General features: G+C 40.0%; 1 protein-coding gene and 1 long non-coding RNA gene across 4 annotated transcripts; one reads left to right on the top strand and one right to left on the bottom strand.

Annotated features, from left to right (window-relative positions):
* Positions 1–39,379: 39,379 nt before the first annotated feature.
* LOC148127160 (uncharacterized) lies at positions 39,380–54,956 on the bottom strand. Its single transcript, XR_015741994.1, has 5 exons — positions 54,878–54,956; positions 50,369–50,519; positions 49,491–49,845; positions 47,761–47,923; positions 39,380–40,173 (listed from the first exon to the last, which is right to left on the bottom strand). It is a non-coding gene; the product is annotated as an uncharacterized LOC148127160 (long non-coding RNA).
* An 853-nt stretch (positions 54,957–55,809) lies between these two features.
* On the top strand, positions 55,810–117,846 carry S1PR2 (sphingosine-1-phosphate receptor 2). Of its 3 annotated transcripts, none has more exons than XM_087925830.1 (4): positions 55,810–56,081; positions 89,640–89,774; positions 107,765–107,873; positions 111,919–117,846. In XM_087925830.1, the coding sequence occupies exon 4, from the start codon at positions 112,034–112,036 to the stop codon at positions 113,084–113,086; it is 1,053 nt and encodes a 350-aa protein (XP_087781956.1). In that variant the 5' UTR covers positions 55,810–56,081; positions 89,640–89,774; positions 107,765–107,873; positions 111,919–112,033; the 3' UTR covers positions 113,087–117,846. The 3 variants fall into 3 exon arrangements, with proteins under 3 accessions (XP_087781956.1, XP_087781955.1, XP_087781957.1); XM_087925831.1 differs by having other exon boundaries at positions 55,883–56,081; positions 89,640–89,770; positions 111,919–114,409; XM_087925829.1 differs by lacking the exon at positions 89,640–89,774 and having other exon boundaries at positions 55,861–56,081; positions 111,919–117,800.
* Positions 117,847–144,179: the final 26,333 nt, after the last annotated feature.

Genomic DNA, 144,179 nt, shown 5'->3' with positions numbered 1-144,179 from the left:
TCGGAGGACCCCGATCATCCCAATCTGGGGCCTGAGCCACCCTGTAGGGTTGGTGAAGAAAGGGGAGACTGCCAGCTGAGTCAAGGGGAGCCGCATCTCCCCTCCTTGGCTTGGCAAACACTCCTCTCCGAAGACAGCTATAGCGGTGATCAATATGGCCACCCTGAAGAGGAAGAGCTAACTGGGATAAGATTGTGCAGGAGCGGTGAAGAAGAGGACGGCAAGGAAACTGGGATAATTTGGCGCAACATTTAAATATAAGGTACCCCGGAATTAAAAGTATAAGAATTTTTAAGAAGGACAATTAAAGCGGCGGACATAGAAAGTGAAGAAAAACATGTTTTTGACAGCTGAGAGTGGCTTTGAACCGTAAAAGGAAGAAGCCGGAAGAAGACATCTGTTTAAACTGGATAAATATATTTTTGACACTAAATAGCATAACTAAAGCTGAATTCGAATGTGTCAAAGAAAAAAAGAAAAAATAGTAATTGATACTTGGACTTATTGGAACTTTGAAGTTTAAAAAGCCCTAAATAAAGAAAAAGTGGGAGAAAAAAGGGTGAAATTTGGACATAAAAGAGAATGCCATCTAGTGGCCAAAGAATTTATTTATGATTTTTTTTTAAAAAAACTGTTTTTCTCAAGAATTTGACTTGATAAGTGAAATCTTGATACAATAAAATAGAGACCCTGGAAAATGAAAGTGGAATCTTGAACATTAAAACAAAGAAAGAAGCAAGAAGAAATTATCTTCGGATTGTTTGGTGATTTTGGTATAAACTTAAACTTATGGATGTTTAAAACCTAAAGAGAAATTAATAAAAGCTGATCATTGGAAATAAACTTTACAGATATTAGTTGAATTAAACTACTGGACAGAAGTGTTTAAAAATGGCAGAATCTCTTTTAGAACTAAAAATGAAACTTAGAAATATGAAAGAAGCACTACAAGAAAGAGGCAAATCGTTTGGCTTTGCTTTAAAATTTTTGGAAATGAAGAACAATGAGGAGTGCCAGAAGAGGAGGAGCTGATTAAAGAGGCATTTTTAATGAACAATCGGAACAACGAATATTAAAGCAAAGGGGGAAAAGAGTGGGAATTAAAAACTTGAAATTCAAGGAGGTAACTAAAAAGGGAAATATCTTAAAAACCAAACATTGTAAAAAGAAACAGCAGAAAAGTAAATTGTGGAAAGAAGCTTTAAAGAGGGAGGGGGATAAAAACTGGAGGATGAAAAGAAGGGGGGAATTGAAAGGAAAAAGAAGTGATAAGAAACAGGACCAGGAAACAAAGAAATATGGAAATCAAATAAAAATGAAAAATTGTTTATCTAAAAGATATAGCGATAAAGGTTAAATAAGAATTAAGAAAGAGGATGATGTAAATGTATTAGAAGTTATAAACTATTTAGAAAATAGGGAAATATAGATTATTAAAATGAAAGATTGGAACTGATTTTTTTTATTGTTATTGGAATGTTCGCTTTTTGTTAAACTATATATAGAGATAAATGGAATAAATATGAAAAAAAGAAAAATTATGATAAGTTTATTATCTTGTTTAATGAATGTATAGACTATAGTTGAAATGAATTATGAGGATTGTTGCAGTGAGATTAATATCAGTGTTTATTATCAATTGAATAGATTAATTGTTCTTTTTGAAATTATAATTTTTATGTAATTGAAGGGAAAAGTACCATGCGGAATCTGACCTAAAAGGTATATATGTTAAGTAGTTGTTAGGAGATTATTAATAATTTTTAGGCAATAATTAAAAGTTGAATGAATATTGGGATTTAAAGGGGAGTTAATTAAAGAATATATAAGTTATAGGGGTGCATACTCAAATTAGTAATTGTGTGGGGAAATCTTTTTGAAATGTTAGAATTGAATTAGAATTTGTGAAATGATGAAATAAGAATATGCGATGAAGTTGCAAACTTGACAGATAAAAGTGTAATAGTAAAATGAATATGGAGGTACAAGAGTTATTTAAAGTTTAAGCTGGAGGAAAGTATTTAGAAAAATAATAATAATAATAGAAAGTATGTAAAGTATTGGTAAGATATAAAACTAAATGTGAAAGATGAGCATGTAATTATGGTCAGGTTTGTACGGAAGTGTGAAAATCTGGAATCATGCTGTTCACTAAAAAGAGATGTTTTTAAAATGTGGAAAACTGAAAGAAAAAATTATTTTTTAAAAAAGTATATGTAGGGTTATTCTGACTAGCCACAATCTCAGTTCATTTTTAAGTAGTTTTTGAATAATATAACTCATTTTTAACGAGGTTGTCATAAATTGTGCTCACTTTATTATCAAAGTCCAGTGAGACAGATTTTATAAACACATAATTATAGAAAACTCTCATGATAATGCATCCTTTTAGGCCACAGAAGTATACCTCAACTCTAGAACGTATTGTGCAATAATTCTATCCCAACCTTCATAACACCCCTGCCTATTTTCTTGCCCATGGACTTCACCTATCTTATGAGGCAAATGGACTGCAAAAAGATGAATGCCACTAGCTTTTTATGAATATATGCCCTTAAATTCAAAGGACTTTGCCTTTGGGCAGACATTTATTTAAATATTTTCTGACCTACCCTTCCAATTTCCCAAACAGTTCTCAAGGCAGCATTCAAAATACATAAATTATTTAGAGCAATGTTTCACACACTTGGCAACTTTAAGCTGTGTGGACTTCAACTCCCAGAATTCCAGAGTCAGTCAAAATGGATGGGAAACTACAAAAGTGAGAGGGAGGGACAGCATAAATTATCCATTTTTGCAAATTTGGGCAATTTTTGTTGACCACCAGAGAAAAGTCCCTCTTACATAAGCATGTCATCCAACCATAGTTTGTAGATGGTCAGCAAAGTTATGCAGCAGATAAATGTCTTTTACACAAGCAGGAGTTCAGTGACTCACCTTAAAAGAATCAGCAGAGGGCAGTACAGATATAATTAAGTATTGAGTAAGCCATTTCCTAGAAGGCAGTAGTAAAATAGGAAAGAAAATGAGCAATACTGTACTGTACAAATAGGTGGGTTTTCTCTTGCCCAATACTTTATGTAGTTACTCATAACCTCATAACAGGAGAACAAGACTTGATCCAGTTTCACCCCATTCAATAATTATGAACCATCTGAAATGTGAGAGGGAACAATATACCCTCGGTAACTGATGTCTTTACACCTTTGCAAAGTAAGGCTTTAAAATAGAAATAGAAATTGAGAGACACTCAAATTAGAAGTTCCTGAAGAATTGCAAATTGAAGCTAATCGTCTAAATGCATCTGGGCTGGAAAGAAATCAGCTGCACACCCCTGACTGATTGCTTCAAATGCCAAATGCACAGAGGAGTTTTCCATCAACCAGCTGACTGGAAAGCAAGTTTCACCTTTGCAGCAAGCTTCTTAGTTAAAAATTCCAAATAACATCCATGTGATTTCCTCTTCCTCAGTCATCTTGTCTTTTGACCTTAACTGGGTGTCTACTTATCATACAATGGTTTGTGCAAGGAAAATAAGTCAGGGGGGGGAAATCCTAGTTCTATTAGCATCATTATGAAATGATAAAGCTGTCACAATGCAATTCTATGTGCCCCTATTTAAAAGTAAGCATAACTATTAAGTATTCAGGGTTAAAAACCTTTGACCATCTGAATAGATACCTCTGGAGCAAATCAGGAAAGCTATTAGAGAGTCTGAGAAATGCAGGCCAGCTGAAACCACGGATGGGATTCAAAAATTTTAACAACCGCTTCTGTGGGTGTGGCTTAGTTGGTGGGCGTGGCTTGGTGGTTATGTAATTGGCCAACTCAATATCACTCACATTGAAGGACGCATCTCCTCACCTGGCCTCTCATAACTGTGGGGATGCTGCAACAGTCGTAAGTGTGAAAAATGATCATAAGTCACTTTTTCCGGTGCCATTGTAACTTTGAAAGGTCACTCCACACAAGCAAAGTACCAGCAAAGGAGGAGAAAAAAACTCTAGAGAAGTTCCAGAGACAGGAAGTCTAATCCTGCCAAGAATGTAATAAGGGTTAACGGAGAGGCAGTTTCTATAAGCAACACCAGAATGTTTCCTTCCTGCCTTCCTTACCGGGTTAGGCCAGTAATTTCTTCTAACAACCAGTTCTCTGAACTGCTTAGAATGTTAACAACTGGTTCTAGCGAATAGGTGCGAACTGGTAGAATCCCACCCCTGATCCCACCCCTGGCCGAACCCCATTGCATCTTCTGCCACCCTGCAACAATGAAGTAAGCAGAAAAAGGAAAAGTGGTCAAGAAAGAAAGAAAAATCAAAAGAAAACATTTGGCACATTTGGAAAGAATTCAGCAGAGTCATACATCACTGATTAGATCTATCTCATTCCAAAACTTGGGGCAAAAAGGCCTGTCAACAATTTGAGGAGTCCTTTGTCCCACACATACCTTCTCTGCTCTCATTAGAAACCTTTTGCCAAAGGTCTTTTGTAAGCCCTGCACTCAGGAAGGGAGGACGGACCTGCCAGCAAGGGAGGCAAAGAAGCGTTTACAAAATAATTTTGAATTCTTAAAAAAATTAAGTACATGTTGCGCTTGACTTACAAGCACCATGGAGCCAAAAATTATGTTGCTAAGTGAGACATTTGTCCCATTTTATGACCTTTCCTGCCTTAGTTGTTGAGTGAATCACTGCAGTCAATTAGTAACCCGGTTGTTAAGTGAGTCTGCTTTCCCCATTGACTTTGCATGTCAGAAGGTCTCAAAAGATGAGCACATGAATCCAGGACACTGCAACGGTCATAAATATGAGTCAGTTGCCAAGCGCCTTAATTTTGATCATGCTTCAACTATTGTGAAAGATGGTTATAAATCACTTTTTTCAGTGTCATTGTAACTTTGAACTGTCGGTAAATGAACTGTTGTAAGTCGAGGACTGTCTGTACTATTTCTGTTAATGATATCAATGTGGCTTTACAATTGTATATTTTAGCTCAGGAATATCCTGGACAGCAGCGGGGTGGGGGCGGTTTCAAAAACAAATCCAAACCATATGGCTGAAGTCCTGCCTCTTTTTAGAACCATCTTAGCCACCATCTTGGCTTTTTGGAAACCTCTGCCCCATAAATGCCTGTCTTTTATTTATTTTATTTGTATTTATGTATTTTTAATACTACTTTCAGTTAAATTCCCTCCAGGAAGGGTTATAAAACAAAACCTATTTGGGAACATTTCTGAAAGCAATATAAATAAGAAGGAATAAAGGAATAAATAGAATGGGATTAATTCTAGTGTTATTTATTCCCTCTCCATATTTCTACCAATTTTTATATGCCAAAGGCAAGTCTCCTAGACTGGCCCTGAATATAAATGTTTTATTCCAGCAGGGATATTCTTGCTGCCCTGTTTATTTACTTATTTACATAGAATTACAAAATGCTTGACTCGCAATTATTTGGCATTTTAAGCTATAAAGAGTTAGTACAACAGGTGAATGGGTTGTTGCAAAATATAATGTAGGAAACCAAGATACAGAAATCCTTGCAAAATTATAAATTTAATCTGAATTATCTGCTGACAAGGTTTTAAAAATGTTAGCACTGGCAAATGATTAAAGGTTTTCAAGTGGATTAATCAGGCCATTTATCTGCTGACTTGAAGTAAATTTCCTCTCCAGGGTAGTAAGGCCAGCTCAAAAGAAGAGTCAGAACCTGAGTTTTACTTTGAAGTGCTTACAATGTTAGCCAAGAAGGAACAAAAGATTCCGATCTTTTCCAAGCGTCTGTATATGATAAGGCAGAGAAGCTGCTCCCTACTTCCCAGTTGCTGCTAACAGGCTCTTTCCTCTTTTCATTTTCACCTTAGTGGAGACATGGTGAGTCTGAGAAAAGATTAATTGGGTGTCTCTTACAGGGTTTTTTCTCTCTCTCTTCTGCTGTTGTTGAGAAGCTGACAAGACATGAGAAAGCACAAGATGCTAATTTTAGTCCTGTTTGTTTTAGAGGATACTTTTCTTCTGGTGTGCCAGACCTCTGTGGAAACCACATTTAGCTTTTCAAACTCCTGTGTGCTGCTTAAAGGAACAACTGTAAATACTTCTGCAAAGCCATTCTGTAGCCGTCTGCAACCTGTGGCATCATCTCACTGTGTGCTTCTTCTCAGCTGAACTGCTCAATTGAGTGGGCTTTACCCCACCCAGAGAGACAAGTAGCACTCATGTTTCTAGATGCAGAAAAAGCTTTCGATAATTTGAATTGGCAATTTTTAACTCAAAAAATTTATAATTTGAATCTGGGTACCAAATTTGAAAATATTATAACAACTATATATGACACACAACAAGCTAATATAATAGTGAATGGGGAATGCACCCGCCAATAAAGATAGAAAAAGGAGTGAGACAGGGTTGCCCACTCTCTCCCCTGCTCTTCATATTAGCATTAGAGACATTATTAACACGAATTAGGCGGAATTCAGATATAAAGGGATTAACAGTTAAGAAAGAGGAATATAAATTGCAAGCGCTTTGGACGATATGATTTTCTTCCTTGAAGAACCAAAAGACAGGGGACCAAAATTGATGAGTGAATTAGAGAAATTTGGAGCAGTAGCGGGACTTAAAATAAACAAAAAAAAACCAAATTAATGACCAAAAACCTAACAGAAAAACAGAAAATAGAACTAGAAGAAATAATGCAGATACAAGTGACAAAGAAAGTGAAATATTTAGGAATTTGGCTAACCCCACACTGTAAGACACTTAAAGAAAACAATTATGATAAGCTGATACATCAGGTAAAGAAAGATTTAGAATCGTGGGAAACTTCAAATTTCACTACTAGGCCGAATTGCTACTATTAAAATGAACATTCTCCCTAAATTTTTGTATTTATTCCAAACGATCCCAATTAAATTACATAAAAAGTTTTTGAAGAACTCAATAGAACAACTCTGAAATTTATTTGGCAAGGGAAAAACCCAGAATAAATGTAAAAGCAATGCAGGATATGAAGAGCAGGGGAGGTTAGCATTTCCAAACTGGGAGTTATACCATATGGCCACCTCATTAGTTTGGTTGAAGGATTGGGTGAGTTTAACCAATAAAAGAATACTATTTCTAGAAGGCCATGATTTACAAAGGGGTGGCACGCCTTTCTATGGGACGTAGGAAAACCAGTCAAAAATATTTCCATAGACATTTAATTAGAGACGCACTATTAACAATTTGGAGGAAAATAAGGAAAAAACATTATACAAAAGTACCAGTATGGATTTCAACAATGGAGGCAATGATTCACCCAAACAATTTGGAGCTTACTAAAATGATTAAATACAAAGACTTATTAGACCCACAAGGAAATTTGAAACCGAGGCTGGATCTTCAAGAGCAAGGACATAAAATTGATCAATGGGTTTATCTTCAGATTCAAAGCAGATATAAACAAGACAAAAAAGAATTCGGAATTAATAACAAACTACAACAGTTAGATAAAATTTTATTAGGATCAAATAAAAAAAACATAACAAAATTTTATAACTACTTATTAGAAACAGAACTAGAAGAAGAAATCGTAAAAGGAAATATGATTGCTTGGAGTGAGTGGGCTTTACACAATTTCAGACCACAGCAGCATTCAAACCACATTATGCCATTATGTGGTTGGTTGTGGCTCAGCATGTTGTGTGAACCTAGCCATTTGTGGCTTTGTTTACAACTATAGCAAGCTCTGGATTAGTGCCATGCATGGACCAAGTTAAAAAGCCAAAGTAAACCAGCAAACCACAGTATGACCATATAGGATGTGAACTGAGGTACTATCATTTCTTCAATCAATGACAAAGCAAACCATGATTTAAATGTAATGTGTGAATAGGGTCCATCAAACTCAGCATTGGCCTCTGCCTTTTTTTCGACTTTCAGGCAGAGGGTTTTCTTGTCATTTTTCCACCAGATTCTTTTTGAATCATAAATCCAGGAATTTAACTTAGAATTTTCCACATCAGCCTTTCTCTGCTGGGAATCCTCTCAGTATGGATAGATCGTCAACTTTCTGAATGATACACGAAGCTGAGCTTAAAAAAGCTAAGCACGGGGTCATCCAAATTAGTACTTGGGAGACCACCAAAACCACAGGATTGAAGGTAGGCTAAGAAGTTGAAAATATCCTAGAAAAAAGTAATAAACAACTTTTCCACTAGTGGCAAAAAATAAATAAAGAACATGGCCATGTTTACAAAGGCCCCAGAAGTTGAGCTCAACTTAAAACAAAAACAAAAAATTAACTCACAACCTGCAGTGCCTCTTGCATCTTTTGATTGTTGCTGAAATGAAATCCCACTGCTGAAAAATAGCGCTCTGGGGACTGCAAAAATGGGCCTGGCATTCATGCAGTCTACATTTTATTGGCTGGCTATCCCTGGATCATATAGCATAGTGTTTGAACCCACCCGCTTTTGGTTAGCAGCAAACCATGCTTAAATTGCATCTTAGCACAAAGCGTAACCAGTTCTAAATGTTTTCAGTTGCCTTGTATGACTTCCTTTAGAAGCACTAAAGCTGGCTTTTTAGAAAACTTTCAACCAGGAATCAAAGAAATCGGAACCGATTTTGAGACAAGCAGACCCGTATGTAAAATCTATAACTTTTTTTATTCATACATACTGTATTAGAGTAGAGGCTAACTATTTTGCTAATTATTTTGTGACTGTAGTCTCATTTTAGATTTTTTGAGAACATATTGTGGACACCTTAGCGAAATGGTTGCAGTGATGGCCTTCCTTAAAATATCCCAAAATGGCAGCCATTAGAACATAAGCAGTTAAACCAGACCATCTAGTTCAGCAGTCTGTTCTCAGAGTGGCCAACCAACTGCACAGGGAATCCCACTAATCTCCCAGTAGATGGCCTTCAGGCTACTGGAAGGTCTAATAGCTACTGATCCCTATGATTTCCATGAATTGATCCAACCCTTTTTGAAGACAGCCAGGCTGGTATCCAATACATGTCTCCTAGTAGTGAATTCCAAAGTGAGACAGTAAGCGAATTCGGTATGCCAGTGAAGGTGTTGACTTACAAAGCAGGAGATTGTGAGTTCTAGTCCTCACTTAGGCATGAAAACCAGCTAGGTGGCTTTGGGCCAGTCATTCTTTTTCAGCCGAACTCACCTCACAGGGTTATTGTTGTGGGGAACATAGGAAGCACACTGAAGTCAAGAAGAAGGTTAGAAATGACTGCATCATGAGAGGGAAGAAGATTTTAAAGTCCAAACTTAATGAAGGAAATATCATCAAGGCAATTAATACCTTAGCATTCCAGTCATTAGATATACAGTTAGAATAGTGGACTGGACTTGAGGAAAAATAAAAACCCTGGAGAGGAAGACCAGAAAAATACTGATAATGAATCATTACCTTCATCCATACAGGGATGTTGGAAGAAGAGACGGATGTGGAATGTTGGAAGTACTGTACACCAGATAATTGAAGAAGAAAAAACATTGGAAGAATATCCGAAGGACAGTGAAGAAGATGCATGAACACTTACTGAACACCACAGAAATCAAGCTGGCCTACAAGAAAGACCAAATAGAGATCAGAAAAGAGACATGGCAAGGCAACATATTACATGGCCATTGCATTAAAAAAAATAGCAGACAAAGCAGATCTGGAAAAGGCTAAGAGCAGGAAAGTTGATGAAAGAGACAGAGGGGCTAATTCTGGATGCACAAGACCATGCCTTCAACATAAATTCATACAAAACTAGAATTGAAGAGGAGATTCTGAAACAGCAACAGACAGCAGATGCCACCTCTGCGAAAAAACTGAAGAAACAATTATCTACTGCAGGAAGATCATACAGGTTGAATACAAATAGTGACATGACCAAATAGTAATAATGTTGCATTGGACCAGGTGTCCTCAAACTTTTTGAACAGGGGGCCAATTCACAGCCCCTCAGACTGTTGGGGGCCCGCACTATAATTTGATTTGCCTAATGACCAGCTGGGTGGGCATGGCTAGGTGGGCACGTGACTGGGTGGGCATGGTTAATTTAGCAGCCCATTTTGCCAATTTAGCAGTCTACTAAACAATACACAGCAGCCCCCTTTTCTATTCTTTTTTAATACTGCATAAAGTTTTTGTTCTAGGTTTTTTTTTTTTACCAGGGGGGAGAAGTTGGTAATGCCTGGGGAAGGAAAGACATGTTTTCCACAGACCTCATGGCTATATTTAAAGGGCCAGAAAATGTCATTAGTGTTGGGAGATTCATTGGTGAGGTGATAGTGACTAGATGTGCGATGTTCACTGGAACAGTAACTGGAGTTGATAAATCAACAGGTGTGGTGAGTATTAACAGAGAAGTCATAGACAAAGGGCTGATTATGGTAACAGGGAAGCGTAAACTGATTGGGCTGGAGATGTTAACCAGGCTCAAAACATTGGCTGGGCTTCTCATAGCAATTGCAGCAGCCACAGTGCAAGGGGATGATCCTTTGGTACTCGCCTCCCCCCTCAATTGTCAGCAGTTGCACCACTTCTCTGGGGAAGCAGTCACATCCCGAGCACGCCCTTTCGCAGCCAGGGGGATGGTGTCCCCCTTCAGGCAGGCCTGAAAGGCGGCAGAGCCTCGCCTTTCACCTCCCCCCGAGGCAGTCCTTTGGCCTGGAGCAGACTTCCTCCTCTGCCATTGGCCTTACAGGGGGCCCACAGGGCTCTCACTGCTCTGCTCACCACGGCTACCTGCGAGGGTAAGGCCTGCACTTGGCTGAAGTGCGGAGTCCAGTGGGTGGGTTTGGCAACGTGGGCGGCACAGCCTCGTGGTCTCGCAGGGGCTGGATTAATTGCTTCGGCGGGCTGTATCCGGCGCATGGGCCATAGTTTGAGGATCTCTGCATTGGACTATCTAAAATGAATATCCCTGAAAAAAAGTTGTAAAATCATTAATATTTCTTATACTTATTAAAGGAGGAAACCATTTCCAATAAGATGAAGTTAACTGAGATGTTCTCAAAGTTTGTAAATCAATTTAGTTGTTAATGTCTGTACTGTATGTACTCAATTAGATCTTTTAATTTAAAGTTGCTTGTTGCTTTGGTCCCTGCTGTAAATTTCTGTAAACTGTACTTCCATTTGGTTAGACATCTAATTTTCTGAATGGTTCAGTTCTTTTTCCCAGACAGCTCAGATTTATGAGATGGCACCAGATTGATCAAGAGAAACAACTGGATTTTTTTTTAAAGCTATGCTTATTTCTGTATATTTGGACTCTTGATTTCGAGTCTATCGCAACAAACCTGAAGAGGCCTTGCTTAGCAGTGGAAATCCTGGAACCAACAGTAGTTGTAAATTGAGGACTAGTGTACATTATTTAATTTAGTTCTGGCCAAAATCACTCTTCATATTTGTGATACTTGTACAATCTTCCCCCCAAGATCACTGAGCTTGGGAAAGCCAAGTGTAACTTCCCCCACCCCAGTTTCTTTCTTGCTCATTACTTGAGTGATGGCTCTTAAAATAATCTTACCTCAAGCAGCCATTTAGCTGCTTGTGTGGCAGTGCCAGCTTTGGTTCATGCTGCGGATGGTTCCATCCCACAAAAGTCCCAATTTGCTAGCTGTGAGCTGAGCAAAGCTTAGCCAAAATGCAGCCCGGAAATGCAGGCTCCACCACAGCATCTAGGGGTTCAAGAGGTTATGACAATAAAATGAAATCATGCGTCTCTAGTGCTTTCGTTGGCTCGGTAGAGGAGTCTGCGACCTCCCTGCCGGCCTCCAGTTCAGATAAACATCTCAAAACTTCCGTTCCTTCCAAAGGCAGTTTGTTTACAGTCACTTCCAGGCCCTTCCAATACTCTTCTAGGGTTGGGTTTTTTTTCTAGATTGAAACTGACATTCCTAAGTGCCTTTCTAGATGACTTCCGGAGGTCTCCATTACATTGTCCAGTAGCACTCCCCCACCCTTTGGGATCCACAGTGATGGCTGAAAAGGAGGAAGGTACAGTGAGCAAACACAAAGAGCAGATACAGCAATGAATGCTGGAATATTTGAAATAGGATATCAATTATCAACCTATTACAGAGGCGGGGGGAGAGATTGATTTGGAATTGTTTCTACTTGATAATGATGAAAAGCATACAATGTAGACAAAGTTACAAGCTAAATGATTGTTTATAATTCATCTTGAATATGTACAGTAAATGATCTTGCAATATCTGGAACAGACTTTATTGAATAGTTTTATTATTTCCCTATCACAGCTGGGAGAGGAGAGAGTTGCAACTGAGAGGACAGAGAACAGCTTCTTATCAAAAGCTTCCCAGTTATTATATAAATTATTTTGTTTGTTTCTTTTAGACCACTTCAATAAAAATGTGTTTCCTAAATATCATGTCACTGTTTTACAAATAATTTTCTAAAATCCAAAGGCTAAAATACAGTTTCCCTCCTGTTTTCTCTACATTTCCAGCACATTTATTTTCCCAAAGGAACATTGATGTGGCTTTTGTATTCAGTACTTCTCCAGCTCCTTAACATATTGCATATTTATTTATACAAAATATTGCATGGATTGCTACTGGAAAAAGAAAGTCAATGCCAGAGACAGACTTGATCCTCTCAGTCCTCTTTAGGAGCAATAACTGCAGCTGCTATTTTCCATTTGTTGGCTGTAATAGAAAAATCTTCCATGCTTTTGTTGTAAAACTAATGGCTTTTTACCTGCTAACAGCAATAGGACTTTTGACAGCAAATTGCAATATACTGCTGAGAGTACTATTTAAAAGTTAGTAGTTTTCTGGTCTTCTTTTTATTCTGCCATGAATGATATCATATTGGCAGTGGTAGTATTCAAATTTGTTTACTACTGGTTCTGTGGGCGTGGCTTGGTGGGCATGGTGTGGCTTGATGAGCATGGCAGGGGAAGGATACTATAAAATCCCCATTTCCACCTCACTCCAGCAGAAGGATACTGCAAAAAAACCTTCCCTCCACACCCCACTAACCTGCTTTCCAGCTCTGTTCTCCTGTGCAGGTCAACAAAAGAAGACCCAGCCAATCAGCTGGGACTTGGGAGGCAGAGAATAAATGGGGGCGGGGCCAGTCAGAGGTGGGATTTGCCGGTTTTCCAAACTACTCAAAATTTCCACTACCGGTTCTCCAGAACCTGTTAGAACTGGCTGAATACCATCTCTACATATCGCATTCCTGTATGGCACAGGAAGTTGAAGATCTCAGAGATCCCTTGTCTATGGAGATTCTCAGTCATCCAGGTCATGGTTGTCCCAAAGGTACTTTTTCAAGAGGCAAATGGACTGTCTTGGTTTTTTTTTTGAAGACGTTTCACTTCTAATCCTAGAAGCTTCTTCAGTTCTGCTTTCGCTTCTTAGATGAAAACCCAGAAAGTACAGTTGCCTCTTGAAAAAGCACCTTTGGGTCAAAGATTCCTTCCACCCTTTAGATTCGATTCCATGAATTTAGGAATTATGATGAACCTCATACCATAAAGTTATGACTTTCCCCATGCCATCTTATGAGCAACAACTATTCAATGTAACTATCTCTGTTGTATAGTTGCAGCACCACAGCAGATCCTGAGTGATAGTATTACAGAGATAAGGGGGTGGTAAAGTCAAAAAGCTAAACATGACTGTGTGATCAAATCCTTGCCCGCTTTTTATAGGCATTATATGCACAATGCACTTCTAAAATAGATGGTCCTCAATTGCACGATCATAGCTGCCATTTTTGCTTTGTGACACAAATATCAAAACTGGTGTCAACATACATTTGGATAGTAGTTTAAAAAAAAACCACCATGTTTTAAGGGCTAGAATTGCCATAAATGTTTCAGTGAGAGAGGTGATATTTTGGGCAAATAGAAGTTTAGGAGGAAATGTTGCTTGAAATATCTGTTTGCTATCCTGATGGGCTACAGTTTGGGAATCATTTGTTGTGGAGTTGTTTTTCTTCTGCCAAGTTACTGTGACATCAACACATTAGCCAAAATTGCTGGCATTGTTACTAGGCAAAAAGAAAGGAAAGGTCAAGTTGAAACAAAAAAAATGATGTTGAAGTTTCAAGACTTCTACAACATGGTTGCCCCTTTCTGAAGGACTAGAGGAAAGGAAAAGGCGGAATAATCACCAGCACTGATGAGGCTACCTAGTTTGAACGATGAAACTTCTGCAAGAAAACAAGCAAGTTCAGAGAGCACCAAGGAACCCTCATGTCAACCCTGAACTACAAATATTCTCCTTTACAGCTGTTTCTAGTGTGTAATTGTGAAGCGTGGAAATCAGGAAACCCAGACAGTTCTAATGAATATAAGGGTTTATTTCAAGTTTAAGATTCCCTACAAGAATCTGAACTACTAACAGTCAACGCAAATTGGTGGTAGCTAAGAGTCAGTGGAATTCAAGGTGGGCTGGACTTAGAGCTCTTGTGGGCCGAAGGGACTCAAGACTGACAATACATTTGACCCTGTCCTCAGGCTCAACCTGGTTATCTCCTACAGTAGTAACATGGCATTTCAAATGTGAGATGATGTATATTTCACTCCTCTAAATGTTTATTCTTTCACATTTTATATTTGAAAATAGCAGACTTTTTGTGTTCTCATCACCAGCCAAAGGGATACCATTTGGGGACATCATTTTTTTAAAAAAAAAAACAATTTTATTAGTTTTTAAAAACAAACAAAACATTAAAACATCAGCTTTCTTTCATAAATATATACAAACAGTGTGTCGGTTGGCTTACCAGTTTTTGTGCATTCATTTCGTAGTCTCAATTACAGTTACATTACATAATAACATATTATCAATCAAAAATTATATATCCTAGTATCACTATTAAACAATCATTTGACTATAATTTTATTCATTCATACTTTACGAGATAACTATAATTTACGTAATTTATTTTATAACAAATCATATAGTCATACCAAATCTATCCTAAAAACATTTTATAGATATGATATCAAATAACAAAAAAAGGAAAAAATATCTTTTTATATATTCCTTATTATCTAAAATTCTAAATATTCTATTATTGTATTTTATCATCCAACCATTGATAGAAAAGGTCCCAAATTTTATAGAATTGTTTATCCTCTTGCTCTCTAAGTTCAAATGTCAATCTACTCATCTCAGCACATTCCAATATTTTCTTAATAATTTCTTCCACCATTTGGGGACATCATTTAATAAACATTTCTCAAGGTGATTTTTTTCCCCCTATATTCATTTATGCTGCCCTAGCTAACCTACCTGTTGTTTTGTGAAATAAAGTGAAACTGTGAGTATAAATAGCTACAGCAATCTTGAAAATAAAAAATCTGATCTTGAGGAAAAATCAAATTTTACTTAGAATAGACACACACTCACACACACATTGTACATTATACACACACACACACGTACAATTTCATGCATATTCTAATTCTTAAAACATTTCTGGAAGGCTGAGCTAGAATGAAACATAGGAACAAGTAACAATGAGACAGGCAGAATATAAATAAAATAATAAATACAACGATTTACCTGGGAAGATTCTAGAAAACGGGAAATTTCTAGTAAATAACAGCTGATTGCGGATTCCCCCAAGTTTAGTAGTCCACTGAAGATATCTTCCAAACCAGGAAGTGGACTAAGAAGAATTAAGAGCAAGACAAATCACTCCTAAGGCATTAGTTGGCATTTCAAATCATAGTAGTTTGTTTTTATCATAATTTATTGACTAAGGCATGATTGTCTGGTTCACATGTAGTATGAAAAACAAACCACAACAGTTGAATTCAAAGTGAAGATCCAGATATTTTCTAGACTTTTGCTGATTTTATTTATTTTCTGTTTCACACTTTTCTGGATTGCAGTTTAAAATGTTCCTACTGAATTTTCAACCTTTATTTTAAATTAAGTTATCAATTGTATGTATATATGTTCATTTATTCATTTATTCAGTACAGTGTGCTGAAAGTGGGTCGCAATAGAATTGGAAAAGATTGATAAGAAACATACTATACTGTACATGTTGTATAAAATATTACAGATAAACTGAAAAATAAAATAAACAATGGAACAGAGTATTCTTAAAAAATACATAAAGGCAAAACCAATAAAATTAAAGAAATTAAAGGCAGCAATAGAAATACCACAGACTTCTTTTTAATTCTTTTTGTGAGGGTTTTGATTGAGAAAAAGTTGTAAAATGTATTTTAAAGGAACCATAAATTTTGGGCAAGGAAAGTCAGAGCTCTGTTCCAAAGGGATATTCGAGCTAGAATCATAAAATGTGTAGGCAGATGCAGTTACATGCTTTAACCTGAATGAAGTTAATTCCTACTTCAAATGCTACAGATGCTTACCCTTTTCCCACCCCTTCCCTAAGAACAACTCATTGTGGTCTAAGTTTGTTAACCTGGGACTAAGCCAGTTCCACTCTATTTAACACAGTAGCCTTCCCATAAGCCATTCTGGGCCTTTCTGCCAGCATGAGATCATTGTCTTGGAGAAGAGAGGGCGGCCGAGGAGGGGGCCGGGATAGGACCTTTGCAAACAGCTGGGACCACTTCACGTCTGAGTTTGTTGACTTCACCGCTCGGCAAACACAAGATAAATCCCTCAAGTGCAAATGTGCCTGAACTATGCCAGAGACAAATGGATTCCATGTGAGCTGAGTAATGCGGCGGGTGGGGGGGGGAGCGGAGGACGGTCAGAGGAGAGGGAAGGAGAACAAGACTGGGAATGCAGACAGAGCAAGTGCTAAGGAATCTGTATTCCCCCCCCCCACAACCTCAAACAATTGTTGCTCAAAAACACCAAATGTCACCACTAGTCCTGCCTAAGGAAGAACTTTTTTGGGGTGGGGTGGAAATATAAACTCCTCCAGGCATTGTTCTGGCCCTGTCAGAACTTCTCCTTCAATTTACTGGAGCCTCCACCCACACATGAGGCCCTCTTATTGAATGCCAGAAGATTCCTGGCTTCTAAGAGGCAGGGGCAGAAGTCAGGGGAAGAAGGGTCTTGGAAGCAGGAAACAAATCCAGGGCTTCCCCCTGTTCCTGACACTTCTTTCTCATGTTGGGGCTATAATTTCCGGCAACTAATCGGTTCCTTGTGCCTCTTCCATCATCCCCAGCTATCCAGAGGCCTCGGTGGATCCAATTTTGGTGTTTAAAACTGACAAAATGGAGGAGTTTTGCACTCATCAGGGTATGGACTGATGGCCACTGACTTCCAATGGAAGACTGCAGAGAACTTGTTTCCTTGTATCTATTTATTACATATAATTTATATGCCACCCAGTTCCCAACCCTTTGGATCATTTACAGCAATAGGGTTAAAAATATAAGAAATTAAATGGTCAAAATATATTAAAGCAATTAATATATTAAAGCAATCACTGACTTTCATTTACTGGAAGTTGGGATTCTTCTTGCTATTTCTGTAGTGGTTATAATTTTTACTGGGACCGCTTGCTAGCCTGATGCCCAACTCTCCTGTTTTCTCATCCAGGCTTGGGACCAACAATGGTGGAGTGATTGTGATTAGAAGACTTAAAACAACAAGGCATCTGGCTTAGATGAGATAATCACTGAGATCTTAAAACATGACAGCCAGGCTCTGGTGAAAGAGCTGACAACATCGTTTAATAAATGTTGCCAAAATGGTGTAGCTCCAGAGGACTGGAGAAGGGGGGCTATTGTTAAAATCCCCAAGAAAGGCAACATCTCAGAATGTACTGTTGGAAGAAAGTCCATCTGGGTTCAGTTCCAAGTGGGAAGAAAGACACTGGAAACATGGAGATGACTTGGAAAGATGGTTTTAATGGTGGACAGCAGGACCACATGATTTGAGGCAAAAAGAGCACATGGGTGAGAAAGCGAGAGAGATTTATAACCTCTGTTGGGCTTTGAACTTGCTTCCTGTTCCTGTGGCAAGAAATGTATCCTGATTGGTTGTCAGACTCCCATGGGGCCATGGAGGGGTAATTTTGCAGGTTGTCTTGAGTCCCAAGCTTGGTTGAATCTTGCTGGGTGATGTAATCTTCCCAGGTGCCATGTGATGAGATGAGTAGAGGGCTAATCCTATCATGTCCTAAGGGCCATGTCTTAATCCCATCACCCTGGGCTGAAAGGGCGGGGGGGAGCTGCAGGAAGCTGCTTTGTCTTTAAACACATATTCCTCCTTTTCTCATCCAGGGAAATATAATATTCTGCCTTTTTAATATTTCCTATAATACTTCATCTTCTAGGAGAGGGGTGGGTGCTAACTTTCTACAGTATCAATTGGCAGGGCATTATCTTCCTTTTGGTTCCCGGAAAGACCTTTTGCATAATTCTCCTTAAGCAACTACAAAGTTCCATATATAAACATCTGGGAGAAGAACAAGCTGGATTTTGCTGTGGAAGTTCCATAAGGTGAACAAATCTTCACTTTATGAAATACCTACAAATACCTAAACTTATACCTACAATCAAGCTGCTGCGATAAGACCAAAAATGGTTATACGGACACCTTCAAAATATTAACGGAGTTAGACAGGGCTGTATTCTATCACCACTAGTCTTTCTCATAGCTCTCAATCATATGATGAACATCACACATCGGGAAAGGCATTCATTTTTCTGACCAAGGCCGTCTTAGTGACCTGGATTTTGCAGATGATATTGCCTTACTTCAGGAAAATGAGATGAAACTACACAAGTGACAACTGTCTTAGATGAAGAAACAACCAAAATAGGCCTCAGGATAAGTTTTGAGAAATCAAAGATCAGGTGTATGAGCTCCAGGAAACAGATACAAGGAACCACAATTGGATCACAGCAACTTGAGGAAGTAGAAAGGTTTGGTACAGTACCCTTATTTGGGTACTGTAATCGCCCAAAATGGAGATGCAGAGATAGATGTCAAGTGCCACATTGGAAAAGCAACAGCTGTTTTCCAGAGGATGAATAAAATCTGATCTTTGTTGTCTATATCACTAAAACTTAAATTCCATTTTCCCAAAGTTGCTTTTCAAAGGTCAACTGGACTTCCTTTGTTTTTTCCTTGAAGATGTTTTGTTTCTCATCCAAGAATCTTCTTTCCGTTCCAGATGACTTTTGAAAAGCACTTGGGACAACCATGAGCTGGATGACTGAGAATCTCCACAGATATCTAAAATCAATTTGCTCATCTCTATAGTGATCCCAACAGCTATTTGCAACAAGTTAGACCTGGAAGGGTCAATCAATATTAACAAGAGACTTGATGTCTTCCTTTGCTGAATCCTAGATTCCCTGTTTTGACCATATTACTAACAAAAAAGTGCTATAAAAGAGTTTCTCCTGCAAATTACATAACATTTCACATGCAAATGACTCCAACTTGCTGGTCATATTCTCTGTATGGAGAACAGAATCCCCTAATGCCAAATGACTAAGAGGATGTCCTCAAAATACATGGCAAAGAACATTTATGCAAGACCTCAAGGCTCTAAACATTATCCTGAAGTATTTGCCCAAACCTGAAAATGCTTGATAAAATCCCTTGCTGCCCAATATGCTTCATAGCAGAAGAGGATCTAATGCTAATGTATTGGAAGCTTCCAATTCATGGCAATGCATCTTTATGTAGAGAGGCATTGTCCTGGGAAATGGGGAAGGAAATGACAAAAGCAGCATGATATTGTATATGTGTAGAAAAGAAGCAGTGATGGCAGCTTGACAGTGTAACATTGCTTTCCTCATTTTGACAAAGTTTTATGATCCCCCAGTGGTCTTTATCTACCTACAAGATAGGAATTAAATTGATCCCTTGTTCTTGAATGCAGCAAAGAATCTGGCCATCTGCATTGGGGAAGAAAACACCTGATTAACATACCTTTGCTTCTTCAGGAAGACCATTCTATTTTTCATAAGAAAATAAAGATTAAGACCGTCTTGGGTATATGCCAGTTTCTGGTGAAAGTAACAAATTGTCCTGGTTTAGTTTATCCCTTTCCTAATTAGGATATGTTCTTGATGTGGGGTCTTTGGTGCTCTCTGGGCTTGGCCATTCTTTTGCAGATGTTTCATTATCAAGCTAGGTAACATAATCAGTGCTGAACATCGACATCAACTCTCACAATTTCCAAGCTAGCATTGCAGAGAATGGGAAATGAAAACCACACATTTAGAGGTCATCTTGGTCAGGAAAGGTAGATCTAATGATAACTAAAATTGTCCCACTTTGTGTACAATGTACATAAAGGGATATGTACAATAATTTGAAACAGGCGAGTAAGCTGAGTGGGTATCTCCAGCAACATACATGTCTTTCCAGTATCTTTGCTGATTTTCCTTCCGTTCAGTCACCAAACATAAGTTGAATTTGGTATGTGACCATTTTCTTTTTTAGAGCCCAGACATTATATAGCATAAGCCAAGTGGAGAGGCTTGACTGGCGCCACTCAAGAAGAACAACAGCAGCCTGCATTTGCTGTCAGTCATTCAGTTTCACAGAATCCTTCATAGCTGCTTTCCAAATGGAACATCCTCCCTCTTTCTAAGAGCCTGTTTGATCCTTTTTTTTTTTCTTTTCCTGGAGCCAACTGCTGTCTCTAGTTGGGTGACCTCAACTAGGCTTTAGCTAAAGTAGTTGTGAAATAATTTGCCCAAAATGATAGAATGGGAAATGCATCCAAAAAACTGTTGGATCCAATCTGGATCAGTCACTGGGGCCAGAGGTTTAATGTTCCGAGCTTTTGGACTCGCGCTGGAGCCCATCCTTGGGGGTGGAGAGAGACACTCCTCTCTCACCAGAATACTCACCTTCATTCACAAGGTTTTCCTATTCAGAAGCAATACAAAGCCACCAGTTCTACAGCAGGAAACAATGAAACCATCTCTTAGGGAAAAAGTATTTCAATGACACAATCCAGGTATTTATTTGTTGTGTTAATCACTCATGAGAAAAGAACACAAGGGACCTTCTCTGATCACAAGCAGCAGAACTGGCCTGCTTAGAAATGCATAGGCTGAACGCTGGAAAAAAACCTTCCATGTAATTGGCCACTTTGAATTGAGAAATTGCTACAAACAGAGAACACTGATTGGCTATGTTTTGTAGTCACTAGCACACATTCTCCCCTTAATTCTGTTTGTGCTTTTACAACAAGGGTGAGTAGAGATTGAATGCATAGACAAGTAACAGGTTTGTTGTTATTTTAACATATTTAAGATAAAAGGCACAATCGCCACTGTTTTTATTTTTAATAATAATATTCTGCTTTCCCCTATCCAGAAATCTCAATAGCTGGCTAAGAAGGCTGTTCATCATGGCCACATTAGCATGATGTTTTCAGTCTTCAAACTAATTGGAAAATAGGGTGACATTAATTGCACAGTCCCAATAACGAGTGCTGTTCTGAAATAGAACTAAAATCTTCAGAGCTAAATGAAAATAGCAAAAGGGATAGGTGAACCAGCACTCCCATTTTATAAATGTGTCTCTCACTTGATTTGAACACAGAGGGTTTCACACTTCCATATCTCCAGTGATGCTCATTGATCTCCTGAACCTCCACTCTAATCCCTCCTCTGAATTCTTGGGACTATGCTTGTGGGTGTTTTGCACACTTCCTGTACCTCATTTTAAAATGGGAATTCAGGAATTTAAACTAAATGCTGTCCAGTTTTTGACTTTTGTTTTTAGAGTAAGCTGAACTTTTTTAGTACACAGTTTGAGGTGTACAGTCTACCTTAAATCAACTATGTGTGTAAGTGTGTATGTGTATTGGTGTGTTGGTGGTGTGATTTAAGGCAATAGGCTAGAAGCTGGAAGGCTGTAAGTTTTAATCTTTAGTCAAATTAAGTGACCTTGGGCAGTTGCTCTTTCTCAGCCCTAGAAAGAAAGTAATGGCAAGTTACTTCTGAAAATGCTGCAGAGAACCCTGTGTACACCCACACACATTCCTTGATGGTCATGTGACAGCTATAAATGTAATGGAAAAGGAATATTGGTGGGGGGGTTGTTGGAAGAGGTCTGGAAGACATCTGTACCTGCTATAGGCAATGCACTAATGGACTCACCAGAAATGTAACTTGATTCCTAGAGATTTAACTTTTAGAAAACCAAGGCAAGGGGCTTAAACTCTGAACAATTAAACCTGGAGCTACTCTCAACAAGCTTTGTTTGTCAGCCTAGCCCGAGCAATCCTCACATTAAAGATAAAAAGAAGCACAATGGCAAGAAAGGGGTTTGTTTACCCAGCATGGATTCCAGGGAGCATAGACCATCCTAATTAAACAAAGAAAGCTGGAGCCAATTGCAAGCAGAAACCTTTTTTTCAAACTGCAGGATTAAATGGCAATAGTGGACTAGGTGTTGTAAAGTGAGCCTTTGCTTGACAAGGTTTTTTTCTGAAGAAATAGCTGCTAAGGAGAAGCTGAACAGAGATGGAGGAAATCTCAGTTGAAGGCCTTTTTGTAAAGCTGGGGGGCGGGGGAGCTAGTCTCTGTGGGTCTCCTCGGTCTCTAGACTGTGTGTGTATAATCTGCATACATTCACTCTATAGGTCTTGGACGAAAGCCCAGCCTTCATCTGTCAGTGCCTTTTGCAAACTCAGACACTTCCCCCTTAATTTTGAAATGGGAGCCCCAGACTGCCGTCATTTCTCCCTGCAGCCGAGTGGGCAGAAATGGCAGCATCAAGGTAGCTGTTTCCAATTAGTGTTCTTCCCTCCAACCTAGAAAGAAATCAAGGAAATATGATCTCTCAGATCCTTCGAGCCAAAAACTTGGAGAAAGGTGGGGGCTGCTTCCCTTCCTTAGGAAGGAAGAGCTAAATCTTGACTGCCTAGATGGCTCAAGCCGAACAAGCAAAATGCCTAATCTATGGGTTCTACCAGCTTGGAGATCTGACTTCAGGGACAATCTAGGTCAGTGTTTCTTAACTTTGGCAACTTTTAAGATGTGTGGACTTCAACTCCTAGAATACTCCAGCAGTCATGTTGAGAAATACAGATCTAAGCTCTCAAGTCTAAGACGTATTTGATTCTACTGAATTCTAATTTTATGAAATGAGATTTTATTCCCAATTCCTGTGAACACTGTTACTCTTAAGGCTCCAGCTGAATTTTGGTTGACTTGGATTGGATCCATATACCACACTGAATCACAGAGGCCAAACCACATTTTAATTGAGCAAATGATGAACTCAACCATTTATGGTTCAGTATTGTGTGAGGAATTATAGAAGCCAAACACAGCTTTAGTTCTGAAACCAAGTTGGGAGAACCAAAGCTCTCCGCAGTGATAAAACTCCTCATGGAATGGGTTGTGTTCATACTTTTGCTTGCTCTTTTCTGGATTTTTTTCTGGTATGTTTGTGATGTTTGACCAGAACAGTACTTTCATCAGAGTTGTTTCCAAAGAAATCAACAGCAGTTGATTTTGATTATTTTCTCATAGGTTCTATTGCATCTTTCACCCTAGTCACCCATGAGTCATTTCCAAACCTCCAGTGTTTTTAATCTCACAAACGTCCCTTTGAAATTGGATGTAATTGTTCTCCCAGAGCCATTCTGAATCCCCAGACTGAACCAGTCAGTGGGCTTCTCATTCACGGGGGAGTAAAACATATGATTACCTTCCACCCACCACTATTATGCATTGCCCTCCCTCCATATCCTCATGTAGCTGTTTGCTACTCACTGTGGGGAAGAAAATGACCACTTTTTGTTAAGCTACTCAAAAGAACACATGGCAGCTAAGGTTTTGGCTTCTCTACCTTTTCAGTGTGAAGATGGGGGTGGGGGTTAAGAAATTTTAGGGTTGATAAGCAGGCAGGGATGTTGACTGTCAGTGGGTTGCAAAAGACAGTGCCGCCAATGGTCAAAGCAAAGTCTAAATAATTCTGGAACCAAACATCTATGCTGATTTGGAAAATTTTGAAAATGGATGTAAAATTGAAACTTGAAGTTTTCCTTCTAGGGATAGCAGATAAACAGGTGGAAAGAAAATATGGGACTTGATTTTTATAAATAACATCAGCTACAAGGTTGCTTTATGGCTAGAGATGGAAAGAGGAATATATATGCACAATGGAAGAATGGTGTTAGCCAGTGGTGGGATTCAAATTTTTTCACTACGGGTTCTGTGGGGGTGGCTTGGTGGGCGTGGCAGGGGAAGGAGACTGTAAAATCTCCAGTCAGAGGTGGGAGTTCCCAGTTCTCCAAACTACTCAAAATTTCCGCTACCAGTTCTCCAGAACTGGTCAGAACCTACTGAATACCACCTCTGGTGTTAACTGAGATGGAGAAATTGACCGCTTTGCTTAGAGACAGTAATTTAACTAAACGTCTCGAGACTTGGAGACCACTGTTTTATTTCTTACAAAGTAAGGACAAAAATTAACTTTCAATTTGGGGATTTTTTTCAGTGCCACTGTGAATGGATGTTAGCCAAGGACTGTGAAATGGTGGGGGGAAATTGAGGGCCAATTATCATACTGTGTTCCATTACACCATGTCTGCATTGGTCTCAATTAAATGTCACCTAATGATAGAAGAATCTGTAGCAGGCTTCTATGGGCCCTAGCCTCTTCTCTTTGCATGCAAGGGATATAAAGGAGGGGGGAAATGAAATGAATGAAGGTTTTACTATTTATATTGTCCTCCCACAAGTCTGAAAAGCCTCCTTGACTAGGCAATTGCTTTTCCTTAGGGGACGCAGTGCTGCGGCCTATGTACTGAGGCAGAACAACTCCTGTGCCCTGCACTCTAGCCACATCAAGTCTGGATGTTTTCAATTTGCTTCCCCTTGGAGGTTGTGCCAAAGGTTGATTTATGTTTCTTGGAATCAGCCAGGACATGGATTCCTGGGAGAGAACATTTCTCTGGCCAAAAGAGGAGGATGGAGGAAGCTTGGGGGGGTGGGGGTGGGAATCTTCCCCTGATAAGCCTGACCCATTTGATATGGATGCTGACGGATTTAGCGTGTTCAGAATAATTTCCTTTGTGTCGGAAGGAGGGCCCATAAGAGAGAAGAAAGTAAGGAGTTTGTTGATTTTAAAATGATTTTTTAAGAATTTAATTGATGTGGACTGCAAAGGAGAACAAATTCATTTTAAAAATAAGGTTTTTATTTTAACGAAATTAATGACCAAAAATTTAACAGAAAAACAGAAATTAGAATTAGAAAAGGAGATGGGAATTCAAGTGATAAAGAAAATTAAATATTTAGGAATATGGTTGACAGCACATTGTAAGACGTTAAAGGAAAACAATTATGATAAACTAATGCAACAGGTAAGGAAAGATTTAGAAATATGGGGTAAGCTACAACTTTCTTTATTAGGTAGGATTGCTGCCATTAAAACGACTACTGTTCCAAAATTCCTCTATATATTTCAGAGATACCATTCAAAATTCTTAAAAAATATTTTGTGGAACTCAATAGGACAATTTCAAAATTTATCTGGCAAGGGAAAAAACCGAGAATAAACGTAAAGGCAATGCAGGATATGAAGAGCAGGGGAGGGATGGCACTTCCAAACTGGGAGCTGTATCACAGTGCAGCCTCCTTAGTATGGTTGAAAGAATGGGTGAACTTAACTAACAAGAGAATATTAGTCCTAGAAGGTCATGACTTACAGATGGGGTGGCATGGCTTTTTATGGGATATAGGGAAAACCAGTCAGAAATATTTTCATAAATGTCTAATTAGAGATGCCCTCCTGACCAATTGGAAGAAAATAAGGAAAAAATATTATTTAAAGATCCTGATCTGGATTTCAACTAGGGAGGCGATGATACACCCTATTAATTTGGATATTATCAAGATGATTAAATATAAGGATTTATTGGATCTGCAAGGAAATTTGAAATCATGGCAGGACCTTCAAGATCAGGGACTACAAATTGACTGTTGGGCATATCTTCAAGTTCAAAACAGATATAGACAGGATAAGAAAGAGTTCAGAATTTATAATAAACCTCAGTAATTGGACAAAATTCTCTTAGGCCCAGACAAAAAAAATACATAACAAAATTTTATAATTACCTATTAGAGACAGAATTGGAGGAAGAAACAGATAAACAGATAAAGAAAATATGATAGCCTGGAGTAGGAATATAGGACATAGTATCACTCTAACAGAATGGGAGAGGAATAGAAATAATAAAATCACAAAATCAGCATTGTACAAGGAAAATGCTTACAAAATGTTTTATAGATGGCACCTCCCCCACTTGAGATCAGTGGAGATGTACTCCAATATGAGTCCGAACTGCTGGAAATGCAAAAAAAAGGAGGGAACATACTTCCACATTTGGTGGTCCTGTACAGAAGCACAAAGATACTGGCAGAGAATTAAAAAATGGCTGGAGGAAATGACAACAGAACAGATTGAATTCAAACCAGAGTTCTTCCTATTAGGGATCTTCAATAAACAATTTCCAAAAAAAAGTGAAGTATACAATATTACATATATTGACGACAGCTAGATTGGCTTTTGCACAATGTTGGAAACAACCTCATACTCCATCAGAGGAAATGATTATTCAAAAAATATCAAATTGTGCAGAAATGGATAAATTAACTCTAGCACTAAAAGATAAAGAAACATCAATGTACTATAACAGCTGGAACTGCTGGTATGAATGGTTAGATCAAAGATGGGCTACATAACTTTACAAAGAGGATAAGCTATAATTGTAGTGGTAATTATATATTCATATTAAGGATTACTTGTAAATATGGCATAAAATAAGGATAGAAATAATGACCTACAAACTGTCAAGGATGAAATTGTTTTTAATCATTTTTTGACTTTTCTTTTACTTTTTTCTCTTTTTCTCTCTTCTCTTTTACATCTCCACACTGTTTCTTCTTTCCTTTTCCACATTTGTGTATGTGTTGTTTGTTTATTTTAATTGTAAAATTAATAAAGTTTGTTTTTAAAAAATTAAAAATACAGTTTAAAGGAAAGCAACCTTTAAAGACCAGGGTATAGAGGAAAATATAGAGGAAAACCAAACTTCTGGACTGTTTTAATTTTTAAAGAACCACATATCCGACTTAAATCAGAGGTGATTGTCCACTAGAATACTTATCAGAGTGGCTGGTTTTACACTAAGACATGTTTTTCCCATTTATCTACCATTGTCCATTCCTGTTCCCAGAAGGCACTACACTGCTCCCCAAGATGGCCTCCAAGAGGGAATTTCCAAAGCAGCTTGTGCAATTCAAAACAATGGCTCCTATCCCCTTGATGGGCAGGGCAGGAGACTTTTGGCTGACTCCATTCCAGCTATGAATGATGGTATTAATCTAAAGGCAAAAACTAGTGAGGAGGGAATATGGTTTCTCAGACCGGACAGAACTGTTATGTAAATAGGGAACAGCTATCTCCAACACTCCAGGCTTGGAAAAGAACAGGCAAAAGTTGATGGAAGGAAAAGGCCTACAATTTAAACCCTGGAAGTTGGAACAGATTTATAAATAGGGCTTCATTTGTATATTTGGCAGTTAACTGATCTTTGGGGTATGTACATTTTTCCTGCGATAAAGAAACATACTATTCATATTAACATGTCGCTTGTATCCTTATGATTTATATTGACTGTTTCCTAGTATGATTTGATTTTTATTGTACCTTTTGACTATAATTGTTATACCTTATGATTCTTGATGAATATATCTTTTCTTTTATGTATACTGAGAGTATTTACACCAAGACAAATTCCTTGTGTGTCCAGTCACGCTTGGCCAATAAAAAAAAATCTATTCTATTCTATTTTATGTTTTTTATTTAGTTATTTTATCAAGCAATTATTAGATAACAGATATAAGTATAAACATGGTTATGAATACATGAAATGGATACGAATAAGAAGAAGAAAAAGAAACAATAGGACAGGGACGGTCGGCACGTTAGTGCGCTTATGCACGCCCCCTACAGACCTCTTAGGAAAGGGGTGAGGTCAATAGTAGACAGTCTAAGAATAAAGTTTTTGGGGTTTGGGGAAGAAACCACAGGGTCAAGTAGAGCATTCCAGACACTGACCACTCTGTTGCTGAAGTCGTATTTCCTGCAATCAAGTTTGGTGCGGCTTACCTTGAGTTTGTATCTATTGTGTGCTCTTGTATTGTTGTGGTTGTATTGTGTTGTGTTCTATTCTATTCTATTCTATTCTATTCTATTCTATTCTATTCTATTCAGAGGTGGTATTCAGCAGGGTCTGACCAGTTCTGGAGAACTAGTTGCAAAAATTTTGAGTAGTCCAGAGAATCGGCAAATCCCAACTCTGTCTGGAGATTTTACAGTATCCTTCCCCTGCCACACCCACCAACCCACGCCCACAGAACCGGTAGTAAAAAAATTTGAATCCCACCGCTGATTCTATTCTAACATTGTAAAAGTCACACTGTAAAACTGTTAGGAAGTTCCTGAAGTAGTGGGGAAGTACATTTTAACTCAGCTGAGAGGAAGATCCCTTACAACTGTCTCACTCATGTGTTGAGGTTGAAATTATGGGCCAGGGGAGAAAGCTGTAGAGAGAGAGGTGTTCATTTGCAATACAGGTGGGCATTTTTTGCTAGAGTAAAATTTATTTTCATCCTAAATCTAAGAGCTGCTTTAACTTCCCTTCAAGGAAGAAAGATTTAAAGCAGCCTTTACCATCATGAAGCTTTTCAGTTGGGTTGAGGTTGGAGTGCAACTCCTGTAATTTCTCACCAGTGTAGCCAACCATTTGGGAGACATGGGAGAGATTGTCAAACTGCTATAGAGCACGGTTGTCAAACTCAAATCGCGTCACATGACATAACCTGACATTTTTTTACCTTTGCAGAGCTGGGCTGGACATGGCCTGCGTGCAGGCTGCCAGTTTCACATCCTTGCTAGAGGACAAACACTGGGAGAAAGTAAATGTAAGGCGTGAAGGGTTTAGATGGCAGTGGACAATTATTGGTTAACATTTTTGTTTTCATTTTTGATTTGTATTGACCAACCCACATTCTTTTCACAGATATTAGAGGAAAATATAAATAAGTATATTTGTATACACATATTTATGATTGTGGGTTCTGGTATAAATGCAGGAATAGAAAACTGAATAGGGCAGGGATCCCAAATGTCTCCATTTCTCTTGCCATCCCTCTGTATCCAGCAGTCTTTCTTCCTCTATGATAATGGCTTTTTCTGGGAAGTGCAATGTGGAAGAATCTGGTAACTGGTAGCATGGGGAATATTTTTACAGAAAACATGGTTAACTGGTAGCATGGAGAATATTTTACTTAAAAAGTGGTTGATCTTCCCCAAACATAAGAACATTCCTTCCCAGAGCAATGCCAGTATGAAACTGTTGTAACCACCTGCCATCTACTGAACTTGGTTGAATTAAGATATGATTTGCTTAAAGCTGCTTTATTGGATAAAACATAATTAGCTTCTCCACACAACATGCTACAAGGAATCTTAAAACAACTGAAGAATTAAAAACAGTGTTTAATTATAGATTGGTGGCCATATTTACAGATTTAGACGAGATTTAGAAAGGACTTAGAGGAACATGGAATTGAAAAAGATTTACAACAAATGGACCAACAAATAGGCAAGGAAGAAAAATTTATAACAAGATTGTACAGTTATTTTTTAGAAGTGGAATTAGACAAAGAGATAGTGAAGGGACCAATGATAGCCTGGGCAAGGAACATAGGTCATAATATAAAATTAGAAGACTTGGATCAAAGAACATGGACCAAAAAGTGCAAATTAACATTGTCAACAGCATACAAAGAACATCAGTATAAAATGTTCTATAGATGGCGTTTAGCTCCAGCGAGATTGGCCAAAATATATCCAAATACAAAATCATAATGTTGGAAATGTAAACAAAAAGATGGAACATTTTTTCACATGTGGTGGCAATGCCCAAAAGCTAGAAAATATTGGATGAAGATACAAAGATGATTACAAGAAATTACAGAACACCAAATAGAATTTAAACCTGAATTATTTTTACTAGGAACAATTAAAGGAAACTTTAGCAAACAAATCCAATATATCATTTTACACATAATAATGGCAGTGAGAATAGTTTTTGCACAGGGCTGGAAAACAAAAAAGATACCATCTGAAGAGAACCTGATACAAAAAATACTGGACTGTGCTGAGATGGGTACACTCACAGCAGAAGTAAAAGGCAAGGATGAATCAGAATATTATGCGGTTTGGGATAGATGGTATAAATGGGTAGAACACAGAAATAAGAATGTATAGGAAAAAATGTAAATATATGTATTATTAATGACACAGTACTGTTAACAATGTAAATAGACATATGCAAATAATAATAATAGTAATAGTAATAATAATAAAAATAAAAGAAAGAAACTGTTGTAACCATCTGCCATATACTGAACTTGGTTGAATTAAGATATGATTTGCTTATAGCTGCTTTATTGGATAAACCATAATTAACTTCTCTGTACAACATGCTAAGCTACGAGCCATGGTTTTCAGATCATAGTGCCTTCATCATGACTACAACATGTTACACTACAAATAAGCAGCCCACTTTATATCTTAATATGAATACAATTAAAACCTAATTGGCAACTGATAAAATAATTTCTTTGGATGTTCATTTATTTATATTTTTTAAAATTGTGTCTCATTGTCATCTCGGCCAGGTGAAAGAAGATGCTTCATTCTCTCTTTTCCAGATTTATTTTCTTTTTTTAAAAAAATTGTTTATTCAACATTTCAACAATTAAAAACAAATTTCCACATTTTGCAACATTACTATAACAGTGTTTACATTTATGAATATCCTCTATTACTGTGTTATCCATCTCTATTTAAATCTTCATCCTTCATCATTCTAAGCATTTACACATATATACTGTACTGTCGGCAGTAAAGAGACTCGCAGACCAGAATTGAATTCAGCTCTTTAATAATAACTAGTAACTTCAACTGCAGTTGAGCCGTGGTAGCTCTTTTTATAGCGGCTGCTCCGCGGCTCGCAACCAATGGCATTTATTTAAACTTCCCGCCGCTATAGGCGGCCAATCAGATACTAACATTACTAACTAATCGTATCGTTGCATCTGCTAACCAATAGGAACATCACCCTAGAAGTCTCTATTTGAATACACTACATATACATTTATACATATATCCATTAATTTACATATGAGCCTTATTACTTTATGATTTCTCATACATTAGGATTTGACACGTTTGCGTCTTTTCCTTATCCATTCATACCAAATATCCCATATCTAATAATATTCTCTTTCTTCCTTATTTTTCAATATCTTCGTCAATCTGTCCATCTCGATGCATTCGTATATCTTATTAATTATTGCAGTTTCGAGGGAGGGGGTCATAGCCCGTTTCCAATTTTGGGCAAAGGAAATTCTAGCAGCAGTTATAATATGGAGCATTAAATATTGGTGTTTTTTATTCAGATTAGCCTCTAACATGCTTAACAGGAAGGTTTCTGGTTTTAGTTTGATTCTTTGTTCCGTTAACTCCACTAACCAGGATTTAATTTTATGCCAGTATATCCGTGCTTGAGGGCACGTCCACCACATGTGAAAATACGTTCCCTGACTATAGTTCATCTCTAGCATTTGGCTATCATATTTGGGAACATTTTAGCTATTCTCGCTGGGGGAGGTGCCAACGGTAAAACATTTTATATAAGTTCTCTTTGTAGGAGACCAACAGTGTTAGCTTATAATTTACCTGCCAAATACATTCCCACTGTTCCAAATCAATGCTGTGGCCTAAGTTTTTAGCCCAGATCATCATATTTTCTTTAACAGTTTTCTCTTCCATTTTGTAATCCAATAGCTAATTATATATTTTACTAAGATTTCCAGATTTATTTTCAAATGCTTTAAGAGACAAAGGCAGATGCAACCAATTGATATTTTAAAACGGCGTATTGTGAATGAATCACGTATTCCTGAAATCTGGATTAGGGAGACCTGTTGTTGTGCAGCCATGAATTAAGAGAAGATGCCAATTTTAGTACAGGGGTCTTCCTAGATGCTCCTTCCACTTTTCATCCCCTTCCTAGATAAGGGCTGCCTTTGCAATGAGCTTATCCACCTCAAAGAACCACATACAGATTGGAACCCAGCTCTGTAACTTCTCATCTGCCTCCTGAGTCACTGTTACATTTTAGATAATTGTGACTCTGCTCCATTCCCACTCTGTTATTCTTCCAAGCCTATAATACTACCCTGCCTCAATTGGATAATTAGTGGCATGTCAGTGGCTGCACCAGGATAAATGTTTCATGCAGCTGCTGGTAATGTCTTTCTCTGCCAGGTGTCTTTGCCAATGGACTTCCATTAGTGCGCAATTAATAATTTCCTTTTATTTAGGGAGCAACCTCTGGACTGGCACAGGCAGGAATGTGGTTTCCTAGCTGTGGTCATTATCACAATCAAAGCCCAACATTGCAGCCCATGGATTAGTGGATCTTGAAAGATGGTAGTTAGCAAGAGAGAAGGAGACAGGCCGGGTGATCAGAAGCTGAGTTCAACTTCATGCTGGGAGCACCCAAAGCTTCCATGAAAGAACTAGAAACTAGCTTCCTGTGTGAAAGTGTTGAATAGAATAGAATAGAATAGAATAGAATAGAATAGAATAGAATAGAATAGAATAGAATAGAATAGAATAGAATAGATTTATTGGCCAAGTGTGATTGGACACACAAGGAATTTGTCTTGGTGTAACTATTCTCAGTATACATAAAGAAAAGGTACATTCGTTAAGAATCAAGGATCATAACGTACAACACTTAATGATAGTCATAGGGTATGGTTAAGAGGCTCAATAATACCAGCCTGAAAAGTGACAGGGCAATTTTTCTGTAAGAGTGAGCAGAGAAATAGTCTACAGAAGTTCTGTCTAAGCAAAGTTCTGTCCAGTTTTAAGTATTTGTGCTACAGCTAGGTGATCAGGACAGTAGAATTTCAGGATTGTTCCAGAATTTGGATGGAGAAGTATTTTCTCAGGCAACTTGGGATATAGGTTGATCACCTAAACTCAGAGTTTTTTCGTACTTCTGGCAGAAATGGTGTAGGGTCTCCTGCTCGGGAAGGGGTTTGGACTAGATGACCTACAAGGTCCCTTCCAACTCTGATGATCTGTTATCTTACTTTTTAAAAAGTTTCCTTTAAAGTTGTACATCTTTGTACGCATGCATACATGTCTTTTCCAGTAATCCATGTTAGTAAACTCCTGCCAAAATGTTGTCTTCTTCTGTTGTGGTCATTCTATCACTTCTGACTGTTTGTGACACTCTGGACACCGGTTCTGTTATATAATGTTTGATTGTTCATTTTCTAAGTGGCTACCTACTATCGGCAAGTGTACCAAGCAGCTACTATCTATTATCTATCGTGTTTCTCCAACAATACGGCCTCCCCCAATAGGAAGTCCCAGCATGTTTTATAGGCATAAAATCAAATTAAGCCCCTCCCCCAAATTAAGGCCTATATTAAACATGCAAAATGGGGGGGAATGGCGGGGGGGGGGGCTTGCCATTAGGAAGTACTTTTGTTGCATACCCGGATATGGTGCTGTCTGCGTTGACTTTGGCGTTGGTGGGGCACTTTGTATCAGGAGACCTTCCTCCACCGTTGCTTTCCCACCATTGCTTTCCATGCGGCCATGGCGTTTAGAGCAACGCCGCAGCATTTGGCGCAGCTTACATTGATGTGCCATCCTGGATGAGCTGCACTACCTGAGCCACTGGTGTGGGTTGTAGACTCCGTCTCATGCTACCGCTAGAGTGACAGCACCGCCAGCATTTAAAAGTGACCAAACCATCAGCCAGAAAGTGGTCTGTGGTCACCACCTGCAGAACCACTCCTTTATTGGGGATGTCTTGCTAACTCCCTATGCTTTCCACCTGTTGTCTATTCCATTTGCACAACAGCATGTGAAATTGATTGTCAATCAGTGTTGCTACCTAAGTGGACAGTTTGATTTCACATAAGTGTGATTGACTTGGGGTTACATTGTGTTGCTTAAGTGTTCCCTTTATTTTTTTTGAGCAGTTTAGTAGCAAGTATTACATTACAGCTATCATGGATTCTATTCCTAATCATGGATGCCAAAACACAAAGCATGTTGTGATATAGTTGCATAAGCTTCCCCCTTTCATGTTTCCATTGTATGGCATGCAAATACATAAAGAGTCACATTTGAGTCATAAGGTCACCGCTCAAATTTTTGGGGTTTGCCCCTTCATGCCTAGGATGGTCACCTGCAAAGTGGAACTTGTAATTTGAGAAAGGGGGAAAAAAAGATGGTACTGATGACTGATCTGATATAAACTGTTTGTTTGATGTAGTTATCTTGGGAGGAAAAGGTAGTTTAAAAAAAATAAAACTAAACATAATGTCCAACTAGAGAAGTTATCTATTCTTAGGAGATCCACAGGGGTCATCAAAAAGGTCAAAATAGTCCCCATGTGATAGAAACCTCATCTCCTTTTACACATGTCACACATGTAAAAAGGGAGGGCAGCCTTCAGTCAAGCAGCAGTGGTTACCGTAATCTTGTCTTCTTTTGATGTTTCCTGAAAATACATACCTCTGAGTATGTAGAGTAAGCTGAATGCCAGAGCAACATCCAATGCTTCTCAATCTGGGAAGTATTAAATTGTTTAAAGCACCTACATTGAAAAAAAGTTATGTATTCAAACTCAGAGGCTGTGGGGTATTTTGAATGGCAGGGAGAAAGCAGTAAAACGTTTTGAATACTGGCTGACTCACATAAGTGCTGGAGAAAGAAGACATGTTAGACAGGTATTTGCATGTATTTTATTGCCAGGAACAATGCATTTGTGGATTCCCCTAGTTGTAATGCACATGTTTGTAGTGTGACACTCCAGATCTGCACAGGAACAATATGTGCATATTGGCCAAGTTCAGAGTTTTACAGCTTTGTACTTGCACACTGGAAATCACTTTATGTTTTGTTTCTCCTACCTAAAAGGACTGTCTCATCCTTTTAGTTACTAACCCTTTGCTAGATCTGATGGCATCATTTGAGGGGTTTCTTTCATTCCCCCTCTCCCACACCCTCTTCCCAGCAAGTTCACCCTGTCACCCGGGCTAGTCATAGAGAGAGCCAGTTTGGCCTAGTTAGTGGTTATAACCCCAAGCCAGAAAGCGGGAGATAGTGGGTTCTAGTTCCTCCTTAGCCATGCAAGTCAGCTGGGTGGCTTTGGGCCCATCATTCTCTCTCATCCCATCTCACCACACAGGGTGGTTATTGAGGAGAAAATAGGAGGAGAAAGACATCTTGGATATGTTTGTAAAAATAATAAAGGCAGGATACAAGTGAAAAAATGGACACAGCTTGGGGTCATTTGATCCAAAATGCCAAAATCCAAACAATCACTCCTTGGCAAGGCTACTGGTAGAAAATGTTGCTATCCTGCAGGATTTTGGTAGCCAGATTTCTAGCCTTCATGCATCTGAATGACAGAAACAGCTTACTATAGTTGGTGTCGTAATCAATATTTGTTTTGGGTAATGCAGGGAAACTATAGCCATCATAAAACCAGCCAAGGTGAAGGGTACCTTCTTAAGGCAAAATAACATCAGCAGAGCAAGTTAGAGAACATATTGTTCTCCTTCAGAGTGGGGAAGATGTCATGGGACAAGAAGACAACACGTGTGCTAATTAAACCCAAGGAAGAAAACATTCCAATTTAATTGCAGCAGCAACAAAGGAAAAAGGGTCAATTAATCCAAACAGTTGGTTCAAGTTATTATGACACTACAGTACTCCCTAGTTGCATTATTGACCACAAGGAAGTGATAAAATAATTACTACAAACTCTTTTTTTTTTATTACTCTGAAGTTTGGAAATTCAAGCACAGGGAGATTTGGACCAAAAACCAGTCAGCAGAATGAATGAATCACCCTTTTCCCACCACTCCAAACCCTGCACTAAAACCAGATTTTTGGCCTAGATAAACTTAGGTCTGCTTACAATTCCCATATCTATTAGCCTGATTATTTCCTTCTCAGCTGGTTTTGTTTCACTTACTGCTAACCAAGTACTACTAGCCATTTCTCCCATCGCCATCTCCCCCTTCATTTTAATATATATGGGGAGAAATGTCTTTTCACTGTGGGTCAGGAGCTAAGTGTTTTCAAGAGAAACTAAGCAATGGCGCAGTGGTTAGAGTGTAGTACTGCAGGCTACTTCTGCTGACTATCGGCTGCCTGCAATTTTGTAGTTCGAATATCACCAGTTCAAGATTGACTCAGCTTTCCATCCTTCTGAGGTTGGTAAAATGAGAATCCAGATTGTTGGGGGCAATACGCTGACTCTATAAACTGCTTAGAGAGGGCTGTAAAGCACTGTGAAGCGGTGTATATATAAGTCAAAGTGCTACTGCTATTCTCAGGGATATTTAGTGGTCAGGAGTATTTACAAAACACGTGCACTCAAAAACTGTAGCAAATAGGACAAACGCACACTTATACACATGTATAGGAATGCTTCCAATGTTTATTGAAGAGAGCTGTAGCATTTCAACTATTCTATTGTTTTCTAAGTCACCTTTGTCTCATATATTAAAATAAAAATCCACGCTAGCGGTCACACCCCAGCACCTCAACAGCCAGATCTTGTGGATGTAGTGCTTAAGGAGAGCAATACTTTAAAAACTTTAGGTGAATTAATGCCAGACTGAATAGATGGAAAAGGATAGTCTGTCTGTGGATCATATATATATATATGTGTGTGTGTGTGTGTGTGTGTGTGTTTTCTGAGGTTCTTGCGGGTATTTGTATGTGGATCTTTGGTTATTCGGGTTTTCTCCCACGTAAGATTGGAGGTATCTAGGCAACGTTTCAATGAAGTCTCATTCATCATCTTCAGGCTTGTGTCTTCGGCTCTATGCTTCTCAGAGTGATGTGAGCTTGCAGCTGCTTCTTCCTTTTAACTGCTAGTGGGGGTGTGACTTGATTGGGTGGGGGCTTGGCTGTGTTCTGATTGGTAGGGTGGTTGGCCATGTTCTGATTGGCTGGAGGCGTGTTCTGTTCAGGTGGGTGCTTGGTTGTGGTCAGGTTAGTCTTAGTTGCTGGGGGATTAGAGCTGGTGAGCTGTGATCCTGCTGTTTGGCTTCGAGTTCGTGGTCGTGCTGCATCTTCATGGTGGGTGTCAGTTTGCTTCATGTATGGCTCGGAGGGCTTTGAAGTGGGTAGTGATGCAACTGCAGTGCGGCTTCTGGTCCGTGGTCGTGTCTCATCTTCTGTGTGGGTGTGAGTCTGCTTTCTGCGTGGAAGTGTGGTGGTGGCATCTTGTGTGGCCCTCATGGGTGTGGGTCTGGTGTCATTCTTCATGTTAGGTACTCATCTGTTCATGAGGGCGGGTTTCCAAATGGCTGGTAGGAGGGAGGTGTCATCTCGTTTATTCATGCTGTGTGGGCGTTTTTCTATCTCTATGGCTTCTCTGATTATTCTGCTGTTGAAGTGTTTGGTTTTGGCGATAGTTTTGGTATTTTTAAAGTCAATCTCATGTCCTGTGGCTTTGAGGTGTTGGACCAGGGAATAGGTCGGTTATTCTTTTTTGATTGAGTTCTTATGTTCTTCAATGCGTGCACTTATTCTTCTGTTAGTTTGTCCAATGTATGTGGTGGGGCAGGCAGTGCAAGGGATTTCGTATACTCCTTGGTTTTCTAATTCGATTCTGTCTTTGGGGTTTCTTAGGATGGTGGATATTTTTCTGTTTGTGCAGAATGCTGTTTTAATGTTGTGTTTTTGGAGGATCTTGCTGATTTTGCCTGTAGTGCCTTTTATATATGGGAGGAGGGCTTTGCCGTTCTCTTGTTCTCTGTCTTGGATTTTGGTTGGGGTTTCTTTTTGGGTTAGGTGGGTAATCTTCTTTCTTTGGAATCCATTGGCTGTTAGTACGTTGGTGAGAGTGTGTAGTTCGGTTTTTAGGTGTTGTTCGTCAGCTAAGCATTTTGTTCTGGAGATGAGTGTCTTGGCTACGGAATTGATCTGTGCTGGGTGGTGGTGTGAGAGTGCATGTAGATAGCGGTTTGTATGTGTTTTCTTCTGGTACCAATCAGAACACAGCCAAACCCCCTACCAATGAGAACACACCCCCACCCAATCAGAACACAGCCAAGCCCCCACCCAATCAAGTCACATCCCCACTAGCAGTTAAAAGGAAGAAGCAGTTTCAAGCTCACATCACTCTGAGAAGCACAGAGCCGAAGACACAAGCCTGAAGATGATGAATGAGACTTCATCAAAACGTTGCCTAGATACCTCCAATCTTACGCGGGAGAAAACCTGAATAACCAAAGATCCACATATACATATATACATACATACATACATACATACATACATACATTCAGATGTTGATTATCCTACCTTACTTGAGCAATATGGTTACAATAACCAGAAGTCCATGTTCACCTAATATAAAACAAAACAGCTCCTCCTTTCAATTCTGGATACAATTCTTCTTCCTGCTATAGTGTCCTGTCCCTTTTTGCTTCTGGGAATTGTCTCAGCTAGAGCTCTGAAAAATAAATTTTACTGCTAGATAAAAACAGTGGCAGGAAAATGGTGTTTGTGAGCTAAGACAAGGGTCAGGTGGGAAAGTGTCTCCGTATCAAATTATCTATTCTAGCCGATGCTTAGGAAAAAATATGTCTTTCAGGTCTTGCCATTCAATACAAACACAAAAGGCCTTTGTGTGTGAACCAGTGTACCTAACAGCTAAATTCCAATCACTAACAATGAGGGGAAAAACTACCTGCTTGGCCAGAAACACCCCTAACCTGTGACTTCAAGAGGAAATTTCCAGGAATGGTCCCTGCTGGCCCCTTTCCTTCCCTACCACCCCTTCCCTTGGGGGGGGGTGTTTCCTCCTGGCCCTCCCCAGACTGTAATTGCTGCTGTAGAAAATTTTAGAGACTGCCGCCTTCTAAATTGGAGGTGATGGGGAGGACATTTCTCCAGGATCAAGACTGTTTGGCTGTTGAGCACTGTGCCTAATGGGCCCAGCATGCCATTTATACAGATACCTTTAATAGGGAATTACCTGCTTGGCCAGAAACACCCCCAACCTGTGACTTCAAGAGGAAATTTCCAGGAATGGTCCCTGCTGGCCCTTTTCCTTCCCTACCACCCCCTCCCTTGGGGGGGGGGTGTTTCCTCCTGGCCCTCCCCAGACTGTAATTGCTGCTGTAGAAAATTTTAGAGACTGCCGCCTTCTAAATTGGAGGTGATGGGGAGGACATTTCTCCAGGATCAAGACTGTTTGGCTGTTGAGCACTGTGCCTAATGGGCCCAGACTTCAAAATGAATTGGGTTTGGCATAGAGAAAAAGAAAAAGTGATTTCATGCCATTTATACAGATACCTTTAATAGGGAATGAAATGTAGCTTTGTCATTCAGAAGGGAAGACATCCAGAAAACATACTTGATTTCCCCCTTTTACAAGACTATGATGTCACTTTGGAAATCTCTCCAGTCTAGGGGCTTCATCCAAGGCTTTCAAGAAACCTACTGGGCCTTGGGAGTGGGACCCCCGCCTCTGTTATAAATAATGACGGAATGGCTGAACATGTTGGTTCTCCCTGTTAGACATTCTGGTCGGGGATGGCAATGTACATGTGTAATGCAAATGATTGCTGTTAATGATAGGTGGATGATCTGTTGAAATGGAACTGAAAATGGATGGATCAAAGACCAGGGCAATTATGGGGCTAAAGAGAAAGCAAAAATGGCTATTACAGGTTATACATAAACTAGAGCAAATAGATAATTTTGTATACCATATTATCTCATACCGTATCATTAGTGATGGGTGTCTATCCCAGCGTGTAAATCAGTCCTGGCAAAGACTGATCAACAACAATCCAGTGGTCAAGAAGGCAGGCCCAGCAGGCATTGTGGAGTGCTGCTAAGAGCGTGACAAGACATGTCCTGGTCATCCACTGCAGCAGGAGAAGTCTCCAGATGTAATAGTCCTCTGTGCCACTGGATTAAGGTCTCTTCTGCCGAGAGAGTAGAACTGCTCTGTGCAACAGCTGTTCCACTTAAAAATCCATCACACAAGTATCTGTTGTGCAATTCATCTTCATCTACAACTCATCTGCAAATCCCCCTGGTCCAAAACCAATTTGTGGAGTCCTGCAATAATGGGGGAATGGCAAAGCAACAGGTGAAGATGGCCACTGGGAGTTTAATTATAAAACTTCATGTGTGTGCCCCTTGGACCAGTTGTCCTTCATCTGAGTACCTGGAGCAGCCCTTCTAGGGTAGCATTGTTCACAGTCACATGAGGCAGAGATTTTAAAAAGGTACCTTAAACTTTTTCTTCCTCACAACAACAACAACTGGCTAGTTAACCACAGGCAGCAGGTCATCTCCTTGGCAATCGAGAATCAAGAAAACAGAATCAAAGAAAACTCATTTTTGGAACCTGGAACGTCTGGACTATCCTGGATTGAGACAAGGTATCATAGCCTGAAAGACGAACATCCTCAGAGCAGCCAAACTTTGCCATTATAACACTGACATTGCTGCACTCAACGAGACGAGTGTGAGCAGGCGGACGAGAGTTCATTACAGGAAGCAAAAGAGTGGTTATGTGTTTATTTTGGAAAAGGAAACCACAGACCAACAACAGGACTCACGGAGATGATTTTGCAATAAAAACTGCCTGCGGAAGAACATTTCTATCCTACCTACTAGAATAAATGAATTCATAATGAAGTTCTACTTTCTGCTCAGCATGATGTAGTGTATCACCACTGCTAGTGCCTACGCATCAACTCTCATGAGTCCCAATGAAGATAAGGAAGGTTGTACAATGACCTAAACAAGATTATTTGAACAACCCCCTGCCAGCAACCAACTCGTGATTCTGAGTGATTTCAATGCTAGTGTGGGGACAGAAAGTAACAATTGGAACAGAGTTCTTGGGAGACATGATGTGGGAAAACTAATTAGTAATGGCTTGCTACTTTTGAACAAATGTGCTGAACACAATCTATGCATCACTGATACAATGTTCAGACTTTCAAACAAGTGCAGGACTACCTCTTTGCATCCCAGATCCAACACTGGCACCTATTTAACTATGTCATAATACGTAAAGATATCACCATCACCCGTGCCACGCAGAGTGCTGAGTGCTGAAGAGATCACAGGCTGGTCCAAATAAACACACTCCCTTTGCATCATAAACAATCAAGGACAGTTAGAAAATAATTCAACATTGGCAGACTACAAAACCTAGACCAAGTTCAATTCTTCCAAGACATACTTGATGAAAAACTCTCAGGTAATTTATCACTTGTAGGAACCTGTTCTGTAAAGCGGACGCAGTTTAAAGATTATGCAGACTTCAACAAGTGTATTTCTATTGAGAACTTGGGCACATCAAGATCGGGCTTGATGGAAACCACAAGACCATTTCAGCAGCCCTCAGCCAAAAAGTAGGCCTTATGCAGATTGGCAGAACAATCCATCATCCATCTCAAAGAAAGACAAGTTTAAGCACCAAAGCACAGATGGAACTGTGAGGAATGCAGGATGAATAGTGACAGGAAGGTTGAGTAGGTGGAACACTATATAGACATGCATGCTGTCAGGAAGTTCTTCTGGGCCATAAAATCAGTGTATGGTCCCTATGGTATGGGGAATGCTCCCCTTGACTGTTGTTATCTAATGAGTCAAGCTTGGTCAAAGACCAGGAAGGACTGAAAAACTGCTGGACTGAACACTTCCCAACTTATTCAATCTGCCATCCATAGTTGATCATGATGTCTTACAGCAAATTCCTTAGCTGCCAATCTTGCATGCCCTAAACATACCTCCCTCTAGTAATGAGATCAAAAAAGTGATCTTGCGGATGAGGTCAAATTAAGCAACAGGGCAGGATAGGATCCCTGCTAAGATCTACAAAGCACTAGTCCAAATACCTTGCAGACATTTCAAGACATCTTCGAAGACATTTAGTCCACAGAGGAGAGACAGCTGATGACTTCTGTGATCCCCTCATTGTGGGTCTCCATAAAAACAAGGGAAGGAAATCAGACCGTGGAGACTTCAAGGCATCTCACTGCTGTCCAGGGAAAGCACGATCTTTGCCCCCATTCTCCTAAACAAATTTGGCACTATCTCAAAAAGGAACCTCCAAGAGGTGGTGTGGCTTTCAGCTAGAACAGAGTACTGAGAATATGATATTTGCCATAAGGCATGTCCAGAAGTGCATTGAGCAGAATATACCTCTGTACTCTGTTTTCATTGACCTGACAAAGGCATTTGACACTGTAAACAGGGAGCCCTTCTGGATCATCCTGAGCGGTTATGAATGCCCAAAGAAATTTGTGAAGTTGATTTAGCTATTCCACAATAGAATGACAGGAACGTTCTTTTCAACAGTGATACATCAGCTGCATTTGCCATTTCCAATGGAGTAAAACAGGGTTGCGTGCTAGCTCATCCTATTAGACATGCCCTGACTGTGCTAGACTCCATGCTTCCGAACTGGGAGTGCAGATGTCACTTCCATATCCAAAGAGGAACTGCACATCTTTTCTGAACTTATATATCTGATTAATATATATGAGATGGGGAAAGTAATATAGAAAAATTAAATGCACAAAAACTGGTGGAAAGAAATTGTATATGGGATATGTGGCAAAAGAGTGAATGTCAAAATAAACCAAAATCTTTGTGTTCAAAAGTGTGCTACACCACAAGAGTATGCACACTAGAGTGGTGGTATACCATAAAAGTGTGCTACACACCATTTCAGCAGCCTCCAGGCCAAGAAGCAGATTACATACATATAAAACTGACTACATTGGGACACAATCTATAGATATGAAAACTGACTACATTAGGAGAAATATAAAAATAAGTTGGACACAGTTGTAATGGTATATTTAGGAAGTATATGTGGTAAACTAGAAGAGATCAGATTGAACAAATACGGGTTAAATACAAAAGCCAATGACAATTACAAAAGAAATACATAGAGGTGGTTTGGTTATGGACAGAAGAGAAATGGGGAGAAGCATATTAATAAACGTCACCTCTTCATAAATGAGGTAGATGAGGGGATTGAAGGAGAGCTCATCAAATTTGCCAATGATGCCAAGCTGGGAGGGAATTGCAAACACTTTGAAAGAGAGACTTAAGATTCAGAAGAATCTTGACCAACTTGAGCATTGGTCCTTATCCAAATCATTGTGGTTCAGTGGTGAGAAAAGTAAGGCCCTGCACTTAGGGAGGAAAAACCAGATGCACAGGTACAGAATGGGCACTACCTGGCTCAATATGTGAGAGGGAGCTAGGTGTCCTGGTAGAGCACAGCTTAAGTATAAATCAGCAGTGTGATCACTGCCAAAAAAGCTAATGCAGTCCTAGGATGCATGAGCAGATCACAAGAAGTGGTCGTACTGGTCCAAATTGCACCAGTGAGGCCACATTTGGAATACTGCTAACAGTTCCGAGCACCATGATACAAAAAAGATGCTGAGGCTCTAGAAAGAGTTCAGGGAGGAGCAACAAAGATGACAAAGATGACATCTCCAAAGATGATTTGGAGTTTAAATCGATGAACAGGTAAAGGAACTTAAGTATGTTTAGCCTAATGAAGAGAAGGCTTAGGTGAAACATGATAACAGTCTTCCAATACTTGAAGGGCCTCACAAGGAAGAGAACATCGATTACTCTCTCCTTAGCTAGCACTTGAGGACAGAACGAGAAGCAAGGGATGGAAGTTCATCAGGTGGAGATCCAACCTTGAAATGAGGAATGTCCTGACAGTAAGAACAATTAACCTCTAGAACAGCTTCCCTCCTGGAGTTGTGGGTGCTCCATCAGTGGAGGTTTACAAGAAAAGATTGGACAACCATTCATTGGGGATTGCATAAGGACTCCAGCCTTGGGCTGGCGATTGAACTGAATGGTCTCCAAGGTCTTTTCCAGCCCTGTGATTCTATGATTTTATGGAAAAATAATTATGTGCGGGAAGAGTGAATGGTTGAGGGGAAGGGGGAAATCATGATTGGATGGTGGTGTTGAGATCCTCAAAACAAGTTGTCTGCTATGGCTTTTGGTGTGAACTGCAAGGGAAACCAGAGTCCCAGTGTCTAGAGGCATATAACTTTGCAAAGAATCATTCAAGCATTACTCCTTAAAGATATTGGAAAATCTACTATCAAATCCACAATTACAGAAGTGCTTCCAAATAGCTATGTACAAATTTTAGTTCTGAAGATGTCTATTGTAGGATCCAGTTTGGTCTAATAGTTAAGACACTAGGCTAGCAATCAGGAGACCATGAGCTCTAGTCCCACTTTGGCAGGAAACCAGCTGGGTGACCTTGGGCCAGTCATTCTTTGTCAGCCCTAGGAAGGAGGCAATGGCAGACCTCGTTTGAAAAACCTTGCCTAGAAAAACACAGGGACTTGTCCAGGCAAACACTAAGAGTCAAAACTGATTCAAAAGCACAAAAATAACAAGATGTCTATTGCATTCGTCCTAATAATTGCTAGCACAGTACTTTCTAATTTTTATTTTTAATATCTGTTACTTTACATCAATATCTCAGAAGGTTTTCTTTCTGTGCCAAAGTGGGAAGCATTCTAAATTTTCCATGGAATTATAGACAGACAGTAAACCCTTCATTTAACAGAGCTCAGCTTAATGCATTTCACCTAAAGCAATATTGAGACATGGACTGAAATCTGAACTGTAGGGTTTTGTGCCAGCTGACTTTCCAGCAATTTTCGTCATGGGAGAACAGCAGTTTCAGGCTATCATTGTGGGACTGCCCTTAGTTTGCATGCTGGACTTGACCTCACTTGCTTGGGTGACTAGATAATTAGTATTGTGTCACTGAAAAAAAAAAGCAGTCACTAATCAACTCTGGTCCAAGGGACGGATGTGGTTATCTAGAAGATTGATTCAATCCAAAACTGAAATCACAAGGAAAATGTACTGAAGTAATTTTCTTAGAATAATTACTTTTTAAAGTTACGATACTAGGAATACAATAGGAAAATGAGTCAAGGTTATCCAGGATTTCTTAGACTTTGTTCGGTTTCTTTTTACAGAAAATCCAGATATCTTCATTACAGACAGCTGCATTACTTTCTTGTTTGTTTAAACCTGATTTGGTAATGATTTTGCAATAAAATACAATGTAATGCCAGCTGCCTGATTGGATAGGCAAAACATCCATGCAGTTTTAAAAGTTGCTTCATCATTATTTCCTTTTTTGGTTTTGCTTTCTGCTTAGCATTTATGGAATTGATGACAAATAGCTTGTTAACATGGGTTCTTGTTCCCCCAATGATAGGGGGATCATTTATGGTTCTTTTTTATCTTGTTTTTGTTTTGTGGGTGGCTGTTTGTTTTTTGTTTTGTTTTGTTTGATGCTATAAAAAGCACAACAGCTGAAAAGAAAGAACATGATGAAATGAAATATTTGATTTAAACCTTGCCCTTTTCAGAAGAACAGGAATAATTTGTCAGCTGTACTAAATGACAAAAAAATAAAATGGTTTAGAGAGGAAGCAGCTAATTAAATTTAACATTGTTTACATGTGAGTAAACATTAGAGAAGTATTGGGACCATGAAGAACAGATAATAGAGTCATTCTGTGTGCAAAAATCACCAATGAAAAATCCACTTCAGGCTTATTGACTTAAAAAAAATCAACTTTGGCATGAAAGGAGTAAATTCTTCAGGATAAGCAGAGAATGAAAAAAAAATTGTTTTCCTTCCAGGATGAGCATGCATTTAAGAAAGCAACAGCTATGAGAAGAACACCATTTCCATATTGGTCTCATCTAAACACATGTTGATTTTGTGAAGCCCTACAGTAGGATGAAGGGAGCAGTCTTCCATGTATTACCTTTAGTGAAAGACCACAGCCCCTTGTTGCATAGTTGTTGAGAAGAAGTGATCACAGGAAAGCAGATCTAGCCTAATGAATTACAGAATTAGAACTGTTACAAGCTCAGCAGAGCCACATCAAGAGGCTTAATCACAGAATCTGGACCTCAAATTTATATTGTTCTTGTTTCAGCTTTTTAAGAAATCTCTCTTCATATAACCTCTCTTTCTCCCCCCCAAAGCCTGACTTCACATTCTCATCTAGATTTACAAATACCAGGAGCCTCTTTCCAGGAAGAACTTTTTTTTTTTTTTAACAGGAGAACCACTATCTGTATTCTGAAAGGCAGAGTTCAGTTACTTACATCACATCTTACTGATCCTGTGTAGCTCAGCTCTAGTCTCTGCAGATACGATATGAATGTGTGTCACCTCCCTTGGCCTTAGACTAAGAGGCCTGTTCAGCCTAAGGAGAAAGTTGGTTGCTTATGGCTGACTAACCAACATTTCGATTCCTTCCACAAGATGGCATTTTACAAATCCTCTACACCACAACTGTCAGATCTGCAGAGCTCCAGATGGCCACCCTGTGGTAGCAGAGAGCAATGGAATAAATTGGCAGTGGTTATTTGGAATCTTGTGGTTATTTGGAATCTTGCAGCTTAGTTCTGGAACTCTGTTCTAGATCCCTGCTGCATCAGATGGACTACATCCAGTACAGTGCGAACCTATTTGCTTGTCAAACCAAGACACTTATTCCAATCATGCTGATGTGGCCTTAATGCAGTAGATTTCGAACTGAAAACATTTTGCATCTCGGATCTCTCAAAACCAGACAAAGGGTCGCCTCTTATTCTTCAGAGATTCTTAAAAATCCCACCTTCCATTTTGCACAGCTTTCCCTGAAATGAAAGAACTCTACTGGGTAGTCTCAGCGTTGAGCACCAATACTCTTCACCATACTGAACTCTCACAGAAAAGGAGTCTATCTTTGAATGTCCACTGCTGGGTGAAAAACACCGGGAGAGCTGCTCTTTCTAGACTTGGGGAAGCCTTAGCTTGTTGTGGCAAGAGATTCTGGGCATTTCAGCTCTGGTGGGGAAGCCTCTTGCAGCAGCAAACGATGTGCTTTGACCCTATTTTTTCATGCATGCACAGTGTAGGGCTTTTTTTTCCCTATGTGGGCCATGCAAAAGAGAGGCCTCTTTCTCTCTGCCCCACATACACCCTTATTGAACTCCTATGAACAGTTTCCCTCAGGCAGACACAGGCACACTAGGAGCCTATTGTTCTCCTACAGACATTTACGCATGGCCTCAGTCAATGACACTGGGGTCGGCCTCTTTCTTCCTGGACACATCCCATCATCCTAATCAAGAGGGCACCTCAAGAGAAGTGACCAGCTGCAGGTCTTTATCCAAGAATGAGTTGATTGTGCCTGGAGAGTCTTCACAGGTGAAGGCAGAGAGCCAGGGCAATTAAAAAAAAAAAAGCTCCCTTTACTATAGAAGGATAATCCTGCACTTAGCCTCAGTTCTTTATCTGTAAAATGGAACATAATCAAGTCTGCATTCTCTGATTTTCCCCCCCATCAGCTATGAAGATCAGTTCCACAGCAAGAAAAGCTTATTTGTGTAAATGAAGATAAATTGTATAATTTAAGTATAACTCCGGTCCTGCTGCACATGTAACACCTCAACCAAATATAATGTAGGACACTTAAATGTCTCCCTGTTTGCTCTCAAGGACACTATATTATCCATGCACTTTCAAGTCTCTTTGGATCACTGGGGAATAGAACATAAGTTAAGCCGCCGCCTCCCCCCCTACCTCTTTTAGGATGCTTATACTGTACTCACTTTCACCATGTCGATGTTGCCTGTGTCAATGCCAAAGATATTCTGATGTGACATCTGAAAAAAGAGCTATGAAGTTCCTGCTAGGATTGATCCAGCTTATCAGAAACTGAGCATCTGCTGACTTTGGGGGATTTCACATCTTTGGGCAAAGTTTCTCTCCATCCTGCAAAACATCAAGAACAAAAGGGCAGCCACAACATTTTTCAAGCAGTCTGAGCAGATAGAAAACGGCCTTGTGTATTTAAATCCTCACATTGTCTTTTTCTATCCCAGCCAAGCTCTGGAAACCAATTTGGCAAGAGCTGAAAACAATTCCTTTAAACTGGGGGGAAAGTTGGCTAAGGTGGCCTAAGATTGACCAGTGCTTGACAGACATCAGCTTCTCCATTATTAGCCAATAAATGCCAATATCCATGCAAAGACTGGCAGCTTGATTGACAGACCCAAAAAGAATTAGGTGGTAGACCAAGAGAGCCAGGTTCAAGTCCACCTTGGTCATTGAAAGCACAAGTGGGATTTTGAACCATTCATTCTTTCTGAGCCCATCCTTCTTTTATATAGGATTGTTTATTGGGATGAGAAATTGAAGGAAGGCATGCATTCGATTTGCAACCAAGATCCCACCTGCAAAGCAGAACTATGAGAGTTTTCCAGTCCTAAAATAGTTTATTCTAATCTCTGTCTGGAGTTTTCTCTCCATTATCTTGGGTTGAGTAAGTAGGTCCAACCTGTTCTATAGAAAGCACTTTTGAACTTTGTGTCAAGGCACCTTTTGATCTCAGACTAGGATTTTTTTCCGTTTATAGTTAGAAAGAATATGACCCAATTTTTGCAAGCCAGACACCTATCCAAGTCCCCATGCAATTCCTTATTAAAAAATGGATTAAAAAAAAATCAAAATGTATCTACATAGAATAAGTTGCATTACACAATAAAGGTATTTCAACATGCACATGTGGGTGTAAGCATGAATTTTCATGCAGTCGATTATGATTCTGCTGTCCCACTGCTCTGACAATGAAATGTTCCAAAGAGCGATCAGGACAGCAATTCGTTCACATTAATCTATGAATGAGGTGCAGCCCCTAATGAGGTTTTGCTTGGGGTGCAGGAAGCATCTTGACATGACATCATTTTTCTGAAAGATCAGCATTTCCTTCTCAATGTGACTGCCATCTACCTTGCAGCTATTATTACTTGATTCCTGTGTGGGTGAGCAGGCTGATACCACCAATATCGGGGGTTTCCCAACCATACGGAGAGGAGAAACTATTGTTTCGTGATGTTTGATGTCTTGGCACCCAGGATGTCTGCAGCCTTGACCATGCCATGGGGCTAGCAAGAACCTGCAATGCTCATGGCGGAGTGGGAGTCAGAGAATAGACTGTAAGCAGCACTATCTGTTCAGAGTTGACTCACCACTCACACATTTACCCACCCTATGAATATGTTTTTAAGAAAAAGGTCACACTGTGGGTGAGGTAGGACAGTCCTCAAATCAGAATTCTGAAAGGGAAATCAGGGTTTTACACTTTGTCACCATCACCACCCCAGTCTAGACTATACGCTGTGTGCTTGTTCTTGGTACTCACTGATACAAGTAAATTTGAACTGTGTTTATTTATTCAGTCAATGACCAGCAACATAAAGTAATAAAAAGAGAGATAAAAGATGGCAAGTACAATCAGGATCAACAGGTAGAAATGGACACAATTACATACGGTACTTACCTGGAGGGAAAGATATCACGATCACTGATACAAGGAGGAAAACCTCAATTGCTCCTACCTTTTGTTTGAGACTTCAGTGTCACAGGGGAAAATAATGAGTGACTCTTCTCCAAGCAAAGCTATTTTGCTACCACTGATAACCCATTAAACACATGTAAAATAATAATCTCTCTCTAACTGGAAGTGTCCTTTTAAAAATCCCTGGGAAAAAAAGACTTCCTTTAAGTTCTTTGCAGATTTTATCAGCATTGCTTGAGGTGTTGGAATGATCTGAAAAGGAGTGGGGGGGAGGCTGGGTAGAATCGTGAGAGTTGCTGAGGTACTTGGGCCTTTAGTCACAGAGGTTTGCTCAATCCTGTAAAGTTTTAAAAGGACAAATGAAGTGTATAAAATGCCAAGAACATCTGGTATACTATCTTCAGGATCTTTGGTATGATTTTCATTTCCTTTGCATTTTCAGAAGTTTATTTTTAGCATTTTATTTAAAAATATTTCTCAACTACCCTGCCACTCCTCCTACACAATCTACCTAAGTAGCTGTATTTATTATCATAGGGGGGAAAGCGGGGGGAGCGTATCCTGAGCTAGTGAACAATGCCAGGAGTCTGCCCCTGATTGCCATTTCTTTCCAACAATTCTGGCATAGTGTGGACTCATACCGTGATGCAAAATGGAAAATACAGCTCTCAAAAGTCTCTAAGCATGGAAAAGTGCCTTGCCAATAGATCAGTATAGAAACACATCCCATCCATAAATTCCTTAATTTATTAAGGTATTGTAAACCGGCTATAGAACTAAGTCTTGATCTGCCCCTGCTTTTCCCAGAGACTGTGAACTGAACTGTCTCCCTTCATTTGACTTCTCCACGGTATGAATACCTTGGTCTTCAGCCCAGAGCTGATGTCAGAACTTGGCATGTCTGAGTGGATACCGGGGTCCATCTAATTGAGGACATTCCAGCTGCCACTGCAGATATCATCAGGGATAATCCATAGCGCAAGAACAACCCTGGAAATACCATTCAGGAATCTGGACCAGAAGAAGGTAAGAAGAGATATACCTAAGTCAAGCCAAAAGCATATAAAGTCTAGTCTGCTATTTGTATCGTAAGTACAACATGACCGATGTCTCCAGGGAGCCCAAAAGCAGAGCATGAATACTGTGGCAACCTCCTACAAATACATCCTTCCATGGATTTCATTGCATTAAACTATAGGGACAACATAAGCTTGTTACTTCAGATATTGGCTCTGAGTTGGACTGGGTGGGCTTCCAGAAGATGTTTCTCCACTACAGCTTAAAACTATGGCAAACCAGCTGGAACTTAAGCCAGCTTAATTCACTTTGGTTGCTATGATGACCTGATGTTCTGCAAGTCTAGGGTGGATATGTCTGCTTCTTTGTCTCTACTGGACTAGTTAAAGGAGAGAAGGGAAGATACATACATCCTAGTTTAACCATTTTTCCTATCTCTTGGGCTGAAAAGGGAAAGTAGCTGAAATTTTAATTTTTTTTTAATACCTGGTTCAAACAAAGACAAATCCATCCTTTTATTGTACTGCTTTTTAAAAAAAAAATTCAATGTAGTGGCTTAAAAAAACCACTTACGCCCAGCTTTTCACCCACTGTTGAACTTGTAAAGAAAATGGCCATGGGTGGCAATGAGCAGTGATTGGAGAGGAGGGAAACATTCTTGCCAGAGCACATAGTAACCAAGTTGAGCAGTTGCCCAAAATGAGCCATAAAGCAGACAAATCAGAAAACACTTCCTGAGCCAGCCCAAGACAGGAAACACCACTTCTGAAGTACCATAAAGAGGGTGATAAGGAGGACATCGTATTTCCTGTCCTCAGGAAAGTGTCAATAGCCTGAAAAGTTATGCTGTTTCTAAAATTTCAGGAGAACCTGAATTTGTATGAATTTGTACCTACCTGTAGTACACCTACAAACTGTCTTATAGGCTCAATATCTAATTACATAGACAGCGCTGAAAGGGGAACATATAAAACATCCATAAAACAGTGTGGAATATATAAAGTTTAAAAGTGTTTACATAGGACTTAAGATTTTATTGATTGGTATATCACCAAATTCGATTCTGCGCCGATACTGTCTTATTATAAAAGCTGCCTTGGAAAAAATATTGTCCTGAAAAAAAGTTAAAAGTAAAAAAAAGAGATGTAATAACAAGTTAAAATTAAAAATTTAATTAAAAAAATAAAAAACAAAAACAATAAAGCCCTTTCCATAAACTGATCTATAGTTCATGCTACACCAGTTTTATAAAGCCTCTACTTCCCATAAAACCAGAGTTTTGTTTATTTTCTCAACTTCTCTTTGATGCAGACCTCAGCAGCGTCAGTGCTCTGAAATTGGTCTTCTAAGTGCAGCTGGTTACCAGCTGTTTCTCTTGTGTTTTAAAAATTTCCTATTCTAATGGCGGTGGGGTTGTTTCTCAGAATGTTATATTGTACCTCAGGTTGGTTATGAAACTCAGAACTTCAGGGAATTGGGGTATTTTTTTTTAAAAAAAAAAGTCCTTCTCCCCATGACTTCCTTTTAAAAGAATCAATGGGGCAGAATCACAAGGGAAAACCCCAGATGTCTAACATCATGTTGTTGTTGCTTTGACTGGAGCATGGTAGAAGTATGGTAAAATAAATACTTACAAAATAATAAAAATATTCAACAGACATTTCTTACTGAGTTGGTGATGCAGCTCCAGAGATGATTGGATTTATATTAGTCTAATGAATACACTATGCCAGCCAACTTCAAAGATTTTATTTTTAAACACAGCAATTTGTTTAGAATTCAAAGATTCCCCAGTTGTATTTTTAAAATGCAGGTCTTGTAATAAGAGCAAATAAAACTGCACTTTCTAAAGTATTATTTCATTCTCTGGTCTTCTACTCAAAGCTCTTTATTTGTGAACACCGTGTTAGAAATTGTAGCTTTGTAGCCCCCAAATTTTTCAGAGTCTGGCCTTCCCCACCTTGCGTCTGCTCCTGCCAATTTTTTAAAATTAATTTTAAAAAGGGATAAAGTTAGAAAATGAGCCAATCATGAAAAATGGTGGACAGAGATTAAGAAAAATACCTAACTCTGGGTAAGTCCCTTTATCTTGCCATGCCCAAACATGACCCACAAATTTGGCAAAGAATTTTAAAAGGCCATTTGTGTGTATCCCGGAATAAACTACAGCCATCATATATATCTCCTGAGCATTGTTCCCTTATATTCTCCCATTACGCATTGCCAAGAAGCAAGACTACAGTAAGTCTCAATATGTATTGTGGGAAGGAGGCATGTGTAAGATGTGTTGCTTTTGATAATACAAGAATTAGGATATTCTTCTTCTTGAGTCAGACACTTAGATTGGAAACTCCATTTGGTGCTGCACTTGAGAAACAGGGCTATTGAGCTGGTCTGTGATATTTCAATGATGAAAAGAAAACCAGATGTGATCGTCAGCAACATTGGTCTCGCTTGGCTGCCTTGCCTAAGGGACAGGTTGACAATGAATTTCCAAAATAACTTGTGGCATTTCCATCTTTTCTGGCTCACTCCTCTTGCTCTGCTTATTACTCTCTGGATGGGCATAAAGCAGACAGAGCAACTCCACAAAGCATCCATACAAAGTCTTTTTATTGGTTCATCAGGCATCCTTATCAACTCACAGTTATGACAAGGTCCTTCTTAATGTCCAATCCTTTGCATAACTGCATTATGGTGTAGAAAGACAATAAACTCTCATCCCCACGATGACTGAAGCGGCTGCATGGTAATGGATTCAGGCAAGAGTGAGGGAGCCTCCCCCAACCCAAAAAAGGTCAATTTAGTGACCAATCAGGATTACAGATGTGACAAGACATGGACTAAATTTCCCAGGATACCTTAACTACATTTACCATGATGCATTCCCTTAAGGGGACAGCTCTCAATTCCTAACTAACTATCCCAAATCCTATTAACTCTAAACTGTCTGGACAGCACACCCCTAATAACCCGAATCTGGGTGCAATTTTTCTCCCTAATCGAAAATGTATAGATGGGATGATTCAGCAGTGAAAAGGACTAGTTCCATCCGTTAAACGAAACCATGGCACTGAAAATGAGTTCTAATGCAATGTTAGCATTAACTCTATTTAAACAGGAGAAAAGGAAGAAGCTTCCCCCTTTCTTCCTCTTTTGAAGGGAAGAAATAGTGTGATTTTTGGAGGCTGGGTTTAAGAAGAAAGGAGGGGAGAAATGGCATGTAATATAAGTTTTACAGAATTAGGTATTCTCTGGACTTTCAATGACTTTGATGTACATACTTCTTGTTGCAAAAGGATGCCTACAATTTCTCTTCACAAATTCACGCACTGAACAGTCAGTCAGGTGGGCCTCACTTAAAAATGTTTAGAAACCTTATCCAGCTCAGGTTTTCTAAAAAGGGAAACAAGTATCTTCCCACTGGTATGAAAATGACATACAGCCCAAGTGCCTGAAGGACTGTCTTCTCTGGGGAGCTGAGCTAGGAGATCCTTTTTTAAAAAATGCCCCCCTACTTTGGGGCAGCCTCTCCTTGGAAGTTAAACTAGCTCCTCCTAGAGTTTCCTCCTGGAGTCTGGTTTAAAATGAAACTCTTCCAGATATTAAATGTAGTCCTTGACTTAAAACTCCAGTTGGGACCAGAATTTCCCTTGGTTCCCTTGTACACCACTTCTTTCAGTGATATTGTAACTTCAAATGGTCACTCAATGAATGGTTGTAAGGGAAGGGTTAGCTGTAAAGGGTTCTCATCAATCGTGTGTTTGCTTTCACATTTTCATTATTTGTATTGCATGTTATTGCATTGTTATTAGCTGCTGGAAGTCTTGGGAGATTCAGTGGCATAAAAACTAATAAATAAATAGGCATATCTCCCTAGCTAGGAGCTATGATTAATGAAGTCTGCTACTTGGGGGGGCGGCGTGGGGAGGCTCTATTCATCTGACATCAAACCCACAGAAAATACCAAGAGGTTGAATTGTAAGGAGCCCAGAGACGTTGACTGAGAAATTGAACAAACAAGCAACCCAATAAAAGGCAAGATGGGCTGCTGGAAGTAGATCAGGCAGCAGCAAAGATAAGGGCAATATCCAGCTTTTTCCTAGGAATTATGCCACGACTAATCCAGGAATCCAGAAACTAGAACATCAGAGCAAAGCTCTTTTTGCAATGGGGGAGGCGAACAAATAGAAAGCATTTCGAGCGTGATTGTTACTTTGGAGGATCGTCAGGACCAAGCCTTACTAAAATCATGAAGTCAGAATCGCCTGTCCGCAGAACAACCCGCTACTCATTCAGCCACTCATCCTTCCCTCAAGTTTTCATGAGGTGGAATCTCCCCAGTTGCTCACCCGACTTCGGCTGATATTTGGTTTTGGCTTCGGAACAAATCCCCTTTGGCTCGGATTTCGTCAGATTCTGTTTCCCCACCTTGAAAAAGACTCAAGAGTAACGTTTACTGTTCCAGGCACCTTTCCTTTTTCTTTTGCACGGAAAAGCAGCTTTCAGCATTCTGCCAGTACAATACAAGTAACTGCTGGGCTGCGCGGCTATCGTTTTGCAGCCTATTATTTCCCCATAAACGGAGGACCGATAAATTGGTCTCTAAGGGCCTGTTGCGATCCAGTTAATATAAGTGAGGCCGTTGCCGCCGGTAGTTGTTCTCCAGTCCCGCTTCTGCCCTTTTGACCGCTCTCATTACCGTATGAGACTTTCAATTAAGCCTTTTTTTTAATGAACAAGGAGAGACCCAACTCTCCGTAACGCCCCTCCCCCTTCCGCATTTAATTCCGAAAAATTGCTTTTCCGAGGCTGAACCAAGATCTAGGGAGTTCCCTAGTAAGTTCGAGCCTTGCTGCTACCTGCAACTCGCCGGATGAGTTTGGCCTTCCAGGTTGAGCGTTTATCACGGCCTACCTTGGAGGGTCATTGTGTTGGTTGCTAGCGCTTGGATCCCTCCTCTCCCCAGCGTCTATGGCGGAGGCTAAGCACTTGTGGGGGTAGCCAGAAAGGGCACCTTTTGTAGTCGGGGGCTTGTGTGGGGATAGCGTTATTCTGTGTTGATATCTGAATCCTTCGGCGTTTTACATGTTATCGATAAGCGGCCTTTGGGAGAGATGAATTTGCCACCCGCGCCCCTCCTCACGGCCCCTCAGCCTATGGCGGATCTGCTGCCTCCGGCGGGGTGGGAGACAGAAAAAGGAAGAGCCCATGAATCCCGTCCTGCCCCGGCTCGCTGCGAGTCAAGGCAGCGAGAGGGGCGGGCAGTCGAAGAAAGGGGCGCACCCCCTGCCGGAGGAAGCGCCGCTGAGCCCGCCGGGCGCCGCGCCTCCTTTCCGCTGCATCCAAGGCACAGCTGGATCGCATCGACGACTGGGCGGGAGGTCGGGCAAGCAGGCAGGCAGGCGGGCGATGGAGGCTGCTCGCCAGCCCCTCTGCTCGACCCGGCTGCCTCCTGCTGCCGACGTCGCTCGGGCTTCGACAGCCGGCTGAGGGGAGACCTCGCCGCCGCCGCCGCCGCCGCCGCTTCTTTCTGGCGCCTACCGGAGCCGTGAGGTGAGTCCGGCGGCTACGCGGGGCGCTCGCCTCTTCCTCGATTCGCCTCTTTCTCGCTGCTTGCCGCCGTCCCGCCAAGCGCGGGGTGGCTTCTTCCCTCTGCATCCTCCAGCTCCCTCTTTTGTGGAAGTCCAGGCATCCCTCGCTCCTCCTGGCCAGAGAGAATCGCTTCTTTCTCCCCCTCCTCAAGCCCTCTTCCCCGCTTGCAACTTTTGTCCTCGGCTCCGGGATGCGGCCTCTGGAGCCTAACCTATGCCAGGTTGCCCTCGCTTCTTGCTGCCCCCTTTCGCAGACCCTTCCCTGGGTTGTTGTTTTTTTTCCTCCCACGCCCCCCCGCTGCCGGGACAGCGGAGCCGTCGCGCCCGCCCTCCGTAGTGGTGCTGCTCTTTCAAACGTCCCCTCCATCCTTTCTTCTCATTTTAAGGCGCCCCCTCCTGAGCGGATGCTCTCATGTACACAACCACACCCCCAGCAAAAGCGGGAGAGGAGAAATCTCGGAATGGTCTTAATATAGCCGTTATTAACGCCTTTGATTTCTTGGATGTTATATTTGCGTAGATTGGGTTTGGCCGCTGCTATAGTTGCTGGAGGTTCAGGGGGTCCTGCGTTGGAACCGGGCTTCTGTCTCCCAGTTGCAGGGTTTGTGAGTACCCTAATGCATGCAGCTGCTTTTATCCCTTTGTAGAAAAGTCAGTGGCTTTTGTGAAAAAAGAAGTGCACTCTTTTCCCCCCTTTTCTTTCAAAAGTCCTGTTCTATCCAATTAGCCTATAGACATGATCCAGTTGCAAGGGCTTTCCAAGCACAAGTAGCAGACAATAGATGAAAATAGCCAAGAAAGCAAAGTATGGATGGTTTTAACTCAGGTGGCTTTTCAAGTGGTTGGATACATTCCTGGAGGTCAGGTCAGTCGGGAACTGCTAGTCTTCAAGATTCCCGGGAATCTCTGAATTGAGGGCACAGATTTCCAAAGACCAATGGCAGAAAAGGAGCAGGAGAGGACTTTTTTTCCTCTTGCTTGGGAGCACACAGAGCCATCGAGTTTTCCACGGTGAGAAACAAAGTTGAATTAATAGGCTTTGGCCTGTTCCAAATCCTGTTCTTGAGTACCGGGAGCCAAGGATAATTAGGCAGAATCTTGGGGATGTTAGTTAGCTTTTACCAACCGGGGTGTGGCCTTTCTGTGCAAGTTGCCAAAATAACTTGGCTGTGGGCATGCTTTGGCTTGGTCGGGTGCATTTGCCCTTCTCAGGCTGCAAAATATTCCTTTGAACAAATAGAATCTTCTTTTCTAAAACGATTTCTCAGGTGAAGTAGGCAGCTCGTAGGAGGAGGATTGTGAAGATGTGCTCTGAATAGATCTTGGTTTTTAAAAAGAAAAGCTTGTGAATTAATTCAAAGCAGTTGTTCTCTTAACAGAGCCCCTGATTAAGGGCTATCCGTGACTCGAGGCATATGGGCCTATTGGACAGATCTGTCTCTTTTAATTAAAATCTATTTTTGATCTTCTTGAAAAGAAAACCTAGACTGAAGGTGGGGACTTGGCAGTTGTTCAGTGTAACTGTGTAAAAGGTGAAGTGGGATTAAAAGAAGCCACTAGGACCTGTGGTGGTGGCCTATCTGGATTTAGGTCTTTTCACAAGTAACTGGGAAGTCCCCTTTTTTGACATTCAGCTTTTTAATTTTCAGCGTATCCACATTTGACCTTTCTAGGGATTTCAGTCAGTTATATGGTTGCCTCGGATTGTAGGATTTGGGCTTGACATCAGATCAGAGATATAATATTAGGCACCAGAAAGAAACCACAACATTTCCCTTGATAGTCATCATTTCTTCAGTGTGACAAACCATTGTTTAGGAAAGAGTTGTCCCCCAAGGTACCCAGGATTATGTCCAGTTATTTTTGTTCTAAACTCATTAAAATAATGTCATAAGATTAGATCTGGGTTCACTGGGTCCAGTGGAGTCAACCCTCCCATAGGAAAGTAGACTAATGTCATTCAGATGGCACTGGGTAGCTCTGGAAATGGGTGAAGGCAGGAATTGGGGTCTGAATGATGGCAAGGGTTCTAAAAGATTTGATTCCAGAGATGCAGGCAGCACATGAAACCACTTCCCAGTCTGCAGAAAAACCTCTCTCCACGGCATCGATCTCTGGTGCCCAAAAAGTTGGCGGTGGGGGGTGGGGCACTGCTCTGGAAGACTGAGAATGTGGAAACAAAGCAGAACCACACCTTGTTGTTGAATGATCCAGCAATCCCCAATTTTTGACACGAGCAGAACAGAGGTGTTGACCTTTTCAGTGGCAGCCCCATCACAGAAAATTTCTAAAAGAAAATTCATTTATTGTTCTCTCCCTTACAAAATGAACTTGCAAAATTTGTGGATGAATTTGAGGGGATGAGATTAGGGTTGTTGTTTTTTTAAAATATAGGTAATCCTTGACTTAATGACAGTTCATTTAGTGATGATTCGAAGTTTATAACAGCACTGAAAAATATGACCATTTTTCACACTTATGCCCATTGTGGCATCCCCATGATCACATGATCAAAATTCAAATCTTGGCATCTGGTTCATATTTGTGACGGTTGCAGTGTCCCAGGGTCATGTGATCCCTTTTTGTGACCTTCTCACAAGCAAAGTCAATGGGGAAACCAGATTCACTTAACTTACTTGACAATTGCAATGATTCACTTAACAACTGTGGCAAGAAAGGTCGGAAAATGGGACAAAGCTCACTTTATAAATGACTCACTTAACAACAGAAATTTTGACCCGAATTGTGGTTGTAAGTTGAGAACTATCTGTAATAGGCATTTTATTGTTTTTAAGATAGCATGCTTTGGTAGTTTTATACATAGTATTTATACTTTTATTTATATAATTTTGTTATAGTGACTTCGTTTAAATCACTTGGAGGTGGCTGCAAAACTCTTTATATATAATATTTGTCCTATTTCTTTAAAAAGCTATCCATGTCTGAAGCCACTTAATGTGCATTTTGGCCATCCTGTTTCCTCTAGTGTTCTTTTTATGCATATATGTGTATATTTAATACTACCCAGGAACAAAAGATAGATATTGCAAGACCAAGTCTCAGTCTCTAACTCTTCCCCCTCTGGCCAATTTCTGCTCAAAACAACCCTTTCCTCCCCCCACCCCACTTGTCACATCACTGCAAAAGAGACTTGAGAAAAAGGGTACTTGCAGCTGGGTGTCATGTGTAACATGAGTTGATGGCCATCACAACATCCTAAAGCAAGGGATTCTTTCAGCCAATTGTGTGTTGTATGCAGCAAAATTTCCTTTTGTTTGCCTTGTCACTTCAGCCAGTCAGTTGAACTCTTTGATCTCAAACTCTTGTCATGTTACCAAGAATTGTTTTCCATTTCTGTCTCTAGTCCCCAATTCTGTGATGTTTGTCTGCAAACCTAAGCTTTTACTCATATTCAAATAGAGATGGGTCATCTTCTAGCTTTGTTCTGCCTCCCTGTCTCTAATGGAATAGAACCATGAGTGGCTGCTAATCTTGATAATGGCATACCATTCTTAAATCAACAAAGAAAGAGGCTTTTGCTCCGCTATGTTTGTAGGTTTCCAGGATGCATTTGGTTGCCCAGTGTGGCTGGACTTGTGATTGACAAGAGCGTATGACTGAAAACTGTTCTTAGCAGCATGAAAAACCTTTGCTGTGTATAATTCTTTGCCAGGGCGTTTTTAAATATTGTAGGAAGAGAACATTTTTAACTTTCTTTCAGCTCTGATGGAGTGGTCTGTGAGGAATATCCCAACCACTATTTTTGTTAAATAACATAAAACTCAGCAAAGCATGTGACCATTTTGCAGGAATCTCAGCATTTGAGAGGGAGCTGAGTAACTGCAACTTGGTCGAGGATTTGTCTTCTTTTGCTTTAGAAAGGCCAGTTGATTCTGCATTCTTGGAAAAGTCCATTTCATCTAGATGAGTTGTTGGGAAAAATTTCTACAATGAAAGCCTCTAGAGAGATAATAACAATTCGCATCTGCCCCCATCTAGACCTGGACTGTTTGTTTTAGAAACTCTTGAGCGGCCTTCCAAGTCAAGTGTCCCCCTTTCCCATCTCCAGCTGCTCTCTGCTTGCTGTCTTGCCAGCTAAGGACCCCCCTTTTCTTCATTTGCTTATGTGCAAATTAATTAGGGGTTCTTTGAAAAGGACCTATGAATCATCCTTCCCCCAGTTCTGTCTTAAACTCCCACTAGGTAGGAGATCAGTTCCCTGCTCTTTGAGTAATTCGCTTTCCCAAAGCCTCTTGCTAAATCTCAAGCCAGCAACAAAAAAACATCTGTTGTAATCTGTGGCCAGCACAACTGCGGTTCCTCGGACTTCTGGCCTCAAATGTCCTAGAGTTTGTCAGGGAGCTCTGGTTTTGATTAAGCCAGTCAGGCAGCAGTTGTTATCCTGCCCTATGCTGCACAAGTCCCCAAGATGAGTAAATTAAGAGCTGGGTTTAGCACTGAAAAATCAGACCAGGAAGATATAGCTATTCTGCACCCACTCATGCTATTTAAGTATTGAAGGAATTCTCTTCAGCTGGGATGACTTCATCCATTATAAACCATCTCTCTGCCCCATCCTGTAACTCCTACAGATAGTCTTAACTTCCATAGAACAGGAAGTGCTTCGTGGTAGTTGGCTTCTGAACAAAGATCCCCTCTTGGCTCCTTGTGCCAAGGAACAGAGGTCAATGTGGGTGGGTGGGTGGACAGGAAGGGTCCATACTCTCTGTTAAAATATCCAGATAGCAGAAAACAGAAGTGGGTTAATGCAGAAACCAATACCCAGCAGGTCTCTGGCATTTGCCTCTGGTGTTCCAGATAGGAAGCAGATGTTGGTCCTTAAATGGAATAAATAGTAGGCCATAGCTTCAACTTCAAGCAGAAGAATACTTCCTGATTTGTGATTGGAATAGCAGCTAATGGTACATATGAAGAAAGACTATACACTGCTTCTTGCTGATGAAATCCCTCTTCATATTATGCTTCAAGGTCAAAACTTGTCGTCTTTGTTTATTTTTAAGCTGCACTTTACACTCTCCAGGCTGGAGAAGACTACCAGCTACCAACGATGGCAGCCCCTTTCTGCCCTTACTGAGCGATGGAGTGTATGTATACTGCTCTTACTAATGAGAGGGTGCAGGTTGGAACATCTCAGGAAAGGTGCAAAGCAGCTAGTTGTATTCCACTCAGGCAAGATGCCACTTTTGATTTGGAAATGGAGAGGAACAAGGTTCAGAGGATGTGTCTTGGATACAGTTAAAGGAAAATTGTGGAGAAATATTTTGGGTTCTTTTAGATAACTCATTGCATGAAGACTGCAGCACTTAGTACAGATCAGTGAACCCCTTTCCTTATTTTTACAGGCATACCAAGTAGATGAGTTCATTTAGCAGTTTATAATAGTAATGTGCAGTTTCAGATCTGAAGGGAGAAAGATGTTTCAGAATATAAATGTAAGCACATGTGGCAATTTTTGGCAATTCCTTGAACGAAAGGCAAGTTTTTCTTTGCAGCTGTGCAGGATATTCTGAAAGACCTTCTCTCTCTCTCTCTCTTTCTCCCTCCCCCCCCCAACCCTTACTATTTCCAAGAAAATCTCTTCAGGGGACATGAGCATCTTAAATTACCTTCTTTAGCTGTGCATTGCAAATTAAGAACAGTAAGAAATACTGCATTGTTTCACAGTGGTACAATTTTTCAATATAGTAAGAAAACTAGGCATCTTAGTAACATAGTTTGATAAACTATGATTAGAAGATCAGCAAAGATGGGCACAAGTGAGGAACTGTCATCTGTTGGAAAAAAAAATGAGACATTTTTAGAGGGCAACAGTAAGTTAATTTCAGTTCAAAAGATTTAAAAAGAATATAGGAAAGCTGCAACAAAAGTAAGAAAAGGAACATTGAAAATAAACTAGAGTTTTGGGATAATATGTCAAAGAGAACATAGACACAAAGGTAGAAATTAGTTATTTAAAAACTCAGGAAAGTAGATTTATGGTTAAAGATTAATTCTATGGTTAAATAGTAAACTTTCAACTAATGGGAAGAACAAGTAAAAAGGAGGTCTCTCTTTGAGCTTATTCAGAGAATGTTGAATAATGTCAGGAATAGATAGCAGATACCACATTTTGGAGTAGAGGTATCTATCCAAAGCACATACCTAAAGAAGTCTTATACTATCCAAAAGTGGCATTCTGTTACAAAGCTGTAAGAACAATGGACAATATCTCCTGTGGAGAAGTGGAAGATCTCCTTTATTCTTTAGATAAGTTGAAGAAATATCTGGCTCCGGTTGCAGATTCTTTTCAGGAAAAAGGGTAAGAAAGTTCTTGTCAGTGGGTTTCATCTGGCCCATCACATATTTTCCTCTGTGTGATTGTCACACAGATTCCCCAGATGGACCTTCAAAACTTGCTCTCACTAAGGAGCAGTGGAATGGAAGAGCAGGGATGGGGGGAAAAATAAGGGCCGCTAGGAGGAGAGAAACCTCAAATCCAACTACTGCTGGCCTTAAATGCAAGCTACTCAATGCAAGAAGCCTTGCGAAAAAAATACCTGAATTTTTCCTCTTACTAAATATGACTAAATTCGACATATTTGTCTGTGAAACATAGCCCAACGCATCTCTCCCTGACTCCATTACCACAGTAAGAAACTATCATGTTTACCGATCAGATCATGAAATTCGTAGAGGGGGTATTGCTATCTTCTATAAAAAGTCCTTACATCTAAAAAACATCCAAGTTACCCAGGAGCTTGCTCTTCCTGAGACCATCATCTGTGAACTATCCTTAAATATCACATTTCAATTCTTACTATGTTACAGAGCACCTGATTATGACATCGAACATGTAAACAAGCTAAATACACTACTAACATGGGCAGCATCCTGCCCATACCCTTTTATCTTTCTTGGTGATTTCAATCTACCCCATATTGACCGGACTGGACCCTAAATGAATGTCCAACTGAACCCATACACGCAACCTTCTACAATGCTGTTACAAATCAGGGACTGGAACAACTAGTAACCAACAACACTAGACTAAACAACTGCCTTGATCTCATCTTCTGCAATAGTTTGAATTTAATTTACGGAATACAAACTAAAGAACCCTTTTCCAGCAGTGACTACAATATGATTGACTTTTGTCTCAACATACACCCACACAAAAATCACCACAATGATGTAATCCCCAATTATAACTTCAAAAAAGGCAACTATGATCTTATAGACAACAATCGCTCATCCCTTGATTGGCAATCTCTATTCACTGGATGCAATACTGTTGAAGACCATTACAACATATTTTTACTTGAAGTCAAAAGAGTTATCGAACTATATGTACCAACAACAACTCCCTGCCCCCCGCAAAAAACAGATTACCCATAATAATAAGGAAACTTCAATCCAAAAAGAGATCACTCTGGTAGAAAAACGAATCTGGTCACGTTGCCAATTTCAAAAGCCGATACAAAAATTTATGCCACCAGATAAAGACTGAATGCACCAATTATCACATTAAAGAAGAGGAAAACCTTCTATGCACCAATTCGACCCATGATTTTTACAATTTTGTAAACAACAAACTAAAAAACTCAAGGTCCATCCCACCCCTGATAGGACCTAGTGGTAAAGACTGCAACGACGACACCATTAAAGACAACATTTTTAACACATTCTTCGGCTCAGTATTTGTAAACAGCAATGGATCATGCCCAGTATTTCCTAGCCAAACCACAGATAATTAGAATGATCTAATACATATCGATTTTACAGAAGACAATGTTGAAAAAGCACTACACAATCTAAAACCATCTCTATCTATTGGATTGGATGGAATATGTGCCTACATCTTAAAAAACCTATCCACTGCCATAGCCGAACCTCTAAGCATAATCTTTAAAAAATCTTTCAGGACCAGCTCCTTGCCTAACCTATGGTCACAAGCCATGGTCATCCCCATCTTCAAAAAGGAAGACCCCAGCCTAGTTGAAAATTACAGACCAATCTCCTTATGCTGCGTCATCTGTAAAGTCATGGAATCAATTATTAACCAATCCATTATCCTCCACTTAGAGACAAACAACCTACTCTCCAATAAACAATTTGGTTTCAGGAAAAAACTATCCTGTAATCTGCAACTCTTAGACTGCAAAAACATATGGACGACACAACTTGATCAGGGCAAAGCAATAGACACAATCTACATAGACTTCTATGAAGCCTTTGATTCAGTGGTACACAACAAACTACTAAAAATAAAATCTTATGGTATCTCTGGACAACTGCATAACTGGATAGAAGCATTCCTGTCAAACAGACAACAAATGGTCAAAATTGGGAGTGTCCTATCAAATTCTGTACCTGTCAATAGTGGTGTCCCACAAGGCAGTGTTCTAGGACCAACTCTCTTCATACTCTACATAAATGACTCTCTGTGATCATATTAAGAGCAACTGCATTCTTTTCACTGATGATGTAAAGCTGTTCAATACCACAGACAATACTGCTACCCTTCAAAAAGATCTTGACTATATATCAGAATGGTCAAACAAATGGCAACTTCAAATCTCAACAAATAAATGCTCTGTCTTACATATTGGCAAAAAAAAAATCAGAAAATAAAATACAAGCTGAATAGTCAAGATCTTGTTGATGATCCAAGCTCTGTAAAGGACCTTGGAATATTCATCTCTAATGATCTAAGTGCTAGAGCCCATTGTAACTACATAGCCAAAAAGGCATTAAGAGTTGTTAACCTAATCCTACGTAGCTTTTTCTCTGGTAATACCACACTAATAACTAGAGCATACAAAACATTTGCTAGACCAATACTTGAATACAGCTCATCAGTCTGGAACCCACATTACGTATCTGATATTAGCACAGTTGAGAAAGGCCAGAAATGTTTCACAAGAAGAGTTCTCCACTCCTCTACTCATTGTAGAATACCTTATGCCACCAGACTTGAAATTCTAGACCTAGAAAACCTTGAATTACGCCCTCTTTAGTCTGATCTAAGTATGGTATATAAAATCATACATTGCAATGTCCTACCTGTCAATGAATACTTCAGCTTCAACCATAACAACACAAGAGCACACAATAGATACAAACTCAAGGTTAACCGCACCAAACTTGATTGCAGGAAATACGACTTCAGCAACAGAGTGGTCAATGTCTGGGATACTCTACCTGACTCTGTGATTTCTTCCCCAAACCCCAAAAACTTTAACCTTAGACTTTCTACTATTGACCTCACCCCTTTCCTAAGAGGTCTGTAGGGGGCATGCATAAGCGCACCAACGTGCCTACTGTCCCTGTCTTATTGTTTCTTTTATTTTTGTTATATGTACCCATTTCGTGCATTCATAACTATGTATATACTTATTATCTTGTAAGCAATTGACAAATCAAATAAAGAAGAAAAGAAGAAAAAACCATAACTGTACTACAGAGTGGGAGAGGGAATGAAAACAGGAAAGGTGCAAACAGTGTTCTAATGCCTTACAATGAGTATCAGAAGTGAGTGGGATGGAGAGAGGGAAAGCCACAGAAAATAAAGGTTGAAAGGAATGCTCCTGGGATCTGTTTTCCATAAAAGCGCAGTAAAAATGTGGAGAAAAGTGCCTTAAGAAGGGAGAATAGCCACGTTAGCTTCTGTTGAACTTTAGAAGAGGATGGGCAGCCGACATTCAGGAGAGACAAATGCTGCCCCATCATAAGGGGAAGAGAAAGGCCAAGAAGACTAAACAAAACCTCATTTATGCATGCGTTTTTTTCCTGCAGCTTACTTTACTGTAAAAAAACAATCATTGTACCGAACACCTTTCAAAAACGCAGAATGATTGTTTGCTTTCTGACCTGTAATACAGGTCATACAAAAACCACCCTTGATTTGTCTCTGAACTAACCACGTGATATGTAGAGCACTTTATTGTGCAATTCCCTGTTTTTTTCAGAGAACTTTAATAAGGATCCGGATGATGTCAGGTGTCCTTTTGAATCCTTTTATGCCTTCCCACCTTCTCTCTCTCTCTTTCTCTCTCTCTCTCTCTCTCTCTCTTTCCTTATCAGTAAAATATTTTAAGAAAGTAACAATGGCATTTCTGCTTAAGATCCCTCTGTTTGGAAATACTTATGCAGTGACACAGAGATATTGTAAATGCTATGTTTTAAGACTTGGCTCCATGCACTGGGCTTGGATTGATTTCACCTACCCCTTTCAACATAACCTACGCTGTATGATATCAGAAGGCTGATCCCCACTTATTTCAATCCATAAATATTTGGAAGTAAATAATTTATCAGATGGTAAACAGCTTCTGGATCACTTGGAAAAATTATCTGAATTCTGAACTGACTTTTTTTTAGTAATGGTGTAAGGGAAAGACATAATGTTCTTTGTAAAACTGTGCTACATCCCTTATGTCCTAAATAGAATTTTCACTGGATATTGGTATATTGATAAGGACAGTTTTGATGTCTCTTTTCTAGTTGAAGACCTACCTTGGTGATGTTTTGAATAGACAACCCTCTTGATCTTGTTAGACTTGATAACAGATTTTGATATCACCCATCAATCTTTCTGGACTAACTGTGGGGTTCAGGAGTAGAAGTTCTGTTAATGGTTTCCTCCTTCCTAACTAGTTGCTATCAGTTCATTGGGAAAGAGAAGTCAACCCGTTACTCCAATGTAAAGTTCCTCAAAATATTTGCATGAAGCTGCTGGTTAAGGTCGTTCAGAGGGCAGGGAATGAGCAAAAGGTTAATGATATTCAGCTCTACATATCAGCCCTTATCCAGACACCTGTTGTAGTGGATGTCCTGTCCTGATTTCTGGATATTGTTAGGGTCTGGATAGGAAATAACAGGTAGAACCCTAGTAAGAGAATTCAAGGCATTCTAGCAGGATCATGCTGTCCCCTTCAGAACTGGTATGAAGAAATATAGAGATAACCTTGATAAAGGAATGCAAGAATAATTGAAGGGAACTGATAGGCAACTCAGTCCTGTGAAAGGAGAAGTCATAAGAAAAACTCAAAACAACTCCACCTTGATTCTGTTTGGTAAAAGAGAGACCAGGTTCTATGATTATTCAATATAACAGTAAAGTAGTATTCCTTGAATCCTTGTTTTGTTTACTTCCGAAATGATTTACCTGGACAGACTGACAAAAGATTTCTGGAAATCCTCCTGGACTTCTGCTGGAATAGTAGGTGGAAACATAGCCATGAGAGCCTTTGCAGGATTATATTTAATGTATCAGTGCCCTTTCCTGGATCAGGATGCATTGCTTATAGATGATCATGCCCTCATCACTTCACAGTTGGTCTTATTGCCATTCACACCAAATGGGGTGTCATTGAGACAACTTTAGTCTGCCATGCAGCTGCCAGGATAATTAGAATCTGTACTGTCTCAGCACAAGAAGCATTTTACAGGAAAGAAACAGTAAAGAAAAATAGTTAACTACTGGGACTTATTGGGGGAAAAACATGGAGAATATGAGATGAAATCAAAAGAGCAACTAACTGTAGACACATTTAATTTTCAATAGTTTTTGTATGTACTAATGTTAAGGGTTTAGGGCAGGTAATAAAGCATCTGGAAAAGAGTAGCAGAAGACAGAATTTGAGCTACATACAAATGATGAACATGCAATTGTTAAAATGTATAAGCTTTTGAAATTTGAAATGGAAGAACAAGTGAAAGATTGTATGATAAAATGGGTTAAGAACTTTGCATGGTTATATTGATGGAACAATGGCAAAATAAGTGGTTAAAAGGACTGAAATTTAATTTATGTTGTACCCTAAAAAAGAATTTTTATAAATGATGTACCGTTGGTATATGACTCAAGAAAAATTGTCTAGAATGTGTAAAGGTGCTTCAAATTTATATTGAAAATGTGGATAACACAAAGGGTGATTTTTATTATGACTGGTGGATTTGTACAAAAGCCAGAAATTGGGAGGGAGGGAGACAGGGAGGGAAGGAAGGAAGAAAAGATCGATTTCCTATTTCAATAGCCCAATCACATCAGTCTCAGGGTTAATTCCAGCTGCTGTATGATGCGTGATACATATTTAGCTTCCCACCAAACTCATTCACTTGCTCTTAGGTCCAGTTTAGGAGGCTTTAAGACAAACTGGACCTCATTTGCAAACAGTACTTTGTTAAGATCTAATTAATTCCAAGAAAGTTCCAAGAAAATGGTTTTTTTTTTTACTTTTTCAGTGGGTTTTTTTTTTTGGAAAAAAACACATTTTTTGGAAGAATTTGCTTAAACCTTAAAATCTCTTCTTCTTTTTTAACCATTTGTTTTTAGAGAAATGCAAGAAATCAGAAATGCAAGAAATTTTGCACATAAGGAAAACTATTGAGTTTCAACTGACTGTAGCTATTGTGACATTACATCTCTCCACCCCCATCTAAGCTTTTACAGATATATCAGGCTTGCATGATTAGGGTGTAGGCACTCAGTCCCCTGTGGTGACCTTCATCTCATGTCAGATTATTAATGCGAGGTGATAAAAGTGGGAGGAAAGGACTCATAATTCTTGTGAAGGCTGCTGTATTGCCGGGTCGTGTCATCACTTGATATTTCAGATTAATGATGACATCATGCATCCAGGCCCTGAGATACAGCATTCCCCTCTCTAAAGCCAAATAAATATAAAAGAAAGTTGTGAGGGGAATTGACTGGGGGAAGGATTAATTATACTACTATAGGATTTTGAGGTGGTTTCTGTTTGCAGAGAAGTAGCCCTAGGAGCACAATTTCCTGGAGAAGTAATGACTCTTTTGTGACAACCTTTCAGTATATCAGTGGCATTAATGCAAGCAATGGAAACGGAAGAGAACTATTTTTAAATGACTGGTGAAAATATAGGTTCCCCAATTGTCCTATGGGCTAATTTTAAACAGGATTTGATCTGAAGTGAAAAATGCAAATTGGAACATTTTCTAAGAATGCAGAATTCTGACATTATAACAATACCCTACCAATGAATACAGGGACTGAGAGGTGGATTGTGTTAGTTGCCTTGGTGGTCTCTCTTTCCTCTTATAAACTCATGTCTGAGTTGATGACTTCATGATATAGAGGCACTCAAGGATGAAACCAGGTTCCAGTAAAATTCCCTAAACACAAGAATAAAACATTGAGAAATGTATTCTGAAAGCAAACGTTTACTTTAAATCAACAAAATAATTAATTCTTGAAAAGTTTCTGCTAGCGTCAGTTATATCACCAGCACCTTCTCTTTCAAATTCCAGAAACCAATATTGTTTACTTATTCTGAGTGTTATACTAATTGATAGGTAAAGAGAGGGAGGAAGAGAAGGAGGGAGGGATTTAACTTGCTTGCTGAGTTTTATGCACATGGGGCCTACCTGGTGTAGAATGGTGGCCTTTTCCCCCAACTATATTTGCTGGGATGTAGATCGAACAGAAATGGCAAAATCAGGGCTATGGTGTAGAACAATCTCCTTTTATAATACCATGTTTGTCTTTAAGAAGAAAGACATTTTCCATTGTGATCTTTGTGGAAGTTTGAAGAATGGCCTAGCCGTAGCCCATCAAGAATACATCTCTACCTCTCTTCTTCCAGCATATACCCATCTCAGTTGCATGTAAAAATGCACTAAGAATCCACATAAAGGGCTCGAAGAAGATGGTAGAGAACAGCCTTTATATAGACAACAGACCCACTGCTGTCTAGATCAATAACTTCTGAATCAAGCAGATGGTTTGCAATTTTTAATCTAACAAAAAAGTAAGCTAGCAGCTTCCAAAGTGTGAAATCTAAACATTAAGAAATAGGGTTTATATTTGGCTGCAGTCAAATCCTTTAAATAAACAATCTTTCGTTACTAAAAGCTTAATGCATTTGGAATTTAGTTTTCCAATCTTGAAATTTAGCTGGATCCAAAATATGGAATGGAGTGAAATGTATTCGCCTTGAATCTTCCAAAAATGGATTTATCCAAACCTTGCAGCATTGGCTTGCTGTTTGCAGAGAGCTTCGCTCATTACAGATTTTGAAGAAATATCTTGATGAGGAATCTTTTTCTTGTCTATGTTGTCTGTGGGGTAAGCTGGATATTCAGCATGATTCAATATTGCAGGAATTCTTGAGGTGCTCTGTGTTTTCTTAAGAAGATGGAGTTTTCATAATCAAAATCCATTCAACACAATATGTTACATCTTTTTACTCTGTCTCTGGCAGGCTTTCCATGTCTGCCTCTGGTATTGCTAAGATGTTGCCTACATTGTTTTCAGCTGGGGCTCATCTTTCCATTGAGCCAACTGTCATATGATGGGATACTACACTATCTTTGGAATAGAAGAATAATTTTTGCATTCTTTACCATCAACAAACCTACCAAAGGTCATCCCTAGGCTCTATGGCTTGTTATAGTCGGAAGTAGTATATATATCCTGCATTCCAGGAGGACACATTGGATTGGACATTGGATAGGAAAAGGCTCTTGTAATATTGGCCTGTGTCCTTCTTCCTTCCAATCTACCTCACTTCCATTGAAAGTCATCTTTCCTGAGCCTGCGGAAATACCTATGTCTGTGGAAGACATAGGCCAGTATCTGGGCAGTCCCACTCTAGTACTGTACATATAAACCAATATACCATCCAAGTGAATTAATATTGTAAGGTATAATTGATGAAGATGCACTACTTTGGGGCTCAGTGGACCTTCTGTTGTATTATAACATTTTTCAAAGAGCCCCTTGACTGCAAAGACAAAGTAAATATGTGAGGATTATGGGATGAGAGTCTTATTAGTGAACGCCTCTCTTCATGCAAGGACAAGACTAACTACCACCCTCCATGTCACATAGATCAGCCTGATAACCCAAGGTGCTGTAGCTCACTAAATACTTCTAGGATGGTTGCTCTGCAGGTTTAATATGTACAGTACATTTTGGATTTCAGTCTTGCAAATTTTAACATCTCAATGTGACTCCCATCTCCTTCATGTTATATGGCAACCTGCAGAAAGCTACTCTTATTGGGGAATCCTCCTTCTCATGTTACTATCAGGAGCTAAGGAGTCCTTCCCAAATCCTGTTTTGACGACATCATGAGCTTGGATCTACATGTCTCTTTGATTTTTAATAAGTCTTCAGAGGTAACTTTTCCCAGTTAAACCAGAAAATATATAACATTATACTGGGAAATTGTTTGTTGTATGTACTCCCTGCAAAATGTCATGTTTGAATGCTCTTATGTCCATTTGATAATAATATCCCCACAACATATCTCCCACGTGGCATTTTATCTTGCATTGACCACCAGGAGACAGTAGGTAGTCAGTTTCATTCTTACTAGATATCATTAGAAGTAGAGGCCGGTCTTATTTTATGGGTTTAAAACCTCTAGCAGGATCTGTTCTTGTGGACCTTGATATTTTAGATTATTATATAAAATGCATTAGCTTTAGGAGCTATCTAGATTCCAGTGAAGGACAATCACTTGGAATCATGTTTTACAGAATGGAAACTGAGGATGAGACATGTTACCGGCTTAAAAGCTTCTGTATATTCTTATGACTGAGCTTTGATGGGGGAATATGTGACTCCAGGACCGACAGGAACTCTCATCCTAATGTCCTGCAGGTTTTGTTGTCAACTGGCTTTTCAGATGCTGTAGGTGTAGGTCCAGCAGTTTTTTTAGGCTGTCTCCCTAGGATTCGCGTCCTCTTCTGCTATGGAATAAAAAAGTCAAGAAGAGAAAGAAAGTGTATATATATATATATAAAGATTTTAATCCTCCTGGGTGAGACTTCTACTGGTGGTATGATAAGTGGCTTCAGCTCTTTGCTTCCCCCATGACGTGAGAACTGGGGTTGTACTAAACTAATTGATTCTATTTGTTCAATGCTTTTCTTGTATAAGATGATGCACATCTCAGCTTGTGTTGAATTATAGTGTATGAAGGGTGGCATTTATCTAGCATACAAACAGGCACAGAGGGTTACAGCATTCCTTTGCAACACCAGTCAACCACTTCTGCTCTTCTTGTAATTGTCCCTTGTGCTTAAATATGCAAAGTCATATGAAGTTCCCTGTTGGTTTTGCCCTCTGGTGTGCAGGGTTGTATACGTAATTAACGGCTGGCTGCTTGTACCGTTGGAGCTTCTCTGCTGTGGCATGCAGGCTTCACTCATCTTTTAGTTGGGCCATGGGCTTCCTTGTTTGCTAGATTGATGTATTCAAGTTGCTTCTCTTGCTCTCAAATTGTGATCCACTGCTACTTTGGCTTGGTGCTCAGGTATTTTTGAAAACACTTGTCTACTTTTTCTCTCTTAGGCTCCCTTTCAGCTTTGTTGAGTCTAACATTCTTCTAAACATCTTAACTTTGCTGGGCTTTTTCTGACAGACTGTGGCAAGATTGCTTTCTCTGGCTTGAAATGCTCTTTTCCTGGTTTTTTTTAGTAGTTGATTCTCCACTCCAAAACAAGTCTTCCTTCTTGCTGCTGCTGCTGCTGCTTCTGGTGACTCAACAGCCTGAAGCCATAGGCTGGGACGTGCCTGGATATGATTTTTGGGCTGGCTATGCTGGTACATCTTGGCGTTCTGGGTTAGTGCAGTTATTTTACCCGGTCACGTTGCTTGCGACCAGCTGGTTTCTTCGCTGAGTAAGCCACTTTCCAGGTAGGAAAAAACCAAGGATGGGAGACCTGTCCGAAGAGCCCTCGACCAAAGTGAGATTGGAAACATTTGAAGATTTGAAGGGGAGAGGGAGGGTATCTTCGCTCCTAGAACTGCTGCAGTCTTGTGAGCCAAAATTGTCAAACATCTACTTTTAGATGGATCAGAAAGCACTGATTCTCTTTCTATCCCTCAATACAGTTGTTTGTAATTTTTTTTAAGTGCTTTTAAATAAGTTGCAAGTAGCCATTTGTGTGATGAGTGGTCACTTGAATAATTATTTGCCACCATCCCTTGCAGGTGCAACTCTCAGTAAGGTGAGGATTATGTACAGTCCATACCATACTGGTTTTCCTTATATAAGCACAAGCATTGTCAATAAGTGACTAGCATCCCATAGCCTGTTAGTATGTAGGATAAAATGTCTTACATAACTCAGCTCACTGAAGGCTGTAGAAGTGCATGGTGCATTGGTTGATCTGATATTGCATGCATAGGAATAGGTGACTTGCATATGATTGACCCCCTCATCCCAGATAGTTCAGATGAAACTTTGCAACATAGCTTTACCAGAGAAGAGAGCCTCCTTCTTTTGCTATTGTACAGCCAGAGCAACATATTGCTCTCCCATGTCCTTGGGTTTGGCATTCTTTCTACTTGAGATCTACCAGGATGCCAGGGGCTGAACAGAGGTGCCTTCTGCTGCTGACGATGAATGCACTGTCATGTGTGTGTCTTTAAATAAAATAAGGCAATCTCCATAATTTCAAACAATAGAGTATACAATGTCACTCTTCAAAACTATTAGAATGTTTGGCAACTCTGAAGCTGCCTAATTTATTTTTTAAGAATCATAGTTGAAAGGGGCAGTGTAGACCTATGAATGCACTCCCTCACTCAGTTCTGGAATCCAAATTAAAATATTCCAGACAGATCAATGTGTGGACTCTACTTTCATATATCTGGTGAAGAGGAATCCACTACTTCTCGGGGTCTTTTTTCCTTTTCTCAGACTGTTCTTATTGTTAGGATTTATTTTTCCTGAAATTCATTTGGAATTGGACCTCTAAGTCAAAAGTTTTGTGTCTCGCATTGTGGATTGAGACAAGCCTTGTCCTCCTTCTGTGTTGCAGCCATGCAGTATATGAGGAGTGCTAATTTATCCTATGTTGAACATCTTTTCTCAAGAATAAACTTTCTCAGTACCTTCAATCTCTTTTCATAGTTCTCTGGTCAATTAAACTGATCTTCTTTGAACGTATTCTAATGTCTGTGAACATTTCTTAAAGTATGATACCCAGGATTAGCAACGGTAATTGAGATGTCTGGCCAAAGGAGAATAGAGTGGAATAATTCTTCCTCATGATTTGGAAATTATATTTCTTTTAAGGCATCCTAAAGTACCATTTGCAATCACTGTTGTCATATCACACTGTTAGCTCCTACTTGGTTTGTAGTCACTTACTTATCTTTTTTGCAAACAATATTAACCTTTTGGTCAGGTAGTTTCCTAAGTAAAGAATTTCACACTTCCTCCTGTTAAATTTCACTCAGTTTACTTTCATTCCATTTAACCAGACTACCACATTATTATTAGTATTATGTGTGAGTAATCTACAGTTGTCTCAAAGGTGCTTTTTCAAGTATTTTTTTTTCTCTTGAGGAGAAAGGAGACATTTCACTTCTCATAGAATAGAACAGAATTCTTTATTGGCCAAGTGTGATTGGACACACAAGAAAATTGTCGGTGCAAATACTCTCGTATACATAAAAGAAAAGATACATTCGTCAAGAGTCAAGAATCATAAGGTACAAGAATTAATAGTAGTCATAGGATACAATAAGCAATAAAATCATACTAGGAAAGTCCATATAAATCATAAGGATACTAGCGACAAAGTTACAGTCGTACAGTCACAAGTGGGAGGGGATGGATGATAAGGAGTGATGAGAAGATTAACAGTAATAGTAGTGCAGACTTCGTAAATGGACAGTGTTGAGGGAATTACTTGTTTAGCAGAGAGATGGCGTTCGGGGAAAAACTGTTGTTGTGTCTAGTTGTTCTGTTATGAAGTGCTCTATAGCGTTGTTTTGAGGAAAAGAGTTGAAACAGTTTGTGGCCGGGATGTGAGGGGTCTGTAAATATTTTCACAACCCTCTTTTTGACTTGTGCAGTATACAGGTCCTCGATTGAAGGCAGGTTGGTAGTAATTGTTTTTTCTTTCTTCTCATCCAAGAAGCTTCATTTTCTTTTTCTTCATTTCACAACTTTTTTTTCCTCAAGGGGGAAAAAACATAGTCTATTTGCCATTTAAAAAAGCACCTTTGAGACAGTCATGACCTGGATGACTGAGAATCTCCATAGATGTAATCTACAGTTAGACTCACAGTCTAAGACTGGTGAAAACTTACTGTGGTTCATTGCACGACTGTCAACCAGATGTTTAGACTGGATATGGCATTTTTATCCACCTATCAAACCCTTTCCAAGGACCTAAAATAGTCAGATGATGTTGTTTGATTGTATTAAATATATTTTAAGATGTTCCAAGTAAAACTGCCTTTTGCAATTGATTGGAAATAGTTTTGTCAATGCTGATGGTGTTCAAGTGTTGCTAGATGATTTGGGATTTCCCCCAAAGTGCCTATTACTATTATAATTTTGCCTTTTGAAGTATTAGCTGTCCGAGCTATGTTGTATCATCTGAAAATCTGACAAGCATTTCCTCCACCATTTCACCTAAATCATCCGGGAAATGATTGAACAGTAGAGGAGTGATTGTTGTGGCACTCCATTCAAATCCTCTGTTCAATTTGATATAGGTAGAACTGTTAATCAGCAAATTTTGAATTGTTTTAATGTTTTTAAGTTGATTTTTTAAAGAAAGAGATAAGTAAGCTGGCATTCTGCAAAAGACTACCCTCAAGCATAATTTGTACTTCTTCAATGTCTTAGGGACCCATCTAGAGTCCATTTCATTTTTTGTTCCTAAAAAATGAAATAAAATCCAGGGTTTTGTCTGCTTTCTGATGCCTAACGCACCCTAGAACCATTCTGTGAGCGCCCATATAATTCTCAGAGTTCCATATTATGATAAAGAATCTCAAAGGTGGGTTCCCTGCTTTAAAGTCAGAGTTGGGGAATTCTTATCTGATCTTCCAGATTTTGAACATCCTTAGAAGTCTTATTTCCTTTAAGCATCCATGAAATATTTGTATACTCTTTTGAGTTTTGACTTGATTCTAAGAACACTAACTAGCATCTTATGTGCTTCATGAAAATGTAGATTGCTTCTCAGGGCTCTTGTATTGGCTGACACAGGCCCTCATCACCTGACATAAGATCACCCCTGTCCTCTGTAATATTTGCAATTGCAGCCATAGACCAGAACAAGTTTGTTTACTTTAATGTTTAGCAAGTCATGCTACAGTTAATCTCAATTATTTTGATTACTTTAGCTTTGGTTTTCTGCTATGTTCCCAATAATTGCTTCTTTTATTGCCTTTTTTTTTTACTTATGTCCTCCCTAATTTACAGACCTGAAGCTTGCACAGAATATTCTGGACATGATAAAATTAGGCTTTGGTTGTATTTATGGAATGCCAAATGTATCCAAACTGAGAGATACACTCTGTACTAATACCAGTATCTGGGAATGCTGAACACCCAACCAAGATGGGTAACTTAGCTGACAGTATTGTAAAAGCCTTGATTGGCCAAACGATGTTGGGTGGCAAATACAAGTATGGGCTGATCTTTCCACAGATTGTGACTTGGAATGTAGGAGGAGTAAAGGGGAAAGAGCATACATTAACAATGAAAGAAGAGAAAGAAAAAATATTGCAGCTCTGTGAAATTAAGAGAATGGGGAACAGAAATCTTCTTTAACTGTTCATGTATTTTTCTGAACTCAGTGGCTAATGCACAAGCCCAAGAAAAGGCATAACTTCTTTAAAGGGTAGCCAACAGGTAGAGAGAGAACCTAGGCTGGATTTTTGCCTGGTTCACATCTGAATGAATGTCTCTCATTAGTCTGATCTTGTAGAGTAGCACTGATGAATACATGCAGGGAAGTAAATGCTATTCGTACAATAAAATTAAAATTAATTTCCAACATAATGAATAAAAAGTGGACATAGCCTTCCATTAGGGAAACCTCTTGAAACAAAACAGATACAATTATGTGACAGAGTTCCACAGAAATGTATAAAATTACAGTAATGGAAAATAGGAAAAAGGGTGCTTGATGGAATGATTAATTAAAAGAGGCTGTTAGTAAGAAAAATGCATATACAAAAATGACTAATGCAGTGACAGAGAAAAAAGATATTTGTAAAGCATATGGACAGAAGAAAGGTAGTGGTGAATAATGTAGTCAGTGACAGCAGAGAACTATTAAGATTACTGTAAAAGGGCAGAGAAAATGCAGAATGCTTTTGATTAAAATAAAAAATAGTTTGGGAAATACTCCAGGTGAAGAGATCTAACCAAGGAGCCTCCATCAGTGTGAAGGGAATTAAAGTGATGAGATGGTGTGGGATGTACTCTAACTCAAGTAAGGGAATTTTTGAAGGAGTATTTTAGAGATTTGTGTGGTAATGACTTGTCAAAGAATGGTTTTAAACAAACAGTATAAATGTTAGTGTTTAATGAAAAAATAGAATGTTGAGAAATGATAAGGCTACAGGTGCAGCTGGTGTAACTGGAAATGTTTAAATATGGATGTGGTTTGTTAACTTGAGTGGCATGACTTGTGCAACACCTGTAAAGACTGAAGCTGTATCTGATGCTTGGAAGAATCAATTATTGTTCCCATGTACAAAAGAAAAGGAGCAAAAGTGGAAAAAAAAAATGCACAAGAGAGATTTAGTATGTTAATTGTATTTAGTATGTTAATCAGGGGTGGGATTCTACCAGTTTGCACCTATTCACTAGAACCGGCTGTTAACATTCTAAGCAGTTCAGAAACCTGTAGTTAGAAGAAATTACTGGCCTAATCCTGTAAAGAAGGCAGGAAGGAAACATTCTGGTGTTGCTTACAGAAACTGCTTCTCCATTAACCCTTATTACATTCTTGGCAGGACAAGACTTCCTGTCTCAGGAACGTCTCTGGAGTTTTTTTCCCTCCTTTGCTGGTACTTAGCTTGTGTGGAGTGACCATTCAAAGTTACAATGGCACTGAAAAAGTGACTTATGACCATTTTTCACACTTAGGACTGATGCAGGATCCCCACAGTCATGAGAGGCCAGGCGAAGAGATGTGTGCCTCAATGTGAGTGATATTGAGTTGGCCACACTCAGCCAATAACATGGCCACCAAGCCATGTCCACCCAGTCACATTACCACCAAGCCACACCCACCATCTAAGCCACGCCTAAAAAGACCCAGTTGTTAAAAATTTGAATCCCACCCCTGATATTAATTAATTTTAGTGTGTTAATAGGAGTCCTGTGGCACAGTGGTTAGAATGCAGTATTGCAGGCAAAAATCTGCCAACTGTTCAGTCCTGACTGGCTCAAGGTCGACTCAGTGTTCCAGCCTTCCAAGGTTGCTAAAATGAAAACCCAGATTGTTAAGGGCAATGTGCTGACTCTATAAAGCACTTAGAGAGGGCTGTAAAATACTGTGAAGCAGCATATAAGTCTATTTCTATTAATTGTGCCTGGGAAGGCATTTGGCAGTTTTCTGATCAAAAAGGTATGAGAGGAGAAAGTGAGCAATACTTGAGGCATGCAGGATGGAAATCTGTGCAGGTAATATTTACTGTTTATCTAGTCACTGCCAAGCGTAAGGAAGATAATGTATTGCATAGTTGTTGGTTTAGCAAACCATATGATCAGATGAATAGAATTGAATGATGGAATATTTTGTATGAATTTGGAATTGAGAATAACTTGCTCAATTGAGAGAATAGACAATGAAATTTATACAGAAGTAAACAAATGAAATGATTGTCCAGTGGTTCACACTGAGCAGCCAATGCAAATAGGTATAATATAAAAATGTATTTTTTAATAAATGTATGAGGAATACTTGTGTTTAACACCACGAGGTGTGTTGTTGGTTGGGTATGTGGAGATGTACATACTTTTAATAGGCAGTAAGCATATAATGCTGTGTTTTCCCTCAGAAACTGTGGTATTCTAAAGCATATGATGCAACTAGAGTTATGGATCTGAAAATTAATGTATCAAAACCCAAAGCAGATGTGTTGGACATGGAAAATGTAGTGAACAAGCATAATTTAAATGTAAATGGCAAAAACCACAGCATCTGTATTAAATTGTGTACAGTGTTTGGAAAAATGTATTTTTAAGATGTCCAAATGCTGCTAAAAGAGGAGAAGGCAGCATGTCTGAGGAACAATTGAAACAATATCTCTGTGAAGAAGTGTGTTTCTTCTAGTTTGGTTACCCGGAAGTGAAATTTTCACAAGAGGCATAAAAGTTGAATAAACTATTTAAAAACCATTCATGATAAAGCAAGATCATCTGGAGGAAAAAAATATGAGGACTGAATTGCACAGTAAATGAAGCAAGGTAGAATGATTTGGTTGAGAAGAGAAGGCTGAGTGACTAGATAAAGTTAGTAAGACTGCTTACCTTGAAAGGGAATAGCTGGAAAGACATATGTATAAAAATATTGCTATATTTTTAAACTCTATTTTTATTATAATGTCAATTTGAAAAAAGATAGCTAGCCAACTTCACAAATAGAACTGCCATAATAGCAAGGACATTAATTTGGAAGGTATGGATTTAAGCTGATTCTACGGTGGAATCAGTTTCCCCAGGGGTGGTAATAGACTGACTCAAATGTCATGCAAACCTGGACTGAGTGTAAGTTAAGTATTCATATAATCATGCTTATTTATATAGTTACGGATTCTGATCAGCTATTTTGGTACATCTGTATTTTCAATTCATCATTGATTCAGAAGAATCCAGCAGAGAGAAATACAAAAATTATTTGCAACTTAAAACAAAGCAAAACAATATCTTTACTTACTGTACAGTACATAATCTTATCATGAACCTTAATTTTACATTATACCAATAGGGCAATTCTACAGAAGTCTTAACTTTACATTTCCATCAGCCTCTTGAGGACAGTTTCACCCAACGGGTACTGTAGGTGGGACTCGTTTCCAAAGAAGAAATTCAAGCTAACCAAACTAGTCTCGGGTGATCAGATATGCTATCTTCCATGCCATCTCTACATCCTTAGCATTTAGAAAGTTGAGCGATAGGAAAATCAGCCTGGCATGTAATCAGGTGAATTTTGCTCTGGGCATGTCCACAGTAATGGTCTACAAAGTGGAAATCTAGTTCAGTTATAGCACTTTTCCTTATTTATATCAATGGGCCATTGGCACTAAAGGCAAATAAATTTAATAAATAAATAATTGAACTTTTATGATCAGATATATTTTGCCCAAGTTCTCCACTGTTCCTTGCCCTCATATCAAATGCTTTCAGATGCTGGTAAGATTAGTGTTACAATCCATCTTTGGATACTCAGACATTTGTTGTGCAGTAGATTTAAAAAAAAATCATTCCAGCAGTGTTTGTAATGGAAAAAGTGATTCTGTACATGTTGCCAACCATTTTCAATGCAATCCTTCTAATAATTTGTCACTGCATTGAAAGTCTTACGTGAGTCCTTTATACTCTGTAACACTGACATCTGTAGGCACCATTAGTGATTCTTCAACATTCTGTTTTCAGTCACTGCTCTTTTAACAGTTTGAGTTCTGCTTGGCATTTAACAAAATCCATTTTTCTGTGCCCGCAACTGTAATATACATTTATTAGATTTTTATTCCACCCTTTTTTTAATCAACTCAAGTTGGCATGCATACCTAAATGTTCCGGCTTCCCACAACAACCTTGTGAGGTGACTTGCACTGATAAAGACTGACTATCACAAAATCACCCAGGTGCCTTTCATGCCTAAAGGAAAACTGGAACTCACGATCTCTTGGTTTCTAGCCTAGCATCTTTAGCCACTAGACCAAACTGGCTCTAGATCCTTTGGGGCAATCGTTTGGAGAATGAGAACTTTATTGATATGGCTAATATAGAGAAGTACAGAGTGATGGTATAAAACAGATACAGAAAGGGCTTTGGGTGCATAAAAGTGCATTCTTTTCTGTGTGTGTTCATAGTCCACATTGGTTCTTTCAATTCAGTGGATTTTTGCAGTCAATTTATCATCCAACTCTTGATACCAAAGCAGGGGGTGGGGGTGAGGAATCAAACTACAGCAGCTGAAAGAAAGTGAAATTAGCAGATCTGGTCCTGGGACTCTTGAATGAGTAAACGGTTTGGAATCCAAGGAAATCAAAGTCATATTGATCTTGGCCATGATTTGTTCTGCTTGTTGCTCAAACTTTAAGAATTTTACACTGCTTTACTACATAGGGCTGTAAACAGTGTACAAAATAGGAGTAATAGCAATGAAGTATTTATTGTGGTTTGAAATGAAACACCTAATTCAATGAAATCCCCAAATCAATGCAACAATGAATTATCACAGTCCTGTCTAATGCATGGGTGTCAAACTTGTGGCGTCCAGTTGCAGTCACGTGACGTTTCGCAATGTTTTCTTCCTTCACGGAGCTGGGGTGGGTGCTGCCAGTTTGACTCCCCTGGTCTAATGTCTATGTATATAGACATTAGGTTGTGTATGGCTGTAGTAGTATTAGTATCCTTCTTATCTTCCTTACTACCCCCTCTTATTAGTATTATTATTATGAATATTATTTCTCTGTTGCTATACATGTACACTGAGGGTTTCCGCACAGGAGACAAATCTCTTGTGTGTCTAACCACACTTAGCCAAATAAAGTATTCTAATTCTAAATTCTAGTTTGGATAAAAGCAAGATACAATAAGACTTGTGAACTGCTTTAGCTATTCAATCTCTGAAGACCTTCTTGAAAAGCCAGGTCCAACTCTTCTTAGGAGGCACTGACCTCCAGAGCAGGGTGGTGCACAGCGGTAGAGCTATCACCAAGCATGCCAACCTCTTTGTCTCCTCCCTCTGTAAATCACAAGAGAAGGAAACTCTCTACACGCTTTTTCTCATCACCTGGTTTGGCCAAGTAAACACCTGGGTTAGGTAGACTCAAAAATACAAACCATGTAATTTTCCTCTCTTCCTCTCTGTAATCAGTGGAGGAGCAAGCTATCTATGCAAGCAGTAAAATTTGTTCTAGGTCCTCTGCTCCATATATTGTTCTTTGGGAGCCAAAATTGGACTCCCATGGCTTTTTATCATTACCAAATTGAAATATTATCTTCCCATCCACAATGTTGAAGAAAACTATACTGGCATAAAAAAGTGCTATTCCCATCATGGATCCCTACCCTATCTAATTAAAATTTCTGAAGATGCCTAACTCCCCTATAAGCTACACTGACTATGTGTCCATTATTATAAAGGGCAGGCTTTATTCAGATAACTTCCTTTAGCTTTATTTAAAAACAACAATGTTATTCGCCCTTTATTTTGATCATTTAATTTTTACCATACAAATGGCATCACTAAATGCATAGTCATTCACATTCATCTACAAACTTAAGAATTTGAATGCTCTTTCAAGGAAGGAGGGAAGGGAAGGAAAACATTCCTTTACCTGGATTCTAATTATGTGGCAAAGCTCTATGATTTCTCACATTTGTGGAAGGCTGCCAAAAAGGATCTGAATTTATGAGTTCCGTATGTTGATCTCTACTTTCCTCATACAAATCTAATCATGTACACAGCCAAATAAATGAACTGGAATTCTCTTTGTAAGCTTGCTTAGTTACTTTCATATTTTATCCTGCACTGTATTGTAATAAGCAATCTGTACAACCTTCAACAAGTTTGTGTTTTCTCCTTTACTTTTGACTCCCAGTAAAATAGTTTGCTTTTCATATGTAACCCTTTTTCTGAATATATAAATTTACCCAGCGTATTAGTTACTTTTGCTTCTTCAAAGTCTTTCTTTCTGCAGTTCTTGGCCATCTTTGCTTCAAACACAAACTTTCCTGCAGAATCTGCAGATTTTAAATTTTAAACGGATGCTCCCTTGTAGACTGATATTTGCACAAGCAAATTCTACTTTAGTTATACAGCTGTTGGGTAACTGATGAATTCAAACTTTTATTTGTCCAAAGTTGCCTTCAGCTGATAGAATAACAGAGTTGGAAGGGACCTTGGAGGTCTTCTAGTCCAGCCCCCTGCTCAACCCTATACCACTTCAGACAAATGATTATTGAACGTTCTGATTTCTACTATTGAGTTTTACTTTTATATTTCATTTTTCAATAGAATGGGCTAGACACTATTATTCTTAAATAGTATCTGTATGAGAGTTTTTTTTTTCTTTTGCATCCTTCAGATTTTGGCAGCTTTGAAAGCCATAGATTCATAGCAGTTACAAGCATGAGCTAGTTAATCTACAGCGGTGTAAACATTTTGCTCTCAGGACTCCTTCCCAATTTTAATAATTAACTTCAAAAGAGTGTTTATTTGTGTGGAACGTACAGTATTTATCAATATTTACTGTATTAAAAATTAAAGTTGATGCATTTGTAGAATATGTATTGAACCACGTAAAAATGACATTAAACCCATTAGATATTAATACAAATACAATGTTTTTCATGAGAACATTTTTATGACTGCATTTAGAAAAAAAACATAATGAGGAGTGACATTCTTTTAAAATGTTTGCAAATCTCATCAATATCTGGCAAATAATTCTGATTTTGCAGACCACTCCTAAGGTCTTGGGGAAACGCCAGGGGTCTCCCTCTCTCCCCCCCCTTTCCCAGAATACAATAGTCTCAACATCCTTGAGATTAATGTCAAGAACCTGCCTTTCTAACGTTAAAGGCAGAGTAAACCCAGCAACATCCATGGGAAATCTGGATCAAAAAAGTGAAGGCAATCTAAACTCTGAGCTTTGTGCATATGTGCCATCTTCATTTTTGGCCCTCATTGTGGTTACCACTGAGTAGATCTATTCAATGACCTGTTTCCTATATGTAAATATTTACTGCTGTTCAACTGGAGTTCTGATAATTATTTGATGCTTTTACACTTCTGCTGTCAACAAAAGCAAAACTTTAACCAAAAGGCTGAATAAAAACAGGAAATGTGGTCTAGTGCAGAGGTATGGAACCTGTTCCTTTAGAAAAAGATGACAAAATCTCTGATTAAGAAACAAAACTCCAGTACTGTAATAGAAAATCCGCTTCATCGGAGTGATTTTTCCCCTTTGTCTTTCATCCAATTGCCTATCAAATTCTTGGGAAAACCTAGGGTTTCATGCAGTACAATTTGAAACCTCTAGTCTTGTGTTAGCCCTCACTGTAAATTGTTCTAGCATTTAAGTTGTAATAAGCAGGAATTTTTCATGATATCTTTAATTGCAATTTAAAAGTTATGCTAAAGCAGGGTAACCTTGGGTGACTGACTTCTTAGAGAACTACTGCACATTTAAAAGGAACGCATATCACTTTTTAAAAAAGAAAACAAACCTCTTCCTCTTCTTAAAATAAGCACTCAGTTTGTAAATAAAGACTGCTGTTGTCATATCACAAATTGAAAAGCTTTTAAATTTTTTAAAAAGCCCCGTAGATGAATCAGTCCTCAAAGTAAAGCAAATGCACCAACTAATCCAGTGGTGTCAAACTCGCGGCCTGCAGGCTGGATGTATCATGTGCTGGTCTCATCCCCCTGCCCGGGTTAGCGATACGTCACGTGATGACACCATGACAATGCGAGTTTGACACCCCTGAACTAATCCTATTCTAGCTTAAGTCTGTGAAGTATCTGTGAAAGGGAATAAATGTTGACATGTTTATTATGGCACCATCACACAAATAATGCACATTACAGCATTACAGGCTTGTATGGAATATCAAGTTGCCAGTACATGTCAATTGAGTGATGAAGTCGATCTCAAATATGCACACACACTATATCAGTCAGCGACTGTGGGGGGCTTACAGTTCAAAAACTACATTACAATTAAATTATTATAAACATTTTATAAAACACTAAAAACACCCAGATTAAATACACATAGCAGCCGAGATACATGGCCAGTCAGCAATACAGCCAGGAAACTGGGTCCAAAATGCATTCAGCAGCCCAGCCATGGGAACCCAGCCAGGTTTGTAGGGCCTTATGGAAGGCTTACAGGTTGGGGGCCATCTGATTTCCAAAGGGAGGATGTTCCGTAGAGCACAGGCCACTGTAGAAAAAATTCATCTTCTGGTCTCTGCCAGCTGATGGGATCTGCAGCATTCTGCTTGATCTAGTTAGATAGGTAAAGACTCTTGGAAAAAGGCAATTCCTTGGGTATCCTGGGTAACGTTTATTGCTAAGTCTGGTGTAGAAACTGAGAATGATGGGTGGCCTGTGCTACATAGCTTCTTCAAACCTCATTAACCATGGATCAAGTCACCAATATTCCCCTAATATCAGAACTCAAGTATAGAGGTCGTCTTCAACTCAAAACTACGACTCAGCCCAAAATTTCTGTTGCAAAGCAAGGTAGATGTTAAGTAAGTTTTGCCCCCTTTTACAATCTTCGTTTGCCATAGTTCTTAAGCAAATCGCTACAGAATCATGCATTTCATTAAGCAATTCTGGCTTCCCCCACTGACTTTGCATTTAGAATTAGAATTAGAAGAACTTTATTGTCATTGTACAAGTACAACAAAACTGTGGATGCACCCCAGCAACTGTTCACAATACAATAAAACCAAAGCACTTAAAAATGAAGATAAGAAAGATAGAGTACCCAGGTCTCCATTTGCAATTTGAGAGTACAATATCTACGAATACACACAAAATATACATCCAACACTGACTGTAACACTTAGCCGAGTATAATACACAAGAGATGGATTGTACTGTAATATGTTATTATACATCTGGATGGGGTAATGAGATTTCACATCTTTTCACATCTTAATGAGGTAGTGACTTCGTGTTTATTTGCAGTTCGTATGGCCCAGGGAAAGAAACTATTTGTTAGGCTGGTGGTGTGGGATTTTATTGACCTAAAAATGTCAGAAGATGTCTGGGAAGGTTTCAAATGGTGATCACATGACCCCAGGACAGTGTAACTGTCATAAATATGTGCAGTTGCCAAGTGCCCAAATTTTGATCACATGACCACGGGGAAGCTGCAGCAATGGTAAATGTAAAAAATTGTGACAAGCCCACAACTGGTGGGCTGCAGGGGGGGGTTCCCAGGGGTTCGAGAGATCCCCTAGCTAAGATTCTGTGCAGTTCAGAAAACCCCCAAATCCCACTCCTGGCTGGCCCCGCCAACCCCGCCCTGCCCCTCCCAGAAGTCCCCACCCGTCTCGTTTTGGATGCAGGTAAGTGCAGGGTGCGTGTGGAGGCTCAAGGAGGGTGAAAAATGGAGCTCCCGGAAGTTCAAGAAGGCCGGAAATGGGGCTGTTTCCAGCTTCCATAGGGCCTCTGGAGCCCAGGGAGGCTGTTTCCACCCTCCCAGAGGCTCGATGAAAGTCTCCAGAGCCCAGGGAGGGCAAAAATGCCCCCCCCCTCCAATGGTGCAAGAGGTCGGCTAGGCAACACCCACCATGGCCACGCCCACCCAGCAACCAAGCAGAGAATCCCTTGCTAATCCCACCCCTGGTCACAAGCCATTTTTTTCAGTGCCATTGTAACTTCAAATAGTCACTAAACAAATGGTTATAAGTCGAGGACTACCTGTAGAATGAAATATGAGGCAAACGGATTTTTTCAGGAACTTCAAAGCCTTTGCGTTAATCCGTGTCTGCTTGTGTTATCGGTGAAAGGCTTTGTGAAAGAATACGGATATGGAAATTTCCACTTTCTATGTTATTCCATCCCCTCACCCACATATTGGAGACATTAGAGCTGTGGAATAGTAGAGGTCTGTACTTCAGAAAAATTAAACTAACATATAGGTAGACCCCAATTTATGACTATTCATTTAACAACCATTTGAAGTTACAACAGGACTGGAAAAAGAAATGATTTATGGCTAGTCCTCACACTTATGACCGTCACAGCATCCTGGCAGTTACATAATCGGAATTTGGGCACTTGGCATTCAACAGATAATTACAATAGTTGCCACATCCTTGGGTCACGTGATGGCCATTTGTGATCTTCCAGAGGGCTTCCAACAACATAGCCAATGTGGGAAGCCAGATTCACTTAGCAACCACAGTGATTCATTTATCAACCTTGGCAAAAAAAAGGTTGCAAAATCAGGCATGACTCACTTAACAATGACATCACTTAGCAATGGAAGTGCCAGTTCCAATTGTCATAAGTTGAGAACTACATGGACCTATTTATATGCGGAAAATCTGGCCAGTTACATGTAAGTGCCATGCTAAGAAATTGCCTTTTCTTCTGAAGTTATCAAGTACGTTCCATGGAGAAAGGAAGAATGTGGTAACCAGATGTTCCAAATGCTCCTTATCTGTCCTGTTAGGAAATGAATCTGTCATTTAGAAGTCTGGGTACCCAGAAATCAAATAGAGCTCAGACACAGAGAGCCTTGGGATCATCACTCACTATTCAGCCGAATGGACTTTCTCTTGCCTTGTGTGTCAAATAAGCAGATGATACTGATCACTTTGGAAACAAGTTCAATAGACTTGCCCACTTCCACAGTTCTGTAGCTGTACTGTCTGGAGGTCAAATTCCCTCAAAATGTAATTACCCGATGCTCAGTGCAGTGTTGGCCTACCAAATGAGAACTTTAAAAAGGCTTTATCTAACCCCTTTCCCCCCATACCAGGTCTCCTCTATCTATGAGTCACTTATAGAGAAACCATAATTATTGGTTTCTGAACTCTACAACTGTTACCACCTTCCCAACATTTCTGAACTGCTGGAATGGCTGCAGAAGGCGCACGGTTTTAATAGCTTGGGTGTTAGGGAGCTTACGACCTAATCTACATTAAAGACAGGCAACAAGACTTAACTGCATTTGATTCATATTATGGGAAATGCAAATATATAGTACAGTAATTCTGTTTAGATTGGCATGCAGCCTGTTAGCCTTCTTAAGATTTTTGAATTACATTTTTATGAACTTGGACAATTGTTGTATTGTGCATTTGGACAACTTGCTCATTTATACCAAAAGTTTTGTTCTCCATACTGAGAATATTTGGAGAGTAGCAGTTATGACTGCTGTCCGGTTTCAACTCAAAAAAATGTGCCTTTCATTTAAGGCTTGGTCTGGGCTATTTGGACCATTGCATTTTCTTGAAATAAATTGAGACGGGTCCAGCTAGTGTTGAATTTATTTTGTTTTCTTGGAACTCTGCAGTATCAGGGACATAAAATATATTCTAAGCTTTGCCTATTTTTATTGTAAATTTGTTCTTAATCTTGATTCAACTTACTAAGAAATTGTTTCACTTAAATTTAGCATATTTCTTCTTGCATACTTGTTATGCCTTGCATACTTGTTATGCCTCTACCTCCTCTGCTTCTTCTCAGACCACAATACTGCTGCAGATGTCTTAGGGTGAGTTATCTATGAGCAACAGATTTTGTCAAACTTCCTTTGTTGAATTGAGATTCTACCTGATCTCTCCTTCGATCACACTGAAAAACAGGGTACAAATGCATCTTTGAACAGCATCTTCTTTGCTATGTACTGAAAGATAGTTGGCTCAACCTTTCAACTCTTGTTCAGTTTGCTTAAAACAACTCAGTTCATACATCTACTTAGATGTCATTAATATAGGCCATCTATAATTATCACCTACTCCTGCTGGAAGTACTGTGAGGCTTTCTCCCATTCCAGAGACCTTATTTTCTCCAAGTTATTTAGCACTTCCTGAAGAATCAGTTGGACCATGCAAAGGCCTATTAACTATCATCAACATCACTATCTTCCATTGATGATGGAGATGAATCTGGTCCAGTTTTGTACCAGATTTCTTCCCTTAGACTGACTAAAGAGATGGGTGCCAACCTTATTGGACTCTTTCCCCTAATCACATTGATCAATCCTGTGGCGTTTTGTTGGCAGCTTCTAGGCCTGGAATGCTTCTCCATAACCCATCTTGGTATATGAGGTGCATATTGGATCACAGTATTAGATCAATGAACCAGAACACTTACAGGAACAATTACCCCAGCCAAATGCATCTGAGGAGGTCATCCTGGAAAAGGCTGTTTGTAGTACCCTATTTTTGTGAAGTGGTGGGAGCTAAGATCAGAAAGCAGAGGCTCTCTATCATGGTGCCTATGCTATAGAACAGCCTCCCTCTAAAAATTATAAGATTGGCCTCCTCTCTCTCCTCTTCAATGCCCTTCTGGAAGGTTTTAAAAACAGATTTCCTAGAGGGCCTTTGGCTACCTATTTTTTATGATTAGGTTTTCTAATGATTGTCTTGGATGTATTGTGCACTGTGTTTTTATTTTATTTTTTTTATCTTGTGGAAGTTTTACTATAGCATGCCATATATATATATATATATATAGACCTGATATATGATCTTGTCTTTCCTGTCTGCAACAAAACAAATTACCTACCCCATTCATGTCTGTGAAGCTTCAGCTATATGCAGGATCTTGAATACAAGGCTGAATGTCAGCACTTATTGTGGTACCTGATGTAAACTCTGACAAAAAGGAGATCTGGGCTTTTCTTTTCCTTCTACTAAAGCTTTAAATGAATTATAGATCTAGTCTGCTTTGTGCATTCTCAGTGAATTGCCACCAAAATATGTGTGACTCTATTCAGCTACTACAGCATATAAAAAGAATATTCCCACCATTAAATCAAGCTATTCCCTACTTGTAGGTGTGTCTCCATAGGCAAAACAGGCTTGTTCTTTTGGACTTAAATCCTGATGCATACCTGAGTCTGCAAAGCACCGCATCTAGGAGACGACAAACATGGGTGTGGAGAATGGAGCTGCCTCCTACTCAAAAGTATGTAAGTAGTAGCTTCTCACTACATCAGTCTGCGATTTCAAGGGCTTAGATAAGGGCATTGGAAATATGTGGAAAATGTGGTTCCAATAAAGCCGTTGCCATGTGGTATTCGTTCCTGGAATACTTGTGTTAGCCTCTTTCTCTTATGTGCTATGGAAACAGCAGGTGATCCCCTGCCAAAACTTCAAAGGAAGGAGCATAGAAAATAGCCGCACACACCCACTTACCTATTTTGCTAATATGAAGGAATGAACAAAGCTTACGTATTTTCCTGAAGCATTTTTGCTGCTTCACTCAAGCCAGGAATAACTTTAAGTGAGCTGAAGATCATTTACACTCCTTTGGGCAGGCATTCTCTCCCTCAGTGTACTATGACCCTTTTGCAAGTCGTCAGAGGTTGGAAACCTGCGAAATGATGGTGTAGTTGTGGTGAAAGAATATGCATCTGTAGACAGATTCCCCCACACCACTTTCAGGATTTTTAAATTGCCAAAGGCTGTTGATAAAAGAGCTTTCTTGCAGCTCTTCATGTTTTGTTTCTTTGAGCCCTTAATGTCTTCTGTTCTTCCTAATATTATACTTTTTTCCGATGCCCCCCGTTTTATATTGTATTTTTTCTGATGCTCCCTATTTCAGGAATGCATTTCAACATTCATTTTCCTCCTTCCTCCTCTTGCTCCTCCTCCTCCTCCTCTTTGTTTCACTACTCACTTTTTTTAGACTTGATTTTAAAAATGTTAATTCAACATCACATGTACCCAAATGACATGTGCATGTAAAACTGCCGTTACAGTATGTTGTAAAAGGCATTGTCAGGATTCTGGCAGTTACCCCAATTAAATCACCAGTTTCGAGCCAAACTTCCAAAACTTCAAAAGGATTTATTGGGAGTTAACATGTCCCACATTGCCTGGGTGTAGCCGACTCTGAGACACATAATCCATTGTCACCCTTGACCCTGGTTTCCCCCACCCCCTGGGTGTATCATAATTCATATTTATAGCCAAGAGTGTTCTCATGTTCTCCAGTTAGATTTTTGAAGTTAGATTTTGGAGAACAATCATGTTCTCCAGTTAGATTTTTGTGCGGCAGAAACGTCAGCCACCTAGTTACTAGCTCTGAAAAATTATGTATGGAATGCACTTTCGATTTCCAAGCTGCCACACTACTCTTCCAAACCCTTTTCCCTCCTCCCTTTCTGTTGGCAACTCTAAAACGACCATAGAAATATTTTATGAGTTGACAGGTATCTAGAAAGCCATAACAACCTATTTTTAGTAGAAAACATTGCTGTTTTTGTACAGCTATATTAGTGAACATGTAAGGAGACAATGGCTGATCTTATTGGCTATTCAAGATGCAAAATGCATCTTATGGGCCTCAAATAACTCAGCTCTACCTCTTGCAATCCCAAGAACAGGTTCCCTAAAATCATCTCAGCTCCAAATTTTGGTCCATTTAGAGTGTGGTGACTTGATGGAGGTTAAGATGCAAAATAAATCTTTCAAAAGCTTAAGACATTAATTTCTTCCTTTTATCCTCCTCCCTGCCCCAAATCAAACTAACTTTGGATTATGTCCCTGAGTACTTTAGTGAAGCCTTTGACATTCCATGCAAAGCCCAAGAACATCTCAAACTGACATACTGTACAGTACACTTCAAGCTAAATACAATCCAAAAAGGTGTGTTATTTTATCAGATGCTACTATTAAGCTTCTTCATCTTCTCTTCCCACTTCTATCCACACATCTTTTCTTCTGTATAGCTTTATCACTCCCAGTTGGGTTTCTGTTCCTGTTTTTAATCTGATTTAGAGAGGAGGTGCTTATGTATGTGCAGATGTGTACATGTACATAGTTGGGCATGGTCTAATCTGGAAGGGAAAAAGTGTATGGGCTGAAGACAAGGAAACCAGTTCCCGGATAGAATGGACTTGAGTCTTGGGAGGGTTTGAACAAGATCTTCTTTGTATTGTCATCTCTGCAGCAACTCTACAGAAGTTGGAAAAGTCAGAAAGTCTCATATCTCAAGCAAAGCTAAACTAGATAAAAGCAGACTCTGCAATGGACACTGAGCAAGAGATAAATAGGATAATATCGCTAAGAAATGGTGATTCAAAACTTAACAGCCTTAAGTTGCAATTTAGCAGCTTTGCCATTCCAGTACTGTAGCTCTTGTTTTCTTTTCTCTATGATGGTTTGGGACTGTTAACTCTTTAGCATCTTTGCATGGGACGGCTTATTTATCCATGAGTGAAACTTGAGAACCTATTACTTTTGGCTAGACTTTATAGAGAATACAGTAGGTATGGCAGGAAGAAGAATTTATTTATTTTCCGTTGCTCAGTGATGAAGTTCTTACTCGGGCTTTTTCTGACTCACATTGCATAAATGGTTCTAAAGAAAAGATAAGGTGCATTGTATGATCTGACAAATCCTTCCTTTAAAAACCTGCCAGTCATAAACTCATTCAGTTACTTTAGAAAAACACACTGTGTCAGTTTAGTCTATATCCCAACACGTACTCCTGTACCCCGAAGCCTGCAAAACAGCAATAATATTGACCAGTTCCACAGTATTATGATAACTCCTGAAAACATGGATAAATTGGAAATGGTTGCAAACACTTGAACACTTTCACTCAGGAAAGCCTCTCTCTCCTTTTCCTAAACAATCTCTAGGTTGTTTTTAAAGAAACAAACTGAGAGGAAAGCAATCGGGTTTAGTTCTTAGCATTTTTTAAAAAAAGAAATCTGCCATATGATTGCCTGATTTGGATGTTTTATTCTAAACATGAAAAGCATATATTGGGGAAGGACGAGTCATTGACGCTTGTATACTTATCCATTTCAAAATCCCCTCCCTGTGTTATTTTTTCATCCAGTTAACACTTATTGATAATTTTGGCATCCATCTTGTGAAAAAATGAGTTAAAATGGTTGGAAGAATATGACCTGGAAAAGTGACAGTGAAGGGATGTATTCCACCACCCTTAATCAATTTTTTTCCTGGCTCCTTTTTTGCTCATATGTCTCCTTTGAAGCAAACTTAAAGTCATGAGCCCTGGGTTTGCCTTGTGATGCTTGGCTCATTTACTTATTTTCCTTTCTTGTTTCCTGAGTAAAAGGAAGAATCAGTAGGCACGCTGAACTCATAAGGCTCCAGTTCTAAACAATGGAGTGCTTTGTAGACCAGTCTTGCACTCTTCTCAAACAAAACCTCTCATTCACAAGACAATTCTGCCTAAAGAACTCTGGAAGAGCTAATATCCTTCATGGCTTTATTGGAGCGCGGCATGCGCCTGTTGAAAGGAGAGCATTCTTTATGAGCAGAGCTCCATTCAGCCCGGAGGGACTCAACAGGCCTCTCCCCCCCATGGAGCAACATGTTTTCATAAAGCCGCCTTTTTCCAGTAAGACATCTTTGTTTTCTAGTTAAAGTGGCGGCTGGCTGACTTCCGCAAGCCAAATGTATGGGCAATGTGGAGCAAGGAACTGAGGTGCACGTGAAAAGAAAAACGCCAGAATGATTGCTGGCAGCTGCCAGATAACGAAGAGCCTTTGGCCTCTGCTGAGTGGCTGGCTAACTCGTGTGGCCACCTCAAGATGGACAGACAGGGATGGAACAGACAATGGTCTACGCCCATAGTTAGGTTGCTTAGAACTTGAGTTAATTTGAAGCTTAAAATGTAAAGTCGTCTCCTTTGCTGAACATCAAATCAAATCTTTATTATGATCATAAACCAGCATATCAAAATGGTGAACAACAGGCAATTGGCCCTTTTATGAAACTTGCATTGACAGCTCACCACCTAATGGTGAGCTGCCTAATGGGGATATGTCCTCTCTAGCAAAAAGCAAGATCAAAGAGTCTTTGTCCATCTTTCTTGCTTTGGAAGAGTGAGTTCCTGGACAGAACTTACTTGAGTGAAACCCATGGACATTCCTTCTTCTGTAGCCCCTATTGAAATGAAGATGTGAATGCCATAGCATGCTAGAAGCCAAGAGCAACTTTGCTATGAAATGTTTCATGCAGAACAATACTTCACTTACCTGAAAAGAATATTTTGTTTCTCTGATAATTTACCTGTAAAAGGAGAAGGTTGTCTTTAGACCAGGGCTGTCAAACTCCCGGCCCATGGGCCAGATGCGTCACGCTCTGGCCACGCCCATGCCTGGTTTAGTGAAGGGAGAAAAAGTCACGTGACACCGCTGTGACAACATGAGTTTGACACTCCTGCTTTTGACATACTGGCTACAGAAATAGAGGCTGGTGATGTTTTTCTCTGCCTTCTCTTCCTGGTTTTGGGGGCTGGAGTCTTAAATTCAGGATTGTCTTCCTTTGGATTAGATTCTGATTTGAAGACGAGATGTCAACTGGTTTGTCTGAAGTTGTAAGGAGCAAGTAGGCATGCTGGGAGTTCCCTTCAGCCTCCCTTGACCTTCTTGGGAACTCCACTGGGACTCCTGGCCTTCTGCCAATTTTATGGGACAGGTAGCCAGTATCAAAGCTTGCCAATTTCTGCAACTCAGTTCTTGCTTTTCATTGATGCCTGCTCTGAACCACAGTAAAGTGATACAGAGCAGGCATTGCTAAGTATGAAATACTGAAGTCCTAAGTTCAAGCATTTCTTAGCACAGGACAGGCTGGGGCTGTCCAAGACTAGGAAAATTTCCAATTCTAAATGCAGCCTTTAAATCAGATTTGAATCTTTTCTGCAGATGTAATTCTAGAGGCTACAAGACTGCCTTGCTATGTATCTCAGGGTAGCTGGCACAGTGACTCCTGTAAACTGCTTGAAGAAATTTGCTCAGGTTCTGAAAGGTTGCATGTGATTCTCATTGGGCCTTTATGCCAGAATAATAGCCTCCGAATATCAGGTGTTTATGAAAAGCTATTTTCTGTATTCTGAGTGTTTCATATATATAATTAAAAACCTGTTTGGGTTCAGTTGTGGGTTTTCTTTTTTAAATCCTGAAAATCTGGATTCTGTGACCTTCCTATATGATGCAGCCTGAGAACATGTGCATGATTCCTGTTTTACTACTCTGGCCCTTTGCAGCTATCCCTCTGGCTTTGGAGATTTCGGTAGGCATTGCCCACTCAATTGGAATATATCTCCAGTCATAGGAGGTACAAACTTGTTTCTCCTGTAGTTGCTATTCTATAAAAACTGAGTTTCTTGATAAGCTGGATTTTTGCCTGTTGCTATATTCCTGGTCATTATTTCCACAAAGTCAGAGAACTCAGGTTCCTACAAGACACAGCTTAATATTATTGCTCTCTCATTCTAGGTCCCCTCCTCTCTCCCTTCCTCCCTCCCTACACACACACACACACACACACATGTATGTTGCAGTCTTCAAAATAAAAGCAATGCAGTTAAACTAGCACACATTATTTACATTTGTTTACATCATTATTTACATCACTTATTTACATTTGATTTCTAATTTCTGATTGACCTCACATGTGGCCCAGGCAACGTGAAATCCCCAGTTCTGTCCTATAGCCACCTTGCTACCCTCTTCAGTCACTCTGAGGGCATCTTTTGCTGCTCCCTCAGAGAATGGCCAGATGATAATTCCCCAACCTTTTTCTCTTTCCCATGAAAAGCAGAGTAAAGGAAGAAGTCAGATCAAATGCTCCTGGGCGCTGATTTTGCTACCCTCATTGTCCAGGGGTATCACCAGAGAGGTATGGAAGCTTCAGTCCACTGGTTGGCGAGATAGAGATGGACTGCAGCAGCAAGAATATTTGCATGGTAGCACAACGTTTCTGCAAAGAATAGAAAGAGCAAGGCTAGTGGCTACATGGAAGAACTTGTAACTCACTTGCTCCTTCTCCTCTAAACTAGACTTAAGTATTTTATTTTATCAATGTAGAGCCTATTCTTACTCACATAAACTCAGTTTGGTTAAACTAAGCCATTAAAAACACTGCCAATTTCTTTAAAAGTTCTACCAGACATAAATATACTCAAATTATACTGCGTATAATCTGTTGATCTGAAGATGTTTCTCCCTTCCGGGGTTGCAAGCCTGCTCCATGCACTGAGCTGAAGCACACAAGCAAACTAGTTGCCCCTGGAGATTCTCAGAAACTGAGTGAGGAGGTTCCCAAAATTATGAAACTGAGTGTTTGTGGAAGTATGTGCGTGCATGCGTGGGTGTGTATATGTGCAGGCACATGTCTCTGCTAGGACAGAGTAATATTTTCTCTCTGGCTAGATGAAGATAAGCCAAGCAAGCTCTTGGCAGCTGTAAGAAATGGCAGAATTGGAGTCAGTTGGATCTATAAACAAAGCAAAGCTGGAAGCAATTTGGATGGCTATCCAAATATGGAACACCTATGGCTCTTCTGTTCTTCTGATGTTAAGAGAGCCTTGGTGTAGAGTTGTAATTGCAGGAATGTTCCAATCTTGGATGGCAAACCTCAGATAAAGAATGTTTCCAAGCAAATACAACTCAGGCAAACAAAGTCACTAATTATGGATAAAGGAGGATTAGAGAGGGGAAGTAGACATATGTTAGACTTTAACTAGAGATAATTAATTGTATGGATCACTGTACTAAACAGTAACGAAAGTTAAGCAGTAACCAAAGTTAACCAATGATGGAGGATAACTAAAAATGTATATAAATGCAAGACTAGACTCCAATAAAGATCATCATGATTCAGTTGTTCATGATCAAACAACTCGACTGCCTCGTCATTACAACACCTTGGGACATCACTGTTGTGTCATATTAACTCAAATTTGGAGAGAGCTACTCTTCTGTGGCCAATAATACTATTTTCCAGTTCACAAAGCAAGGATATTTCTATAAATTGGGCAAGAGTTGTCTGAAAGGTGCTTTTTTTCAAAAGGCAAGAAAAAAAACAGCCCAGTTGCCTTTTGAAAAAGTAACTTTGAGACAACTATGACCTGAATGATTGAGAATTTCCATGGACATTTGGGCTCTTCCCTCTCTCTCTTTAGGGAATTGATGTTGCAGGGAATCCTGTGGCTGAAATATAAAAAGGTGATATATGTTATTTATAGGTTAATGCTTACAGATTTATTTTGAAGACATGGGCTTATCCACACGTCCCATGTCCCATAGCTTGAATAGGCCAACAGTCATTTTTGGAGGGCGAGAAGAACAGTGTTGCTCTGTACTCAACCAATGAGTTAAATACAATGAATACAATCAGTTAAATCTATGGTTAACATGGCCTCTAATATTTTCTAAAGATACCTTTGCCAACCATGCTTTAATAGCACCGCATTGAAAGTTTCCGCATTGCCTTCTAAGTTTCCTGGCTGAAAACCCAGCAGAAATGTCTGTGTTATAATTATTTTTCTTGTCCTTTGTTTTTTCCCTGTGTTTTTTAAACAGAATAGCTCGAGAAGACATGAGAGGCCAACAAGGCTGTAAGAAAAAAATATTTTTAAACTGATCATTGTATTTTCGTGTTATATAAATTTTGATGCTTCACTTCTGTATGGTATATGTAAATTCAATTTAATTTTGCATTATTAATCATATGTACACAGTGCACATACACACACATGCAAACACCTCTGCATCTATACACAAATCTAAGAGTATCCATCTCCAGGAAGAATCATAATTAACTGCACAGAGAACACATCAGTTGGGACCTTGTCCAGTGGGAGGATGTAGTTGCCTATTGTCCAGACTGAGTCCTTACAAGCTATTGCTAAAGTCTGGGAAAGATTGTTTTAAGCCATTTTAGAATCAATCTGACAAGAGCAGGACAGAAGCAGCTTAAGAGTGCAATGTGGATGAGACCTGTGATTGACTTAACCTAACAACACTTTAATCTGAAGTTCTTTTTTTTTTTTTTTGAAAATTTTATTTGGGTTTTCACAAAAACAAAATACAAATAAAACATCTTTTTTGAAAATAGCATGGTCCTAGGTTATCACTTCTTCATACAGACACAAAACTCAATTTCATGCTCATTTTTATATTCTATTCCATATCTTATTACCATTTTATATTTTCTACATAGTTTTTCCCCTCTTTTAATTTTCTCAACTTTGTTTTAATTATCTCAATTCAAATCATTATATTTATACTTTTGTCTGTCCTGTTATAATTTCACATTATCTTTTCTTATTAAGCAAATTTTTCCCTGTAATTACCAATTAGAGTATGACACCTTTATATCCTTTAATTTTATCCACTCAAGCTCTTATTTAAGCTTCAATGTATAGCTTTAAGATTATAGCATTCAATATAATACATAACTTCCAATCGAATTCTGTTTGGTACATTCTTAAAATAGACACTATATCATATATATATATCACATTCCATTCCAATTCAATTCTATCATTAATATGCATTAAAATCTTCACATCTTTTACATTTCTTTTCAATTAAATATCATACTTCCTTGGGAACACTTATAAACTTTCCATAGTTAATTCTTTTTTTCCCATATTTCTCACTTATATTTTTAATAAATCATTACTAATAATTAAAAAATGTTCCCTTTTAATTCTCTCAATCATTTTAATTCATTTATTTATTAACAAACATCCCACTGCATTACAATAAATATTTTATCCATCATCATATTTTCTAAAGTTATTTCTATTTGTAATATAACAAAGCTATCTTATGTACCTTTGCAGAATCCCTTGTACAATTAAATTTTCACCCATTGTCTCTAAACAAACTTATGGTTACAATCCTTATATCTTTTCCCTGTTTCTCCATTTCTTGTTTCTGACTTTTACAACTTCTTTTCCTTGCCTTCTTCCCCCTCTTCTTCTCCCTCCCCTTTTTACCCCCTCATCTCTCTACTTCTAACTCTCTCATCTGTAATCCCCTCTTCTGTTGCTTTCTAATATTATACTTATCTTTCAAATTGTTCTTCTTCTTTTGGGTTGTTTTTTCTAGTCTTAAACCTTTCACTCTCTTTCCCCCCTTTTCTTTTTCCCCCCCACTTAAAATTATTTGATCATTAAAGATAGCTTCTTCTTTATCCCAATCTTCTTGTTCTGCAAGCATTTCTTGTTGCTTCTCATAGTTCCAGATCTCCATTTCTAAGAATTGAAACACAAAGCCAAAAGAACTTCTCCCTTCTTGTGCGTCTTCTTTCCATTTTTTAAGTTCCGTTTTCAGTTCTTCTAAGAGTGATACCATTTTAAAAACTTTTAAACAACCACCCGGTTAATTTTAGTCATCTAGATGCAAAAACCAAAAATCACCAAGTAATCCAAATAATCCAAGGCTGTTTCTACTTGCTTCTTTTTTCCACTTTCTCTTCCTGGGGTTCTATTATTTTGTTACCAAGTTTCCATTAAAATGTATCTTTGAGGAATCTTGTTAAAATTTCACTGTAAGTTCCTTTTAATTACAGTTCCATTCCTTAATTCCAGGCAGTCTCCTCCATTTTTCCAGGTCCTGCCCTTCTATTCTTTTTTTTCCTCCTTTCCAGCTTTTAAAAACTTTTAAATGTTTATTATCCTTTATTATCCCCTTGACTTTTACTTTCAGCTTAGATGCCGATTAATGTCAAACTGGATTTTTTTTCAGTTTCTTGCTTAAGTCTCTTAGCTGTCAGTATAAGGAAGAGAAGAAAAAAACGTAATCCGTTCCCTTCTCTCTCTCCTTTGCAGCTTCAAAATCTTCTTTGGGAACAATGTTATTAAGTTTAAATTCCAGGGTACCTTATTTGTTGTTTTTGCTGTTTGACCCGGTCAACCAAAACTTTCTCTTCTTATCTTCCTCCTGCACATTCTTTTCCAGTCGAGTTCTTCTTTGTGGTGGCCATTTCTGACCACCGCTACAAGTGCCTTCGGGAAAAGGAGTAATGGCCAGCTGGGGAGGAGAGATGCGGCTCTCCTCAACCCTGCAGGCAGTCTCCCCCCTCTTCACCACCTCTACGGGGTGGCTTAGCCCCAAAACCAGCCGGCTTGGGGCGCTACCCAGCGGCGAGCACGGATTGAAGCCTCGGAGAGACAAGGTTTTGGTCTGTCACCAAAGAAGCTCAAACCGGAAGGGCCATTTTAATCTGAAGTTCTTAAAGCTGGTCCCTTGGAGAGAAATATGTAATACAACAAACTGTCAAAACCATTAGACCAGCATGATCAGAAGTCATTTCTTCTCTCTCAATCTGTAACTGCTGCTAGAACTGAGTCCTGGCTAGGGCATCATAGCTGTGGGGAGTTACTGACTGAGATGTGCACATCTGAGGAAATGGGGAAGGGGGAGGAATACATTTTATACGTAGTAGATGTAAAAATTTATGCACCCTTTAATGTATTTCTTTCTTCTACCCTCCCATACAATGACCTTCAACTTACTGGTAATATACGGTGTATAATCAGCTGCATTAAGCTAAGGTCACACCAAGTACTGTACTGATGTTCTTTGCTATAAAGTTGATAGCAAAAGGTGTCAGATGGGCAATCAAGTTAAAGTATAATTGGTGAATCAATATTTACAATCTGAAAAAAAGGGGAGGAAACTTAAACATTGGAGTCTCTGTACATGTTAAAGTATAATTGGTGAATCAATATTTATAATCTGAAAAAAGGGAGGGAACTTAAACATTGGATTCTCTGTACATGTTAAAGTATAATTGGTGAATCAATATTTATAATCTGAAAAAAAGGGGAGGGAACTTAAGCATTGGAGTCTCTGTACATCACAGAAAATGGGGAGGGAAAGGTTTCTCTGTATCTAAAATTAGAAGTGAACTGTATATTTTTACCCCCTCCCCATTAATCATCATCACATTGTAAAATGTTGATCTCATTGTCTTATGCGTTGATCATATGCCTCTGGTAAATTTGGTCCTTTGGTTTTCAGTTTCTTGCACAGTATGTTCCAATACTTACTTGCATTTATTACTGAATTATGTGGAGGGAGGGGAAAAGGGAAAGAGTTGCAAGTACTCCTTTGGGAGGAAAGGTGAATTTCCTAATCTGGCCAATAAAAGCTATAGCTACCTGGCTTCATCTGAATTGCATTTTTTTTTCCTAAGTTGAGTCCAATGATACATTTTGATTAATTGCAATAAATGTGCACCCATCACAAAACCACTACTTATGTCTTAATGCATCTCTGTATGTATCCTAAAATCAAAAATCTCATGCCTTTTACACATGGCCCACATATTGAATTATGCCATCAGTTATTTATTAAACAAGCCCTAGAGTCCTGCTGAACTAGAAACCATGATTAATAAACTACAGAAACTGGGTTCCACATGGCATACTAATTCAAAACAAAATAGCATTTCTGCTTAGCACATTTTGTGTATCTTATGTGTATCTTATGTGTGTGTGTTTGTGCATATGCCTGTACATAGATTTTTAAAAAATCACTGAAGTTTTTAAAAAATTTAAGTCCAGTAAATTGGGCACTTGAAATTTGATTGCTTTAAGGCAGTAATGGAAAACCTGTAGCTTTCCAGCTGTAACATAAATACATTTCAAAAGCAGTGTGGTATAGTGATTAAGAGGTTGGACTAGGAGTGAGGAGACTTGGTTCTAGTCTGCCCACAGTTATGGGACCTCCCTGGGTGACTTTGGGTAATTACTCCTTGCGCCTTCCTCAAAGAATTGTGCAGGGGAAATAAGAAGAAGAAAAAGTGCAATACAAATAAAATAAATAAACTACACTCCCCGGCATGCCTCACCTTTGCTCATTTTGTGGAATACAAATTCTGTAAATCTGGCATATGTTTTCAAATTGAAGAATGATTCGGACAAATATTTTGGGAGTACTAACTGGGATACCATTTGTTAGTAACATTTCTGAAGAAGATGTTATTTTATAAGAAATTAAAATTAATTTATCATGAAGTATTTAGCATAATAACACATTATTTGCTATGAAATATGGTCATATTAAAACTTTAAAAATGGGAGAAATTCATTAGCAGTATTTCTTACAATTGGAATGCTGGCTAAGGGTAATAGGACAGTATTTGAACTTGAAAAACGCCAAACCTGGTTAAAAAAAAAAAGAGAAAGAGAAAATACTTTTCAAGATACTTTATTTTCATTATATTTTGGATCAGAGTTTCTTGTTTAAGTAATTTAATCATTCTTGGGCTTGAATTCTTAATTTAGAGATGTTTTGCACAAGGGAAAAGACATACTTTTGGTATTCAAAATGATCTATGGTGTGGATGCTCTAATTAATTGTTTGAGCATGGTTTTATAGACCAATTGTAGTCCACTCCAAAATTATATAAAATGCTCAAAAAAATCAGCTGCAATTCAGTCTGTTCATTTTCCCAGAGGAATACTACCATACTTCAATGCTGTTCCTGCTGCAGTTTTGGAGGGCCATTGCAAAAAAAAAGAAGTCCCCTGTGAGCTAAGACTGTGTCTATGTGGTTTAGGAGCTGTTGAAACATCAGCTCATGTCTTGCTATATTTTACCATCTATAACAGGGCTGTCAAACTCCCAGCCCATGGGCAGGATGCCTCACACGCTGGCCACGGCCACACCCAATTTAGTAAAGGGGAAAAAGTTCCGATACGTTATGTGACGCCACTGTGATGACCTGAGTTTGACACCCGTGATCTATAAGAACTCAGTGATCCTCCTTATAACTCCTTCTGTGATAAAAACACCATGGAAATTCTGATTTTTTTCAATGTATATTTCTTAGCAGATCTATATGATTCAGTTTCTCTGAACGTAGCTAACTTTTGTTATACTGCCTATAAAAGTAGGCAGACTTTGATTATCCACTGAAGAATCCACTACCAATTGTAATGTTTTATCTTATTTTACTGTTATTTTTATTTTTAATATGTTGTTGTTAGTTCAAATTCTTTAATAATTTGAAGCTTCGGCTAGATGTCTTTTTTAATTACTAAGCTTTGGGGAGAAGCCATTCTTATGTTCACAACTTTTTTCTTGATAACCATGGGTCAGAAAACTTGGCTACATTTGATGGAACCTGACTACAAGATCAAGTTCCGTGATAGTAACCTTTATATCTATAGAATCTCTAGGTACATTTTTTTTCGATGAACTGAATTGTTATAGCACTACTGTTGATGAGGGATCCTTGGTGCTCTCTGAGCTTGGTTGTTTTCTTGCAGACATTTCATTACCCATACTAGAGTATTGTGCACTGATGGTGTTGCCAAATTTGGATAATGAAACATCAGCTCAGAGTGCACTGAGGGCCCCTCACTTTAACCCTGAGCAACAAATATTCTCTTCTATAGGTAACACTTTGCATGTAATGTCCATCAATTTCAGTGGGACTTAGGCACAAGATTGGGATTAATGCAAGATAACTTCTTCCAAGTTATCTTCTTCCAAAAAATAAACACAGGGGTGGGATTCAAATTACTTAACAACCGGTTCTTTGGGCATGGCTTAAGTGGTGGGCATGGTTTAGTGGTCATATGACTGGGTGGACGTGGCTTGGTGGTCATGTTATAGGCTGAGCGTGGCCAACTCAATATCACTCACATCGAGGCATGCATCTCCTCGCCTAGCCTCTCATGACTGTGGGGATGCTGCAACAGTCATAAGTGTGAAAAATGGTCATAGGTCACTTTTTTCAGTGCCATTGTAACTTTGAATGGTCACTCCATACAAAGTACCAGCAAAGGAGATCGGGGGAGACTCCAGAGACGTTCCTGAGACAGGAAGTCTAGTCCTGCCAAGAATGTAATAAGGGTTGACGGAAAGGCAGTTTCTGTAAGCAACACCAGAATGTTTCCTTCCTGCCTTCCTTACAGGATTAGGCCAGTAATTTCTTCTAACAACCAGTTCTCCAAACTGCTTAGAATGTTAACAACCAGTTCTAGTGAATAGGTGTGAACTGGTAGAATCCCACCCCTGGATAAACATGATCGGAGTATGGTAGGGAGCAATAGATCTCATATTTTCTTCAAAAAAACATTTTTAATAGAGTGTCATCCAAATTAAAGCTGGCTATCAACAACATACATTAAATAACACTATTTAGAGCCGATGTGTCAAACATGCGGCCTGTGGGTCGCATCCAGCCCTCGATAGGCTGTGGAGATGGCCCACAGGGCTTTCCTGGAGACAACAAGGGATCAGCCCCTGCTGCCGGGGACCAGTCACGCCTACCCAGTCAGCCACAATGGCCAGGCCACACCCATCCTGATCCTCCACGAGCAAACAAACTCCTGATGCAGCACACGATGGGATGCTGATTTAGAGCCTATAAAAAAGGGTTACCAAGAAGTAGGTGTCCTTGACATCATGGCTGAAAACACATTATTAATTCACAAACTCAAACAATATACACAGATACTAATTTCCACTTGACTCTGGGATAGTATATAGAGGTATTCCCCAACAGTTTTGCTGAGTTCAGCATGTCTTTGGTTGCAATCACCTGTTTATTTCAGCTCAAATTGTGATGGTATAAAAGAACCTGGGGAATTTGCTGTGTATTTGAGCTCTTGAAAAGAGCTTTGCTGACTGTTCCCAGCTGAGGGAGAGGACTTCCTGCCTTGCTCTATAGCACAAAAGGCTTGGCCCAGCCTCCTATTCAATATCCAGGCTCTTTAAACCTCTGTTCACATCTGACCTGGCTTTTGTGATCATTCCTATTGCCACTTTTGAACAATGGTAAAAGGACACCCTAGGCCAGATGTGTCAAACTCAATTTCATTGAGGGCTACATCAGGGCTGTGGTTGACCTGGGGGGGGGGAACTGGGGTGTGTGGCCAACTGGGTGGGCATGGCCAGCTTGGCACCACTCACTGGGCGTGGCCAACTGGGTGGGCGAGGTCAGCTTGGCACCACTCACTGGGCATGGCCAACTGGGTGGGCGAGGTCAGCTTAACACCACTCCCCAAACTGCTGGCAAGTTTCCTCTTCACATTGGGTAGACTGGGCCAAAGCAACACAGGCCAGCCCCTTACATTTTACAGGATTCAGCCCATGGGCTTTGTGTTTGACACCCCTGCCCTAGGCTGTCTCAAAGCTTTGTTCTGGATTTGAAGTCAGAGGCTTGGATAAGGGTGCCTCTTGAAGTTGTCTAGAAACTTTCCCTTCCCTTGAAGTGGAGGGAGAAAGATGAAATGTTCATGCCCTTTGTGACTCATTTGCTCTTCTATTATGAAGATGATTTCATGTCCCTGTTTTTCAGTGTGAAAAGAATAAATAAAATGCTTTTTGAGTTTTTTTTTTTTTCCTGCTTTAAGATAGACATTCTAAGTTTTAACTGAGACAAAGAAATAGCTGGTCACTTTTTCATTACCCTTGTCCTATGTCTACCATCAGTGGGGACATGTTAGACGTAAATAAAATCCAAGCATTCCACAAATCCAAGCAGATAGTAGAAAGCTGTTTTGCAAAAGTGGGACCCTCAACTGATTTCTTTTGACATTTTCAACTGAAAAGCATGAAAAACATTATCCTTTCTGTCTAACCTACTTATTTCAGACTTTATTGAGCCTATCAGCCTCAACATAATACCCTCCATATGGATTGGATTATAATTCTTAAAACCCACAGTTATTGGCTTTACCAGCTCGCTCGCTGTAGATGAGGAATATTACAGAGCAACACATTTTCAGGATATGACATTAGGGAAGACTGTTCCTAAATCTTGTAAGCGACCAATCTTATACAGTAAAAATATTAATGTTATTTTAAAAAAGAAAAAATGACAGTGATTTTCCTAAGAAGAAATTGAATTAGTAGTAAAATAACAGAGGAGTGAAAGCTTAAATTACATTCTTTAAGGATTTTTCAGATGGAGCAATGAAATAAAGCACTCTTTCTCTCTTTCCTCTTGTCCATGAGCCTGTGCTTAGCATGATTATTAAGCTGAGAGAAGAGATAGCAAAACATTTCCAATTCAATTCCAATTCCAATTCCAATTTTTTACAAGTAAAAATGAAAATGTGGGCATTAACCACTTAAGAAATTCTTCCTCTGTGATTTCTGTTTTCTGCTTTTTTTAGTAGACTTGCATCAGTGCAGACTTTGTTGTTTTATGCATTATCAGCCATTTGCTGTCCCAGACTATCAACCACTAATGATTTACATTTTTGAGAAATAGACTGAAAAATGCATGAGTTTTCTAGAAGGTTTGTAACTTGGGTAGTTACCCACATGAATGGTTGAATTAGTTATGTAAATTCATTATAATTATTTGGCATCACTATCCTGCTGCATGAAGTATAAATCTTTTTTTCTTTGTTGGGTTAAAACCTAACATTGTATTAGATAAAATGTGCAAATATACGTGCCTCACAGACAGATTACCACAGTAGTGTAATGAAGTGATTCAGGAACTTTTCATGTCATTTTTTTTAGATAAATGGAACTTGCACAATTTCAACTTCCACATGTGTTTTCTTGCAATGTACTGATTTTTAAGTGGGAAGTAAAGGTTTCATATGTTGCCCATATATAGCATGGCTTCCTAGTCCCCAAACACATCAAAATAATTTGAAGAGGAACCCACAGTTCCCTTCAAATGTGCTAATTTAGCCCAACTGGGGGAGAGGGGGTGGAAACCCAGAAGAAATCCCACAAGTTGTCTTCAGTACTGCTATAACAAAGGTCTGCTCACCGCTATACCATGCAAAAGAGAAATAAAGCAATTTGCTTGTGTAGGCACACACAAAGGTCCATGTTTTTACTTTGATGCTGCTGTGATTTGTCTGACTGTATGCAAAAATAAATAAATCTGGGAAGCAATATCATCTTTCAGAAACCATGACAGTGTCAAAATAATAAGATATGCCAACATGCCATTGGTTAATTGGTATTATTACATAATGATGTCATGACTCCTGATGCAAATATGTAAGCTGCATTATTTATATTATGATGTAATGATTATGTTGCACCCTTCCCCGACATGCTAAATACATAACATGAAGTAGCAGTTTCTGCAAATGGGAGACTGAGCTTTACACAAGCCTTATAGAGTAGCAATGATTTAAAGAAAGACTATTTTTGCTGCATTTTCAAATACATGAGCCAGAAATACATCATGTTCATATTTTTAGACAGATGTGTGAAGTCAGAAATCTGGAGATGGCTTTCATCAGAAATGAACTAAGATGAACTATCTTGCACAATATTTCAGGCTTCCTCTTTTTCTACAATCTTACCTAATTCATTTTGGCTAGTTTTCTATCAATGGATTAAAAAGAAAGAATATTGGAAGACACTGCAGTTCTGCTCATTAGATTTTACCTGTTCAAAAGTCTTGTTTCGCATTTGCCTTTAGGTGTCAGTAATATATTTTCAAATATGTTTCTGTGCAAATTGCAGTCAAATGAGCTAGAAATTGACTTAAAATGATAGAGAGCTAAGATCTTTCAAATCAAAACAGCAGCAGTTTTGTAGAAATCAGAAAGGTACATGTAGCTAAAATGTTTGTGAACCAGAGAGACATACTGCTTGGAATACTAAGGCAGCAAAGATCTTCCATTGTGTGTAATCTTCAGGAAGGATCAAGCATAAATTCAACCTTAGGTTTTTCTGGTCCTCTGAACAACCAGTTTCCAAACTTCTTCATGCCTTGGAACCTGTTGATTAAAAAGAAATTCCCTAATCAAGAGACAAAGCTCTAGTGACAAAAGATTGACCATCACTTTCTTCTCCATTATATTCTCATGAAACGCTAAAGAACTCCTTGTGGGAAAAATCTTGCTCTAAACCATGCTACGGTTCTCTGCATTATACAAAAATGGAGAAAAGCCATATTTAAGGATGCAAAACTGGAGTTTTGTACTAATGCCAATCAGCAGCTCAGTTATGGGATCTCATATATTTGCTATCAATGACAATAATCCTAAATAGTCAGAATTTGCAGCTTTAGTCACTGCTTATTGTTTCAGTTTGTTGCGCAGTATGCTGTTTTACAGTGAGGTGGCTTAATAGCGAAGTATAAATTTAATGTAGCTTTGGACTATAAGAAGCTGGAAATAAGTGACATACTGTAGAATGACTCATCTGCTAATTCTTCTGCTTTCTGTACATTTCCTCAGAAAAACATAATGCTGACTGCTGCTGAAAGGCTGGGAATCCGAACTAGAAATGAATCCTGAGTTTTCTGAATCAAGCTGCACCCCGCACATTAACTAAAGCTCTCCGCAGGTAACTTGCTTTCTTTTTGTTGGTGCCCTTGAGGAATGTTGTGCGAGGCTCTCCATCTGGAGCCATTTGAAAAATTCGCCCACCCAATTTCTCTGCCCACATATCTGATGGAAGAATTTCTAAGGGCCAACTTGGCTCCTGTTGTTCTTCTTGTTCTGCAGTGAACTGCCTGTTGCTATGAATCAGAAATGTTCAGCAACTTAGTGAGACGAAGGAACAGAGATCCAGAATGGTAAATGCTTCTACAGCTGAAAGGAAATGAATTACCAGCTGTGATTAATGTTTCCTATAATAGCTGTGTCAATATTTGGTGCACGTGGCCAAATTCTCATTGGTTCTTGCTTAGGAGATGGAACTGCCTAAAAGTACTTGTCTGTGTACCAGTTTGTCCCCTAGTCAGTGCTGCCCATCCCAGCAGGCGTCCTCCTTTCCAGAGACCTTGGGAGGGGCTGATGTCTAGTTGCTTTTTAAGTAATTAATAATTTGGAGTGGAAAGTAAGCAGAGGGCTTGCCTAGTTTTTTAAGTTGGAGGGAAGCAAGTTCACTTTGTATTCCATACACACTCACACACACACACACCGTGGGAGTGAGGAACTGCTCCAATCCGCCTGGGGTTCAGGCCTCTAACTTTTGGAAACTTATGTTTCAGGGAAGGTGGGGCTCCCAACCTACTACTTAAGTGAAAGTTGAAAGACAATGTATTTTAATGAGGGGAAAAAGGGCAACGCTATTACTTGAATATCTGCCTTGTTTCTTTGACAATCATATTATGTCCTTAAGTAAGCAAAGGCACACCTTAATTGTTGTACAGATGTTTGATTAAATGTGGGAATCTCATTATCATTCTACTGTATATTCTCCAAAAGCAGACTGAAAAGATCAAAGCCACGAGTTGTGGAAACTGGAACTTAAAAGCCAGTGATGTTTGTGGTGCTTCTTTAGCTAGGCCTGTGTTCAGCAGTGCTAAGTATTTGAACCTTAGTTCTGCTAAATCTTTCCTTGAGCCTTGGGCCTTATTGAGCCAATGCAATAAATTGTCAGCCAAGCACAGTGGTCAGAAACTTTACAGTCTGTCATGCCTCTGTTGAAGTCTGATTCCAAGGGAGAGGAAGAGTAGCCAACAGGGAGTGGGAGTGTGGCTACAGAGGTTGTGGAGGAGGCTGGGGAGGGGCAGAGGCCGGCTGAGCATTCAGAGGAAGACCCAGGCCCATTCCCTCTTCATCCTAGGTCATGCAGGGAAGAGCGGATCAGGGAGAAACATGAATGGTGTGATCTGCGGGGGAGGAAAAGGCCTTGATCCCCATCATGGGCTGCAGCTGTGAAGACTGTTGAAAAGGACAAACTGCGCATGGGCCAGTGCTGGAAGCAAAGTGTGAAAATATTTCTAGTTTGTCAGTTCTTATCTGAGTTTTGGCGTCCTTCCCAGTGTGTATTTTGATATCTATGGATGTGTTCAAGCCCTTATCCTGCCTTGTCTCATTAATTGCTTCAGTGTGGTTTGTGTTGTTTTTTCCTATTTATAATTTATATGTATTTTGAGTTTGAAGGGTTCTTCCTTCTCACAACTGTTTGTGGGGGAGTTTTTCCTCCAGTCAATGATAATTGGACCTTTGAAGACAAGTTGAAGGAATTAAAGGGACTTCACCTGTTTTTGTGACTTTGTTGCTTTTGTATCCCACCCTGGGTCATCACACAGTCTTTGAGATTCCACACACTTTTGACTAACCAGAATACTAAGGCTCTAGAATCTAGGCCTGATAATAGTCATGCCTGATATAATTTTTGGTTCCTAATCATTTCCTTTCAAAAAAAGAGACTTTATTGGATCTATGTTATTAGAAAAACAGTTGAAAATGATGCCATGGATCCAAGTTTTGGACTGCTTTTCAAGCCAGCAGCCAAATGAAGGAAATAACTTTTCTTGGAACACCTGTTATGTTATTCTTATTTGAACATATGCTATCAGATGTTTGAGATTTTTTTTTCCTCCTCCGATGCTACAGTTTGATGAAAATAACTCAGTGCAGAGTTTGTACTTTGCATGTTTTTGGGGACCTCTGCTGCATAGAGAGTTCTGAAAAAGAAAGACTGTGGAAAGCCTTATATCTGGATCTCTGGGAAGTTGTTTCAGTAAGAGTCAACAATAGTGAGTTGGTTGTTCCAGTGTTTTGACTCAGCATGAATTATATTAACTAGAGCTTGATCACTAGTGCCCTTCATCCTCATAGATTTTCCAAAAGATGCCAGTGAATCTTTAATTATTGCTATGTTCTGAATAAACACATAGGAGTGGAATGGAAAGGAATGGTCACTGGACAATTTGTGATGAGAAAGTCAGACCGATATTGAGGCAGTAATCAGGGTATATTCTTAAAGCTGGTATGGCCTGAAAAACAGATCCCTCTTCTGACTTCATCCTATGCATGGAAGGACTTGCTGTCTGAACAAGAATAAGGAATCATAATTGACCTATAAATCAGGGGTCTCCAACCTTGGCAACTTGAAGACTCGTGGACTTCAACTCCCAGAATTCCTCAGCCAGCTTTGCTTTGCTGGCTGAGGAATTCTGGGAGTTGAAGTCCACAAGTCTTCAAGTTGCCAAGATTGGAGACCCCCTGCTATAAATAATCCCACATGAGAAGGCAAGGGGTGGTACAGCAGCTTGCTGCCATTGCAGGACATCTCTACTCCTTCTGTCTTCTAACCAGCAGATGCAAATCTTCTCCAAGAGACTGAAGTTTGTACTGCCAGTCACACCACAGCTGTGACCTTAGTTAACCCACCTTTCTCTCATAGATGTGGCCTAATGTGGAAATAATAACACTGACCTACCTTGCAACACCACTGCAAGGATGATTCCAGAGATAATTGGCATGAAGCATTTAGATAGTTACTGTTCAACAGTTCTAATTCCCCTGACTTTCTCACAGCAGATGGCAGCATGTAGCCGACTTTGATTGATCTCAGAAAAGCTGCACAATATCAGAACCTGATTTGTTCTTGAATAGGAGACTATCAAGGCTGGATGGTACATTTGGGAAGTTAAAGAAAGAAAGAAAGAATCCCCAGAAGGCAGTAGTAGCAAATCACTTGTATATTGTTGTTCACTGGAAGTTGAAGTTGATTCATGGAAGACGTTGTCTTACTTTGACATTTTTCGATATCTCTCAAGCTTTGTTCTGTATTTCTCAAATATCAAGTTCTCTGATCCCTCTTAAACAAAAATGTGCAAAGCCCCTTGAACCTGATTCCCCCGGTGCTGGTGGAGGAAGATCAATTATTTCTGAGGAGAGATTTGCATCTAGCCAAGTTCAGAGATACCCGGTGGTTACTGGACCATTTTTGTGCAGTGCTTACTGAAGTACCTGTGCTGGTATAGTAACACCCAGCCAGTATCTGGAATTATAAGCATGATGAACTTAACTATATGACCCAGCCAAAAACCCCTCAAACCATTATGAAGTAGATGGGACACAAAGGGGTACCTGAAATACAACCTTGGAGGCTTCTGGAAGGGAGGCTGTGCCTTTTTTTAAATTACAAACTGATGCAGAAACAGGATAAACTGAATTTCAGGCAAGACAAATACAAAAGTGTACTGAAATTGTCACTCCTCCCTAAGCTTGTCAGCACAAATCAGCAAATAGCTTAATTATATATACTCGAACATGATTAATTTGGTCCAACCATAAAGCCATTTTCCATAAAACAAGCAATGTCATGTAAATGAGGCTTTTTTTTTTTTCAGATTTCCACGTTGAGTAGCCAGAATGTAGGAAGCAAGGCTCAGGTTTTTTCAGCTGAGGAACTGGCTAGCAACTTCCTCAAACATCTCCATTAATCCAAAATATTGCTTTAACAAAACCAAAGATGAAATCTGAGCTTTGGGCTGGATTATTCTACAGGGAGCTCTCTTCAAATGATGACCATGATGATGAAGTGACACAAGTGTACTTAATGTCTCTATTCCCTCACCTGTTCTACATTGGTTTTTCATCTGCTGTTTTAAGCAATAGCCTGATTTGTCTGTCTTCTTTGTCTTCAGATTTCACCTGGTTGATCCTCAGTTCCTCCATTCCAAATGAACTCATTTCTGGTGGAGTCTTATCCAAATGTCTTCTGAGAGAGACCTCCCCAGGTGGGCACCTCGGTAACCAGCCATGGGAAACGTCTACAAGTACTACTTCAACAAGGACAAAATCTTCCAGCACTACAACTACACTAAGGATAAGCTGGAGAGAGATGAGGAGTCTCCACTGACTCCCACTGCCATCCTCATCATTGTGCTCTGTTGCTTCATTATCCTGGAGAACCTGCTGGTGCTCATATCCGTCTGGAGGAACAAGAAATTCCACTCCGCCATGTTCATCTTCATTGGCAACTTGGCTTTTTCGGACCTCATGGCTGGCTCGGCTTTCATTGCCAACATCGTGCTCTCGGGCCCAGCCACCTTTCGCCTCACTCCGATACAGTGGTTCGTGCGAGAAGGCACTGCTTTTACCACCCTGGCCGCGTCAGTCTTCAGCTTGTTAGCCATTGCGATTGAACGACACGTGGCTATTACCAAGGTGAAAGTCTACAGCAGTGACAAGAACTGCAGGATGCTGCTGCTGATTGGGGCCTGCTGGGTCATCTCAGCCACCATTGGGGGGCTACCCATCCTTGGCTGGAACTGCATGTCGGACCTCGAGAAATGCTCCACTGTTCTGCCCCTTTATTCTAAAAGCTACATTGTCTTCGTGGTTACCATTTTCACTGTCATCCTCTTCTCCATAGTGGTCCTCTACGTCCGGATCTACCGCATTGTCCGCTCCAGCCACGCTGAGAAAGCCAGCTCCCAGACCATGGCCTTGCTCAGGACAGTTACCTTTGTCCTGGGGGCCTTCATCATCTGCTGGCTGCCTGCCTTCACCATCCTCCTGATAGACGCTTCATGCGCCAGGAAGTCTTGCCCTATCCTTTACCAGTCAAAGTATTTCTTTGCCTTTGCTACCCTCAATTCAGCCATTAACCCCCTCATTTATACCCTCCGCAGCAAAGACATGAGGAAGGAGTTCCTAAGGGTGCTCTGTTGCTGGGGGATGATGGGGCAGGGAAAGCCGGCAGAGCGTTGCATGATCCCTCTGCGCAGTTCCAGTTCCTTGGAGCGGTGCACTCCAAAACAGGATCTTCCCACTTTATCTTTCATGAAGGAACATTCCACGTTTGTGTGAAAAAGGGACACCTGGAAAGGGACTGTGGAACAGCCAGGCAATGGCAAAGGATGGTGGGTGGGATTGGACCCAAGAAAGCGGTACAGACCTGATGAATATATTGTCCTGGTGGTCAAATCAACCTGCCTTGGACTTACACGGAGGTATCCATTTGTTCACTAAGACCTGCACAGTATTATGATTTTATGTTAGGAGTGTGTGTGTGCGAGAGAGAGACAGAGTGATTGGCTGCTGAGTGATGGAGTGACATGAAGCGGGGAGGGTGGGTAGCTGCTTGCGCTACCTAGACTCTGATTTGGTACGATTCTCCTCTTCTCTAAAAGTTGCCCTTGCCTGTGTACAGACCCACTATTATTATTGTTGTTGTTGTTGTTTTATTTTGGCCCTGCATCTTGGAGCCATTCATTCTCCTCTTTGCACAAAACATTCACCCACTCTTCCCTGGGAAGCAACTGGTTGCTCGGATCAGTTAGGCCGTTTGCAAGTTTAGTCGATTTAAATCAGTCTTCAATCTGAGGCACACAAGACTACAAGGGCTCATAATCCAAACCCCTTGAACCCTGGGTTACCTGTCTAGAGGTAGTCCTTGACTTACAACCATTCATTTGGTGACTGTTCAAAGTTAACAACAGCACTGGGGGGAAAAAAAAAGTGACTTATGACCTTTTTTCACACGACTGTTGCAGCATCCCCAGAGTCACGGGATAAAAATTTGGATGTTTGGCAAGTGACTCATATTTATGATTGTTGTGGTGTACCGGGGTCGTGTGATCACTTTTTGTGACCTTCTAATAAGCACAGTCAATGGGCAAGCCAGATTCACTTAACAACCATGTTATTAACAACTGTAGGTATTCCCTTAATATCTATGGCAGGAAAGGTCATAAAACAGAGCAAAATTCATTTAACTGTCTTGCTTAGCAACAGAAATTTGGGGCTCAATCGCAGTCATAAGTCAAGGACTACCCATAGTGACTGAAGTTGAAGACGGTCATATCTTTAGAAGTACAAGAGGGTATATTCATTATCCTTCTGATGAAAATATGAAATATCTGGCTCTTTATATTCTGAGAGGGATGCAAGGGCTGCTTTCAAAGATGTATGTAAATATTTTGGGGTACCTATCTGCTAATGTCTATGACATCACAGATGCCAAACTATATGTTCTCTTCATCCTCGCCAAGACACTTTTACCAATGTTTTTAAAAGTCTTCTTCCTCTACTTGTAGCCTGGAAGCCAAACAAGTTTTGAATTTGTTTTTGTTTTTTTAATAAGGCAAAGGCTATACATATTGATTAAATAAATGCAGAAAAATGCATAACGCGCTTTTGTGGATACTGAAGAGAAATAATTGCAAAATTATCATAATCCCTACGAAATTTGTTCTCTCTGTTTTTCATATTTTTCACTGAAACAGAATGCATTTATGTTCTCCAGGACAGGATTCACTTCTGGCTGTGAAAATGTTTTCAAAAGCAATAACAAAGCATTTCTCCACCTTTCAGTAGCCACCCCTTCCCCTTCCTATCCTGAAGTAGGTTTCCGATTTCCTTCCTTAGCCTTGTCTTTTTGAAGCTACACTGAGATATAATCATACGAGCAATTAAGTGGATATTTTCCTGAAAATATCACATTTACAAATAGTCTGGATCTGCAGGCTTATGTTCACCCACACTGCTCCCTTGTAGCAAGTATGAATAGACTTAATGCATATTAAGAAAGGGTGGGCTTAAAAAAACCAATGTTTTAAATGAGAGAGGGAAGATTTCTGTTTTAATTTTACTCTTTCACTTAAAAGTTGCTGAAATAAAACTGGCATTTCCTGGAACTCTTGGTGAAAAAGAGTTGGTGACTCTTTCAGGAGTCAAAGAAAAAAGTTTTAATATGGAAAAATTTTCATCCGTCTTGCAGATAGGCAGTTTAGGTACTATTGACATGCCCTGGTTTGGCCAGAGATCCTACAGGCAAATGCCAACCTCTTAATTTATTAAGATGCCAGTCTAGAGGAAGTTTGCCTGCAGAAGCATGATTGAAATGAATGGAATTTATACCATTCAAACATGAGCACTTAACAGATAACAGATAATCAGAGTTGAAAGGGACCTTATGGGTCATCTAGTCCAATCCCCTGCCCAAGCGGGAGACCCTACACCATTTCTGACAAATGGCAGTCCAATCTCTTCTTGAAAGTCTCAAGTGACGGTGCTCCCACAACTTCCGAGGGCAAGCTGTTCCATTGGTTGATTGTTCTCACTGTCAGAAAGTTTCTCCTTATTTCCAGGTTAAACCTCTCCTTGTTCAGTTTCCATCCGTTATTCATTGTACTTGGACACTTTGGAAAATAGCTTGACCCCTTCCTGCCTGTGGCAGCCCCTCAAATATTGGAAGACCGCTATCATGTCTCCCCTGGTCCTTCTCTTTACTAGACTAGCCAAGCCCAGTTCCTGTAACCATTCGTTGTATGTTTTAGTCTCCAGTCCCCTGATCATCCTGGTTGCTCTTTTCTGTACTCTTTCTAGATTTATCTACTGTAAGCCTTAAAAAAAAAGTGAGAAAGACCAGCTTCTCTCTTTCTATAATGCATTACCATTCAGGAATATTAAATATTTATAACCAAAGGAAAGACCCCAAAAATATCAAAGCAGCAATTTTGAGACCACCATTTTCATAGGTTTTGACTTTGTCTTGCAGCTCTATAGAACTAGAGGAAAATCAATTTCCTTGAAGCAATCTTCCCATTCTCTCTAGGAAACGCATTTCCTTTCCAGGATCAATACCCTTGTATCACATACACGCAGTCCTTGATTTAACAGCAGTTCACTTAGTGACCATTCAAAGTTACAACAGCACTGAAAAAAAGGTGACTTATGACCATTTTTCATACTTACAACCAATGCAGCATTCCCCATGGTCATGTGATCAGAATTCAGACACTTGGCAACTGATTCATATTTATGATGTTTGCAGTGTCCAGCGGTTGTGTGATCACCTTTTGTGACCTTCTGGCATGCAAAGTCAATGGGAAAGCCAGATTCACTTAACAGGAGTGTTACTGACTTTAACAACTGCAGTGATTTGCTTAACAACCGCGGCAAGAAAGGTCACAAAATGGGGCAAAACTCACTTCACAAATGTCTCACTTAACGACAGAAATGTTGGGCTCAGTTGAGGTTGTAAGTCGAGGGCTACTTGTCCTGTTTAAAAGGCATTAGCAGGACAGCAGTTCCTAAAATCTCCCAACGCTTCTTAAACTATGTAAATCGCATGTATTTTTTTCACACAAAAATAAGCTCCCTTGATGTATAAGTTTAGTTTAACATACTCCCAGTTTGGCATTTGGCTGCCTCAATGAACAATGAAGTGAACCAAAGCTCCTATTAGGATGGTACCTCAGGGAACAAAAGCACTGCTGAGACATTACGTGCTTGGAGAACCGTCTTATCCAAAGTTCCTTTTGTGCTTTTGGGAGAATGGAGCTCAGAGAGGCCTCAGCTTAACACTCTGGACATCCTTTCTCAGGTTATGGAGTAGTGGACTGAGTTGGAGATCAGCAATTAGCACCTTTAGAAACAAATACAGCTGCGTCATCAGGCTCAGGTCCCCAGGTTCCAGCCCACCGGCAATAGAGCTAATCTGATGGTGACAACAGGACTTGCTGGCAATTCGTGTTGAAAGAGTATGACCAACCCATGGTTTGTCCTTTTTGAAAGAAATGGTGATGTGGAAGACTGATCTAGAGCTGTACTTGGCAGCAACTTCTAGTCATTCCCCTGCTCCCCCCCCCCCCCCTCCCCCAAGGACACTAATTCTGAGAGAAGATTTTGCATCACAATAATCATCAGCCCTAAGCGTTTGTGTGAAGAGATTAGGTTTGTGCACAAATCCAGTCCTATCTTAAGTATTCCTGTCCCAGCCTGAAATTCCAGTCTGCCACAGAGGCTTTCTAACTTCTATCCCAATGACAACAACAACCATCCAGCTGTAATGGGAGAACAAAGGGGTGCTTAGGGGCTTGCAGGGAGTGGATTTCTGAGGTTGGGGCATCATCTCTAGGACAGAAGCGATGAAAAGCAGGAAAGGTGGTGATGCCTTTAAGGAGAAAGCCAGAAGTGGGTGTTTCCTGCTTGCATAGCTGATTCCAGCCTGGAACCATGATTCACCCAGCATGATGTGTAGGAACACGCCATAGGAGGGTGAGAGGAGGATGTTTTTATGAATCAGAATGAGATGCAGGCGTGGGAATGATTTCCCTCCTCAGGCACAGGCAGTGCAGTCCAAAGTTCTAGAGGAGGTAATTTAAAGAACCTGCCGCCCACACTCTCTTTGCTCCAGAATACAGTCATGTATTTTCCTGCATACAACTCATTTAGCAACCACAGTTGGGACCAGCAGTTCATCACTAAGTGAAGCCATTGCTAAGTGAAACTGCAAATGTGCCGATGATCTTACTGCAGGCTTTCCTTTTGCTTTACAGACCAGAAAAGGTCATAAATGCAAGAATTAATTCTAATCACCATTGTAACTGCAAATGTTGGCTAAACAAGGAGATGTTACAAACAACAGGTATAAGATAAGCAAGGAAAAATGTGCAGGGGTAGAGTAACAAGAAACTATGAGTTACCTTCCTGTCAATGTACCTTTAAGCAGTTAAGCAAATTATATGAGAAATGATTTAAACAAATCATTTTTTTTATGTAAATTTTATTTGAGTTTCACAAAGAGAAAAAAAAAATACAAATAAAACATCTTTTTTGAAAGCAGCATAATCCCGGGTTACATTTCTTCGTACAGACACAAATTCCGGTTCATGCTCATTTTTATATTCTATTCCATATCTTATTACTATTTTACATTTTCTGCATAGCTTCTCCCCTCTTTTAATTTTCTCACTTTTATTTTAATTGTCTTAATTCAAATCATTGTATTTATATTTTTTGTCTGTCCTGTTTCAATTATCTATTATCTTTTCTCATTAACAAAATTTCTCCTGTAATTACTGATTGGAGTATGACGACCTTATATCTTTTCCCTAAAGTTGTAACATTCAACATAATACATAACTTCCATTCAGATTCTGCTTGGTACATTCTTAAAATACACACTGTATTCTTTAAAAAATATACTATATAATTATATACTATATAATTAAAACAGCATTCCATTCCAATTCAATTCTATCATTAATATCTTAATGAAATATCTTCATTAAAGTCTTAACTTCTTTAACATTACTTTTCAATTAAATATCATACTTCTATGGGAACAATTATAAGCTTTACATAGTTAATTCTCCCCCCTTCACTTATATTTTATAAAACATTAACTAATTAAAATGTTCCCGTTCCTTCCTAATTCAATTTTCTCATTTATTTTATTTCACTTATTTTATTCACAAACATTTCACTAAATTACACTATTATATCCCTCATTTTAATCATATATTGTTTCCAATTTTCTAATGTTATTTCTATTACTAATATAACAATACAATCTTATGTACCTTTACAGAATCCCTTTTTCAGTTAGATTTTCACCCATTATCTCTAAATAGGTCCTGTTTCTCTATATCTTGCTCCGGTCCTTTGTAACTTCTTTTCCTTTCCTTCTTCCCTCTCTTCTTCTCTCTCCCCTTTTTACCCCCTTGTCTCTCTACCTCTATTTCTCTCTTCTGTATTCCCCTTTTCTGTTGCTTTCCAGTATTATACTTATTTTTTGAATTATTTTTCTTTTCTTTGGTTGTTTTTTTTAAGTCTTAAATTCTCCATTCTCTTTCCCCCCTTTCCTTTTTCTTCCCCACATAGAATTACTTTTTCATTAAAGATGGCTTCTTCTTTGTCCCAGTCTTCTGGTTTTGCAGTCTTTTCTTGTTGTTTCTCATAGTTCCAAATCTCCATTTCTAAGAATTGAAAGACGAAGCCAAAAGAACCCTTCCCTTCTTGTGCATCTTCTTTGTACTTTTTAAGTTCCATTTTCAATTCATCCAGAAGTGGTGCCATTGTATAAATTTTTAAACAACCACCCAATTGATTTTAGTCATTCAAATATAATAACCAAAAATCCAAAGATCACCAAATAATCCAAATACACGCAAGCTGTTTCTTTTTTGCTCCTTTTCTTTCACTTTCTTTTCCTGGGGTTACTATTTAGTTGCAAAGTTTCAGTTAAAATGTATCTTTTAGAAGTCTTGTTGAAGTTTTACTTTAGATTCTTTTTAATTCCAGGCAGTCTCCTCCCTCTTCCAGATCCTGCCCTTATTCTTTTTCTCCCCCTTCCTGCTTATGAAAAAGAAAGTTTTTAATGTCCAGAAATCTTTATTATCCCTTTGGCATTTTGTTTTATTTTCAACTTAATTGCCTATTGATGTCAAAGCGGATTTTTCCGATTTCTTATTTAAGTCTCTTAGTTGTCAGTATAGGGAAGGAGAGAGAAGGGAAAAAAAGCCAAACCTTTCCCTTTTCACCTTCCTTCGCTGCTTCCGACTCTTCTTTGGGAGCCATGTTATTTTTTGTAAGTTTAAATTCCAGGGTACCTTAGTTGTTGCTTTTGCAATTTAACCCGGCCAGAACTTTCACTTCTTATCTTCCTCCTGCACATTCTTTTCCGGTCGAGTTCTTCTTTGTGGTGGCCATTTCTGACCACCGCTGCAACCGCCTTCGGGAAAGGGAGTAATGGCCAGCTGAGGAGGAGAGATGCGGCTCTCCTCAACCCTGTTGGCGGTCTTCCCCCTCTTCACCACCTCTATGGGGTGGCTTAGCCCCGAAACCAGCAGGCTCGGGGCGCTCCAGCGGCGAGCCCAGATAGAAACAGCGCACGATCGCGGATTTCTGTCTGTCACCGAAGGCCTTCAAACCGGAAGTCCCTTAAACAAATCATTTAAATCTGAATATCGGGATATTCTGAAAGACTTTTCCCCCTCCCCCCTCCTTTCTGTATACATGCATAAGCAGATTTTTTGGCCTGCCTGCTCTAAAGTAAGTCCCATTAAGTTCAATAGGACAGTGTATGTCAAATCTTGCAATCTTAAACTATGAAACCATGTATGTTTATGCTGCTTGTCATAGTCATGAAGTATCACTATGTTTGTCCTGTATATGTATGTGTGTGCGTGTGTGTATGTGTGTGTGTGTGTGTAATGGTTTAATATGGGAGTGCCAGTTGATGTGGATATGTGACATAGCCTCTCTGTGAGGTGTTCCTGATGCCTGCATTGACATCAATATACAATGAGGTAAATGCCACCCATATCTATACGTAGGCTGGTGTCTAAGTCTATTTGTCTTTAGGTGAAGGGGCATGGCGTAATGCCTATCTTTGGCAAGAAGGAGCTCTGTTGTCATATTTCTGTACACATGAAGGGATGCTATGCACCAGATGTCTGGCTCTCTCTTCCGTTGGCTAGAGTTTGTACTTGTCTTCTCACTTTCACTCCTTGTATGTGTTCAAATCTGGGGTAAGACCCTTGGCTGCTGCTTTCCATCAGAGACTAACCAGTTCCTCCTTTATTGGGTGGAAAACCCCTCCCAAATAACTGACTCACTTATCAGTAACAATCCCATTCCCATTGATTGCAGGTGATCTTGAAAGGGAAAATATAAGCAAAATTGCTTATTGATATTAATATTATCAAGAGTTTAAGGTGACAGAGAATAAGTATTGCTCAGGCTGTGACCATTTAATTCACTGTTGTTTCTGCCAGTAGATTTTCCAAGGTCTTGTAGGCCTTCCAAAATCTATAAAAACTTATTTTAGTAGAGCAAAATGGATGTGTATGTATGAGTGTATGTGCGTGTTTGTATACATCCTCATAAGTAATATTGGTTATCTTAAATTATCCATCCTTTGCTATTATCTCCATCCCCAATCCCTGATTAGCTGAGTTGCTATACATACCGTACAAATTTAACAATTTGTATTTTGTGTATGTTTTGAACCAATATACCAAGATTTCCTTATCATTTGAATTTTGTACATTTCTGACTTATTGTTTTAAAAATGCACTTTTTCAAATTTTGTGGTGCCACAAGTTTGTACATATTTGTTTATGCATTCATGAAAATGATGTACACAAATCTATCATATTAAGAAAGTTTGTTTGCAGAAGCTATGTAACATTAGGCAGAACCATCAACCAAATGCAGGCAAAATTGGATAAATGTGTATACCACACTACATTCAGTGCTGGATGGAAACTTTAGGAGGGGGGAACCCTCAAGTTTGACAAATCAGACTTGACCAATCTGCAAAAATCAAGAATCAGAGAAGGTGACAAAATTATAAAAATCAAGTCTGAGAGAATAGGAAATATTTCTCTATCCGTTATAATCCATTCCCCGATTGAAATATACCTGTACATTCATTCTACACTAAATATCTCTGTGGCTCATTGTTTTCCTATTCCATCCACATCATGAACTATAGGAGTTCCTTCATATGCTGGTTTACTGACAGTCACCCTGGTACTGTGTTGTGGTTAAATCTGGAAGTCAAGTTCTAAGTCCCTCTCAGGGAAGGGACCCAACCATTGGGTGATCTTGGACCAATTGCTCTCCCTCAACCCAGCCTACTTTATTTTTGTTGGAAAAACGGGAGGAGGGAGCATCACATATGTTGTTTTGAATTGCACAATATAAAGTGGGATATAAATTAAATACAGAGAGGCTGAAAACAAAGCTAGCGCACTTGAACTTGCAGGTGGCCATTTTGTGGATATATGCCTTTAACAGGAATAGCAAAGAACTTGTGTTATACCAACCTACCTAATCATAATAAATTTCCAAGCTTCTGTACAATCACCCATGATTTCAAACCGTTAAAAGACTATTTACAATGCATGGTATACATTCTGTCTATAAGAGGCTAAAGAGTTGGAAATCCCTGGGCTGGTCTATGGAGCAAACTTTACCCTAGCAAATGCAGTGAGGAGCATCCATCATTCATATCACCATGTTTCAGTCTCTCTGGCACATACACTAAACGGTGCAGCCTTTATCTCTGCAGAATCTTGCCTGCGGAAATACTTTTTTACACACACACACACACAAACACACACACACACACACACATGAACTGTCCCTCTTAATGGAGATACGTGTTTATTAAAATGTTTGCTTCTAAATTGGGCCCTTGTGCATTTTTCTCCTTGTGCACATTAAAGAAGATACACTCATGGAAAAGCAATGAGGAAAGGAGGGAGGAATTAGTGGGTGTACAGATGTTGCTTTTTCTTTATTTGCTTACTTTATTTTTAAACCATCACATTCCACTGTTCAAAGCACTGAACAGTGAAAACCAAATATAATAAATAATTGTTGCAGGCAGTATAAATATAATAAACTTAGCATTTATGATATGAATATAAGCATTCGCCATCATTGGCTGCACCACCAGCTAAGATTACTAAGAATTTTACACCAGCAACATACAGAAGACTATGTTTTCTCGCCTTCTGATGATAGGTAGGGAAATGTAACCAACCTTCTAGGAATATAAAATATTCAAGGACAGACACACACTACCTCTTGTTCCTGTCCCTCCCCAAGGGACTCTGTGCTATGGAAATGTGGGGAAATGCTGCTTTTACATATGGATTATGAAATACGGTAACCAATGTGGGATAGAAACTAAGCATGTGTTTCAAATACTAAAAGCAATTGTGGTAGGAACCTTGGGTAGCAGTCATCATAATTCAAGTATACTCAAGCTAATGTGACTTTCAGAGGTGAAAATGCTTAAGTGGCTCTGATGCTGGAGAACCCAAGGAATCTAAAGCTCTGTCATTATTCACCAACACAAGTGATTTGTAAAAATAACAAAGGCAGGATACAAATTAAAGAAATAATAATTGTGAGGTAAGTAGGCAAAAAAGGGCAGGTCTTCCTATTTATGTTCCCTGGTCAGGAAAAAGAGATCTTGAATGTCCTCCCCCTATTAAGGGGTATGAATATGGTTTGGGATCACTGGATTTGGCATACTCTTGTTGACCCCTTCTCACAGAAAACTAGTCTTCAAGATTTCCAGGGAGAGGAGACAAATGGGAGAAATCTGAAAAATTTTATCACTGAGTTGCCTTCCTAAGGATCTCTGTAGGTTAAGACTCAATTTGGTTGATAATTTTATTCTTTTCAATAGTAATTGGGGTGGGTGAGTGAGGAACACTTTGTTAGAGGGTAGCTAAGCTGCTTCCAAATTCTCCCATTCTCTTCCAAAAAATGGCATCTTCTTCCATGACACAATATGAGCAGCGCCCCATGTTATTAAAGCTGTACTCATCACATTTTCTAGCACAATTTTCATTGGGGGATGTAGGAAAGTGATTTTGGACTGTTATTTCCCATTATTCCTTATTGTTGACTATACTGGGTAGGACAAATTAGTATTTGGAAGACCGTGTTTTTTTTTCTTTTTATGATCCTGTGATCCCTTAATTCGGGGTAGAATCGGGGTGACTGAATGGAGCTGAGGGTTTAATCGTCGGATGCCCTTTCTGATGCCTACATGGAGTTCACAGCAGATATTTTCTCTTTGCGCTCTTGAGAAACATCTGCTGTTAACTAGGATTGTCTTCACCACTAGACTACCATGCCATTCTAGAAGACCATACATTCTGTGCACCTTTAAATCTGAAATAGGAAACTGGTTTATATTGGAATGGAAAACCTCCAGCTCCAAAAAATGCTTGCACGCCTAAGATGCTTGCATGCATAAACCCACATATAAGCCTACTTCTCCAAAAACTTCAATGCAGCAAAGCCTGAGGAAAAGGAAATACCCGTTTCTTCTTTGCCTGCTTTCCTACTTCGACTAACCAACGTTGTAACCTTTGCTATTTTCTGACCTCATTTATTCATCACTGTAAAGTCCATGGTGGAGAGTCAGATTATCAGACAGCCCAACTATTACACTGAGAGGATTGCGGACACTTTTGAAGGACTGCATCGCGAGGATTCTGGACAGCCCAACCTGGTTTCCATCAACAGAACTGTCACTTTCCATCACTCCCTCCTGACCCCACACTTTAAACTGAACTTCTTAAGTAAGCCTTCCCAAGGAAAGGAAAGCACAGTTCTCAGCAGGATTTTTACTTAGATCTCTCTAGGGAGATGGGGGCAGTGGGGTGTTTTTAAATAGAGAGACTTTTGCAATCATTTTTTCCCCCTGGATATAATTGTGTTTAGCTCCCACAACCTGAGCCAGACAGGGTTTGTAAGGGGAAAATGCAGCATTCCTTTTGCTAAGAGCACTTATAAGGAAGGCTATTTCTTCCCTTCTGTTACCCTGAGGAAGGAATAGGATGGAATCAAGGAAGGCAAAGGCCTGGCCCAGATATACACTGCAGGAATGGGATGCATGAACTAACAGTAGAGCACACTTCCCAATTTCAGCCCCAGGACTTAGATTAAGTAGGCCCGAGAAATTCTCAGTGATCTCAGTGAAGATAAAGCATAAGCTGTTCGAAGCTTTAGTCTCCTGGCTTGGACTTCAACTACCAAACGCCTCAGCATACATCAGAGATTATGCTATCTGTAACGTTTAAGTACCATGAACCAAGCAATTCTGGCTGCTCAGGGTATTATTGGCACTCATTAAGATCATATAACATTAGCGTCACATGTTCCGTATAACTGCAATGACCACATCCATATTTTTCAGCAATAACTACAGAATCAGCCAAAATTGAGCAAGACCACCTCTGATTACAGCTGCAGTTTTTGGACATGATTGGGTAGCTATTTGAGCTCTAAGTTTTCAGCGCAAGCCAAGTAATGGGTTGGAGATTTCACATACAGGTAGTCCTCAACTTACAACAGTTCATTTAATAACTGTTGGAAGTTACAAAAGCAAAAGTGGACTTATGACCCCTTTTCACACTTACAACCATTGTAGCATTCCCCTGGTCATGTGATCAGAATTCAGCCACTTGGCAGCTGACTCATGACCGTTGCAGTGTTCCAGGGTCATGTGATCATCTTTTGCGACATTCTGACAAGCAAAGTCAATGGGGAAGCCAGATTCACTTAACAATCAAGTTACTAATTTAACAGCAATGATTCACTTAATAACTATGGCAACAAAGGTTGTAAAATGGGACAAAATTCACTTAACAAATATTTCACTTAGCAACAGAAATTTTGGGCTTAATTGTGATCGTAACTCAAGGACTATCTGTTATATGTGCACACCATAATAGGCATGCATAAATATTCAGGCAGTTCTCAAACTTATTACCACAATTGGGACCAAAATCTCAATTGTTGAGAGAAGTGGTTGTTAAAGGAGACGCCCATGTGACTACTTGACTCAACTATCACAAGGTATGTCAGACACGAGAGTCCTCTACTGAGTACTAAGTGTTCTGCTTTCTGCTCAGAACAACTCTATGGCCTCCAGCAAGGAAGAGATTGGTCAACCAGAAGCCTCTGTTTCATGTAAGGTCAAGTAAGCTAGCTAGGTCAGCATGGAAGCTGCTCTGGGCAGAAGCAACAGTGCCTGATGCTCTGGTTTCTGTACAGAGAGAAGTTTATGATTACTCAGGAAGGGGCCTTTTCAAGAAGTAGGTTGGGAGGAGGCAGGCAAGTGAAGGTAGGTGCTGTCACGTGTCCCACCAAATCCAGAAGTTGTCCTGTTTCTTCACAACACGTATTTGCAAGTCTCCTCCCCAAGTTTACATTTCAAGAGTGGCATTTGAAGGCCCATAGAAATCTCCATTTTTGTTATGTCCAGGCTTCCCAAATAATCAGCCTCCAAACATCTTTAACGTTCAAAACCAACACGTGCTCCTGGATTTCGTGAAGTTTCACACATGGCTTTGTCTGTGAGGAGGAAAAATTATTGACTGATAATTCTCATGCAGGAAACCTCGATGCACTTCCCTTTTCCTTGCTGCAGAAGGCCAGCACATTTGGGGCGGCAATAATGGAGCCGTCCTTGTGGAGAGAACATTGATTAAATGGGACACATTTTGTAAACGGCAACCCAGCTTCTGCAGGCTGCCTCCTTCCAGCCCTCTCCCATCCCCTCTGCCTGACTGTAGTGGCTGCGCAAGAGGTCTTCACTCTTCAGTGCAGGAAGGCTATGCTGAAAATCGAGCCCCAAAGACAAACATTCCCAGGAAAGCCAGAGAGGTCACTGGCTTCTTCCTGACTCCGCAGGCAACAGATGGCTTAGACCAGCAAGAAAGCTTGTTTGTCTTTCTCGGAGCAACGTTGTGTTTTTGTTTCTTTGTTTTATCTGTTCTTATGCCCCCTCCCCAAACAAATGCACTAGTAACTGTTAATGTTTTATAAAAACATTTCGTCTCACTTTTCAATATGTGGCTTCTGATATGATAAACATATCACTTTTTAAACCGCCGATGATATGTCCTTGTAGCAGCCTAAGATTTTATGCGTTTCAGGGCTGCTTGCATGGTTCGTTCTCCCTGCTTTTAGCTCCCCCCAGGTTCCAGAACTCTGAGACCACAGCCAGGAATCTAGCACCCAAAGTTTCCTAGGTTAAAGGAAAAGGAGAATGTTTCTTTTAGGCATTTCAGCCTGCTGCTCCTTAGTGTTACAGAAAAATCTGACATGTTATATGGGCCACTTTGACGTAACTGATCACCTCTTTCTCATTTAAGGAGTTTATGAAGACTGCGTCTATGCTTCACAATTGGACAAGTGTTGTTCTTGCTCTATTAAGCAAAGGGGAAGGCAACAAAAATAAATAAATGCAGCAATTACAGCAGGTTCAGTTTGTTAAGTGTGCTTGAGAAGTATTGGGGATGACTTCTTTGCTGGCAAAGCCCTCAATATTCTGATGAATGAAGTATAAGATGGCAATGAATAAAATTTGGAAAGGGCAAGATGGCTTCATGCCAAGCAATGGATGTCCCAATCATTTTTTTGTTTTTCAGCAGATCACTGAGAGATGTTTGCATGCGAGAAAAGGTATGAATGCCTGCTAATTTAGAAAAAATTCTAAAGCACCTGAAGGCCAGACAAGGAATAATGGATGGAAACTGAACAAGGAGAGATTCAACCTGGAAATAAGGAGAAACTTTCTGACAGTGAGAACAATCAACCAATGGAACAGCTTTGCCCTCTGAAGTTGTGGGAGCGCCATCACTCGAGACCTTCAAGAAGAGATTGGACTGCCATTTGTCAGAAATGTCATAGGGTCTCCCGCTTGGGTAGGGGATTGGACTAGATGACTTATAAGGTCCCTTCCAACTCTGTTAATCTGTAAAAAAATGTGTGATAAAAGCGAATAAGATTGAATAAAGGAATGTTTTGCATGAATATGAAAGTTGGTTATGGAATACAATAAAGGTAGTATATATGTCAGATGTTTAAGGAATGACTCAGCATTGAATAGCAAAGCATTGAGCAAAGAATATGACAAGGATGAGTAAAGTCTTGTTATTTGTTTAAGGTGTTTATAGAGAAATGAATAAGGAGCTCGTGGAGACATTACAGGTGCGTTGGTTGGGGACATCCACTTTTGTATACAAATGGTTTTGGCTGAAAACAAAATGATTTGCAATAAGTGCTGAATAGATTGTACCATGCAGTGAGAATTTTAAAAAGTAGTTCTGTTTGACAAAGAAAATAGAATAAACAATTGTCCATTATATATGAACTATAAAAAAGGAACAATTTGTGTATCGTGGTAGAATGTTTACTAAAGATGGGGGGAAAAAAGAAATTTTATGATGTGCAAATGTTGCCAAAACACCATTTGTCCATTTGTTGCCAAAAACACCAACCAATGTTGTTGCCCGCACCCAGCAGTGATTTCCTCCACTTGGTAGCTTGGTCAGTGGTCACCTATTCTCTCTGTGATCTTTTCTGCAAGGAAAGGAGGTATTGCCTATATGCCGTTAATTTCATCCTCTCCTCTTCCTGCCTGCCTAGAGCTTACTCCCTAGTGCCACCAGGGAGGAAGTGGAGGAGAATGCTAAAAGGAATGCTGTTCTCATATGAGACCCAAGCTCAATATTCCCAAACTAAAAAAGGAGGGTGGGGAGGAAAGGAAGGAAGGAAGGAAGGAAGGAAGGAAGGAAGGAAGGAAGGAAGGAAGGAAGGAAGGAAGGAAGGAAGGAAGGAAGGAAGGAAGTGTTATGTCCTTGGAACTGACCAAAGTTCCCAATCAAGTCCATCTATACCGCGGGGGCGTTTACAGCTCCCATTGGCTGGCTCCCTTCGACAGTCGGCTATAAAAGCCGGCTGCTAGGTCGAGCCAGCCGCTGTTCGCTGGAGCATGTCTGCTTGTTAGTATGCAGACGCGACAGCCCTTTATTCTGTTGAATAAAGCCTTTACTTGTGAATGCTCTGGTTTGGTCTCTCATTCCTCAATACTTAATACTGGCGACGAAGGTGGGATACGACTAACCAGAAGCATTCCATTGAGCTGAAATCACGATAGCAACTGAACCGCAGCCGCGAAGCAGAGAGCTCGGTCAGTTCGCTAGTTAGCTGAGTGAAAGTGAAGCGTCTGTAGCCGCTCGCACTGAAAGCTACAGAGAGAGAGAGAGAGTGAAGTCAGGCGCTGAAGCTACAGCCGCCCGCCGGAAAAGAGCGCGAATTCAAACTGCTGTCGTTTGAATTCGAAACCAAGCGAAGCCCGGCGCTGTGTCCGCAGCCGCCCACGCGCCCTGAGAGCGCGAAATTTGAATCTCTGTCAGTGCATCCGCCAACGTTTTCCAGAGCGCGAGATTCAAAAAAGATTGCTGATAGTCACAGCGTTACAGCTAGAGCCTCTAACGCTCACTAACAAAGAGCTGAAATCATTGAGCCAGGTGAACCGCTGCAGCCACAGCCGCCTGCGCTCACGTGAGCACGTATTGGGCCTCGTATACCCAGAGAGAGAGGGCAGTCTACCCTTGTCTGAGGCGCCAATATGAACGCTAACCCAGCATTTCCGCCTTTTAAACCGGATGAAGAGAAGTGGGACTCTTACAGAAGCCGGTTCAATCACTATATAGATGCCATCGGTCTGGCTGACGCAGCGGAACACCGAATTAAGTCATATTTCCTCAGCTACTGTGGAGCAGCAGTTTTCGATACCGCAACAGCCCTCCTTGCTCCACGAGAAATCAAGACCGTTCCATGGCCAGAGCTGCTGGAAACGCTCTCAAATCATTACTCCCCAAAACCTTCGCAGATCGCGAGGCGTTTTGCCTTCCGGATGAGGAAGCAAGCAGATGGGGAATCCATAAATCAATACTTGGCTGCCCTGAGGACAGCAGCTCTCCACTGCGAGTTCAAAAATTACCTGGAACACTCTTAAGAAAATCCGGCCCAGCTTGTCTAGGAACCAGCTCCAGAAGAGCCGCCTCACCTTGAGGGACTATCAGGGGAAGAATATTCCAGTACTCGGAAAAGGCAAGTTCCTCGTTAAATTCAAATCCTTTAAAGGCCATCTGCCTTTAGTGGTTGTTGACGGTGCCCTCCCTAGTCTGTTGGGGTTGGATTGGTTCCCCTATCTCGGTCTTAGCTTAACGGGAGTCCATGCTGTCTCAACTTCAGACATCGACTCCCTATTTGCAGACTACGCTGATGTGTTCAGCAATGAATTAGGGTGTTACAATGGCACACCCATTTCTTTTTCAGTGGATCCCCAAGCAGTTCCCGTCCGTTTAAAACCGCGTAGAGTACCATTTGCGCTACGCCCTAAACTGGACGCAGAACTGGACAAATTACTTAAACAGGGGGTGATTGAGCCCACGGATTTTGCTAAATGGGAAACCCCAATTGTCACACCCGTTAAGAAGGATGGCAGTTTAAGAATTTGTTCTGATTATAAGACCACAATTAACCGCTACCTACAGGTTAGCGCTTACCCAGTCCCGGTAATCCAGCACTTACTCCACACATTTGAGCCTGGCACCATTTTCGCCAAACTGGATATGTCTCAGGCTTATCAGCAGTTTCCTGTTGACAGTCAAACGGCCGATTTACAAACTATTGTCATTCACAGAGGGGCATTCAGGTGCAGGCGTCTCCAGTTTGGCGTTAGTGTTGCCCCTGGCATTTTTCAATCATTAATGGAATGTATACTCCAAGGCCTCCCTGGCGTGGTTCCTTATTTTGATGACATATTGGTCTCAGCCAGGGACAGGCCCCAACTTTTCCAAAGAGTCAGAGCGGTTTTAGACAAGTTCAGACAGCATGGCCTCAAACTAAAAAGGGAGAAGTGTGCCATCGCCACTAAACAGGTGGACTTTCTTGGGTATAGAATAGACGCCTCTGGCATCCACCCGGTAGAATCCAAAGTCAAAGCAATTCACGAGGCGCCCACGCCTTCCACAAAGGCTGAATTACAGGCCTTCCTAGGCTTATTAAATTTCTACGCTTCGTTCCTACCCCACAAAGCGTCAGTAGCCGAACCGTTACACAGACTTCTAGACAAAAATGCACCATGGCATTGGGGACCCAAAGAGGACTATGCTTTTAAAGCAGTCAAATCGCTGCTCACCTCAGACGCTGTCCTAATCCAATTCGACCAGCGCCTCCCTTTAGTCTTAGCAGCAGACGCATCCCCTTTCGGGATCGGGGCTGTCTTAAGCCACAGACTACCCAACGGCTCCGAGGCACCAATCGCCTTCTTTTCCAGAACCTTGTCACCAACCGAGCGCAACTACAGCCAAATTGATAAAGAGGCTCTAGCCGCAGTTGCTGCGGTTAAAAAATTCCATGAATTTCTTTTTGGTCATAAATTTGAACTCGTCACTGACCACAAGCCACTTCTGGGGCTACTATCGGGGGACAAACAAACACCCCAAGTCTTGTCACCCAGGATGACAAGGTGGACCTTATTCCTGGCAGCCTACTCGTACACACTCGTTCACTGGCCGGGGAAAAACCTCAGCCACGCCGATGCCCTCAGCCGCTGCCCGCTGCCCACCCCGGTAGAGGACCCGGCTCCGGTCCATGCCATCTTCGATGTCAGCGAGCTCAAACTACCTGTCACTGCAGGCGACATCGCCTTCCACTCCAAAAAAGACAAAACAATCGCCCAGGTTCTGGACTGGGTGCAGAGGGGGTGGCCGGTCACTAATTTCACAACCGAATTCACACCATTTAAAACCCGCCAGCTAGAGTTTTCCAGTTTACAGGGCTGCCTGTTGTGGGGAACCAGAGTCGTCATCCCAAGCTCCCTGCGCACACCTGTCCTGAAGGCGTTGCACGAGGGTCACCCAGGCATCGTCCGGATGAAGGCATTGGCTCGAAGTTACGTCTGGTGGCCGGGCATGGACGACGAGATCGCCAAATGGGTAAGCTCTTGCCGACCCTGTCAGGAATCCAGGCCAGCACCACCAGTTACCAGCCCAACCAAGTGGGAGAGTGCCAACGCACCATGGTCACGGCTGCACATTGACTTGGCCGGGCCAATGCACGGCAAGACCTTCTTGGTGGTCGTGGATTCATTTTCCAAGTGGATCGATGTGGCCCTTCTACCCACGACCACCACCCGGGCAGTTGCCCAAGCCCTGACCCGTTTATTTGTAACACACGGCCTGCCTGACACTTTAGTCTCGGACAATGGCCCCCAATTTACGTCTACAGAGTTCAGCCGATATGTCACCAACCTGGGCATCCGGCACATCTTAACGGCCCCTTTTCATCCTGCCAGCAACGGGTTGGCAGAGAGAGCCGTTAGGTCAACAAAGGAGGCGTTGGCCAGATTCAATCAAGAGGACTGGCACTCTAAGCTCTCCCGCTTTCTCTTGAGCCAACACACGACCCCCTGTATGGTTACAAACAAGTCGCCTGCCGAGCTCCTTATGGGCAGACGCCTGAGAACAGTGTTAGACAGGCTGCATCCCCATTATTGCCCTGACACTCCTATCGGGTCTGACAGCAGGGTCAGAGATTTTGTGTTGCAGGACCCAGTGTTTGTCAGGAATTACGCTGGCGATCCGCTATGGGTACCTGGGAGAGTCGTGGCCATCACCGGTCTGAGGTCGTACCAAGTTCAACTGGAAGACGGGCGAGTCTGGTGCAGACATCTGGACCAGATCAGAAAGCGCCAGAGTGGGCATGCCAATGCTGAACCATGGACTCCTGTTGAGCCCCAGTCGCCACACCAGAATCCGATCGGGGACCAGCTGAGTGGCCTGTCACCACAGACCGAGCGAGGGGAACGGACGGTAGACTGGGACCGTCCACCGGAGATGCCAGCTTTGCCGACCAGCGAGGCCACCGGGTTGCCGGACAATGACTATACTACAACCCAACCCGGAGGCAGAGACTATTCACAGACGCCTGATCAGGTTCCAGAGCAACCCCGCTCTCCAGCACCCACCAGTCCTGAGTCCCGGAACTCTGATCCACTCAGTGACTCACCCGAACTGCGCCGGTCCGGGTGCTCACACAGACCCCCTGCATATTTAAAGGACTATTCATGTTCGCATCTGGGGGGAAGGGGTGTTATGTCCTTGGAACTGACCAAAGTTCCCAATCAAGTCCATCTATACCGCGGGGGCGTTTACAGCTCCCATTGGCTGGCTCCCTTCGACAGTCGGCTATAAAAGCCGGGTGCTAGGTCGAGCCAGCCGCTGTTCGCTGGAGCATGTCTGCTTGTTAGTATGCAGACGCGACAGCCCTTTATTCTGTTGAATAAAGCCTTTACTTGTGAATGCTCTGGTTTGGTCTCTCATTCCTCAATACTTAATAGGAAGGAAGGAAGGAAGGAAGGAAGGAAGGAAGGAAGGAAGGAAGGAAGGAAGGAAGGAAGGAAGGAAGGAAGGAAGGAAGGAAATTGTTGCTGGCAAAATTCTGTTTTTTCCTGGTATTAGCCCCCTAAGGTCGACTACACTAGGATATCAATATCACAAGAAGGCTAAAACTAGTTTTATTAAGATTGGGTATAATAGCAGAACCTAAGGACTGCATATCTCCAATTGTTTTGGCCTGCGTAGAACATTGTGGCAGAGTGGGTGCCCTCCAGGTCTCTTCTTTTATTAAATGTTGTCATTATGTAGGACCAAGGAGGTTGCCTTCTTGTCATAGCTCCTGCCCTCTGGATATAGCATCCCCCCACAGATATGGATGGTACCCTCTCTTCTTGGGTTCTAGAAACCCCTTAAGACCTGACTCTGGTCTCAGATGTGGGTTAATGCGTTTGTGAGGGCCCTGTTGTGGTTCCCTGTTATTGTTATGGCTGTTTTAGTTTGAGCTGTCTCTATTGTTTTGTATTTTATATATAATTTATATTTGAATTTGCTAGTGTGCATATAGCTTTCGCCCTCGTCCCACTCACCTTTCATTTTTATTGGACATTTTGTTGTTAGATTTCAGTGATGTATCACTAAAACAATTCCAAGCATCCAAATGAGTGCATTCAATAAAATGTGCCAGTTTTACTAACACAGCCAAATCTAGCCATTTGGGGATCTCGGTTCTGTGCAGTATTTCCTTGCTCTTTCAAGCAACCACAATAAAGTAGATTTTGCAGATCGGTCACCTCAAAGCCACAAGTGTTGTAAGCAGGGAGGAGGAGAAGTTAGGCAGGTCAAAGGCAATTTCTTCACTTCACAGACTTTACAAGGCATGGGGTGGCGTTCAGTCCCATTAGCTGCATGTTGCAAGAGGTCAAAGAACAGCAAGCCGCCAAAGAGGTCGTCTCCTTTCAGTTTCACTAATCCATTTCATAATATGACTGGACTGCTTCCTATTCTAGCCTGCTTGGTGGCTGCTCAGTGGGGTGAAAAATGGGGATGGGGAAATGAATGACTCATGAATGGAGCGCTGCCAATGTCGGTGTGGCAGCACCTGATGCAAATGATCAGGAAATGTCTTTGCCTAGAAGAAAAATACTGTGCCTCCAAGTCAGACAATTTTTGACTTCTTTTCTGGCAAAGCCCTCAAAAGATTCAGTGTTTCTACTGAGCCAGGGTTTTCAATTGTTGAACGTTCTGGCTTTGAATCAAAGGTTAAGCTCTGCCAGCTCATTTCAAAACACAGGAACTATACCGAAGAATTGGGCAAGTTAGGCTAAAAAGGGTTCCAGCCAGGAGAATAACCAGGTTTTGAGTTCCACCATGTGATTGTACCCGTGGATCAGGGGCTCAGTCCATTCTTTAATGCAAACCTCCCAAAAATGTTCAAGAGCCACTGGAGAGCAGGGTCATGTGTCTCGCGTTAATTAGCCAGGAGCAATGTGCCGTTTGGATTTCTCTCAGGTCCCAGCATGTCTAGGGTTGGCCCTACTACAATGTTCTCTTCCTGAAATCGATCGTCATGAATGGTGGAGGCTGGTGCTATCATTAGTGATTCATCAGACAACTAAGGGAAAGGCAGTTGTTAGTTCACCAAACTGGGGGCAGCTGGGACCCAGATGACAGCAGCAGAAAAGGAGCCAGAGCTATGACACTGGCAGCTACTGTGGTTACTAGAGATGTGGGGAGACCGGCGCATGGCTTGCTGGCCATTTACGGAGAAATACAGCTACCATAGTTGGCCGAGGGAGAAATCTACAGCAGCGTGCCATAGCAATTCCATCAAATTAATCCCCTTGGAAGGTCTTCCGGACTCTGTTGAACAACAAATCCCATCATCTTTCACTATTGGCCATGCTGAGGCTGCTGGGAGGCATAGGTCAGGAGTATCTGGATCCTCATTCCTCACTCCAAGGCTGTTTTAAAGTGGGGTACTCAAGATCTGGACCCCATCCTATTAAATCATGCAGTTCTTTCTTATAAGGAGAAAATGATGCTTTGATAAAATGCAGCTGGTTATAGTTGATCCCCATTGCTATTGGCTGAGCTTCTCTTAATCGTTCTGTGGAGACTTATAAAGGCTATTCATATACAAATGCACATCCATCAGAAATGTCTGTGTCTTTCACATTTGAATTGGAGACCAGATCCTGAAGAATAACCAGCCTTGTTTCTGCTAAAAGCATCACGAGCTTCAGTGGGGGCTGTTTCCCCCTGTCTTTCACTGGAGCAGTCAAATCTGGATAAGATTAAAAAAAGAAGAAATTGTTTCTTCCTTTGCTATATCTAATGTGGTCTTTATGATTGTTTTTTTTTATACTTGGAAATGCTATAAGGCATCATGTATAACTAACAGTACATACCGCCTGTTTCTTTAAATTCTGTGTCTTAATTTGGACTGTAAACAAATAAAATAAATACCAGACATAAAAGGCATGTATAATAATCGAAATGTCGACACATGTGCCATTATGCCATCACACCAATGTTACAATTATGTAACAACATCTGGTGTAGGTGCGGAAGTCTCATTCTTTGTACTGCGTCAGGATGCATAGGTCACAATTTGCCCCCAGCAGACACCAATGCCAGCCGTTTGTTTAATTTTTTTTCCAGGTCTTTGGCATCCTCCAGCTCTGCTAGTCTACAACTTTCATCACTCCCATGCTATTAGGAGGATGAGTGGGAGCTAAGACTTATGGAAAATGCCAGACTGGCTGCCTACAAATGAGCTCAAATAATTTAGATGAACTAAGTGGAAGCAGCAAGAAAAATAAAGTGTTTGGCCAGAAAAACTGTAAAATAGAAATGCATCAAGCAGTGCATCAAGGTTTCCCTCCCCCCGATTTTAAATTGATTTGACAGCTTTAATTCACACAAAAACATGTAAATAGAAAAGAGAAACAAAAAACATAAAACTACTTTTTTAAAAAAATAATCAAACTATTCCAATTCATTTAAGTTTGATGAAGAAACAAAGGTGATTTGTGGTTATGGCAATATCAAGATTTAATTTCAATTCTGACTCTGAATTAAGAGCCAAAATCAGGGCCTTTGCTGGTATTTCCCTTTCCTTCCTGAACATGTTCTGTGACTCACAAATCAAACCAGGCCGAATGCTTTTAGAATAGTTTACTAAATGAAGCTTCACCCTGTGAAACAACTGATCAGAGATTAAAAAGAGGAATTATGTAGTTCAAACAAAGACAGGGGAGTTGCCAGGTACTTTTTATGTCTGAAAAAGCCCCAACTCTCTTGTCAATGGCAATTTGTACAGCTTCATTCTCTGTAAAGCCAGGACCATGTAGAGCTCATGCTGAGGGATGTGGTCTGAACAGGACAACCTTCTAAACCAGCACATTCTAGACAAAGAAACCTTAAGAGTGGAATAAACTGTAAAGCAACCAAGGGGAAAAAATAAACATAAATAAAACAAAGACTGCGGATGGCCAATGCAATTGATAAACACTAGGATGGAAAACAGAGCTTAGTATCTAATTCCCAAAGTTAGTATCTTCAGACTTATAACATGGCTTCCATCCTTCTCAACCAGAGGCCAGCCTGCCTGGAATTTCCAATATGTTTAATGGTGTAAAGTTAGGGAAGACTACTTTAACACTGATAAAATTGTCAAAGGCATTAAAGATGAACACACATTTTTGTGAACCTGTCCAAATTGTTTATCGATGCCCAGTGCATAGTTGTTGATGATACTCTAGAGGACCTTTGACTGATGTTCACAACATCTCCTTGAATTGATCTGTTATTCCAGCACGCTTGGTCATTTTCAGAAGTACGTGATAAATAGGGCAGCAGCACAGAGGGGGGTGGTCAGACAAGACCATGTCATGCATGGGATTGGAGCTAGGATTAACTGTATTTTTCTGTTTGGGGGGGGGTGGGGTGGCCTTTATCTTTTTAAAAGTGTGCTAAGCCTGGAGTTTACAGAACAGTTTAATATATTTCCTGTCTCAAAATAGAGAATATGGATGCTCAGCAGTCCAGTAAAAAAGGATTTCTACCTGGGGGACAGATACAAAAAAGGGGTTGCACGTGGCTGAGGCTTTCAGTTGCCTATAATTGTTTTAATAGGAAAAACTACAGCTTGAAAAATACTATTAATGGCCATATGGTGATTTCTCAGAGACAACTGCCAATTGCTGGGAATGCAGGCTTGCTGGCAGTACCTGTAGACTTGCTCATAGTCCTGGGAGTCAGGCAGCATGCAAATAAAATAAATGTTGTTCTTGTTGTTGTTGTTAGCAGCCTCAGTAACCCAGTACTCTTGGGGAAACCTTGGCCATTGCCATATCTCTCAGGAAACAGTCAATTGTGTGAAAGCTCTTGTTTTACAAACGATAACCTGAACATTTACATACAGCAAATGAACATTTGCAAACCTTTCATTCCTAAGACTTGCCCGTGACATTAGCCAAGTGATTTAAATGGGGGTAACTACCTGAGCCCTGATAAGTGGGTTTTATAAAAGAAAAGAGAAAACAAACCCCAATCAATGCAAATAAATTAATATGCTATTTTCTCTAACTCACATTTTGTGGTTGGTTTCAGCAGTAGCAAACCTCAAGCTTCTCTTTGATTTCCTATGCCATTTCTTAGCTCTAGTAAGCATCCTGCTTGGATGGAATTATACAGGGGAATAAAACTCCACGTAGTAAACTCTGAGATGTTCCTCCCTTTCCCCCCAAAAGCAAAGTGTTTCTCAAAAGCACATTGGCTCATAACTCTGCTAGAAAAAAATGTTGCTTCAATGTTTAGCAATTCAAGGTTTTAAAATCAAGTTAAGAGCCCCATCATGTGGTGGCAAAGCAGTACTGCAGGTTTTTCAATTCTGGAGCCCAAATATACTGATTGATCTGACAAGAAGATGCTGGCCAGGGGCTGACAAAAACTATAGTCTATCTTACCAGAAAAACTCTGTTAGTATAATAACATATAAATGCAGCATGCTTATATCAGTAAATGCTTTTATAATGAATGCTGAAAGGGCTCTTGATCCAGCATGCTATAGAAAGCACCAACTAACAATTTCTGCACTTGATTAGAGACACATTTGCATTCTCTCACCTCTGTTTTTTTTTAAAGTATCTTATGAGGAATCCCAAAATCATAGTACTAATCATTAAAAGTGGAATTCTAAAGCAAACTATGAACTCCAAAGTTTAGAAATAATTCTTATGCTGTTTAATTTACTCCACTTATCTCAGTTTATCTGATGTATATTTTGACAATTTTGTTTATTAGGTTTTTTTTATCCTGCCTTTATTACTTTATAAGTAAGTTAAGGCAGCAGACATACCTAATATCCCTTCCCCTTATTTTCCCCACAATAATTCATAGTTCCATCAGCAATGAACAAAATGAATAAATCTGTTCCCATTTATCTCCATTAACTAATGTTCAAAATGTGGCCCTTTCCCTGCTTGCAATTTAATGTACAGCACTTTATCAGCCATATTTGCAAAATTTGAGATCAGGAAATCTGTGCAGGTGTGACAAAAACATGCCTTTAGCAGGCCAGAAGATGCAAACTCTCCTTCTTTCTGCTCATCAACTAGCCTCAGTGATTTACCTCCCAGCCACCTCTTTTTTAGCTAGATCCCAAGATCTTCTGGACATCACTATTAAAAAAAAAAAACAACCTATCCACATGGACTCTGTGTCACATTATATTGGGTGGAAGCGGGTAGCAGATATATGCACCCCTGAAAATAATAGCCTTAATCTTCCTTCTTGCAGCATCCTGAAAAAAGGAAGACATATTTACTCAAAGCATGGAAGGATTAGAAGAGCCTTGAATTTCATCTGCCATGGTCCACCAAGTACTTTTCTGGATTATGTACCAGCTCTCATGTTGGGTGTTGCATTCGTATGTTGTCCAGTGGTCGACCTGTTTCATTTAGCTAGCTTTTAGAGACAGCATCAACATCTCACAGGAGCAGGCCTCTGATATTTTTCCCCTAGTGAGCATTTCCACATGTATCAAAATACATGTAGAAATACATTTCTACCTGTCTCAATTACAAGTTGTTTGGCTCAATTCAGTTACTTTAAAACCTTATTTAAACACATGTTTATGATTCAGAGTCATCAGGAGGTGAGACACATTATTTTGTTCAACGATGCCTAATCTTCCCCTTTCTCATTAAATCTCCCTGTTAAATAGGTTTTTCCGTCCTGGCTGGTTGGCTGCCACGAGAGGTACGGACTAAAGTCAGAACTAGAAACCAATCACCATGCCAGAAATGAACAGCACATTTGCAAAACAGGATATGTCAATAGCCATAGGGTGGGCTTCGTGATGCACACATTCATTTTATAACGGTCTGGTTTTGAAAGTGGGGAGTGAGTGGGAAGTGGTGCATTAAACCGCTGTAGAAGTGGCAATAGTACTTTTTTTCACATTGTGACTGTTTTAATGCTACAGGTTTTAAACTACCACTCTCCATGACACAGCCGTCATATAACAAAATGCCTCCTATATAACGTTTTGTCTTCTAGTTTTGTATTTTGAACAGGCATTCCAATCTTTCAGAGTCAGTGGGAAAATTAGGAATTTGGAAGTTGTGTTCTGGGCATTCTTAAAACACACTTGTTGGAGAAAGATAGCTGGACCCAAATCACCCTTTTTCCAGAATCAAAGACTTAAAGACAAAGAATTTTCCCCCTAAACTCAGAGGATGGACTTGAACTTCAAGTACCTGTTTCAATGATGCTCAGAGAAATGTAGATTAAATATAGGTAAAAGATCCATCTGCATTACATATCTCTATCAAGACAAATAAAAGCACCATGATTTTACCACATTTACAAATGTAAATACATCATCATCATCTTCTTCCTAGCATATTCCTGCAGGTGCAGGGTCCGCTTTTCGGATCACTGAACGCCACTTTGCACAATCAGCTGCATCTCCAGGGCCCAGGCTTGTATATCTTGGCTTGACAGTGTCTTGCCACCTCTGTTTTGGACACCCGTGGAGTTGCCAGCCATTAACTTCTAATTGGTAGGTAGTCTTGGCAACGGTGGAAGGTACTGTTCTCTGGACATGTCCATACCAGCGGAGCCGGTCTTCTCCCATCTTCTCTGTAATTGGTGCCATACCAAAATGCTGTGGAATGGTGTCATTTGTGATGTGATCAAAAAGGAAGATGCCCAATATCCAATGGAGCATTTGCATTTCCATGGCATGGAGATCGCTTTCGGTCCCTGTTGTTGCTACCCAGCATTCAGTGCCATATGGTGCAACAGGGTGGATAATTGTTTTGTAAATCTTAGATTTAAGATGGGTTGGCATTCGTCTGTCACATAACACACCATGCAGATACATCATCCTTGCCACATATAGAATCTAGATAAAACCAGTGTAACAGAAAAAGGGAAAAAGAAAGAATAGGCCAGATATACAGTCAAAACGTATTTTTAAAAAAACTAAAGCAGCAAAACACAAACTGCAAAGATAGACCATGCCACTTCTTTTCCAGGCACTTCCTCTTGAATACATTTTCCAGCATCTTAGGATATGGCTTAGTGCCATCTTGGTATTATTATATTATTTTTCCTGGGTAGCTGGATCAGCTACAGAACAAAGGAATAAGATTTGCCAGAGCTTTTACACGATATCAGTTAAGTTCACATAATGTGCTTGCTCACTGTTGTTTAATGACAGTTCATAAATAAACCACAATTGGTTGGGCTAAACTCAAAACCAAAGAAACCACATTATGGATTATGCATGAGGTGAGCATTATGCCAAAATGTTCATTTGAGGTTTTCCCACCTACTTTCTTCTCATTGCATCATCTATCAATGTACCTTTTTTCTGCTCTGCTAGCATGAGTGGTCAACAAATGAAAGTTTGTGGCAAAAATCCCAAATACTGAAACTTCTTGGGATTATATTTTGGTCAATAATATTTATTAATTAAGTTAACAGCCTTTTCCCATCTAATAATTTCAAATATGGAGACATTCTTTCCATGGTCCCTCTGTCTATTGTATAGAGCTTAATCCTCTTCTCAAGACTATGGCTGCATCTGACAATATGTGATCTAAAGACATTTTGGAAATAAAATTCAAGATTCATTAATCTGTGAAGATGCCATTTTGTCCTTGTTTAGTGAAGACCCTTACAGATACTCACCGGTTACAAATAAATAACAGATTTTATAAGGAAACTCCAGAGAAAAAAAATGTTACAAGAGGCCCTGAGGTAAAATAAGCATTTTTAAATAAGCATTTTGGAGAGCCAATTTGGTGTAGCAATTAAGGCACCAGGAGACCATAAGTTCTCGATCTGCCTTAGGCACAAAGCCATCTGGGTGACCTTCGTCCAGTCACACTCTTTCAACCCTAAGAAGGAGGCAAGGGCAAGTCACTTCCAAAAATATAGCCAAGAAAACTGCAGGGACTTGTTCAGGCAGTTGCCAAGAGTCAGCAACGACTTGAAGGAACAAAAAGAATTGTTAAAAAGTGTTTTATTAGCCCTTGACCAGTAGGAGGCACTACATGATTGGTTTCCTTCTTATAGGGACTGTTCAGGCATATAGGAAGCTTCTATACTGTATCTTCTATGTTCATCCCTTTAATGGGATTTGAGCCCATAAATGCCCTAAATGTACATTTACCTTTGAAGCCATCTTGCCCTGGCAGTCAGAAGCTGGAAAAAAAATGCAAAACTCTCCATACATAGAGTACAGGTAGTCCTCAACTTACAATAGTTCATTTAGTGATCGTTCAAAGTTACAATAGCACTGAAAAAAAGTGACTTTTGACCATTTTTCACACTTACAATCTTTGTAGCATCCCCATGATCATGTGATCAAAGTTCAGATATTTGGAAACTGTTTCATACTTATGACTGTTGCTGTTTCCCAAGATCATGTGATCACCTTTTGCAATCTTTTGGCAAGCAAAATCAATGGGGAAGCCAGATTCACTTAATAATCCTGCTACCAACATATCAACTGCAGTGATTCACTGAACAACTGTGGCCAGGAAGGTCACAAAACGGGGCAAAATCCACTTAACGACTGTCTCAATTAACAACAGAAATCTTGGGTTCAATTGTGGATGTAAGTCGAGGACTACCTGTATACATATCCCCTATATAGTATATTTGGGGTTGGGGGGGGAGAAGGTATATCTGCATAGCTTCTGTGAAACATTTCCAATTTCAGCTAACTGGGAGTAATATTACTTGCATTAAGCCACTGTCAAAGGAGTTTGTCTTTCAGAAATTTTATTTTGCCCCAGGAGCTTTTAATCTTTGAAAGCACAAGGTCCTCTCCCAACTATTTATTCAGGTTCCATCTTGGACCTTACGGGGGTACTCCAAACAAACAATGGAGGGAGAAGATGGTACCTCTGATGACCCAAGGTAGGCCCAACACCTCCCTTTGCTTTAAAGAGGGATTATGCAAATGTGAATTTATGTAATTACTGTCTTAAATAATGGATTCATCGTGATAGGTCAGTCTCCTTGTTAGTCCTCAGTGCTCCCTGAGCAGATGTTTCTTTACCACACTACATAACAAAACGTCTACAGGCAATCAGCCAAGCTCAGAGAGCACTGAGGGACTCTACAGCAGGGGTCCCCAACCCCAGGGCCACAGCCCACTACCAGGCCATGGCTTGTTCAGAATTGGGCCACGCAAGCAGCTGGCCGGTGCATGTGCGCAGCTTAACTTATGCAAGCACACATGCACATGTGCAGCTCGACTTGCGTAGGTCACTTCCCCTCTCCCCCCTTGCTGGGCCACCAAGCCATAAAAGTTGGAGACCACTGCACTATGGGGCAATCCTGAACTGCTTATATTCTCTTCTATTGGTATTAACAGTCACATTTAATTCATCATACTGTTGAAAGGAAAAAGCCAGGCTCGCTTCTCCAGCCAGGAGAATGGACGTGAAAAGAAGCCGTTGTAGCAAATAAGGACATTTCTGTAGCCCCTGTAGGAGGTAATCCCTCAGCAAGATGGCACAGAGCATCCACTCCACCTGATCTTATTGGGAAGCAAATGTTATTAGGAGAAAGCAGTTCCACAGATGCCCTGAATCATGAAAGGTTTTAAAGATGACAACCAGCAACTTTAATAGCATCCAAAAGTAACGGTGTTAATATATATGTGTAGACCAAGGAGCATGAAAACTACCTAAACTGGTGCATTCAGTCGACTCCAAGATTCCCCAAACATTGTCTATTATGTGTTGTTGACCAAATTGTTCCTTCATTTATATTCTTCTTAGCTTTTCTCCTTAATGTGTAGCTTGTATAGAACTACAATCTTAAATGTGAGATTTTGTCAAACTTCTCCTTCTAAATAGTTTTATTGTCTGAATTTTAAAGAATGCTTTTTTTTAGTTGGAGAACATCCAAATTTACATTATTTTAAGACAGCTTCCCTAGTTTTTCTTTCTAGTTGATTTGTTTTTGTTTAGCACAATGATAGAATTACTTGGCCTATATAAAATATATTTCTGAGACTACAGCATACACCCTGTTCATGTTCTGTCCTTTGTTTGCTGATAACACCGCAGTTATCTTGGTTCATGTGAATTTACATATAACTAAGCTTAATGATCTTAGGGAGGTTTTCTTCAGTTTGTTATAGTGGAGATCTGAGAATGAAAAAGAAACATGTCAAACAGTACCTACAGAATGCTAAGTTACCCCAGATACCTAAAGAGATTGAAAAAATGTTAGAAAGCAATATAACGATGATGGAGTTAACTGAAGCACTCAAGAAGCAAAATAATGGAAAGGCACCAGGCCCAGGTGGACTTCCGGCAGAATTTTATAAAACATTACAAGAATCGTTGAATCTTCCATTGCTAGAAGTTATGAATGAAGTTGTGTTAAAGAAGATACCTAGATCATGGTCAGAAGCCTATATTACACTTATTCCAAAAGAGGAGGCTGACCCATTACAAATTAAGAACTATAGACCCATTTCTCTACTAAACACAGATTATAAAATCTTTGCTTCAATATTGGCAGAAAGACTTAAAAAATATTTAAATAATTTTATCCATCCTGATCAAAATGGATTACTGCCAAAGAGACAAATTAAAGACAATATGAGAATAATCTTGGACACCTTGGAATACTACGAGGCACATCCTGAAAAACAAATGGCTCTGATATTTCTAGATGCACAGAAGGCATCTGATAATGTGAATTGGCGATTCATGTTATTACTGTTGGAACAGATGGATTTTGCTAGAAAATTTATTCAAGCAATAGAAGCTATATACTATAAGCAAACGGCAATGATACAGGGAGAATTGACAGACTCTATTAATATAAGAAAAGGAACAAGACAAGGGTGCCCACTATCACCTTTGTTGTTTGTGTTAACTTTGGAAGTGTTAAACAGA

Source organism: Pseudonaja textilis, chromosome 2 (assembly GCF_049901715.1).
Source record: "Pseudonaja textilis isolate UNSWEBS1 chromosome 2, rPseTex1.2, whole genome shotgun sequence".
Classification (NCBI taxonomy): domain Eukaryota; kingdom Metazoa; phylum Chordata; class Lepidosauria; order Squamata; family Elapidae; genus Pseudonaja; species Pseudonaja textilis.
The sequence above is the reverse complement of the archived record's forward strand: the minus strand, read 5'-3'. Positions and strand labels throughout refer to the sequence as shown.

Excerpts from the sequence above, each read along its gene's own strand:
- S1PR2 (XM_087925830.1), top strand. The coding sequence starts at position 112,034 with ATGGGAAACGTCTACAAGTACTACTTCAACAAGGACAAAATCTTCCAG.